The sequence below is a fragment of the Maylandia zebra genome, linkage group LG15 (genome assembly GCF_041146795.1).
Source record: "Maylandia zebra isolate NMK-2024a linkage group LG15, Mzebra_GT3a, whole genome shotgun sequence".
Lineage (NCBI taxonomy): Eukaryota > Metazoa > Chordata > Actinopteri > Cichliformes > Cichlidae > Maylandia > Maylandia zebra.
Genome location: NC_135181.1, coordinates 18,671,946 through 18,778,027, shown reverse-complemented (window position 1 = coordinate 18,778,027; position 106,082 = coordinate 18,671,946). Strand labels below are relative to the sequence as shown.

General features: G+C 40.0%; 7 protein-coding genes across 11 annotated transcripts; 3 read left to right on the top strand and 4 right to left on the bottom strand.

The window, feature by feature from the left end:
• The first annotated feature begins 2,270 nt into the window (after positions 1-2,270).
• LOC101475838 (toll-like receptor 5) lies at positions 2,271-5,153 on the top strand. The gene is made up of 2 exons (XM_023152068.3): positions 2,271-2,417; positions 3,072-5,153. Exons 1-2 carry the CDS (start codon positions 2,367-2,369, stop codon positions 4,947-4,949), a joined length of 1,929 nt encoding a protein of 642 aa, XP_023007836.2. The 5' UTR covers positions 2,271-2,366; the 3' UTR covers positions 4,950-5,153.
• A 10,506-nt stretch (positions 5,154-15,659) lies between these two features.
• Positions 15,660-45,372, bottom strand: kif3ca (kinesin family member 3Ca). The gene is made up of 10 exons (XM_024805150.2): positions 45,147-45,372; positions 40,019-41,771; positions 22,045-22,146; positions 21,702-21,824; positions 19,545-19,663; positions 18,222-18,338; positions 17,891-17,999; positions 16,845-16,990; positions 16,387-16,470; positions 15,660-16,294 (listed from the first exon to the last, which is right to left on the bottom strand). Exons 2-10 carry the CDS (start codon positions 41,426-41,428, stop codon positions 16,225-16,227), a joined length of 2,280 nt encoding a protein of 759 aa, XP_024660918.1. The 5' UTR covers positions 41,429-41,771; positions 45,147-45,372; the 3' UTR covers positions 15,660-16,224.
• Positions 45,373-45,530: 158 nt separating this feature from the next.
• rab10 (RAB10, member RAS oncogene family) lies at positions 45,531-64,778 on the top strand. Its single transcript, XM_004550601.6, has 6 exons — positions 45,531-46,226; positions 53,133-53,193; positions 56,555-56,693; positions 61,615-61,704; positions 63,079-63,180; positions 63,638-64,778. The coding sequence occupies exons 1-6, from the start codon at positions 46,100-46,102 to the stop codon at positions 63,722-63,724; spliced, it is 606 nt and encodes a 201-aa protein (XP_004550658.1). The 5' UTR covers positions 45,531-46,099; the 3' UTR covers positions 63,725-64,778.
• A 2,119-nt stretch (positions 64,779-66,897) lies between these two features.
• Positions 66,898-78,049, bottom strand: lats1 (large tumor suppressor kinase 1). Of its 2 annotated transcripts, XM_076874051.1 has the most exons (9): positions 77,724-78,033; positions 76,775-77,215; positions 75,765-75,852; positions 74,284-74,840; positions 73,495-74,253; positions 72,396-72,978; positions 71,573-71,755; positions 70,416-70,522; positions 66,898-70,332 (listed from the first exon to the last, which is right to left on the bottom strand). In XM_076874051.1, exons 2-9 carry the CDS (start codon positions 77,102-77,104, stop codon positions 69,823-69,825), a joined length of 3,117 nt encoding a protein of 1,038 aa, XP_076730166.1. In that variant the 5' UTR covers positions 77,105-77,215; positions 77,724-78,033; the 3' UTR covers positions 66,898-69,822. The 2 variants fall into 2 exon arrangements, with proteins under 2 accessions (XP_076730166.1, XP_004550656.2); XM_004550599.4 differs by having other exon boundaries at positions 73,495-74,840; positions 77,724-78,049.
• A 622-nt stretch (positions 78,050-78,671) lies between these two features.
• Positions 78,672-82,961, bottom strand: nup43 (nucleoporin 43). Its single transcript, XM_004550598.4, has 8 exons — positions 82,725-82,961; positions 82,274-82,396; positions 81,938-82,015; positions 80,386-80,548; positions 80,165-80,300; positions 79,912-80,063; positions 79,692-79,808; positions 78,672-79,178 (listed from the first exon to the last, which is right to left on the bottom strand). The coding sequence occupies exons 1-8, from the start codon at positions 82,842-82,844 to the stop codon at positions 78,949-78,951; spliced, it is 1,119 nt and encodes a 372-aa protein (XP_004550655.1). The 5' UTR covers positions 82,845-82,961; the 3' UTR covers positions 78,672-78,948.
• Positions 82,962-83,728: 767 nt separating this feature from the next.
• On the top strand, positions 83,729-93,188 carry pcmt (protein-L-isoaspartate (D-aspartate) O-methyltransferase). 4 transcript variants are annotated; one of them, XM_004550595.5, is made up of 8 exons: positions 83,729-83,957; positions 88,746-88,850; positions 88,942-88,973; positions 89,720-89,824; positions 90,019-90,139; positions 91,184-91,269; positions 91,476-91,703; positions 92,180-93,188. In XM_004550595.5, the coding sequence occupies exons 1-7, from the start codon at positions 83,852-83,854 to the stop codon at positions 91,653-91,655; spliced, it is 735 nt and encodes a 244-aa protein (XP_004550652.2). In that variant the 5' UTR covers positions 83,729-83,851; the 3' UTR covers positions 91,656-91,703; positions 92,180-93,188. The 4 variants fall into 4 exon arrangements, with proteins under 4 accessions (XP_004550652.2, XP_004550651.2, XP_012774485.2 ...); XM_004550594.5 differs by having other exon boundaries at positions 83,732-83,957; positions 91,476-91,645; XM_012919031.5 differs by having other exon boundaries at positions 83,739-83,906.
• Positions 93,189-94,830: 1,642 nt separating this feature from the next.
• Positions 94,831-104,591, bottom strand: lrp11 (low density lipoprotein receptor-related protein 11). Its single transcript, XM_024805155.2, has 9 exons — positions 103,808-104,591; positions 102,880-103,037; positions 101,210-101,351; positions 100,936-101,061; positions 100,284-100,475; positions 96,783-96,950; positions 96,647-96,703; positions 96,466-96,558; positions 94,831-96,377 (listed from the first exon to the last, which is right to left on the bottom strand). Exons 1-9 carry the CDS (start codon positions 104,373-104,375, stop codon positions 96,223-96,225), a joined length of 1,659 nt encoding a protein of 552 aa, XP_024660923.1. The 5' UTR covers positions 104,376-104,591; the 3' UTR covers positions 94,831-96,222.
• Positions 104,592-106,082: the final 1,491 nt, after the last annotated feature.

Here is a 106,082-nt window from a genome sequence, read left to right as displayed (position 1 = left end):
TTCCCACACTGAGAGCTGTTGCATTATAAACACCTCTTCACTGATTATGCAGCTAAAATATTGGAAATCATTATTTGACTCTTTACTTTAGAGTGCAAACTGACTTGTTAAGCAGTTTCAGATGGCTTACTCATCACTTTGAGACATACAGTACACCTCTGTGCCGAACTTCCCTAGGTGAGTACCAAAAGGATTAATCAACACGTGACAAAGAAACCAGAAAAGGATTGATGCGTGAAAGAGCAAGAGTGCTGTTGGGAAACTGTGAGAGGAAAGAGAGTAACTCAGTGACATAATGTACAAATTGATTGCATAACAGGAAAAAAAAATAAGAACAAACGTGACTAAAACGGTTTCCTGTTACAGGTACATCCAGATGTGTCCAAATATGTTCAGCACATAAGAGAACTTCACATCTAACATCAACACCTGCAGATGAACTGAGCTATTCATATCTACAGGCTATTAAAAAGCTATCACATCAAAATCTAAATGTGGTGGGAGAGATCAATTCCAGAAGTTCAGAGATAAATATGTTGTAGCAGGCAAAAAGACTGAACACACCTAACAGCAGCATAGCTTAAATAGAGTACAATAGGACAGAAAAAAGCTCAGTTTAAAATAAAAAATAAAAATGAGGCCAAAATGTGCAAAACAGACAGAAGACATAAGAAGTTATACAGATATCTGAAAACATGGACAAGAGAAGTAGAAACAAGAACACTAATAAACTCTAAATAAAGGTTTTTATTTATTTAATGTCACAATAGTTGAATAGCAAACATGTCAATAATAACATTAATTATAATAACAACAAGAAAAAGTAAAAGAATAAAACATTTAAAAAAAAGGTTACGGGCAGTAAAAAGCTTTAAGAGTTCAGAGCAAAGCCACAGCATGATGTCATGTTAAAGTAATCAATGAAATATGAAAAGGATACTGTCAAAAAAGGCCTTTTAAAGGTAAATGCATCTACAACAAGCTAATAACAAATAACTATTGATTGTCTATATACTGTAATGCTAAACCATGCCAATTGCAGACTATTTGGCTACAAAAATATCTACAATGCTGTTCAGGGACACTAATATGTCTATTAGTGCCTACAGTTGAAAGCTTTTTAAAGGCTGTAACATGATTGCACATCCTGAGAATCACTGAGAAAAATCCAAAGCAGAATTCAAGGGGAGCAAACAGAAATCCCAGCCAGAAAGAAAAGAACATGGGAGCCAGGTCAAAAAGCAAAGTCCAAAAGGAAGAATGAATAAATACAGAAATGAGCATAAAGGAAACCCAACAAAAAAAAAAAGCAAAACAAAGATGCAACTTTAGGCTTTTCCCATTTCTCTAATTTGTGCTACCTTGTCTCCTTTGTCCTCCTTCCTCCTGCCTGTGACCTAGAAATCAAACTCACTGTGATTTGTTGTAGGATTTTCAGATCCTAGAAAACATCCAGAGGATGTATAATCTAGGATGCACAGGTGTATCCTTTACAGAAGGGTTCTTACCTTCAGTGTGTAAAAGAGGAATATTCAAACTGTAAGACAATGTCATTCATACCCACTGTTACACATGAAGTCATTAAAAACGTTTTTTTAATAAGAGAAAACAATTTATGAAGCATTATATTTAACCGACATCGCTTCACAGTGATGATGCCCCATTCTGGCCTGCTGCCTTGATTCCTTTATGCTTGAATCTCCTTCCTCATGTCTTCCGGGGGCATCTGAAGGAATAAGACATAAGGAAAGGAGCTAAGAGGACTGAAGGACGTGTAGTTGGGAAAAATGACAAAGGCTTTCAGGCAGAACGGAAGGAAAATCCAAAACAAGAGCAGGAAATGACCAAAAGACAAATCGTAAACATGGAGACAGGAGCAAACACAGTAAACACAGACTGGAAACATCACAAAAGCAAAACAGGATCCCAGATCCCAACAGCATCACAAAAACTCAGAGTCACCAAACAACAGTGTAATCAAAACCAGAACCATGGTCTTCAAACATAAACCTTTAGATAATATCATGAAGGCTGATGGTAACTTGCATAATTAAAAACCTGCAACATATGTTTTTGGACCAGTTGTGCAACCTGGTGTACTGGACTAGCCCCAGGACGTAAACAAGGTACTTCCCTTCATGTTGTAAAGCTGGACTTTGCAGAAGAAAATAGGAAATCCCTTTCAGCGTCATGGTTACGCTGTGGGGTCGATGTACCTCCCAGCACATGTCACGCAAACACTCACAGATAAAAACGCTGCGGTAAAGTCTTCTGCAGAATTCAGATTTTTGCTTTCGACAGGCCGCATCGGGGGGTTTTTTTCATCGAAGACCGAAGATTCAAAGAGGATTTCTTTAAGAAACAGGATGATGTGGACGGTGGGACTTCAGGCGGTTGCCATCTGTGTTTTCCTGCAGGTTAGTAATGTAAACTTATCATACATGTGAATTTTTATATAGTGTGTGAGATGTAAATTATATACAAAGCAGCTCTGAATGTGTGGAGGGAAACTACTCTAACTGAGAGAGGTCAAAAATGATTTACATGTTTTAAAAAGAATAGTTTGTTTTGGGGTTGCTTCTGCTCGTCAGCTTTCATTTGCACTTGATTTATTTCTTTTGTCTGTGGTGCTCAGTGTTATCACTGTATTCTGATATAGTTCAAATCTTTGAGAGGACTCTGAAATTATTCAGATATTAGCGGTAAATTTCTCACAGTAGGAGAATGATACAATTTAGAGTCTAATTTTTGCCATTAAAACAAACATAAAGTCCTTAACAACTACAAAAAAGAATAAATACTTGATAAATACTTAAAGTTTTGAGAAATCCTACTATTATAGATCCAGAATAATTACAGTGATAAAAAAAAATAACATCAATGATAACAATAATAGCAAAACAATAAGAAGAAGTAAAATAAAGGATTTCAAAAACAACAAAGCAACACAGAGATGTATTATGATAACTCATGTGTGGTATGAAAGAGCTTCTGTATCTGTGTTTGTGGAAGCTGACTGATTCACTCTGATGACTGACTGCTTCGACTATATTTCTATGTGCAACTTCCAGGTGCCGGGCTGTTTCCCATCATGCCTCATAAAGGGCTCCATAGCATACTGTGGTTTCCAGAACCTCCGCTCGGTTCCTCCTCTCCCTCCTGACATCACCCATTTGTACCTGGAGATGAACCACATCAGTGAGATCAACTCCACCTCCCTGTCAGGCCTCGAGGAGCTGCAAGTGCTGGACCTCGGACGACAGCATGCACAGCTTGTGATCAGGAACCACGCCTTCAGCAGACAAAAACATCTGAGGAGGCTTTCACTCGACTTTAACGTCGGGCTTCAGCTGGAGCAGCAGGCCTTTGATGGGTTGGCAAGTCTACAGATTCTCAACCTGGATTACTGCTCACTTAAAGAATCTATACTTAGGGACAAATATCTAGAACCGCTGCTGTCCCTACAAACTCTGAGCCTCTTTGGTAACGACATAAAAAGACTCCAGCCTTCTCCCTTCTTTGTCAACATGACTCATTTGAAAGACCTAAATCTCAAGCTGAACAAAATTGATAAAATTTGTGAGTCTGATCTTGCTGCCTTTCAGGGAAAAACCTTCACAGTTCTGAACTTAAACTCAGTGTACCTGAGAGAGATGTCCAGCGGTAAGTTTGACTGGAACAAATGTGGGAATCCTTTCAGAGATCTGACCTTTCAGACACTCGATTTGTCAAGCAACGGGTTTGGTGTGGGCCAGTGCACGCAGTTCTTCAAAGCCATCGAGGGGACAAAAATCTCCCATCTGAAAATGTCAGGGCACATGGGCAGAGGATTTTCATTCAACAATCTTCCTGATCCAGATCGCAGCACATTTGAAGGCTTGCACAACAGTTCAGTCCTCTCTTTGGATCTGTCTAAAAGCAGAATATTTGCATTGCAACAGGGGGTGTTTAGTTCACTGAAAGAAGTCACAATCATTGATATATCCCAAAACAAAGTGAATCAAATACACAGAAATGCCTTTGAAGGTCTTCAGGATCATTTAAAAGTGCTCAACCTGTCACACAACCTGCTTGGGGAAATCTATTCTTACACATTTGCTTCTCTGACAAACCTCCAGGTATTAGATTTGTCTCATAATCACATTGGTGCATTGGGTTATCAGTCATTTAGTCGACTTCCCAACCTGAAATTATTATATCTAACAGGAAACTCTCTGAGAGATTTAGGCTTCCCTGCTCCTCTACCAAGTTTAGATTTTCTTTTACTAAATGACAACAAGTTGGCACCCTCATCAGTGAGAAGCATCTCTCAGTTTGCCAGTAACCTCATGCATCTAGACCTTCAGGACAACAGATTAACAGACTTGGAGGATGTCTCCACCATTTTGACCGGTTTAAAACGGCTGAGGCATCTCTTTTATGGAGGAAACAGAATCAGGAGTTGCTCCTTCAGCAGACGAGTCAGTCTGAATAATCTCACAGTTCTTGATCTTCACAGCAGCTCCCTGCAGTCTGTTTGGGCTCAGGGTAAATGTCTCAATCTGTTTGACAATTTTGGGCATGTTGCTGGTCTCAATTTGAGCTTCAATGCGCTGCAGTCGCTCCCTCAAGGTGTTTTCAAGGGCCTCACTTCAGTAAGAGAGATGGACCTCTCGTACAACGCCTTAACATATATCCAGCCTGACGTATTTCCAACAAGTCTAAAAGCACTCTACCTTTCCAACAACTTCATAGCCTCGCCTAACCCTGCCACTTTCCGCTCTCTGAGCTTCCTCGATCTCCGGATGAACCGATTCCACTGCAACGCTGATCTGAAGAGCTTCCTGACTTGGTTGAATGAGACCAACGTGACGCTGCTGAGTCCTGTTGAAGAGCTCAGATGTGAATTTCCTGCTAGTGTCTATAATGTTCCTCTAATAGAGTATTCTGCTAGGGTCTCACAGCAGTGAAAGCAGCTAAAAAAGAGCAGAAATGTATTTCTCAGCTGAAAAATCATGATGAAATAATCGCTGGAGGAGTGTACCAGTGTCATGTATCATTGATTAAAGTTGTGCATGTGAACTGAATTTGAAACCAACCCAGATGTAATAAAAAAAAAAATCCAGTTAAAGCTATGGTCTCTTCTCATGAAAAGCTGGGGGTGAATGCAGGATGTTTAAAAATTCAGGGGCCATTAAGGGGCCGCATAATATTGTGGCATGTTACTTACTTTTTGTTGAGTAAAAGTCCAGACAAGCTCAGTACTGCAATTTTAAGTCTTGTTCTTTTAGCTGCTTCCTTTAGGGGTCGCTGCAGCAGATCACCTGCCAACATCTCGCCCTATGGTCTTCATGCCTTTTGCCTGGAGGTCCATCTTCACCAGTCGTCGTCCAGCATATCCTCCATTCCTCGTCGGCACACGTCCAGAGCATGTCAACCTTACTTCTCTAACTTTGTGTGCAAACTGCTCAACCTGAGCTTTCCTTCTGAAGTACTCATTTCTAAACCTTCCACAGAAGCGATGCATGTTATTCTATGATATCAACAGCAGATGGAGCTCCAGAACAATCACTTGCTGTCCTGTCCAGGACCCCTGTGGATGCTGGAAGAGGCTCTACTTAACTTAAACAAGAAGAGGATCCATATAGGAGACAAACAGATGGATGAACATTCTCCAGTAGATTCAGGCTGATTTGAAGCTGCCAGAAATTCAGGGGGTTTTAAACAGATTCATCCACAACAGCACCCTATGTAGAGGTCGAGGCAAATTAAGTAGTCCATGCAAAATCTGATAGGGGTCAGGGAACGATTAAAGGGATATGAAGTGAATCCTTTAAAAGGAAAAAAAGAAAAGAAAAACAAGCACAAATTTGAGGGAAGAGAGAAAAGACTAATTGCACTTGCTGATCTATTAAACCTTTTTCAGACTGACTCGATCACACAGATATCTGCAAGTACACATTGAACATCATCCACTAAAACTACAAAACTAATCCCAGTTACAAATATGGAGGTAAACATATTTAACATTAATTAGTTGCTTTAAATATTTTGTTTATTAGTCAAGAGCCAACATGTTAGTACTAAATATGTACTTAAGGACATGACGAGGCTGACGATATTCAAAGTTTTTGCACAATCTCCTTTTTCCAAACATTTCTTTTCTGAAACTAAACACCACCTGAGGAAAATGAAGGGGAGTTTAAAGGTACATCCCATACTACAATGTTGTCTCTCCCTGTTGTCTTAATCAGTTTCCTCTTCTGCAATTAATGGCACAGTAACTTAAGACGAGTAAAAATAGAACAAACTTAAACTTTTTAAAAGAAATGTAGACATAATGTGACTTACTGCCACAAAAGGCACAGTGTGTTGTAGCACTGCAACATCTGCTTGGGTGAATCATTTACAGTTTATTCAAATCGACGTCATATTTTGCATGCATGTTGGTGAAGCTGTAAATTTGCACATCAATCGAACGTGCTATCATTGAAAGTGTAATACCGGCTCACTTATAAGCACTTTATAGCCCAACAAAGACTGCAAGAGTATTTGTTTCTTGCATGTATTTTACTTTAGGTAGAGATTTTATATAGCGGTTTTAGAGCTCAAAAGGAGCTGTGTGTCCTTCAAGTAAGTTCAGAAATTTTATGATAAGGCGGCTGGTTTCACTGGCATCTTACAGCAGAGCCAGCCTCAGTTTGGTCATTAACTTCCTAGCTTTTCAGTACAGTATGGTCACCTCTAAAACAACACCAGCAGGTCTTTTCGCTGGTGGGATTTCTTGCACCATTGCAACAGTCAAACGTTTGATTAGTTAGATATAAACATTGAAGCTGCTTCCAGCTTGTTGCTTTAAATATTCACTCTGGTGTGATTATATAACATATAAATTCAACTGATAACCGCTGTGGAAAATAAGTAGGGAAAGAAGTCAACAACAACAATAATGTTCATTTGATTCATTTGTAATTAACGTGTTTTTAACCAAAAACAAGGGAGATCATACAAGCACATCTTGTTTATTTATGAAGTTGCACATCTGGAAAATCCACAAGAAAAGTCCAAATCAACAACCAGAGTCCAAGGGGAACAAAAAGAACGGGACCCCCTACCAGAAAAGGACACATGAGCCGAGTCAAAAGGCAAAGTCCAGCAGGAGGAAAACATACACACCAGCAGAGGACTGCAGAACATGCAAGGTATTTCCCCTCATCATGTAAACCTGGATTCTGCAAAAGAAAAAGGGGAATGCTGTTCAGCATTATATTTATCCTGCAGTGACTGATGTAACACCCAACACATGTGAACACCCACAGATAAAAACCCAGCCACAGAATCCTCTGTAGAATTTAGCTTTTCACTTTGGACAGGCAACATCATTTTTTTTAACCCAAGAACAAAGATTTAAACTTCTTTTTTTAAGGAACGCGGTGATGTGGACGATGGGCCTTCAGGTGGTTGCCATCTGTGTTTCCCTGCAGGTTTGTAAGCATAAACCTATCATAAACGAGAATGTGTTAGATATAAAGAACTTCTGCAGAGGTGGGAAGTAACAAAGTACAAATACTTCGTTACTGTACTTAAGTAGAATTTTCAGGTATATGTACTTTACCTGAGTAAAGTGACTTGAGTACTTTTGGTTTAACATTTGAGGGGAGTTATTATTTTCAACATCCAAACCGATTTGAGCCTGAACTGGAACACATGAAAGTTGATCATGCTTGTGTATTAATCACCACGGGATGGTGCGTAAAACAGATAGAAGAGGCGAAATAAACATTGTCCATAGTCAGGGTTTAAAGTGGAGGAAGAAGAGAGGTTAGATTTAAAGGTAAGGACTGCTCAATGCTGTTTGATAAACTGGAAATTTAAAGCTTACATGTAAATTCTCATGTTTTTAAATGTGACGTGTATGTATGTTTTTTCATATTATACAAATCAAACTGAGGTAGACTAACTGTGCTATTTAATGGTTGCATGAAAATGCTTAAACAGGTTAGTTAGGTCAGGGCACATGGGCAGAGGATTTTCATTCAACAATCTTCCTGATCCAGATCGCAGCACATTTGAAGGCTTGCACAACAGTTCAGTCCTCTCTTTGGATCTGTCTAAAAGCAGAATATTTGCATTGCAACAGGGGAGTGTTTAGTTCACTGAAAGAAGTCACAATCATTGATATATCCCAAAACAAAGTGAATCAAATACACAGAAATGCCTTTGAAGGTCTTCAGGATCATTTAAAAGTGCTTACCAGAAATCTTTGCAGTGTGTCTTTAAAAAGAGGAAATTGGGGAAATGTTACACAAAAAAAGAAGTTATGAGCCTAAAAACCACCTACAGCAAATAAACAGTATCTCTAAAAACAACTGTCCTTAAGAAATAGGGAAAGAAATCCAGAAAAGGCCAGACAAAGGACTTGAGCGCGAGGAGAAAAGGCTGATTTATGCCACAGTAAACAAAAACTGGACTAAAAATCAGTTGGAGCAGGTCTTTTGGTTCAAATTGTCATTTGAAGTTAGATCACAGACTTGTCTCACAGTCTCTTCTGTCCTGTGGTCTTGGACATTAGATGGGCAAAAAAGAGGACAAACTTAGATTCCTGCCACAAAAGTCACCTTTTTGTCGGTCTATACAACAGAAGGAAACTTGGGAGAATCATTTATATATTCACAGTCATATTTTACACGAGCGCTGGTGCTACTGTAAATTTGCAGTCAAATCAAACTTGTTTTCACTAGAACCATTAATTTAAAGGGACTTTCTAACTCATGTGAAGACTGTTTGTTTGTTTGGTTTTTTGCAGGTATTTTATTTTAGCCTGATGTGATATACTGATGTATTTTACATGTAAAAATGAGCTGTGTCCTTTCATGCTAAAGCAGCTGTTTTTGCTGACATCTTACAGCAGAGGGCAGCCTCAGCTCAGTCAATAATCACTGACCTCCATGATGCTTTTCAGTACAGTAAGGCCACGTCTGAAAACACACCAGCAGGTCTTTTCAGTGCTGGGATTTTTGTGCAGCAATGCAGCGATCAGATGTCTGATCGGTTAGATATAAACAGTGAAGCTGCTTCCATCCAGCTAAAAAAAATAAATCAAGGAGTTCACAAGAGATAAAATGAACTCTGCTGCATTAGCGGGTAAATTAGGTCTGGTAACTGCTGAGGCGAGATAAGTAGAGAACGAGGTCAACAAAAATAATGCTCATTTGACTGTAACTGAAGCGTTTTTAGAAACTACACAAAAACACATCATGGTGTAACAGCTAAACCGGGACTCCAAAATGAACGTCAGCAGAGCTCATTCTCTGTTTTCTGTGTTTCCATTTGTTATAATCTGCTTGTAACTGCATAAATTATTGAACCAAATGTGCTTCTACCATCCTAATAAAGCAGCTCTCTCCTCTCTTCATTAAATATTAAAGATCAAGAGCAGGAGGACTGAGGGCAGACTGCTGATAAAGACAATGTTGGATAACACCTCCCACCCACTCCATGACATGCTGGTCAGTCACAGGAGCTCGTTCAGTGAGAGACTGAGATTACCGAAAAGCACCACTGAACGACACAGGAAATCATTCCTGCCTGTGGCCATCTCCCTGTACAACGCATCCACTTAACACACTGTTTGCTGCTACAACTACACATGTTTCTTTTCCAAATATTTATTTATAAGTGACTTATGTATGTATGTATGTATATATATGTATATATTGTACTATTCTTAGTTAGCGTATTGTCTGTCTTGTCTTAATGTTGGTTTAAAATGGAGCACTGAAACAAAAAATAATTTCCCCCAGGGATCAATAAAGTATTCTGATTCTGATTCTGATAAGACTCAGATTTATAGACCTGTGCATGTGTGCGTGTGTGTCGCGGAATCATATCTAACATGATTGTGTAATTATATATTCATATAAACACTTATATATCATTGGAAGACTTATAACTAAGCAAATCAATAATCTAATTTAGGTTTGAAACATTTAATACATGTGATTTTAATTTAAGATATAAGTGTTCTTTTATGACTTGATAATAATGTAGTACTAGTGAGGTAATAAAGTGTTAACAAGAAGCTAATAAAATGAAAATAGCAAGCTATTACCAGTTAAACACCAAGGTAACAACCAATTACCCATAGTATACTAAAATATTGATAACATATTGGTATTGTAGCTTATTACACATTAATAATCTATTGACTCAAATGACAAGAAGTGTGATGATTACCTGGAAACTTGTGTGCTAGTTTTCGAGTAATAACCAGCAATCAGGGCTGCAAAATTCAAAACTACATGATTCTAATAAATTCTGTAACAGCATTTCTTATAGCTGAAAATCTAGAACTACTAAAACATGTCAGTGATGGCTATTATGGTTTTTTTTTATATCACAGCAAAGGGAATTAAACAGTGTATATGTAGCTGAATGATGCCCTGACTTCAATTCATAGTTCACTAAATACTCATTGACGTGCAAATACAAGATCCGTGGCTATGCAAACCCCATAAGACCAATAAAAGAATCATGGCTGACCTGCCACATGGTCTCTCATGGTTTCTCTGAAAAGTAATTAGAATTTATATTGATAATAACTGAATAAATCTATTCGGCTTAACGTGAAGTTAGAAAACAAACATTGTTGATGTAAAGTTACCCTTACAGGAAGAGTAATCAGGACGATGAAATCAAGTGCGAAATATAGCATTATAACCCGTTGGATTTAATCTATTTGAGCCTACAACATCATCTCAGTCACAAAATGCTAATCTGATAGGCTGGACACAGTTTCACATTGAAAATCTATTAGAAATCTTATATTGTTATTCAATCCTTTTCACAGGATGAAATAAATGATGACGAACCTTTTGCTTGTGATTCTACTTTCCTGTCACCTTTTGTCCTTCCCTCCTCCTTTTCTTCTGCTATCACTTTCTCCTTTCACAATAAAAGCATCAGACATCACAAGCCTTTAATGGCCCATCAAAAGATGAAAACATTTCTCTCACCTTGTTTGCTGTTACAGATTCTCTCCCACAGATACTGTTCTCGGATTTTCACAGTGCTATGTGTCCTCCTCATATTATGTCACTCATTTTAGACAGTATGAGCAAACTATTCTTCATGCAAAGCAAAGGTCAGTATTAAAACCTTCATTTGCCTTTATTTTACTGTTTTATCTCATTTTTGTTTCAGCACTTTTAAAATGGCGTAACTTTTAGCAAATTTTAATATTTTGTGTCCTAACATGACGTGTTAACTGTTTCTACCTTTATGTTGATTGATTAATGCCATCATGTGATAGATTTTTTGCGCAAAGTATGTCTACAAGTAGCTGAAGAACATTTGTTTTCTTTGTTGTGATCAGTTTTCATCTTCAAGAGCACCTTCAGACGACCTGTACTCACAGCAGGTGTAACACTGTTGGATTCACAGTCCATTCATTTTTGTATTTTAGAGCCGGCGTTCTTCTTGGTGAACTTGTTTGTGTTTTAGTATTGGCTGTCTTAACAAGGCTAATGGCCTCATAACTAATAAGATTAAGTGAGAGCAAATAAAGTGAAATGTTATTGCTCACCTTTGCCCAGAAAAAACACGCATGAAAATGAAACTGCCTAAAACAAATCAATGCTAAATTTATTGATTTGAGGATGAAAATGGATGAGAAGGAGGCTGTGATCTTTTTTTTTATTTCCGTCAATGCCATCTGATCCACCATGTTACATTCATATACATCAACACACAAACCCCCATCGATGCCATCCCCATCCCCTTCACCCTCTACTGGCAGGTTACCATGGAAACAGGCTCAGTATCCACCTCCTCCACAGTTATTCCTCACTTCCTGATTGTCTTTGGATGCCTGCATCCATCCACCCCTCCTCCTCTCTTCCATCCGTGTCCTCGCCTCCCTCCTCCCCGCCCCCACAGCCACAGCTAAAATGTCTATAAATTAGCAGCACTCAGAGGGAAATTGTTTACGTTACGTCATACCTTTGTTCCTACATTATTCAAAAAATCACGCTCATGCTCGCATCGCTGTCTGCCCTAGAAATTAAAACATGATTCATGAGTGTTTTGGGGGCAGGACTGATGCTGCAGATTAAACAGCATACACAAATTAAGATAAGATAAGATAAGATAAGATAAGATAACCTTTATTAGTCCCACACGTGGGAAATTTGTTTTGTCACAGCAGGAAGTGGACAGTGCAAAAGTTATGAGGCAAAAATTAGAATACAAATTAGCATTTAAATGAGGTCTTTCAGAATCATAAACAACATTCTGTGTGAATTTTTTTTCTTAAATCTCTATATTTTTGTTTGTGTTTTGAGCACTTATCTGTAACCAGAAAGAAATTCCAAGTTCTGAACTCAAAATATGGACTGATGTCCCATTTTTTGGAGGCTTGAGGTTGTCTTAGGTACGAAAAATCAAACACTAGCACAAGGAAAATCTCATTGCAGAACTGAGGGACACTGCACCCTCATATGCTAAAGACTGCCAGCATAAATTCACCAGGATAGTATTTAGTGATTTCTCTTATATACAGATTTTCTTTTGCATCTTATAGTGCTTCCGCAGTGGCGTCACACCTGTAAGCTACATCCATTTTCCATTTTCAGTTATTGATTGTAAGGAAGATTTATGCTGATCTTCTACCACTTAGCAAAGGACGATACATGTGCAACACGGTCTGAATACCTCAAGGAGTTTTACATTGTAAGGTAAAGACCATACAATGGTAATCTGTGAAGCTCACAGAGATTACTTCCACAAACACAGACCTCATTATTTGTAACCTTGTCCATGTTTAATACGAGCATCCAAATAAATGCACAAAATATTGTATCAGAAGTATCAGCAATAAAGCAGTTGAATGGATTTAACCTCCATTATACAATATGAACACAAGAAGCTTCAGAGCAGTTAAAGTCTATTTTTAGATATTTATATATACACATTAAAAACTGGGTCAGCTGCAGGCTGAGATACTGATAACTAAACATATAAAATGCTCCGTGTGTGTTTCTAAATGGCTTTAACCATTCCAAAAGCATCTGATATTAATTTGTAACTAGAAAATTGTTTCTTTTTGCCATTTCAAACCTTTACGTCTAACATAACTGAGTATTAAAGTGGCATGAGTGTTTACTCTGCTCCCTTAACTAAAACAATTCTAAAACCAGAATGTCAAGTTGTATTCGGCTCCAGTATCCTAAGGCTTCATTTTTGTAAACTAAATATTTCTGGGTTTTGGACTTCTGTTCGTATTTGCAGCCCCAGTGAGAGCTCAAGCATGCATTGAAAATGCCAAGAAATCTCAGGAATGTCCAAGTTTCCATTTGATTTGATGTGTGGAGATGTGCTGCACATTGGTGATATACACTTTACTTTTACACGGGTCAATGACTCTTCTTTGCTGTTGTACACTCACTGAGGGGGTTTAGCTGCGGTTCCTCCTTTCACATCAATAATACATTGATGGTTAGTCAGTCTGGCCCCCTGCTGTTTCCTCCTTTTACCCTTTAGGAAGTAATGAACCCAGTGACACTAAATTGTGCACACCTGACTGCACACAGCCTGCTAAATTTCTTTTTTATTTACTGTACAATTTGATAGAAACCACATGTCAAAGAAGAAGAAAAATGTGTTCAGTGAACATATGTTCGTGTTGATTCCTGGGTACAACAGGTGCTCCATCCTTGAGATGGCAACCTCTGGTTCTCATTTCTTTACTTGATCATGGGTTTAAAGAAGCTGCTGCTGGTGAAGCTCTTTGACAGACGACTGAATGAAGGAATGTTTGACTGAAGCCAGCTTGTGTGGCTTCAGCAGCACATGAGACATGTTTTTGAGTCCAAAAACAACCCGTGTGTCCAAGTTTCCATTGTTTAGAAGAAGCTTAATTTATCATTTTGATTCACAACGACAGGCAGAAGTCAGATTGTTTTTTACTTCCAAGACATTTTCAGACTCAGGGTGTGATTTCTCTGACTTTAGATGAGGAAAAATTTAAACACCGCCTCTTATTTTCACTTTTTAAGTCCCAAAGAAAGTGCCAACCAGGATTTCTAATGGTCACTTCCAAATTCCAGTGACCATTATTGGGTTTAAACCATATGTTGATGTGTCCAGGCCATTCTTGCCGTCTCCTCATTGGTGAAAGTGTTTGTTGTAAATATTGTTTATATATTTTACTCCTTACATATGCTGTTTAAACTGCTGCCTGTAAAATGTTTTTATCGTATAACTGTTGAAGGCAATGTGGCAAATAGTGTCAGTCGACCATAGGAGTTGCACTGTGTTCCACGGATGTTGCTGGAAGTTCGTTTCAACGCAGTTTTCTTTCATATCATATAGCACCAAATCACAACCACAGTTGCCTCCAGGCAAATGCATCCTCCTGTGAGTTTAGGCAGCAGCAGCTGTTTTTATAGGTTCCACCACGTTAAGACTATTTCTTGCACTTTCAGTGAAGCAGTTTTTCTAATAAAATAACCTTTTGTTTGGAAAACTGAAGCTAAATACTGTCACACTGGTGCACATGACCACCAGTATAAATATTCCACGAGGATTAATATAAAATTATTTATATGTATGTAAGTTAAGGTTAATTATTTACTTAACCTTAACTTAATAAACAATTGCTTAAGTTTCATTTTTACTTCATGTCTTCTTAATAAAATGTGTCTTTGTGAGGCACCAGTCTTTTTGAAAAAAGTGCCACCTAAAAAAACACTAATTCACCTCAGTGGAGGCCAGATTTTAGTCTGCAGTATCGACTGGTTCACCCCATCCTGATGCATGAACTGCATTTTCATAGATGCCAAATGGCACAATGAGATGCATTAGTTGAAAGTTGTTTTGTGTTAAACTATCTTCATGGCAAAGCTTAAACTTACATGGTATTATTTATTTAATGAACTCTACACCGCTCTAAAAAGGTCACATTTTTGACACAAACTATTCATGAATCTAATATGAATCCAGGATGATCAGATGTCCCTCTTCATGTGTGACTGCACAGCATTTTTATTTATTGTCCCCTTGTCCTGAGACAATGGCTGACGTTTTGACTCTGCAGAACATGTGCTTTTCTAAATTCTGTGAAGAGAAGGCTTTGTTTTGTATTTAAATAAAGATTAGCCTGTCTTAAGATGTGACCATCAGTGAAAGTTCCAAGTCACCAAAAAGCAACAAGCTTTGTAGATTTTGCTAAATATCATGGAAACTGCCACAAAGAAAATTAAGATGCAGTTTATACTGAGAAATAGAGCGTTTGGCTGTTGTGTTAGAGTTTTGCACAGTATATTTATGTCATAATGGGCAAAAAATTGCAAACAAATTGTTAAAATGGATGCATCTCTACTGAAACACTAAGACTATTACCACACAGAGGAGGCGCTGAAATAACAGAGGATACAGGAGCATATAAAGACTATTATATTAGACCACTTCGGCCTTGTTTAATTCTTATTTACTTGACAAAAGACCTGGAATATTTGCACGTTAATGTAATATATTTGACGTCCTGCCAGCATTGTTTGTCCCAGACAAAACGTCGTGTTTGTCCCACATTTAGTTTGCTGGGATCTGGTCACCATCCGCCCATCCGTGTTTGTTTGTTGAATTAAAATCCCAGTAAAATAATTCTGACAGTGTGACATGCCTCGTGTTCTTCATTTTAATTACATTAGTTTTTAAGACATTTCATTTAAATTAGACACTGCAGGGGGACAGATAAATGATGGGAGGCAACAGGAATGACAACGGTCATCATTCAGGTCTTGAGCACCTCGTCTGACCAACAACAGTACACATCGTATATTCTTATTTTTGTGTGTGTACTCATTTCAAAAAGCCAACACTGACATAAACTCTCTGACGATGAAGTCCAACTTCTACATAGAAAACAGACCAAACCTGCTTTGAAAAATCCAGAATACACGAAACCTTCACCTTTAAATCTGCAGTGGTCATGACTAGAAACACAAACAGGCAATCATACGGCGCTTTGTACACAACAGACACACACAAACACACAGACACACACACACAACAGTCTGGGCAGTTCAGCACTGCAGCCAGCTGTTTTCAGAGATGATCTGACATGCAAAAGAGGAAAGGGCTCTGCCGGAGGAGGAACTGGAGGAACTGATTTATACAGAGTTTCTGAGGTTCATATGGTCATGTAGTTTCCTGCCAGAAGATCATTTCCATGAAGTCTGTCAGCTTTCAGCAGAGGTGGTGGTGGTGTGTTTGTGTCCCAGCAGTGGGCCTCACTGAGAAGTCTGTAAGGCGGCCACTGGCCAAAAGAGGAAGTTGATGTTGAGAGATCAAATAAATAATAATAATAATAATGGCAATAAAAAAAAGCTCTCTTCATTAAAGCTTTACTGTGCCGCTGCGGGTGTGGCAGTGTGACATGCTGCCAAGGACACATTAGAAGGGGAGGAAGTCATGGATTTTGGAGTGTGACACCTGAAAAAACAAAAAACAAAAGTTGTATAATATATGTATAATATGTACAATCACAGATTATTGAGATTATGCAGCTGAGAAAATGACAGATAAACCATCAGATTAGGGCAAGAGGGTGTGGCTAATCCTGAATAATCCCATTTACTGTAGAGATGCTCTGATGCTAAACCATTTACAGTTCACAGGTCACATGCACAGGCTGAACAGTGGAAGCGGGTTTCAAACACAAATATGACAAAGTATTCTCAGCTCTATTTCCAGATGTAGAAACATCTGAGCAGCAGCAGCAGCAACGTGCAGTAAGTGTATGCCAATAAAGAAAGACAACATCTGTTTTATTTATATGAGAAGAGGCTGCATTAATTTGACCTCACCAAGACTGGGACTTTCGAACGCCTTTCTCCTTGGTGGGCGAGCTGTCCACCGAGGGACTTTGGTTCGGTTCTCCATCCTTTGAGCAATCGACTGAGGCGGTGTTTGGAGGAGTCATGTCCAGCTCCAGAAACATGATGTTCTCAGCCTGAAAACATTATGAAAACATTACCTACAGTTAGTAACACATTATATGGATCAAAGTATTGAAAAAAAGTGTTTTCAGCCCCTTAACAACAGGTGTATAAAATCAAGAAACTAGCCGTTCAATCTGCCTTTATAAACATTTGTTATTGCAAAGAAACTTTGACCATGGTACTTTAATAGGATGCCCCCACTGCAACAAGTCAGTACTTAATTGCAGAGAAAGCTGCTCTGGCATTAACATCAGCACAAAAACTGCTTGCTGGGAGGTTCATTCAATGGCTAAGTAGCTCTCGGTCGCTTTTACTGAATGCTGTGTTACTCTAGTAAAAGCTGAGTCCATTAATTTCATAGCAAATGCTTTAATAAAGTATGGTGCATTTTTATAGTTAAGGGTTTTTTATAAGCAAAGCAACAAAAAAAAAAAGAAAGTAATGTCATGATCCTGAGATCGTCATGATATTTTTGCCACTTGGATTCTAGTTCCTTCAATTTCCAGTGCCTTAAGATTCCAGTATGTTTTTTATTGTTCATGTTTAGTGTTGGTTTTTATATTTCAATGAGTCTTAAGTCTGACTTTGACCTTGACAGATGGTAAAAATACCATTACTAGGAAATATTCAAAACTATAAGAGTAAATCACGCCTGAAAGCTTTAAAACTGAAAAACTGATATTTAGTCTTTCAGGATCCAAAAGGACAAATTAAACAGAATATAAACTGACTGACCTATAATGGAAATAAAAATTTACATAATTAATTAAATAACATTCAGAATAAAGATTTATGAAAAAACAAAAAAAACAAAACCATACTTCTTTACATTAAAATTTAATGATTTATATTTGTGGGCTTGTTTTATGTCCTCAAAAGGATGCCAAGTCATCACACACACAGACACTTACCCTGTATCTGGAATGACCTCCCATTGCTATGGCAACCCTGGCATACTGGCTGATGGGTCGTTTGTATCCGACTGCAGATGCTGGCCTTTTCTTCATCTGCGAGGATTTACTGAACGGAAGAAAAGTCGGGATCAATGAGACACACAAAAACCCAATCTGGAATCAATTCTCAAAACACCAAAAAAGCCAGAAAAAGGAGGATGCCACTCAAACAGCAGCGGAAGAAGATGAAAAGAAGAGATAATCATATGATGCACGGCGCCCAGAGATCTAAACTAAAGCCTGACTAAATTTAAGAGTTTATTCTTTTACATCGAAAACAGACGCTGACCTTTCAGCAGGAACAAGTGACTGGAACTTCCACTGGTCTTCCTCAGGGTCAAAGACCAGCCTGTTCATTATCTTATTCTTCTCCTCGGGCGGGATGAAGTTCTCTATGATCAGATACCTGCGTGTTCACAACACAGAGTGATGCAAGAAGTAATGGTTTATATCATATACAAGTCTGGAGTCATGTGGTTGTAATAGCAAATGCACTATGAGTAAGATTTTAGGGGTTTATTTGTATACTTTTCACATTTTAAACAGAAAAAATGATTTTCTTTGAATTTGTAAAGTCTTTTTTACTCATAAACACTAAACCTCCTGATAAATGAACTCTTGATTAGAAGCTTTTTTATGGGTTTAGCTGTTTCTTCAAATCAACATAACTTAGCTATTTAACTGGCTGCACAAAAACAAGTTTAAAAGAAAAGATTAACAAATATTTTATGGTCTTATTACAATACTATTACAAAGCACTTTCACTGCTTAGAGAAATTTTAAAAAAGGAAAAGAAGAAAGAGCATCTGGCTATCACAGCTGCTAGCAGGGCTCTTTTTGGAAAGCATAATGAGACATGTAGACTTCTGACAATGAAGAAAGGTTTACGCAGCAGGGGAGCAAACAAAAAGAAGAAAAAAACTGTTAACAAAACTGTAAAAGTACTGAGTTTGGCAAAAAAAAAGACCACTACCTCTGCAAGAACAGATTTCAAGTAAAAGCATTTCTTAACTGCTTACCTTGCAGCCGTACTTTTGCATAGAATAAAAGACAACCGGTAAAAGCCTAACACAATTTTTTATTTAGTGTAAACACTCAGTCTGCAAAGGAAGTAACTATTTAAATGAGGGATGTCACAGTCATTTTACATCAATGGCCACGTACAGCCCATTTTGATGATGAGACGAGTGAAACTGCCATTTCTATCACTCTAAAGATGTTTAATTATACGTTTAATCCCTGAGATATTTTTAACATAAGATAAAGAGGCGCAATTTCTACATGATACATGTATAAAATTACTGTCCTGTAGTTAGTTAGGGGTTTTTTTTGATGATGAATGAAAATTTTCTTTTTGTTTTTTAACCAAAATTTTCATATTGCAGAGTAAAAAACAGGAACTTTTCTGTCATTTAATTGTTTATCTATTACTTAACTATTTTGGTGTATTATGAGTGACTGTGAAGTCTGCGGACCAGAATGGGGTCTTTGCCAGGCCAATGCTGGCCCCCTGGCCTTATGTTTGATCTTTAAATGGGGCGTATTGCTTTGAAGAATCCCGTACTGTATGTGGCGATTTTTGAGCACTCTTTGTGATTTGTGGTTGACTCACTTGAACTTGAGCTCTCTGGTGAGCTCGTTCTGAGTTTGCTCGAGCTCCTGTCTGCTCCTCACGTGCTCGTCGTTCACGTCCTTGATCTCTACTTTGATTGCCTGGAGCTTGGCGTACAGCTGGAAGAAACGACAAAGACATGCAAGCGAGAGGAGCAATCAGGCCTGAGGTTCCCAGTGAAGATGGACTGGTCTACAACTTGCTGCAGCTCGGTTGCCCATAGCAACAGCACTGGAGGCGCTGGTGTCTGGTGAACAGGCCAGCCAATGGGAGCTCTCCTCCTCTAATTCCTCCTCCTGGTTCCTCCTGAGATTTCACACTGTTCATTCTTTGACTTCACCCGAGGCTTCAAACATAAAGGCGAATCCTGACTTCAGCTGTGAATCATGACACTGCAGGCTCTGCAGCTCGGACACGCAGAGCAACCCCCCCCCCCCCCCAAAAAAAAAAAAGTCAAATCAATAAGAAGCATCTGGGGCAAATCTCAATTTTAGGACAGATTTTCACAGATGCTAGCTTAAAAAATTCAAATACCTTTAAAAACCGCCAGAAATTGGATTTGACAGTTAAATTTAGACTTCAAAGCTGAAGCCTTAATGTTACATTACAGAAAGGTACTCTCACTCTCTTCTTATGCTAAGAAAAATGTGGCTAAAAGTGCTTTTATCACTGAATTCTGGTCCCTGTTGGTTTTGCAGTGTTTCTGTCTTTCCCAGTCTCCATCCTGATTTTTAGTGTTAGCTGTAATATCCCCGGAAGTTTGTTTTTCCTGCTGTTCCTCTAGCCTTTTTGCTTCAGTGCTAACTAGGTTTCACCTTTTATCATTTAGTTTTGTTGACTTATCAGCTTTGGAGTAAAGCTTGCTCTTTGCTTTATGTCATGCACTTGTATGCAGTTGCTTCCACCTCTCTGCTAAACCATGATAATATGTCCTTTTGTCCCTGAAAATCTCTTTAAGCTTGAAATTACTTTGATTTCAGTGAATTGCTTCAGTTAACACAACAAACTGTGACACATGTTCCTAAGGAAAAATGTGTATTCCTCATCCAGTGAATGCTCAGGTCGCTAGCATATTGCTACTGTTTGAACAGCAGTGAGAGCACTGTCCAGCTACTCTCCAAGCTGCAGTTAAATTAAGAACATGGAGAACGTTCACCTTCAAAATAAATGCTGTGCCTCAACGCTACCCTACTGCTGGGTGAGTATCAGCGAGTATTTGTAGACAAACATGAAAAACTACAGGTAACCGTAGCAATCTTTTTTTCTTTTTTTTACATTAGCTACAATCATTACTCCAACTTAACATTTAACATGATCAACTTCTCAGTTGATCATTAAATAATGACTTTGGAAGGAAAAAAAATTATCATTGGCTATTTTGAGAAATAGAATTCTGCAGTAGTGTTTTTTTTTTTCTTTTCCAGCAAACAAGGTGTCAGTGACATTTTTGTAGTCACTGAGCTTTACGGACTGCCCACTGAGTTTTGAATGCACAGCGTGAAAAACACCCCCTCTTTTCTTCAGACTGACGGCATCATGCAGTGTGAGAGGAGTAGATGGACCCACGTTTGGGAATCAGGGCAGCAAAGATCAGCAAAGGATCATTAGCTACATTGTCGCCCGCACTCGCACAACGGGCCACTCGGTGTTAGTCCTGCTGGTCGCATCCGTGCAGCGAGATAGGGACGCGGAAAGAGAGGGGAAGGATGTAATAGGTTCGGTGTTTGCACTGGTGAGGGAGAGGTTTAGTGAGTTACTGGGGGATTTGAAGTGAAGGAAGACTGAGGTTAGTGCAGAAAGCATGAATACGTAAAAATGGCAGATAGGGAGGGAGGGAGGGAGGGAGGGAAAGGGACGGCAGGACAAACCTTGAGGTACTGAAATTTAAGTGTGTGTCCGAACGAAGCGAGTGTCCAAGTCAAGGGGTCATTTGTGATCCAGGTCAAAGGTCAAAGGGAAAGAAGGGGGTAAAGAGGGACATTCTCACATTAGGAACAAAAAGGGAAGGTCTGTAAGTGTGTGCACGTTAAAACACACCTATACTACTATGTCTATTACCTCTTTTGCAAAAGTGTGTGCGAGAGTAGAAATGAGGATATCTACTGTATTTCTACTTGTGTGCATCAGATTTTTTTCTGCATCATCAGGATATTTTACCTTCTTGAGTTTCTTTGTCTTGGCTTCAACCTCCTGCTGCAGAGAAGTGAAAGTCTCTCTCAGTTCCAGCGTCTCTTCATCCTGAATCAACACTTGCTGCTGGATCTCGCGCTCCTTACGCGTCTGAAAGCAGAATGCAAATATCACCCTGTTCCTTTGTGGATTCTCCACAGCTCTGGAGTGTTTTTATCAATTCAGGCTGCAGAAAACACTAATTACTGTAAATGTTAAACAAACTGCTGCAGAAAAGATTTCTCCTAAGGTTTTAAATGTATGCCTGAAGTATGAACTGTGCAGCTGTACTGAGTAAATTAGTGTACTACTGCAAAAAAAACCGCTTTACCTGCTCTGCTATCTCCTGCCGTTTTATCTCCAGCATCTTCTGCTGCTCATTGGTGTGATCTATGATGTTCTTTCCACCGACCAGCAGCTTGCTCTCCATCGCCTGAAAAAACAAACAACATTTTGATTAATATTTCTGAAGCTACTTTATTATATGCTTTATATTCTCCGTCAAATGCCACACATCCTGCAGGGTTCTGTATTTAATGTCACATCAAAAAGTCACTATACAGCTAAAGTTTAAACAAGCACACTGTTAAAAATGAAAGTGGAAAAACAGTTTTTGCTATTAAACATCATTAGAAAAACATCCTCAATAGTAATAAATAATGTGTATTTATTCCTATAAATACAGCAGCGTGGCGGTTAGCACTGTTGCCTCATAGCAAGAAGGTCCTGAGTTCAACACCACCATTTGAAGCCTTTCAGTGTGGAGTTTGCACGTTCTCCCTCTGTTCACGTGGTTTCTCTCCAGGTACTCCAGCTTTCTCCCAGTTTCCATAGGTTAATCTAAATCATAGGTGTGAATTTGAAGGTAAATGATTCACTGTCTCTATGTGTTGGCTTGGTGACAACTAGTAACCTTTCCAGGGTGTACTTTTCCTCCCTCCCTATGGTGGCTGAAAGTTGCTCAAGCCCCCTGCGACACTGAAGAGGATGGATAAATAATGTGTTCAAAAGGGGTAAGAAGCTTACATTTAAGCAGCATTTAATGTGCCTCTAGATCACTGTTTATACTCAGTAACAGCTAATGCCAACTACTAATTATGTTAATTGCTTGCTGTAAATTGATACTAACTGGATCACAGTAGATCTGTGTTTTCCTTATTATTACTTTTGTGGTGCTCTTTTAACATTTGCCCAAACAATACAACACAAAACAATAGTGTATATTAGCAGGTATAAACCCCGTTATTAATATAAATCAAAGGCTTAATATAGAAATTTCAGCTGACGTCAACCCTTGCTGACAAAAATTGAACGCTAATGGAAAAGAAGAACTAGAGAGTTTTACTTCTTTGCTTTTGAACCTCTGCGAGGTCAAGATAAGTTCATCTGGACATTAAACAATTGGGTCTTTGTGCGTGTTCGTCAGTGCAGACTTTGTGCTGATGAGGCAGACGGACGCTGGCAGCTTAGCATCGACATGACGACACGCGACAACAAGCTGAGCTCTGCTGAAACTCTGCAGAATCACAAACCGTGTCAAAGTAAAGCAGTGCAAAGTTACAGTGTAAAATATGTTGGCACCTTCTTGTTGATTTTCTAAAGGTAATGATGAGCGATAACCACTTTAATGTATTTAGCAAAGACATTCATTAAGATTAACATCTCCTTTTCAGGGGTTACCTGGCCAAGAAAGCACAATAAAGCTGACTTTGACTATCCTCTAGTGCCATTGATGGTTACATGTCCTCCTACAATTGCACACGTATTGAGCTTCTCCCAGTCAGACTAACGCTTCTTTTGGAGTCTTGTTTCCAACCCAAACAACCACAGTGACTCGTTTGCAGACCTGTGAAAGCCTTTGAGACAAGAAATAAGGTGAACATGCCAAATCTGTCTTCATTTTAGTTCAATGTTGTGCAAATGCCAGAATGCAATGCAAAGCATGAATGCGTCAGATCTAGTTTTTCAACCACAGATGGATGGACTTGATATTTTGTGCACATACTCATACCCCCATTAGGATTCATTGTAATAGCTCTGTTGATCTCTTAAGCTTTGATCTTAACCAACAATAATTAATAATGCCTGCACACTGCTTTGTTGTAACGTTTGTACAGGGACAGTGTCATGGCCCTGGTATTCTGTAGTTTTTGTTGTTGTTCCTAGTTGATCCAGGAGTCGGTGCTCCCCGGTCTCTGGTGTTATTCTTACTTCAGTGTATTCTTCATGTTGCAGCGTCAGTTATGTCTTTTAGTTACTTCTTATTTTACTTTGAAGGTTTTTTTCTCTTGTGTCTTCTTTTGGTTTTATTTCCTGCTCCTTTCCTTGCCCTCCTTACTTTTATTGCTTTAATTTCTACTTTTTCTTATATGAGAATATGTAAGTTACAAGTATCATGTATGTCTTTACTTGACTGTTCCAAACTCAATATCATTTCGAGCCTCTGATTACAGCTTTTCTAGTTACTGCAGAGATTAAAGGTCTGGAGTCACAGTGATGCAATTTTCAAGTTATGAAAATTGCACATGTTCTTGTCATTATCTGCCTCCTTGCTCTAAAGGACGATTTAAGTAACAAGGAAATACAGGAAGAGAGGAAAACGGAAATAAGCTCCCACAGACAGACAATGCATTGGTCACATTCCAGATTACAAAAAGACAGTGTGTGCATGTGGCAACTCTGTGCAGGCTATATGGTTTTTGCTCTCCAATGGGTTGTATGGGTGAGCACGAAAACACACTCTTACACCCAAGCAGAGGACAGTGGAGTCCTTCAGAGGGGATGCGTCTGCAGCAGGTTTCCACAGAAAGCCTCTTTGTTTTGAGCTGTCTTTGTGTTTGCTGCGTGAATGTGTCCGTGAGCGACCGGTTCGCTGTGCTTTGTGTTCTGTCATATTCTTTCAGCTTCATTAAAGGACTGATTCATGTCAGGGATTTTCCCTCTCATGCATTCTATGTCTGCCCTCCCTGACAGGCTAGCTGGATCCCTTACACACAGTCTTTACGATGTGAAACGTCGGTGACTTAAACGGCCACTTGACATTTTGGATTTAACTCAAAGTTTGAGTCTGTCTCATTCATCACGCACTAATCTTGTAAAGCAAAATCACGTTTTAGCTTGATTCAAAATTGCAAAAACATTTAAATCTAAATCCAGAACCGTCAAAGTGCTTCCCACGGGTGCTTGCACATTTCATTCATCCGCAGTTCACACTGATATATTACATACTTGCCCAGGCAGCATTTCTCTCCATTAGCAACCCTTCTCCTCTCCCAATAATTACACACTAAGCCTTCTTAACTTTAACAAATACAGCTGGTGGCAACAAATTTTAGAGCCACCTTACTAACAATTAAAAAAATACTGGTGCCAGTGTTCAGTCTCCTAGCAGATGCACCTGTGGTATGGATTTGAAAACTCTGCGTCACCTCATTCTCGAGTTATTGCATTCACAAAGTCAAGACAAAAATAGAAATTACTGTGCTCTGTACAGACACGTGACAAGCACTGATGAAAGTGTTTAATGTGTTCCTCTTTATGCCTGAGCAGAGACTAATCACACGCTGGCCCTCATTCATAAATATTTTTCAGTAAAATCTCCATTTAAAATGGTTCATTATAATCGTCCCTTTAATTGTGCCAGTTGTTTCTAACAGTTTTTAAAATCTCCCAGAAAACTTGAAACTCAGTTTACTGCAGTAACTGACAAAAGAAAAGGAGTAAATTAATGAGACTGGATGGTGAGGGCTGCAGGACTTGAGAGGGTTCAGAAGTTACCGTCAGATAATTAAGTAACAAAAGCTACCTGTTTTCTGCTTATTAGCCCAATACAAGTGAGTTTTTCACACTGGAAGGCACGCTTTACAATTGGGCGCTGGGGGGAGGGGTTTGTGGCAAATTGTTGTCTGCTGATTATAAAAAGCTCCACTGTGAGCCTCAGTGGGTTCATAAAACTGTGTCAAACCCCAATTACACCCATTCACAGATCTAACAGATATAACAACATCCAATTAAATTGGAACAATGTTGGTGTATACTGCGCATAAATGCTGGTTAGTCTAAATACAAACAGCAGGCAAACAAGAGTGTAGCTTCTGCACTGATTTCCAGCCTTAAATCAAAATAACATTTAAAGCACAGAAAAAAATGAGTGTCGCACTGGGACGAGAACAATATTTCCATCAGCTGTTATGATGAAAATGAAGAAAACAGTGCAGCGGCATCCTTTATGTGAACTTAAGAAAGCATTTCTACCAATAAGACCTACAGTGCTGTGAAAAAGTATTTGGTCTCTTCCTGATTTTTTTGTTCTTTTGCATTTTTCTCACATTTAAGTTTCAGATCATCAAACTAACTTTAATACTAGACAGAAATAAATCTAAAATGCAGTTTTTAAATGATTAATGATGAATTCAATGTGGTTAACCACATGTTTTAGTTCAGTTTTACGAGCCACACTCAGGACTGATTACTGCCAGACCTGCTGAATCAAGAAGTCACTTCAATAGAACTTGTCTGACAAAGTAAAGTCAGACAGACATCATGCAACAATCCAGAGAAACCCAAGAACAGATGACAAACAAAGTTACTGACATCTATCAGTCTGGAAAGGGCTACAAAGCCATTTCTAAGGCTTTAGAACTCCAGTAAAAACTGGTGAGAGCCATTATCCACAAATGGAGAAAACAGTGGTGAACGTTCCCAGGAGTGACCTGCCTAAGAAAACCAAAGGTGATGCTGTCTTCACTTTTGTCACAAGCAGGTGACCTGTAGAGACTTGAAAGCAAAACAATCCCGTCATTATCTTCTGACCAAACTTTTCAATCTTTGCAATATACATGTTCAATAAATAAATTCAATACATTTAAACGCTAAGAAAGAAAAGTCATGGTTATGGTTAAAAGGACTTTTAAATCTTCGAGTTAACTTTTCTGATTAAAGCTGATACAAAGAAGGCAGGAAAACAGGAAGAGGTCGTGGGGAGGAGGACGATGACTCAGGGTGGAAGCCAAATGACCTTCACTCAGATGACTGTCGACTCACTGGAGTCATGATTCTGTTTCCAGACATCCAGGCAGATCAAGGTTTCAGTCTCACACACAAAGCCTTTCCATCACTTTAAAGGACATCATTTTGACTTACACTCCTTTTATGATTTATCCAAACCATAATCAATAACAATATGTGCCAAACCTTAGTCACAACCTAACCTTATACTAATCTTGAGTCAAATCTTGGTCCTAAAATTAAATGATGATAAACAAAGATTCCGATTTTTGTCCCTGCAACACGAGTAGTACAAGTAAACACACGCAGCTCAGTTAAGGTTAATGTAAGCATGCTATGTTGGCCAACAAGATACGACTATAAATGACTTTTATCATAAATAGCTAGTGCTAAACAAGGCTTAAGCAAAATATACTGGAGAAACTGAACAGCAGCTTGATACAGTAGACTCTCTTTCAGTACAATTTAATGCTAAACAAGACAAAACATCACTCACGTCTCACTTTAAGCCTTAACATAATTTATACCACAGCAACACTCGGGGAAACAGCAGGTGTGATTGTGTGCAATAAACTTGTAATTTCAGCAGCCAGAAGTTTATAGATAGTGTGATAGTTGCTGCAGGAATGGCAGTCTAACTGCAAAATAACACAGGCACAGGGTGACCTTGCTTTTCTATATGAATATAACCAGAATGCCAGCTAAGTCGAGTCCCCTTTTGCAAAGAGACAAGCTGCACTCATCTGTGCAGACAGACTCAAATTTATTGCATTGTGTTGGCTGCCTGTGTTTATAAACTGGGCAGCAGTAATTAGCAAAGCTTTGCCAATCAACCTGGAAGTGAATGCAGTTAATCCAAGTTGGACTGCAACTGTTTGGAGACAGGTGGCTTTCAATCGCAGTGACAAGCTATCACAGTGCCGATAGCTGGTTGTTTATCTCACAGCAAAATTACCAGAAACTGCAAAGTTTAAAGAAACATTGTGGGAAGCAGCGGAGTCTGCAGGAGGATGCCGAAGAAGAAAACTGAAGCATTTAGAAATGTATTTGAGAGCGCATATGAGTGCCAGCCTGCATACTTATTTATGGATATATGATCTGCCCATAAGTGTCTGCTCAGATTCTTCTGGCTGTGACTGATCCACTTGCTGATGGGAAAGTGAAGAGAATGGGAAGTGTTGCACATTGAGCTGGCTCATCAGCATCAGCCAGCCAATGACAGCGAGGCCGGGGCCCGCTGGGAGCCTGGGCTATAAATATAATGTGACGACAACAGGTCTGTGCAGCAGAAAGACAGAAATCCTAGTGGGCAGACACACACGCAGAAGAAAAGAGAAGTAAAAAGAAGAAGACAATTGAGTATGAAAAACAGCGAGCAGCGTAGGCCGGGACATATCGAAGAATCTGTTTCACATTAGTCCTGGTCGATGCAAAAACCACTTAAACTGCCACGACTTGAAGCCTCAAATCCTATTACAGTTTGACATCCATCCCTCATCAACTGCATCCTTCAAAGACAGGACACAGATTCAGTAAATGCCTTACAATCAGCAGGACATCTGTCTATTTTGCTGGAATACAAACACAAGCAGAAACAAATACAAATTTATTTTGTGATTTGACCTGTCTTTCTGTTTAGGCCATACATTTTCACAATAAAAGACACAGATATTCATATTTGACAATAATTTTCCTCAAAGGTTCCTATTTGTTGATACATATTAATGTAGATGATTAAAAAAAAACACTGTACACTGTCAATCCAAGCTTTTAAATCTATACTTTATCAGGAGAAAAGAGGGTGATGATAAAAATATTTGAGCTGTAAAATTGTGCAGCATGTACCTGCCACCTTATATCAAGAGGAGTACAACAAATTTACTGTGGCATTTCTTTCATGCTCAAACCTGCAGCAGATTTTTGCAGGAAGATTTAAGCAAGACTTCAACATTTTGAGAAAAATGCAGCTGCTTGAAGAAAAGACAGCAAATCAGTCCTGAAAGCGATGTGCTTTGGCCCGAGTTCTTGAGAGCTGGATTACAAATTGGTCTGTCTGTAAAGGGCTTTGGGTCTATTTGTGTGTTTTCAAATGTGCTGTATAAATAAAACTCACTTGACTTATTCCTGCCTAGGGTCAAGATCTCTCTTAAGCTCTAGTTCAGCTTTCTGTAGTTTCTTCTTTAGTAAATCTACTAAAATTATCTAAATAATAAGTTCATTTGCGAGTTTTAGTTACTTTCTGTTACTCTTAACTACGCTAACTGATATCTGGAAAGCAAATATAAAACTTCAAAATGCCTAAAAAGTCTTTAAAGATTTGAGCGTGTGTAGTGATACTTGTACCACTGGGACTAAAGCTTACAAATAAAGAGATTATGTCTCTTCTGGTACATCTATATGAAAGAGAACCATTTATAGTAACACTGTAAACATACTTTAAGTGACCCAAGGGACATTACAGATTATAATGTAGGTACAATCACATGTAGAATCATAAAGAAGCTCACAAAATAGTGTAATTTCTTTATTTTATATTATAACCCCTCATAAATCTTGTTCATTGCTGTGTATTCACCAATATAAGTAAAACTATTTTACATTAAAAACAACAAAACAGAAACATTGAAAAACACTTTTTGGCAGACAACCAGTCACAACGGCGACTACAGTGAGCAAAAAGTAGGTGCAACTGTAAAACAGGTTGCTCCGCAGGCTTGATTTGGGAGTTTTTACCTCCGATGCACCTCCTGACAAAACTCAGTTTTTGGGAAACAAACCAGCAACCTTCCACCTGCCAACCAAGTGTGTTAACCACTAAACTATGCACTGACACTAGCATAAGCTAACTGCTGTCTTTAAAATAAAGCAAATGCATGTAGAGGTACGTTTTGGACTAATTTTGACCCAACATGTCTTTAAGTGCTTAAATTCATTATTTAATATCTATGGAATTCATACAACATCATATTAGCAAAATATTACATTACTTGTACCTCTTAAAATCCAATTTTCACTTTCTGTGCCGTGTGAGATAACATATATTTAATATTTGATGTGTACGTGCAGACATTTCTCTCTCTCGGTGAATGTTTTCTCTAGCGACACACATGCCGCCTTCGCGTAGCCAAACAGACACACATGAAAACAGACATGGACACACACAGTTGGTTCATCAATATTTCAGTGATGCTGCCTTCCATGCTGAAAGATGTAGAGCAGAGATGAGCTTGTGCAGTTATCAGCCTCCCACACACACACACACACACACACACACACACACACACACACACACACACACACACACACACAGGCCTCTGTAAGTCTGTTCAGGCCTTTCCTCTAATTTAACAGGAAGGCAGCTATGCAAACAGGATACGCCATTATTCTATCCATAAAGCTGCATGTGTGGTATCTGTGTGTGTGTGTGTGTTTGTGCGCATGTTTGTAAAATAAATTTTTGATCCCTAAACGGATACTGTGGAAAGCTGATATGCACATACAGTGTGTGCATGCACATGTATGTGTGTATCTATAGTTCCCATGAGGCCGCTGGTATTGTTGGTGACCACGCGCTCTGATTGGCTGAACTTCAGCTGGCAGGATGGAGGACCAAACTTAATGCACATCAATTTCCTGTGATAACAAAGAACAGAGTAGAAAGCTGCAGTGGGATAAATTAGTTCACGCTTATGCGAAATGAGCTACAAAGTATAAGCACGAGGTACGAGTTTCAGTTATTACCCTGCTCCGGGCTAGGTTGTCCTCCACTGTTTCTCACAATGCCTGACGATGCAAAGTCTATTTTAAGTTTCCTACAAAAGGGATCAAAAGATCAAGAGTGCCAACAGAGAAAGAGCCCAGTGTTTCCCAACACAGACTTTATCTGGGCATCTTGCCATGGACAAGTTTTTATTCTTAGATTCCACTTGGTGGATTCACACTCTTGAGATCAGACTGTGCTAATAAAATGTTCTGTTAACACAAGCAAAAACTCCAGTTTGCTCTAAATTTGCAGTTACTGGTGGTGATTTCTTTAATTTCACACATTTACAATGGAGATGTGTGAAATTGTCCAATTTGCAGCGCTGCTTTTCAGAGAAAGCAGCATGCATAAAATTACCAGCTGTACTAGCAGATGAGACCGTCTGCAATAATCACTGCTGTATTAACTTGCTCTGAGGTCTAATCCATCAAAGGGGGAGGTCTGAAACTTACCTTACTGCATGTGTGTTGAGGAAATAAAATATATTTATTTATAGGGGGAAAAGGAAATAGTTTTTGATGAATGTTAGTTTGAAGGTTACTTTGAACATCACATATTGTGAAAGGATGGGTTCATGGGTTAGGATTTTAGTAGGTTTTTTCAGGGAAGACGAGGCTATAGAAAGAACCTAAAGAGAAGGAAAGATTTAAGTTCGCAAGACTTGCAAAACCTTAAATTTCCAATTTGAAGCAAGAAGAAAAAAATATAAACATGAGAGAATCGTGACTCGAGAAGAGCAGCTTAAATGCCCGGTGGGGTGAAACAACAGACAGTATAAAAGGCGGCTGTAGCTTCCTGGTCTGAAAAGTGACCTTCAAGATGGTGATGATGGAAGAATCATCTTCAGCCTTGAAAACAGAACAAACAAATGGTGGCATCAAGGTCTATCTGTAATGCTATCTACAGGCGAGACTGCTTCTTCTGAAGATGAAACAACCTGAACTTTTTTTTTAAACATCAATTTAAAGCTGGTTCAGGTAGATTTAATATATTTCAAAAACTAACAGAAACATGAAACCAGAAGGGCAGAAAAAATTACGAGAGCACTGATGAAAGAGGCGGTAGGTAGAGGAGAGACTCTGCAGTTTTGACCCAGAAAACTGGATCTAAGAATAGTTCACATGAGGGTCGATCACAGCAGCCTCCTGAAGAGAAGCTGCTGCATGATGCCATAAAGCTCTCGACAGCAGCTCACTGTTTCATAACAGCATGAATCCAAAGCTGCACTCTGCTTAGGCAGGTAAAAAATATCAGAGTAATGTGAACCTAACTGGAGGTAAAGGGAGAGAAAACAGCCACTTTATTAGACACATTATGACGGTCAAATGTTAGAGGGAAAGGTGATGTATGATAAGAGGACTCAATGAGCGCCTAAGGTCCTGTCCTAGAGACCAGTCTGCAACCAGACTGCATCCTGAACACTTTTATTCCTCATTTTTAATAACATTACACACTGATGATATTTTCTTATTAATGCCAAGCGAGATAACATTAAACTCGAGGCATAAATGATACATTTAGTCATTTGCTATATTTGATATATAATCAAAATTCATTCAATCAAATATGCACATCTGGCTAATTGTTGTGACAAAGCAGCTTAGACACAGAAAGCGATGACTTCCTGTTAAAATGCTAAAGATGCAGCTGTGAGGCACAGGTGCCCGTTCACACTTCAGAGGCTGTTGTACCAAATAAAACAAGCCCATAAAATGTGGGTGAATACTGTTATAAAAACCTTTTTAAGTTAATTCATTTTAAAGAATTTAAACAGTTTTGAAGTTGCCCTACTGGCTAAAAAACTAATTGGGTAACCAGGTCTCTTGGTTAAAGAATAAAGACTAAAAGAGAGGTAAATTAGTGAATGATAATCACATATATATCCAAAAAACACTAATGTAGCAGACACAGGTTCACCTTCACACCCAGCTCTTTACCAGGACAGCGTTAGCCCTGTGATAGAGTGGTGACCAGCCCAATGAAAACAACATGTCTAACTGGATCTGTAGGTTTGTGACTCTGGTCTGGACTTCAGTATTCAGGATTTTTGTGTAATATTCAAGAGCAAAGCTGCATTTGACTGCTTCTTGAATGAAGCTGAATGCTTTTAATTGGAAATCACTCTAGGAAACCTTCACAGGGGACCTTTACGCTTGCTTTTCTACCAGGACATGCAGATGACTTCTCAGAAAAGTCTCTATATAAAAGATACACTAAGGCTGGTGACTCTCATCTTTTCATCTGCCTGTGGATGGGGTTACATGCACCTATTAGGGTAGCTTTATCCTCCCGCGCAATGTGTGGCCTGAACACAAATCGTAAATGGACTTGTACTTATACTGTGCTTTTCTACGCTGTTTGAGGACTCAAAACACTTTCTTACTAACAGCATAATTCACCCAAGTTAAAAAATTCACACAGTCACATTCCATTGCAGGGCAGCTGGGGGTTCTTGCCCCAATACTACAATCAACCCCCCAAAAAACCCTTTAGTGTTGAGAGTGAAGCAAAGAAGACAAGAAGTTTCTTACTTCCAGCATAAAGAGAAAGGTCGGCTATCATAGGCGAGTTTAGACTCTTTTTGGGAGTGCTCAAGCGCCCTTTCCCCCTTTTTTTTCTATTTATGCCTGTTGTTCTTCTAACTAATTGTTGTTTAGTCTCACTGTGCACACCCAGACACACAGCAGAGTCGCTCACCGATGGTGGAAAAACGTTCAGCAAAGAAGATAATCTAGCATCACCACAAATGCAGAGTTAACCTCTAATTTTGCCCATAATTAAACCATGACTGAATAATGAAGTGAAAATAAAATAGATTTATAGACCATTTCTTCCTGATTTCTCGTGGTTTTGACAGATCATAAAGTTGAATATTTTTCTCGTGCCTTTGGCGAGTCTGTCAGTTCAGTCCCACCTCAGCTTTTCTCCCAGCACAAGAGGAAAATGGTGAAAACAAGAGCATGACGTGGACACACATCCTCATATCATGACCTGCAGACCTAACAGGATGTCACACATTAAATATGACCACGTAAATTAAACCTGGCAGCACCTCCAGCAGGGCACAAAAAAGTTCTACAACAGTTGCACCAACGTCACAGCACAATCCACAGATGGAGCGCTGTACCTTGGAGGCCAGTTAGCTAACAGCACCCTGCAGAAGCACCAGCTGACCCAACACAAGGCTGGTTTCTGACCTACTTCTTTTTGTTGTGTGTGTTTTAACTGGGCGGACGAGAGTGTGCGAGGGAGACAGAGACACAAGCAGAGAGGAACTCTATTGCATTACCATCTCATTTTATCTATAATTGGCTATTCCAGAGCACATTTCCACTGCTCCATCTCTAGTCTGTTGCCTTTTCTCTCTGTCTCTCTGCCTAGTAACCTGTCTCTCATTGAACCGGAGAGCAGAAGGAAAAAAAGAACACTTCAGGCAACCTTCTGCGATTGGCAGGTTAATGTCAGCCTCAGCCAATAAAAAGGAAGCTGGGCCAGGGTACTTAGGTGGGTAAGGAGCAAGGGGATCATATAAAAAAATGCATGATAAATTCTAGTTTCTACAAAATTTAGAGCAACAGAAACATTTGCTATTTATATTTTTTATGATTTTATTTTATTTGTTTTTATTATTTTAAATGAGACTAAATTAGATAAAGAGGTCAACATCATCTATATTTTATCTATGATAGGGAACATTAGAGTTGTGCTCTTGTGCAAATAATACAAAGACTGCTCTGTCTGATGTAGCTACTGGAAACAATAACCATAAACACAACAAACACCACCATATTTATTCTCTATAATAACATCCACTCAGCTGCTTTACAGCTGAAAGAGCTGGTTATTGTCAGTGCCGAATAATCTGGGGAACAGTTTCACTAATTAAATCCTTGAAAAAGATGTCAAACTAAAACCCAGATATATTTAATGTAGTGTAATAAATTAAAGCGTAAGGAGGGATTATGTAATGTTTTAAAAACTACTGATGAATCATTATCTATTCTTGTTAGTTAAGTGAGTGTTTATCCTTTATATGGTTTAAAGGGATATCTTTCCTTAAGTGTGGAGGAACCCCCGGGGAGACCGAGGACAAACTGGGGAGATTACATCTCTCGGCTCGGCTGACCTGCGAACGCCTCAGCCTCAGCCTCAGCTGGAGAAAATGGATCCACGGATCTTTCCTTGAATCATGACAGAGTTTTGTGTTATTGTGGATATTTTCACATTGGCACATTGTGCAATCTGCTCGTGTTTATAGAGACTGTTCAGACCTGATGTCGCAAAAGTCATGCCTTTGGATGAAAATTAACAGGAGTAGCAATAAAAAGCCCATCTGTGGTGTATATTAATGAACTTTAAATTATTGTTTTTTGACCATGCATGAGACATCTGCAAGGGCTGAACTACATCATAAATTAATGTAACCTCATGAGCTCTCAAGCTCAGCGCAGAGAAAAGATTAGACTAACTAACATAATTTAATTTACTTTTAAATTGAGTCATGAACTGATGGCGTAAAACTTGTCAACAGTGTTCATGTTTCTGCTCATGGTATTAACAAAACCATGTGACCGAGTGGAGCGGTGTCGTTTATATGTTTTTTTGTTTTTTACTATTTTTGGACAACAATGGAGCTCTTTTTTCAGGTTTTATCTACCGCCACAGTTATCTGTTAGATTTTACCATTTGTTGGAGCAAACAAATTAACCTTCATCTTGTTTGCTGTGGGGTATATCAGGTTTCCTTCTTTCTGATGCATCAAAGGCAGGAAATACTTCTTACCCTTAATCATCTTCCTCCCCAAGGGGAGTTTCTCATTCTCATCACTCGGCAACCACCCAGTCACCATCAAGCATACAGAAAGAGCCAATGACAATCTAAACTGTGTACGCAGACAGAAAATTTCATACAATTTAGCACTAAACAGATTTCATCTCATGGCTGTTTGGAGAACAACAAGGAGAAATATGAGAAGCCTCATGCGGAGATTCAAATGAAAGTGCTGTGATCAGCAGACAAATATACATTTGGCTATGTCTCGTGGGACTTCCTACACCTCAGACCTTCAATCACAAACTGCCAAACAGTAGAAACGAGGCAAAAATGAACATGTTTACTCTGCTCGTAAAAGTGGAGTATAAGCACTCTGGCTGTTTCAAGGATTTTTCGTTTTGAGCTTGTGCAGCTGAGTCCATGAAATAAAACTCTGGAAATACATTCTGCTTCAAATTTGCACAAGTGCTGAGATGTTTTCCACATGAAAAAACATTAAAAGATTTCATTAGCAACTCAACAAGATGAAATCTTGGGCTGTATGGATAGGATAATTTATATTAGAACACATTTACACCGTTTCCTTTTTGCTAGCTGTCTTTTGGGCTTGATGTGCAATAATTTGAGTCACTAAACTGCACATCTTGACTGTTTTTGTGCTGTTGGTGCTTTTCATTGCATTGCAATGGATTTACAATAATATGGCTAATTAAGCTAGCCCCACCCTCTTATCCAAGAATGGTTTCACTCCAAAAACTCAGATGGAAATGGCCATAATGTACAGTGATCCTGAGCAACAATAACAGATAATAACGGGACGGAACAGCTGTGGAAGTGACAGAAGCCAAAACATGCGAAGGAATGCACTGAGATGCCTAAAAGAAGCAGACAATCTGTGTTGTGAGGGCAGGGGTGCCTCCAGAATGTTTTCATAGGGGTGGCTATATAGAGGGCACTAAAATGTTGGGGTGTGCTCTTCTGTCTGTGCGTGTGAGCGCACTTGCATATCTTCTGTATATAGTCTATGGTTTACTGGACAATAATACAAACCCTTTGGTTCAAAAAAATCTTTCACTCAATAAGATTTTCTTTAATTTAAGAGCCACCACTGCACGACGATGTTCGGCAGCAACTATTCAAAATTATTGTTTGCCTGTATTCCAATATATTAGCAACTTTTTATGTTTTTTTTTTTTGCAACAATATGGCTATTGGGTTGTCATATATTGACTTTAGCTGCTTTGCCTACATGGAAGAAATCCACATATAGGTAAAATGGATCAATTTGTCCATGCACATCAGTTTTGTTTGGATTCTTGGGGATAATTATAACCTTTGTAAATCTGTAAAAACCCTTTCTTTCTCTGTTATTACACTTCTCCAATTGCTGCTACCGCTCTTACTGCTCTCTTTCCGCCTACACTGAATATTTTTTAACCCACTGCTGAATGCATCAAGTTAACACCCCTGCTGTGAGAGCTTTTAGAGGATCGCTTGTAGGCTGAGAGAAAGTGGAAACATCAAAAATTCAAACTACACCATTAATATTACTCCTAGAATACACAGAATCTCACAAACTGATAACAGTCGAGAAAGGTTTTTCCTTCAAATGCAAACCTACATCATACTGCCCTTCTATTGCTCGCCTAGAAGAAACACTGAAAATGTCTCTGCCCTCCTCTCGTTTCCTCACTCCATGCCCTCGGGCTGATCAGTAAGCTGATCTGGCAGTGTCTCGTGTTGGATGGTCGAGAGACTGCAGCTAAAGTATTATAGAGCGAGTCATTCAGTCATTCTGCACGAGTGACTTATTGACTGGATATGCCCATGAATCAGAGCAACTAATTAATGCAGCTCTGACTCAGTCTTGATTGCAGGCTGTGTGATGGCGTGTGTGATTATAGCAAAGAGAGAGCTGACATTTTAAGCTTCAGTGGCTCCAGTGCCTGTCGGGACATATGAGAGACATCAGACCAAACTGTGGATACAGGGCGCTATGTGGGAAAACACATCTATGCACAGCTATTAATAGTCCTAAATGAAGATTTAAAGAGATCTGACTGGTTTAATAAGTGTAATCTGAGAAGGAAAAGACTATAGTAACAGCAGCTATAGCTATAGGAGTCTAATCAGCAATATCAGAGCAAATATTTGTAGAAATGTTTGTATTTCAAGTGAAACCATCATACTGGCACATTCTAAATACAGACTGCAGAGTATGAGTACACTAATCTGTGTCTTTGAAGGTCACATTGAGGCGTTAACAAGCTGACTGTGTACTCAGACTACAAAACAGCTTTTACAATGCAGCATACAGAGCAGCAGAGTCCTAGCAGCTCAGTCTCATCACAAAATTGAAATAATCACAAAAAAAAACCCCAACCCGTTTGTATCTGTGCACTGACAGACAATCTGACAGACATTCATTTTTTTGTGACAGTCAGCACTATTTTGAAAGTGTTCATCCATCAGTCTTCTTAACCACCAATCCAACTCAGGGTCATGAAAGGGCCTATTCGAGCTGTCATTGACAGGAAGGCAGCGGGGTACAGTGCTAAGACAGACAGACAACCAGTCACACTCACAACCACCAGTTAACTAAACATGTGTCTTTTGACTGTGGGAGGAAGCAGGAGTACCTGTTTCTGTGTGCAGCACATGTGTTGACACATTAGAGGGTATGCATCACCATTGCAACCGAAAAAATGTAGCTTTGAAAGAGGGTAACAACCGTATTTAAACCCAAACCATGATTGTTTTCTAAACCCAAAACAGTATTTTTATTGCCTAACCAAACTGTAGTCTGCAGTGTATGAGCAGTGAAATGATTCACCACAATACCAACCCTTCCGCATCCAAACCTTTAGCCTTTTAAAAGTATAAAATATTAATTTTAATGACTATGTCATAAACTGCTGTGAGACTGCGCTGGTTCTATACATTGTTCTAAGCAATCAGATTAGCAGTAAATGTTTAAAACAAACCTGAGGATAATAAACACAAACTATGGAAGAGTACAGCAATACAGGAAGCTGATAGTGCAGCAATTAAACAGACTGGGCTTAATTAGGTCCTTTAATTACAAAAAAAAAAATACAATGACAAATTTATTTGATATTCATGTTTTTATATATTACTCAATTAATCTAATTTAACTCTAATAGAACGCTCAAACCAGTAGCAGTAGTAGTGACGACATTTGTAGAAGAAGAGATGGCCTTCCTGATGCAACGCCAAAGGGAACTGGATCCTTTGCTTGTTAGGCAAAGGTGTAAAATGCTACACTACAGAATCAGAACCAGAATCAGAATATTTTATTGATCCCTAGGGGAAATTTTGTACTACACTAAATTATGTACTATGTACTGAATTATATACTATACTACAGGGCCACTAATAAGAACACTTAGTAAAGGTTAGCAAAGGGGTGTAGAACTCCAGGCCTCGAGAGCCGGCGTTTTAGATCTCACCCTGGGTCAACACACCTGAATCAAATGATTAGTTCATTACCAGACCTTGGAGAACTTAAAGACATGTTGAGGAGGTCATTTAGCCATTTGAATCAGCTGTGTTGGATCAAGGACACATCTAAAACCTGCAGGACACCGGCCCTCAAGGCCAGGAGTTCGACACCTGTGGGTTAGCACATTTACTCCGGTTCTAACTCTGAAGCACAGCTGCAGATGGATGTTTGTTTGGTTAAAACTTTCGGATTAAATTTTAGTGTATGTTAAGGTCAGAGTTTGGCCTTGTGTTATGATATTTGGGATTAGAGTAAGGGTCAAAGGAGACGTGGGCAAAATACGACCCTCAGTCCGAATCAGCCCACGGACCATCTCAATCCAACAACCACAGAGAAAAATCAATCAAATCCAACACTGTGTTAATGAATCTCAAGAAGTGTGTCTCCAGCGAGTCTTTGGATATTCAGGCCTGTAAAACAATCTGTCATGTCCATCAAATTTACCGATTACCACACTTCAGCACCATGTGTGTCATGTTTGACTTTAGATGTCCTTTTTCTGAGAGAGTATGGCCCTCTGAAATACAACGTCAAACCTAAAATAAGCGGATTCTTTTCTTCTATTTTAAAACAAACATTAAGATGACATTCAAAAAGAGGGGTTAACATTTATTCAAATAAATCGTAAAACTGTTAAATCATCGATCAACGCATTTTCTTAACCGCTTATCCACTTAAGAGTCACGGGGACACTGGAGCCTAGCCCAGCTGTTATTGAGGCATACACCCTGGGCAAGTCGCCAGTATACTCTCAGAAATCATCACTGTGCAATATCAAAGAGCTTCTGCTAACATTATCAGGGAGAAAAGATCAATTACATGTATATTTTAACAAAATAGATCTTAAAGTCCAAAATAAATGAATAGAAAGTGTTTTATTAAACGTCTTTTTTTGTGATTTGTAATTCTTTAACTAACTTTTCCAATAAATTTGTTGTATTTCTATTACTTTTTATTTAATTTAATGCAGAGAATTTCTGCACCAATACAATGCGTAGCACCATCTAACATCATCTGTGGACTTTTGGCATCTCTCCACACTTTCACCATTTGTTTCTAGTTTTTGTTTTCACTGTTTTATCTCCTGCTCTGTTCCTTTATGGCCTCAGAATTTACTATTCGATTTGTCTTTTGTGTGTGTTTGTCTGGAATGAATAAAAGAAGAAAGAAAGCAAATAAGGAACAAAGAAAGACAGGAAGAATTTAACAAAAAGAAGCAAACCACCTGGCTGGACTCACCTTGTACTTGGCGGTCAGCTGTTCTGTGGCTTCCTGTTCCTTCCTCAGATCCACCATCATCCTCTCTTTCTCTCCCAGCAGTTTCTGCTTCTCGTCAGGAATCAAGTCCTGGTCTCCTCTAATGGCCTCCTTCTCCCTCTCTAGCCGCTGCTCCTCCAGCTTCATGTAGTCCTCTCCCTCCTTCTCGACCTCTTCGTCCTCTTCATCCTCAATCTCTTTCTCCTGGTCTCCGTCCCAGCTCTCGTCCTCCACCTGCTCACTCTTCTGTTTGCTCCTCCACTTCCTGTGGTTGAGCTGGGCCCTGAGGCGAGCAATCTCTCTCTGGAACTCCCGCAACAGAGCATCCTTGGGGTCCTCGTTGACTCTGGGCTGGTTCTGGATGTTCTTGGCCCGGTTGGCGTACCGAAGGGTTGTGAGAGTCTCGTCGTAGTGCTGAGGGGCCGGGCCAAGTGTGGCAACCATAACAGTCTTAGCATTCCCGCCCAAAGAGTCCTGTAACAGCCGGGTAAGCTTGGAGTCCCGGTACGGCACATGTCCGCTGCGCCCATCTGCCAAAGCGGAGATAACATTTCCCAGTGCTGACAGGGAAAGGTTGATCTTGGCGGCCTCTTTCAGGCGCTCGCCCTGGACACCGGTCTTGGCCTGCCGCTCGCTGCCAGCCAGGTCCACCAAGTTAAGGCGTCCAACCCGTATATGTTTCCTCCCATCTGGCCCAGGCTGACTGCACTCCACAGTGATCAAAAACAAAGCGTGGGACCTGGACGAATGTTCATTCATGTCTGTTGCCCCAACCGCCCTCGCCTGATTGCCCACATTCATCACCTCCTCGATCTCCTTGATGCTCTTGCAGACACAGGATGTGAGATCTTGAACATACACACCAGTGTCTGGATTTTCTCTGAGCTCCAGGGCTCTAGCATTGCCATGATTGGGGTCAAGAAGATCCCGAACCTCCTCTCGGTAGATCTCGAGGTAGGACGCCCGCACTAGGTATTGCTTGTCAGATTGGGAGCGGGAGATGTGTGTGAAGATATGGTCAAAGGCATTGGGAATCACACCTCGTCTCTCTGGGTCCAGCCACGCTCCCTGCATGGTGTATGTCTTCCCAGTTCCTGTCTGCCCATAGGCAAATATGGTGCCATTAAACCCTCCCAGCACTGAATCTATCAGCGGCCGCACGCTCTCGTCATACAGCTCTCGCTGTTTGGAGTTTGCATCATACACTGCATCAAATGTGAATGTTTTCTGGGGCTCGCTTGGTGGTGCACGAGGGTTTCTGAGGATTACTTGTCCCAGCCGTAGGTCCATCTGCACTATTCCCCCTGCAGGCCCATTGGACTCCTCTTTCCGGCTCAAAGGGCGGCATCGAACTACCACCTTCACTGACTCACTGCTCTTGTTCTTTGACATGACTGGCTTCTGTTACTCGTTGCAAACAACAAAAAAGGAAAATGTGTATTATCTAAGTCCACAAAGCCCTCTGAAGTCCTTAATGAGCATATATCCCGTCTGTTAACTGCATGTGTTTCTTTAAATCATTCATTTAAAAAAAATCATTATGGCTTCTTGGTCATATCACAATGGAAAACAGCCACAGTGCCAAATAGCATAGACACAGATATTTACCAATACAGATGATGAATTGCCACTGTGTGTAACAGCCAGTTTCCTTGGCTTATTGTGCGTGAATGAGCCTATAAGCAGACGGACGACCAGCACCTCTCACGCTTTGGATCGACGCTCCATTGCAGTCCTATGAAAAAAGAAAAGATCCAACAACGCCGGTAATGACACAAATCAGTTCAGACATCACACGCATATCGTCCTTGGCGTGCAGCTCCGCCGCAGACCGCTGTCCGCATCCTCCCGTACTCCGCGCAGAGATGCTCCGAGGTGGATTTGCAGCTCTCGGTCCGTCCGGAGAGACAGAGCTTCCTTCTTGCACACCCCCCTCACCCCCACATACACAGTCATTCAACCATCACCACACCCCACATCACTGCGGACTGGAACAAAGAATCATGGGAAATCGAGTTTTGCCTCGCCAAAGACTCGATTCTTGTCAAAGGCTGCCACCAACTCGTTAAATGGTCACGGATGGTTTGTACAGCTGGGAATTGAAACTGGACCGTTTGCGTGTGTGTTTACACAGTGGATGTCCCCATAATTTGAAACATTTTCTTAAAATTATAGTTCATATGTATTATTATAGCCTCACACCGACATTTAGCCCACACAGCTTCCCATTTAAGTGCATTAAGCTTGGGAAAATTTATACATAACCCTCTCATTACACACTGGATGTTGTCATAAAGAAAAGTTCATCTAGCTGTTTATTTTCGAACTATAAAAAAACAAATAAACATGGGATCTCCTCTAAAATTAAAATAAAGCTTTGGCCCTTGAAGAGTTCTTGGGTACCCAGCAGGAGTCTGTATTTACTGGTTCACTGAAGGGTCAGCTGGGTTATTTCCTGCTTTTGTGTAATTACCTCAGTTACCTCTATTCTCACAATAATAGAGACTGAAAATATTCAAGAAGCCATACTGTCACTACATAAAAACACAATAAAAAGGTGATGTGATCAAACAGGACTGGCGCTGGATACTTTATTGGAAATAGATTTGTTGCAAGAAAAATACAGAGAATATTATTGTAGTTTATTTTTGATTGATTGATTTTGCTCCAAAAGGAAAATAAAAGCACCATCCCTCCTCTAATGATCCATGTATTGTCAAGTCAACACTGTGTGACAGACGCTTTTCTTAAAATCTGGCTTTTGTCCAGTGGTTTTACAGAAAAACAATAGATGCATCTGTCAAGGGGATTATGCAGAATTTTTCAGAATGCAACATTAACTACAGCAAAGACACTGCAAAGGTCCACAGCTACAGTAAAGACTGGGATCTGTTGGAAAGTGGTTTTCAGTTTTCAGACAGTTTGATAGTGACATCATAAAAAAAATTAACTAAAGAGTATAAAGAATTATGATCGAATCCTGTACAGTATCAATAAAAAATAATTAAAACAGGACCCATATGTGCAGAAATTATCTAAAAAAAAAATAAAAAAAATTAATGTGCCAGAAAGGTGACTCTGCGCTGTGTAAGTATAGTCACTAGATCCTCGAGTTATGTCAAAGAAAAAACAATTTCCTTCTAATTTGGATGAATCCAGGAAGTATAACTCATATTTAATTGGCTACACAAGAAACGGAGTAATTTCCCACATTCATGACTCCTCTGTTGAAGGGAGAACCCCAGTTTGTATACAACTGTTGTCCCAAAGCAACAAAAATTTAGGGCAAGGAGGAAAAATGTAAAATGAATCATTTTAAGACTCATCTAAGAGCATTCAAATGCAACACATTAGCGCCCTCTGCTGGATCAAGTGTGTCGTTAAAAGCCACCTAAGTAGGTCGGGAGGATTCACGTGAGTAGTCTTTCCAGGTGTAATGGAGGAGGTGACGCTGTAGTGTAGGTGATTTCTGAGCGATTCTCTGGGAAACTACCGAAGCTTACATTCAACTACTTCCCCCAACCCCTGTGTTCGCTGACAAAAAGGTGAAAATCTCAGCCACATGGGGAATTCAACACACGGTGGGAAAGCTAATGGACACAAATGACTCAACACCTCACTGAGCACTGAGATGTGTTTAATGTGCCCGGGGAAGCAATAATAAGTAAATGTACTGGACTGATGAAAATAACACAGCGAAAATTCCCCGGCTTAGGTGTCACCTTTTATGAGTCACTCACAGCCAAGTGACTCAAGCTCACCACAAACTATCCAGCTATGTGTGAAGTAAATATCTGGATATGATTGCGGGTAATTTGTATTATTTGTATTTTATAAAATGCTAAGCAGGTAATTTAAAAGTATGGTGCGAAATATCAAGAATTTATGGGTTTCTACTGAAATAAATGAGCTTTCTGAAGTTTATTGTTGGACCAAAATAGGTCAACCAAGTAGTTGTTTCAGCCCCAGTGCACAAAAAAATCAAAGTGCTCCAAGCCAAACAGTTTGAGGCCCGAATCAGCTTGCATATCTTCTTCATATAAGCTACAAAATAAATACGTCCCCAATGGACCGTTTTCTTTTTCTTTTTTTTTTAATCACAGGCAGAAGGAAGAAATTTGAGAGTTGCTGTTCCTGCGAGGCAAACCCCAAAGGCCCCCCGAAAGAATTTCTATGTTGATTTATTAGAGTGAAAAGATTTCCTAACAGTGGAGGAAGAATGCAGTGATTCATTTAGGATTTAAAAAATGTTCTAATTGAGCAAGTGACACATAAAGAAAATATGAGATAAATGATTCCCCATTTCCGGACAGGAAAAATCATGGATCCTGTAACTGTGCAGGCATTCGTGGATTTAAGTAAACACAGCATAACAACGTGTGTATTCACTGGATCACTTAAAGTATATAAGCTTTCATTATAGTCCCTATACTTTATCACTTTAATGAATCACTTTGTGACTTATTGACTGCAGGTTTGAGCATGTGTGTCTTTTCTTAATTTTCCATATAGTGGATAACTCTTTTCTTTCCCGTAGGTGTTTGCCTGGGGAAGATCTGTGGTTGGTTGGCTCATAAAAAGTAAAGGGACCGATGAAGCTTTGTTGACTTTGGTCCACTGCAATGTGGCGAGGAACTTTTAACTCCTGGCTTTTCATCTAGCACCACAATGTGGTCATATTTCAGTTTGTTCAGTACTCTGGTGGCATTGTGACAGCTCTCTGTAGCAGACGGAGAGTTGCTGGAGTGGCAGTATAGACTATTTAGCCCTGTTCAAACTTTCTTTTTCTCCGACTTCTTTTTCTCTCTTCATATCTTTCTTCCTCAGTTTGCATCAAGTCTGTACTTGGCAGTGGAAAGCAGGGCATACTCAGCATTCCTAAGGAGTGTCTGAGAGTCAAACAACTCTGACAGGCGGAAGAAGGAAAGAGTCCCTGTCCTTTCTCACAAACACACAAAGCCAACTCTAAAAGGCCCTACAGCAGTTACGTGTACATGCAGACTGTCTTTCGGTGTGTATACTTATTACAAGACTTTAGAGGATCAGTGACCTTGCACTTCACAGAGCAGAGGATGTGGGAAACGCCCGTAACAAGCACAGAAGAACTTACATATGACATCACTTTGCCTGACTCACAGCTGGGATAGTCACCGCACCAACTGCCAGCTTGCCATGAAAGCTGAAACACCCCGGCTACTAGAGATCCGCATGAAACTCGTCGCCATTTTGGTTCACTAGCGGCATTTCACAGTGAGATATGAGCGGCGCTTTGAGCCTAAATGTCAGCGTACGTTACAGAGTAACATTTGCCCTTTCTGTCAGGCTAAGACACGCCCCCTTTTTACCGCTACAATGCCTGCTTGGATAGCCATTCAGATTAGGGCGCTTGAAGGAGCAACAGCTGAAATGGCCAATCAGAGCCGTGAATTTTGACAGAAGGGGCGGGAGTAGGCGTGCCAAAAGGTCTAGGGTGTCGCCGCGGTGGCTCCCATTCGAAGGCGACGGCGGTCGTCTGTATTTCGGTCTAATCTCTACAGAAAAAAAAAAGTGAAATTACTTGGAACAGACAGCAGATTCGGCGCACTTTCATGTCTTGATTTTTCCCAGTTTCTTCTCGGTCGAGCTTGTCCCAGGGCTCTGGAATGACGGGGTGTGCCGAGAATCTGAATTAGCTCGCCGTTAGTTTGAAGAAAGAGTGAATCGGGGTAGAGTGCGAGAGAGGAGCCATTTTGTCCCGACTGTGTGGGAGAAAAGAAAGAGTGAAAAAGAGGTATCACACAGAAGGAGATTCTATTTTTGCTCTCATGCTGTAAGGGGGGGTACCACGGTCGGGTTTGGGAATCTAGAACTTCTAGGACGACTCTACAGACACATTATTTTGGGTGGTGTTTAGCCAACTAGCTTGCCAAAGCTAATCAACAAATCCACAGTTTGTTAACTGTTAACAGCCAAGAGGACAGTTGTTGGTCAGGTTGGCCAAGGAGCTGGCTTTAGACTTCACATAGGCGTACTCTAGGGTATCGTTTTTTGTATCTATCGGGGTGAACACAAACTGATTCTTCAATGGCGAAGAAGACGTACGACTTGCTGTTCAAGCTGCTTCTGATCGGCGACTCGGGCGTGGGGAAGACCTGTGTGCTGTTCCGCTTCTCTGACGACGCCTTCAACACAACCTTCATCTCCACCATAGGTAAGAAGATCACGGGCGTTGTAACAGGTGATTTCGTTGACCCTTCTGCATCCACCGGAGGTAGTGTGACAGCTGTGAGGCTCGCCTGCCTCTACCCTGCAGCTGGAGGTTGTATGCAGGACGGATTTGTTGGCGGCTAGTGTGGTATGAGCATGCAGCAGCTCTCTCTAGGGCCTGTACAGGTTAGCTGGAAAGCTAGTTGCGCAGCCTTTATGAGCTCTTACTAAACCATCACTTGCTCATAAACGATTGCGACGTTAATAACAAAACGCTATCATTATATCTTGGTTTGGTTTAACTGGGCAGCAACAATTATAGCCCGTTAAGTCTCCAAATTTGCTGTCAGTTTACTTGACCCAGCGGCTAAGAAGCTAGCAAGGCTAGTAGCACCACAGGGCCGTGCTGCACTAGAAAAATCGCCTGTGCATTTAAGTGACAGGTGTTTACTTCTCAGTATCAGCCTATATAGGTTTATTGCACAGTCCTTGTCAGGAATTACACGTTAAAGGCAACAACTGTATGAGTGTTTTGATTTGAAGCAACAAAAAATACTTGATTGTAAAAGCAAAATTTTACTTGATTATCACAAGTTGAAGGAGTGATTATTCACGGGTTCATGGTTTCATGGATATCAGAATCAGAAAGACTTTATTTATCCCCAAGGGGTAAATAAGATACAACAGAGCAGCATGACGTTGAAGATAAGGACAGGGTTCATGCTTCAGATTGTTGTCACCGCTAATAGTAATGGAGGTGAAGCTGTTTAAGCGACTTGGATATTCTAGCATTGGGAACTTGATTATATGATGTAAGAAATTAACTTTTTAGGTGAAAACTTTGACTATAGTGAATCTAATTGTATAAAAGCAGCTGAAAATTGCATTTTCTTTCTAAAATTAGAAGCGCTTATAGTTTGTATTCTAAGTACTTGAGTAAATATTGTATACTTATTTACTTTGCTCAAGTGCGCCAGTGAGAACCATTAAACAATTCATCATGATGGCATCATCATCCCCTCCCCATCCGTCCTATTCACGCATGCGCCAAACATCACGCTCACATGAGTCAAGTGTCAAACTATGTCAAGTCCCTGCATAACCCAAGTGAAGGCTCCATTTACTCCTCTTGCTTAAGATTAGTGATGAGTAATAATGTAATATAAAACGTGCTTTGCTTGACTGCAATGTGCTGGTGTTATGTGCTCGATTCATGGACTGAGCTTTCTTCTGAAGCCGTGCTCTTTGTCACTACATAGCCGAAAGCACACAACTGGAAAGGGAAAATGTATTCTCACTGGCATCCAGGCTAGATTAGATTTGTTCAGCTAGAGCACTGACCTGTCACTCTGTTGTAACTCTTCATGTCACATGTACTCGTTTTATTGTTTTTGTCATTCCTTTAGTTTTGCTTTGACTTGCAGGGTGTTTGTTTTATTACACCCCATGTCGTTTCTCAGCATGCAGTCAATTAGATTTAGGCCTATGTGTTTTATTTGAGTCAAAGCCACCACATCAGATCTGTGTCACTTAAGGGAAGAAATGTGTAGTGTTAGTTGGAAGAAGGGGAAAATTGGTCCAGACTAACAGGTTCTTCAGCACGTAGAGATCGGTAGTGACCTTTGCTCCTTGCATACGTGCTTTCCTGGCAAGATGGGTAGTAAGTCAGTACTTTTATGTTTTTAAATCAGCTACAGGTGCTTTATTTGCTTTGTTAAATATATTCTATATACTCTGTGTACTCCATGTGAAGCAGCTGAGGATAATGTGTTAAAATGGTGCTGGAGGTATTCACACCGTAAACACAAGGGATTTTCCTCCAAATTAAAAATAAATGTGGTATCATCATCCAGACTAAAAATCAACAGGGTTGGAATGAAAGTACCGTTCAGTTTATTTATGTGGTGTTTCTTTTACTCAAGCATAAAATACATATTTGTTTATCAAATGGCCATAACTAAATGGGAATGTAAATACAGACTTGATGCTTTAACTGTGTGCAGATGTAGTCATCGCCCCTAAAGGTCCCTTTTGAGGCAGGAAACCCCGAAACATACCCAGTTTCTGTGTAGTCCATAAAAACAGAGTAGCGTTATCTGGCACAGCTTCACCTACTTCTAAGGTGCATGGATAAGAACAAAAAGTCAGAATGTGTTGTCACTCATGAAGGTCTAAGTTCACAAGCCAAAATGCATCAGTCAGATAATAAAGTAGTTCTGTATATTGCAAGTGTTGCTGGAGCTTTAACCTCTGTGTAGTTACGTGGGAACAAATTATGTTGGTTATGAAGGTATTTAAAGTATCAACGTGATCAGTCACAAGTGCTTGAAAAGAAAGTGTTGACAACACTCACTGTGGTCAGTTTAGTTTAGGAAGTGATCGTTTTAGAGTGTTCAGTTTGTTATGATCTGTCAACTTGAAACCTAAGAAGAAATACTTGGAAATCAAGGAACAGAAATGATCTCAAGTTGTTGTTTTTTTGCTGGCTCCTTTGTAGAGTGTCCTCTATAAAACTGCAGCATAGTTCGTGCACTTGAAAGCTCCTGGCTCGTCTCTTGTCTTTGTTCTACATCTGTATTCAAAACAAAGCCGCGTGCAATGTGATAAGCTGTAAAAATTGTATGTAGAACATGTCATCTTTCTCCAGTCACGTAATCTGTACGTAGATTGGTGTATATGGTTATCAAAGCAAATCTGTAAAACTATACTTTTAAGATTATTTCAATCAGTACAGTTAATAATGTTCTAGCGAATCGTATAATTACAAGATACCAATAACTTGTATGTAAAGGTTGAATACATACTGGATACTGTAAAAAATACTGTATTTTTAAGCTTAGAAACCCAGACATTGTTAACAAGAAGTTGTTGGGTTTTTTGTTTTTAAAAAGTTGCAGGCAAAATGGGGGGAAAAAAGATAAATCAGTGCTAAGACAGTTAAAAGAAGACAATGGTAGATGGATACCTTTATTTTTAAATAAATAAATAAATACATAAATCTTGTCTTGTCTGCAGTGATACATCAAAACTGTGCAGTATAAATGTCTCTGGAATATATATCTATGTAGGCACATTTATACATATCTAATCCAACAAAGACTTGCAAATGTTTAAAGAGTAGGTGTGTAACCAAAACAATGGTTCAGTCTGTGCCTCGGGTTTTATAAGGAAGGTATGAACAACAAGGAAAACACAATCACTTGAACAAAAATGAAACTGTATTATTCGATTTAGACTCTGTTATTTGCAATTCACTCATCACCTGAACAATCGGTACTGCTTTCACCAGACTAGTATGCTTTATCAGTTTCACATGGATATCACAGTACAGAAAGCCACAATATTAAATTGTGGATGTTTGTATATGATTTCAGTCTCATTTTCAGAACTGTCATGCCTCTAGTCAAGAGGCTAGGTTTGAACATGAAAATGGGGTCCAATGAAACCACTAGCATGTGATAACCCTGCCACAACTGTGAGTGGTTTGAGGTTGGGGATGAGCTTATCAAGCAGAAATACTTTTCAGTATTCACTAGAAACTGTCAGTCTCTTGCTCAGGACCAGTGCCACTGTGGCAGACCTGACATGCTAGCTTTACCTGGTGGCTTATGCACCGCACCTAATTCTTGAAGAAGTTTTACACATTTTTTTTCCTATTTTTCTCCTTGTACAATATCATCTATTCTCACTGTGCCACACATACTTTACCAGCCTGACCTGTGGTTGTCAGTAGTGCATTCTTCTGTTTTTGTTGTTTAAGTGGTTGGTGGGAGACAACTTTACATTAGATCCACAGCTTTTAACCTATCAGACAGTGGTCAAAAACTATTGAAGGATCTAGTCACCAGGATGTTACTCTCTAGTTTTGGACTTAGTGTTTTGAAGCTTTGTGTTAGTGTTTTGGCTGCCACCATGTTGTTCTTTTAGAACCAGGAGTTAATTAGTTTGATAGCTCAGTTACCTAACATATCAGCTAATGCCTAGCAAGCTTGGTTGGAAAGCTACATGTGTTAACTGTACCTGTGCAACATCTCATTAGCACAAAGAAACGGGCTAATTAAATACTAGAATTTGATTTCTCGCGATCTTTGAAAAATAGTGATGTTTATTTATTTATTTATTTTTTTTAAAACCGTATCACTACATTAAGCAACAGATAAAATGGCCTTTCATTTGAGATAATGCTTACAAGATATGCTTCTGTCATGAGGTTGACAGAAGCTTTCCCAGAGTAGCTTTATATATAAAGCATCCCAGAGAAGCCATAAAATTTCTCTCGGTTACATTTAGGAAATCCTCCACAAAAGGGGGCCAGATTTACTAGTTTTTATTTTATTTTTATTTAACCTTTATTTAACCAGGAATATCCCGTTGAGATCAAAGACCTCTTTTTCAAGGGAGTCCTGGCCAAGAGGCAGCACATTTCAAGACAAATACATACGAACAAACAAAGTTAAAATTACACAAAACAATTACACATTATTGAGGCAGCCTGTAGGCCTTTGAGTTAATAAACACCTAAACTAAAAAGCTGAAAGGCACAAAACTCCCAACGGCAGAAGCAGGACATGAAACAGGAATGTGTTCTTCCTGTGACACAGGACTCATACCATTGGAGACACAGATTCACAGCTGTTTCTCAAAATACCCCCACTGGAAACCCCCCCCCCCCCCCCCCCCCCCCCCTGCTCTCATCCATCTCTTATTCCTGCTTCCAGCCCGTCTCTCAGCCCCTCTCCCTTACAGATTACACTTATTAAGTGAGTGAATATGCATAGTATCGGCTGAAATCTTTTTCCATTTAATGAATTTTGCACGGAAACTGGCAGAAGCAGACAGTGGCTTTCATACTTGTGGAAGGAATGGTTCCTCTGGTATTAAGAAGAAAGCCGACTATAAACTGCTTGCATCCAGCTCAACATTCACATCTCATGGAAAGTGTCATTCTTTACGGGATAGGTATAACTGTTTTTCCACTGATTGGATAAATGATCCGTGATTGCACAATGCGCATAACTTGTTTCTTTCTCTTTTTTTTCCCTTCACAGAGTAAAAAGAGTGAACCTCTGCGTTTACTCTCCTCAATAGTAACACGTCATCCCTGTTGAGGCTGACTTCAAGAGCTTAACTTTTGTTGTGTAGAAAACTCTCCGTCTTTTACCAGCGTTAAATCCTAGCTTTTCTTTCTGTCCAACTGTATCTTTCTCTCCATGGGATGTGCATAATATTTTGTGACTCAGGCTTTGGCAGGCAGTTTCCTCATTATTCTATAAACTTGCCCCACCTAGAGCACAGCTGTTTCTTGGACTTTTTAACCAACCACAACGTCTGACCAAGAGCAGAACTGACAGCTCGGTGTTTAGCAGGAAAACACCACTTGTTGGCTAAAAATGAAACTGATGAGTCACCTACCCTTCACATTTAAAGTATAAGAGGATAATAATCTAGTGTGTTTTACTTTCAAGTGGGAAGTTGATGGTTGAATTGCCTTCTTATGTTTTCTAGCTTTTTCAAAGAGAAAGAAGTTAGTGGTTTGAGTCAAAAAATCCCCTACTTTTATTTAGTTCATTATAGTTTTGAAATGCAGAAATCCTACATATGCCCAGGTGAGGGGTTTAACAGTTACTGTAATATCATGAGTCATTGGCTGTTTGTTGTAGCACAGATTTAAAAGGACATAAATAGGTTATACTAAGTGAAAGAAAAACATGAGGGAAGTTGGCCCCCTGTTTAATAAGTAACCCCTCTACCCTTAACTGTAGCTCTACACCCATTTTTCCCAAATGATAAAATTCAAATTCCATTGAATGTGAAAAAGAAGCGTCAGTAACTTTCCACTGCTTGACAGTTATTTGTAAATCTTGAAAACATTGACATTGGAAAGATTGCACACTGCAGCACCACAAAACTTCTCCCCCGAGTTCAATCTCCAACCAAAAAGGAAAAAAACAACTTTAGGCTGAAACCTCAGATATTACAAAAACACTTAAAGCACTAGTTTAAAAAAAATCTTATTTGAGATCACCGAAGTTTTACAGTTGTGAGAGTAGTGCCTGAGAGCATGTGAGGGTCCTCCTGGGTTCAAGTGACGTAAATTTGATAATCAAAGCAAAAATATGGTTCAGTTTTCACTTAACTATGGACTTTGGTAGCAGTGCATTCATCTTATATTTTAGTTTTTAACGGTGAATGGCAAATATCCTGTAGGTGTTAGTAATAGTAGCCAAAAGGTGACAATTAAACAAACAAAACAGAAAATATAATGTTTTAAGATGAGAAACAGTACCAGTAAGTACAGTTATTCCACATATGGTTAAAGCAGTATGATGAGCCTGTGTTTGCTTACTTATCATAAATTTATAGAAATTTTTCTTTTTTTTTCTATTTCATAATGCAAAATGTAAAAAAACAACCCTGGTGACTGTCCTTCGAGGGGAAGCCCGAAACCTTTTTGGGGTGCACCAGAGTACAAGTTCAGTATTTACTGGCTCATATGGTCTAGTGCGCTTTAGTTGTAGTAGCTTTATTTTTCAACCTTGTTAGGATCAAATGCACTACAAGGTGCAACCTATATGTATGTTATATATATTAAAAAAATACTCACAGCTGTCTGAAAACAAGTATAATTTTGACCTCAGTGACCTGGTTTGTGTGCACCCGTTGTTGCCCAGCTGCTGATCCCAGCTGTCTGCTGAGAATGACACTGCAGAATCAGGAAGAGATAATGCTATTGTTTCTATGATGGCAACAGTTGTTGCTAAACCGCTGCCGTTGATTTATCTGTTTCTGACCTTCACTTTCTCTTTGTCACAGTGCTGGAGCCGTTCATCTCTCTTCTTATTCACGACAGCTTATGTTCTACAACTGATGGATATTGGTTAAGCTGACAGGTTTGTTTTTTGTTTTGCAGGAATAGACTTCAAGATCAAAACTGTTGAATTACAAGGAAAGAAGATAAAACTACAGATCTGGTGAGTCAGTTATAGATGTGAGTTTTTGTTTGCATGCCAGTGTTGTGGAGATACGAAAAACACACCAAGCTTGTGAGAATCGTGTTTCAGCGTAGCCTCTTTTGTGAATCATTATGTCATAATGAAACATCTGTTTGACATACCTCCCTTAAGCACTGAAATATGCAGGAACAGGAAATGATCATCAGTCCATTAGGTCTGCTGTAGGGTTATTGTTGTCTGTACCAGATGAGTAATTATTTCTTCTTTCTTTTTTTTCCCACATGAGTAGCGCCCATTGAGTAAGGCCCAAATGCTCAAGGAATGCATAAATCTTCATATTTTGGAGCCTTTAATTGGTTAAGTTTGGCAAAAATTGATTAGATTTGAATTACAAATTGTCTCTAAGTATTACGGAGAGAAACAGGATGAATTAAAAGAAAAAATGCATTTGTACAGCAGATTGTCCATAGTATTTGGTCTAATTCTTATGAGTCTATAGGATGAAAGCATTTGGGATTGGTTAAAAAAACAAATACTGTTCTGTTAATTTTCCTGTGGAATCCTTTTTCTGACTTGGAAATAAAAAAAAAAAAAAATCCCATAATTAGCTTAATTTGCAAATTGAAGTTGTTGGAGAATCAAGTTCAAGTAATGAAGATAAAAAATGATTAATGTAAGAGAAAGGCATTATTTGTGCTTTTGTAATGAACAGAGTTGCAACTAAAGGTTTTGGTAGTCCAGTTGAGGCAGTCTTTTTTTTTTAGGAATGACAGTTCAAGAAGAAATTAACTATAGCAACCAGAATAAAAAGATATGAGACATGAGCAGTTTGGTTTGAAGCTACAAGATGACAAAGAGCCTGTTATTTAAAGGTGACTGATAATGGTGAACGATATGGACATTTTTTTTTAGTAACATTGAAAATAAATGAATCAGAGCTTTGTGATGCATAACCTGAAGTAGAAAACATGATAACTACAAAGGTACAAATACATTGTAGCACAATACAAGAAGACAGTTTCAGGTCAATACAGAACCTGTAACGGATATTGCGCTTCTCTGAATACAGTCCGTTCATTCAAAGATAATCTTTTCATGTTATCTCAGAGACGGACACCTGCACAGCCACACCCACTGTTACTCTAGAAAACAAGCACAATGGACAAAAACGTTATTTTGAGTAACTTGTCAGCTTAGGTTCTTGGGATCTTGCAATTGGGAAGTTGGGATCTACTGTCTGGAAATGTAAGTTAAACAGCTGAAATATTAAAAACAAACTATAATAAAAAAACTCAAATTATTGAGGTAGTACAGAGAAATTTGATTTGCCACTGGAAGGTGAAACTCTAATTGAATAAAACCATAAATGCAGTACTGAATAGGGGACAAACAATAGTGGGCAAATATTTAATAAAGAAGCTGATTACTGTCAAATTAATGATCGTACTTCGTATTCTTAAACTCAGTGGTTGAAGACATTACTTTATTCGTTGTCAGGATATGTTTTCATTTCTTGAGCAAAGCTTTTGCCCAAAGAAAGGACAAAGAAAGGACGATAGACGGACAATTGAAGAGTAAAAATATGTCTTTCATTATTAAAATGCATCATTTTACTTTTTGGTATTTGTTTGTTAATAAGTGGATAGCGATGAGTGAGTATGAAGTCATGAAAGATATCTTGCAAGACTTTAATAACTTGCACATGCATAAAATTTGTGTCAGATCATGTGCATTTCAGGCTCAGATCAGATTTTCCCTTCATCCTGTCCAAGCACATTGTGTCTTGATTAACACTCGTATCTAGTTAAACAGCCTCTTTAAGTGTAGCTCTGATTTGCTTTGGTGCCTGGTGCTCCTGGGCTTCCTCTCTTTCCCTTGTCAGCGGTGATAGATGGATGTTGGCAGAGTTTCCACAGAAAGCAAGAAGTGACTGCTGAGGCTGATGCTAGTGCAGACATGCGAGGAAACCTGCAGTGGATTTAAATGTATTTGTACCTGGGTCAACCCGCCTGCTACGGCTTTGCCGTTTGTTTTTCTTCCAAGAAGTGTTAAAATTAAATAACATTGTTCCTGTAGGCCTTAAAGCAGTATCTTTTTTTTTTCTTCTTCTTTTTCTTTTTGTCTCTGCGTCGAGTTTGAAGTGTGCATTAACTAAATATTTTATCATCGAAGTCAGCCTCTGTTGGTGACCAAAAGAATAGCCTCACATAAGCAGGTTCACATGTCTGGCACGCCTTCTACTGAACTGTAACTGGGACAAATAATGAAGTTTTTACGGTTAAGAAGACTGACATAAATAAGTGGCACGAATTCATTTTTAATGCTACATAATAAAGTGCTAATTATCTTTAATCACTCTATATGTGGGGCTTTCTTCAAATCGTATTCAACTAAATGTTTAAATACTCACTTGTTTTGATTGTTTGACTTTGCTGCGTTTGAGCTGAGCAGCACACATACATTAAAATATTCCTTTAGCTTAAAACAGTGAAATTTATATTACTGGCTGATGTGGAAAAACTTTTTATGTTGATGAAACACAGCTGTTGCAGATGGTTTGCTAGATGAGAGGCTGCTTCTTCATCACACTTTCTTGGTTTAAATTGCTGTCATGTTTTTAATCTAGTCTAGCTCATAATCCAGTAACCTCAATGGTTTGGATCGTACTGTTTCAGTTTTGCATTTAGGACCTTTATATTTGTATGGCAGCAATGAGGTATTCAACATTTTAGATAGCTGCTGTTCTAAATTGTAGGCATATCTACAAACTTTATGGCTGATTATTTTAACTTAATCACTAAGAATCTTCTCACAGACACATACATAGAGAGTCTGGTCTCAATGCTTCCCACAACAGACTGACTGATGTCACTGCAAAAATCATAATTACTGTTTTGGTCAAAATTGACATAACAATGAATTAACTTTTCAAATGTTATACAACCTTTTTTTTTTTTTTTTTTTTTTCATCAAAAAAATGTTTGGACCTTCCCTCTGGAACTGTATTGTTGGTGAATTTTAGCCCCACATTATACATGAGTGCTTACAAGCCCTTAGGGTTCAGCTTCTCTTAACTAACAAATGTCTTGATTGTCTTTAATCTTATTTGGAGGGATTTTCTTAAATCAGCTTCCTCAGTCTAACAGCAACTCAAAGAAAGAGTCTTCGCTGATTTTGGACTCTTCAGAGTTATTTGCTTATTTACTCTTCTGTTTTGAACAAAGCATTTGTAGCTGATAAATGTGTGAAATCTCAGCGTATTATGAAGAAATTTAAGCAATTCTTTGGTCAAATTTTATTTGTGAAGCACCTTTCATGCAGGTCACTGCAGTTCAAACCCAAGAAAACACATGCAAATAAAAACATGTTCTCTGTGCAGGGACACAGCAGGGCAGGAACGGTTCCACACCATCACCACCTCCTACTACAGAGGAGCCATGGGCATCATGCTGGTCTATGACATCACCAACGCCAAGAGCTTCGAAAACATCAGCAAATGGCTGCGCAACATTGATGAGGTGAGGCAAATAAACACCAACACAAAGTATCCAAACTCTGTATCATTTTTATTTTTATGGAATGAATCGTTGACACTGATTTTGCATTTATTTCTTTATGTCTTTGGAACAAAAACATGGCGATAAACACTTCACGGGAATGCAGCCAACATGACTAACGGGCTAGTTAAACTGTGTGCAGCGAGCTGTGGAACAGGAGTGTGTGACTAAAATGAATCAGATGAGCCAGTTGTCTGTATGCATCTGTCTCACTGCAGAAGTAGTTGTACAGTTTTACCAAGCAGTACCACAAACAGTCTTGACACAACAAGGGCGGGTTTACTTGTTTCAGCCTGTTTTTAACATTATAAAAGCTGAGTAACAGTGAACACATTCAAGGTGAGACAGCTGTAACGTCTTGTTAAGACCACTGGCTGAATAAAAGATGGCTGTATCTGCTGTGAAACCCCGAGCTGATCATTGCCAATGCCATCTTGGTGTTTTGAAACCTGACATGCTGTTACTGAGGTCACAGAGAAGAGGAGCTGAGGGCTATTTTTCCTATAAACTTCTATGTAACCTGAAGTGCTGTTGGAACCACAGGAGTTTCCACCTGCTGGTTATTGAAAAGCGTGCAGGTTTCAGCAGTCTGATTTTTCAGATCTTGATGTTGTGTCCGTCTTTTATGCCGTGTATGGTTAACGGTCTGATTATGGCCTGACTCAGATGACGTTGGGTGTTGCTTTGTGCTGGGAAAAAAAACTGGAATCGGGTGCTTGTTTTGTCATCTAGTGGTTTTTGTGGCGATCACAAGCTTATGCCTCATTCCCAGTGACCTTCTCACATGTTGTGATGTAGAGCAGGGCGATATGACCAAAAATATTTATCACGATATACATTTGAAAATCTGCAATAATGATATAATTGACACTAGACAAAATACTTTGCAACTCCTGAACTTTATTAGTGCAAAAAAAAAAAATCAATGTATTTTCACTTAAACAAGCAGCTTTTTAAAGTGCATTAAAGTTATATAAAAAATTAACAGTGCAAATGCAAATTCCTTGCTGACAGTTTAACCAAAAGGCATTTCCAGTGGAAACTGGCCGACATATCCTCAGCATAACAATGTATAATATACACAAAACTTAAAAAGAGGTTATACACACACAACTAGAGATGGCACGATACCACTTTTTTATGTCCGATACCGATACCGATATCATAAATTTGGATATCTGCCGATACCGATATGAATCCGATATAGTGTTTTTAATCAACAAAACTGTTTTTTAAATATCTTGCTGCATTTTGTATAAGTTCATACTCAAGTTTAAAACAACAACTACACTAAAGCTATTCTGTTATACCTGTATGCAAAAAAAAAAAATATTTCATAGTTCAGCAATACTGATCAATCTAATAAACTTAAACCTACACCATCCTCCCTATGCTGGTATTTTAAAGAGTACTTAGCATAAATATTAAGCAACCTAACTAATAGGGTTCCAACTCCCAGCAACAACAAAAATAAATAAATAAAAAATAGGGAACCACCCCTCACGCTCCACCTCATGATGCTTAATCGACGTAATCAACCTTAATTTGATGCAGTGTGAAAAAAAATGCACAGAAATCAATTATTTTTCAAGAAATATTAAATAGATTCAACATCTTTCTTCAACAAAATTGCAGACTGCACAGATGGTACCTTCCCAAAGGAAAAAGTACTATAGCTTACTAGGGTATATATATTAGACTTAATAGTTACTATATACAGTAATGGACTTCTATTCATTTTACATCAAATTAAAACTTTGGGTGTCAGATAATTATTTATTAAAAGCTAGACATTTTAAATGAGAATAAGAAAGAAAAGTATGTCTTTGAGCCCCCTTTTCCCTGTTAATGCCCTATCGGCCCCCCTGGCTAAACTTTGCTAGATGCGCCCCTGCACAGTTACAGCCGTCAGCTACGTAGAAAAAGATCCTCGAGTAGAAAGTAATATTAAATACATTCTAACAACAGCTGATCAAGCTTAAACGTGCTGCTGTTGTTCAGCCGCTGGTTTCCTCTTTCTGGTGCAAAGTGGGCCAAAAGCAAACTAGAGACACGGACTCGCGACAGAAAAGCCGATCAGCTGATCGTTAAGCAGTTTCATGATTGAAGTAGCAGCAGGAGAGGCAGTCGCTTGTTAAGCTTAACGCAGGAATGCTTTACAAACATTCAGAGATGGACTTACACACTTGCTTTACTTCTCTCGGGATAACTTTGTCGGAGATGAAATGCCGGGTTGCTAGCGAAGCTCCAAATGCTATCCAGAGCACCGACAGGTCCCGCATGCCACAGCCGCTCTATCACGTGATGCATACTGCTCCGACGTGCTAACGTTCTGAGGTGAGTTACGGCGTGTTGCAAGTTTTGTGAGGTGCTTTCGTGATATTTAATGGATCGGATTACATTTTTTAATTTTTCTCCGATATCCGATCCAGTAATTTAGGTCAGTATCGGACCGATACCGATACGTAATATCGGATCGGTCCATCTCTACACACAACACGGTAATATTATGTTGAAGCACAGTACGTATCACTCCGCGAGCCTCCTGCCTACGATAGCCGTAATGCTCCGACAATCCATCAAGCGGTGCGGGTTCGTAGCTTAGCAAAGTCGTACTGAAACATTTGACAGATTTTCGAGCGCCGTGTACGACATAAAATCGTTTCGAGGTCAGTAAACACAACCAGAATTCATACATAAGGCACACGGGATTATAAGGGGCACTGTCGATTTTCAGAAAAATCAAAGGATTGATTTTAAGTGTGCCGTATTTTCCAAAAAACACAGTACTAACGCCGGCCCGCTAGCATGCTCTACCAGAAATAGTGCTTTGTTGTGTATCTGACGGACGAAAGCTAAACCAGTTCCACACCACTGAAGTTGCAGTATTTTTACAAACCAATTCTGGTTCATCCGTTTCATTCAACGATCCAGTTTCGCTCTTCTCATTCTGCGTCGCCGCCATGTGCTTATGTAAACATAGGCACTGCGCATGCGCGTTTTACCCATATTCTATCGCGATATTTCATTTTCCTATCGTTGCCCAACATTATACCGGTATTACCGTGAACGGTATGATATAGCCCAGCCCTATTGTGCTGTCTTTTTTTTTTTTTTTTTTTTTTTTTTTTTTTTTTTTTTTTTTTTTTAAGGAAATGGCCACAAGTAGCATAATGGATGGACTTTTGTTAACTACTAATGAAAAAGGAGGCCCTTTGCCTTAATCATTTACAGAGCAGTTGTGCTGAGGATTATCATGGCCTGAAGAGGTGAGGATTATGGGAAGGTGGAGGGAGACTGTAACCTAAACTGTGCAAAAGCTTACAAAAAGAACAGTTTTTTTAGAATCGGAGTACTGTGAAAATGTTGTTCGTATTTAATTTTTTTTAAGTATCACATTTTGAGCCAAGACAAAGCCTGATCAGGTGCATCCAACTTTAATCCAGCCCCTTCAAGATCTTTCACAGTGGTGTTAAAATATTAGAATTTATTTTGTTTAAATTTCGCTTGTTTATTATTGAATCTGCAGTGCTGTGTTTTGTCAGTATAAACAGCATTCTTCTTGGGTCAGAAAAAGGACTTTGTTTGTGCATCTGTGTTTTATCAGAATAGATGAAGCCACAAGGATGAGACCTAATGTACACTGATCAGCCACAACATTAAAACCACTGATGTATGAATGGAGTTCAATATTCTGCTTGGATGTGGTTGTAACTTTGACACAATCCAAGCCAACTAAACATGGCTGTGGTTCTAAAGACATGCCCCCACAAGCCTCCCACAAGCACTTGCAGTGCAAGACCCCTTCAGAAACCACTCAAGGAACACAAGACAGTGCCACAGGCGATGATCCAGCCTACAAAGGCCAAAGATCCTAGTCTCATCTGTAGGGTGACACCTGATTGAGCCTGATCTACAGAGGTCCTACTGGCAAACCCAGAAGAACTAAAGGATGCCAGTCCAAGATCAACGGTGTCCGCACCTTCCCACATCCTAACTATTTTTCTAGCAGAGAGACTAACCAGTATTATGCAACTGGTTTTAATGCTGTGGCTGCTTAGTATTTGAAATGTCAGTTTAGTTGGAGACAGATGTCAGACTGTTGCAAAGTTCTGTGATTATAAGCCAAACTGCAACATATGGCAACTTTGTCTTCTCTGTGTGCCTCCGCCCTTTCATTTTTTTTTTTTTTAGTGTCTCTTCCGCTGTTTTTAGTATTGAATACATCTTGTGTCTCACATGATCTCGCTAGTAATTATTGCATTACACGAGTAATCCTGAGGATTCATTCCAGATCAGATTAGACCTGAGAAGTTAATATGACTGTTTGGATATTGGATGTCTCGTGTTAGCTGTCTGCATTATTTTCTGGTGCAATAACACACTGTAGGTGTTTGAATTTAAGCCAGGTGGATTAGATGAGACTGTGTCTCGTATCATTTTTCTCACCCTTACCTTTAGAACCTTCAATTTGGTCAGAGGAAGGAAACGTGATGCATTTGCCTGTAGTAGCTCTGCCTTTCTAATCCTGCATCTCTGTCTATAGAAGTTCATACACTCCTAATAATATCTCAAACTTCAAAAGTGTTATTAGAGACCACTTGTGTTTTACTTTTTTCTCTGAGTATGAACTGGACATGTGTCCTTTTGCAATAATGAAATGCCCCTTATTCTGGAAAATAACTCATTTGTCCACTCGCTCTACCTACTAGTGGTAATTAGACAGCACTAGAAATTGGTTCTTTTAGAAAAGGGCCTGAATCATGGGCTCGATTGGCCAGCTTGGATTATCTAAGCAATAAATCCTTTAAAAAGCTTAATGTAGATGAAGTTTGGCAAATGTGATCTAATAATCTCCTCATTTGTGTTTTATTTTTTTCAGCATGCAAATGAGGACGTTGAGCGAATGCTGCTAGGCAACAAGTGTGACATGGATGACAAGAGGGTCGTACCAAAAGCCAAGGGAGAGCAGGTGAGGTGGTGCGGTCCTGTGCAGCTGTGAAGGGCCATTCGTCAATGAGGTCCTGCAAGGCTGCAGCAACGATTGGTTGATTTGTTGCTGCAGCCTTGCACTTTGAGTTTGCAGCCACTCATAAAGTCTTCTGTAGTTAATTGTGGCTCATTTGTGCCCATCTGACATTTCCATGAGGTTACTTTCTGCTGAAGTTAATAGGAGTTAAATGCTGTGCTAGAACAGGTGATAGTAGCTTTGTTTGTGTATTTACAGCTCAAACGTTCCACTACAATCTGTACCTCTCTACAGAGCTGCTGTTTGTCTTTCTGCACAAACTGAACTTGTTACCATTGTTTAGCATTTTTAGTAATAATAACTAACAGTGGAGAGATGAACTAAAAGGAAAGAAATGAGATGCTTTATTTTCTCATGAACTGTAGTTAAGGTTCCCTTGTGGAAAGACAAAGAAACAATAACCTAGTTTTCTCAGTTTCTTTCGCAGTTCAAATGCCAAAGATTGAATTATTTGTACTAAGTAGGTAAGCAAGCCATTTAAACTATTGTGAAATTTCATTTAGCTTCCAAACATGAGACTAAAACTGTAGGTAAAAAAAAAATAGTGTTCAGTTGCATTCATTCTTTAAACAGAAAATTGTTGTTGAATATGAAAAAACCCCTCAATAACCTGATATTCTTAGTATAACAGCTTGGTATCTACACTCATTTTAACTGCCCGTATGCCATCACTTCACAATTTTAATGCGGGAAATCAATAAAATTGTAACTTTTTTCCAATAGAAAATAAATCTGTCCATGTGACTGTGTCTTATGTGTCCATAGTTCTTAACTTACTTTCTGACAGATACCACCTGTATCATGTAAAAGTCTGAAATTTATAATAGCCACAATTAAACACTTTTAGACAGTAAAAATAAATTAATACAATCAAACTGTAACAAAATTGATCTAAAAGGAAAAATAAAATAAAAACTATAGCAGCTCAGGGGACACACACGCTCAGAGTTAAACCCCTATTTTGCATTTGTGAGCAGTACTTGGATGTCTGTCAGTTTGGCAGTTGGATATCGAGTTGATTTAGAGTTTAGTTTCTGGATTTAATGTTCAGAGTTCAGCCCAAGTTCATCCTTAACAGAGCTCTAATAAGCCAGAACGAGTGGAAACACCTGTGTGAGACTGCAGGGCCTTTAACAGATTTGGTTTAAAGTACCAAAGCAAACTGGTAGTGACAATATCAGCGCACAAACACACACAGTTCCACTCAGGCAGGTGTGTGCGATACTTGATCTCTGTTCTCCTCAGGAGATCAGCAGCTTTATTTTTGGACTGGACCACATGCACAGTTTCTGACTGGGTTTGTTTTCCTCCCCACAGATTGCGAGGGAGCACGGCATTAGGTTTTTTGAGACGAGCGCTAAGGCCAACATCAACATCGAGAAAGCTTTCCTCACGTTAGCAGAAGACATCCTCAGAAAGGTGTGTGCTCAATGTCTCACGTGGAACATGTGTTCAGTAATTTATTTATTTATTTTTTCCACTAAGGTGTCACCCAGTTATGAAACCTGATGGCAACCATTCATAGCTGTCATTCTCACCCTTTCTTTATTCATACTGAAGCTAAAAAACCGGCATCATGGGAAATATTCCAGTATTTCATTAAATTAATGTTTCAAAGACGGTTTTGGCTTTTATCCCCCTTGAATTACAGGCTGATCCTGATATGTCTGAGTATTTGTTTGATTTTTGGAAACTGGGGAAGCATCTGAACTAGGAAATGGTTAATGATGCCAGCCTTAGTAGGGAGCGATTGTGGACATAAACCAGAGTGGTTGCTTCACATTTTTCCTGGTGCATATTTAATAAGGTGTGTGTGTGTGTCTGTGTGTGTGTCTGTGTGTGTGTCTGTCTGTCTGTCTGTCTGTCTCTTTGACAGACGCCTGTAAAAGAGCCCAACAGTGAAAACGTCGACATCAGCAACGGAGGAGGAGTCACAGGCTGGAAGAGCAAGTGCTGCAGTTGAACAACTCCTGTTTCAGTCACACTAACGCACACAAACACACTCAGACACACACAATCTCTCTCTCTCTCTCTCTCTCTCTCTCTCTCTCTCTCTCTCTCTCTCTCTCTCTCTCTCTCTCTCTCTCTCTCACACTGCTAACTCTAACTCGCCCTCTAACCTGTCTCATGAGTTTTCTTGCACACTGACACTCTGTCTCTTTATCAGAATAAAAACAATAAACCACTTCATATGTCTAATCCCCTCGTTCCCACTTCTCCACCCAACTATGTTCCTCCACTCTGCATCTAATGATCATTTTTATTTCTGATAAAAAGAGAAATCCAGTCACATTTCTTGTCATTTGTTTTAAAGTTTAAGTAAAAAAAAAAAAAAAGGAAAAAAATGTGTGGAAAAGACAAGCTCATATTTTTAATATTTCCTTTGCACAGGCTCACCTGGTTGGACACCCTCACACCCCTCCCCCTTTAACCCCACCCACCCACAGCACTCACCTTCAGTCTGAGGAAATCAAAGTTAAAACGAGATTAAATAGGATTAACATTTTGTACATTTAGTGCGGTTTCTGTTGTCTAACCATATTTGGTCATTTACAATTTGTTACCAAGTGACAGAGGCGTGGCTAGCTCCTTTTGTATGTGGGGGTTTATTTTGTCCTGTGCCTTATATGGAAGACAGGGGCGGGGCTGTGTGGTGGGCGGAGCCACATTCATTTAATGAAATTACAGTTTAATGTGTCGGTTCAGGCTCTCTTCATGAAGACACTGAACTGAAGCTGAAGCGTTTGAATTTCTCCTCCAGCCAAAAGAACGGCATTATACAGTATGTCCTGTTTGTTGATATTTTATTTTATCTGTATGATTTATTTCACTTTTTATTTCTTTTTTTGTTTTGTTTTGTTTTTCTTCCTGCATGCAGATTTCTTTGGGTTGGAAACGTTTCTGTAACATTGTGTAACTTTTGCCACTGGGTAACTGTGGGCGGGAGGTACAGAAATTTTCTTTGGAAATTCAAACAATTTTGCAGATCCATTAAAAAATAAGCTTGTTTAAGTTAACTTGTTTGTCCTCAATCATGTGCAGTGTCTAGTTTGATTTTTAAAACCAGCCTGACACTCGAGGTGTGGGAGGTGTGTGTCACCTGAAGATAGCGCCTCAAAGTTCAGAAAATAAGGGTGCGTCTTCTTTATGCATCAAGCAAAAATTAAATTATATGCAACATTCTCTGACTGGAAGAAATTTGTTTAACATTTAAACCTATTTTCTGCACATTCCAGCACATAAAATAAAATAGTTTTTTGTGTTTACACTCACTCTTTCAAATAAATGCAAGTGAAACACAGCAGAAAATAAATAAAATCAAAGACTAGCGGTCCTGTTGCTCTATTTTCACCTGTATAGCAGGAGTGCCGTAGGCGGAGGTTTGCCCTGGTGCAGGTGTGTCGTAGCGGTCAGTGGAAGGATCTGGGAGTTTCACATTCCCGTGGCAGCGTACTGTCGGTGCTTGCTCGGAAGTTTAGGGGTTTTTTCCCTGTAAAAAGAAGTTTTCTTCCCACGCAGTGAACAGCGGACGCTAATGTTTTTGTCACTTTTTATGGAATCAAAGTCAAAGTAAGGTCAGTGCTTCCACCCTTTAAACGCTGCACGCTCATACTCTCTCCTGCACTCATATATTATCCATTGTTGATCTGCACACAGCTGTTGCCACAAACGTCGCACTCGCTTACGTCATTGTCATGAGACACTCGCAAGAAAGTCACGGTTTTAGTAACGCAGTAACGCAGCGTGCTTACGGGAAAGTAACAGTAATCTAATTACAGTTTTTGCAATAGTAATCCCTTACTTTACTCGTTACTCGAAAAAAGTAATCGGATTACAGTAACGCCTTACTTGTACTGCCCATCTCTGCTTAGTAGTACAGAAACCTAGGGTTAACCCTGAAGTTATCTGGATACAACATAGTCCAGGTATCTAATGCTTTGTTGGTTCTGGACAAACGGAGCCAGGTGAAGGAAACCGAGATCTCCACTGATAAATCTTTGTTCTTGTAGCTGCAACATTTCAACAATGTGAGAGAAACTCTGTTGCAGGATCAAAAATAAAACCATTTTCCCCAAATGAATGCATTTAAATTCCAGTGGCAATGTGATGCAGTTTGTGCTGCTGTAGCTTTTACAGCTGGGCTGGGGTTGCTGTTTTTGTACACAGCTGTACAAAGAATGAGAAATGATCCCAACAAGGAATCTAGTTGTAGTCTTGAACAGAGATGAGGTCTGCAAAATCTCACAGGGCCGTCAGTATCCCACATCCCACAGACTCATTAAAGGCCTTATTTTGGGATTATGCTCCACAGGTGGCTTCAACATGCCGAACTACTCAAAACTGTTTACCTTTAACCTGCAAAATTGACTCCACTGTTCAGAAAACTGAGATTTTGGCATCTTACAGGAGGAAAAGGGAGGGTGTTCAGTTTGAGGTACGTCTATCAGCTAGCATGTACGATTCAAGCTGCCACTAACTAGGTGTTTAATGTGTGTGTTGCAGTATGTAAACAAAACCTAAAGTCATATAACTGTACGTCTTGAGACTAGAATGAGAATATGTAACTCTGAACTGGACTGAAACTTTTAACCACATTTAATAGTGTTTGACAATACACTTAAAAATAACTACACTGTTTTAGGTTGGGTATGAGTTATCCACTGTAAGATGAGCCCAGTGATTTGATCTTATATTTAAAATTTTTTAGATTGTCCTATTTTATGGGGACTATTCTTCACTGGAGTTTTATTTTCACATTCTGTAGTGCAGAAAATGAAGAATAAAATAAACCTAAAAATGTTAGATTTCAGCCAAAAAATGTATAAATTTAATTATTTTACTTCACATAGCATTTGTTTTTAGCATATGTTCCCATACGCACATGCATACAGTAACTTACTGCTGCATTTTCTTTAGTCACTTCCCTGTTAAACCCAGTTAAGCACCCTCTGATGGCAACAAATACGAACTTCAACAAATTCAGGGTTGCAAAGTCAGAAAACTGTCTTTTTTTTTTTTATTTATTTTTGAAAGCTCTCAGGTAGGGTCGCCACTGGGATGAAAACTATGTACACTTGTCTTTCTTTTGGGACAGCAAAAAAACATAACTAAAAACACATTTGAGCAGAAAGTTGCTTCAGGTGATTTCAACTTCTGTTCGTCTTGAGAGAAGTCAAATGTTTTAATATTTCAATATATTTTTCCACAGTGCTAAATTATACAGTAGAGCTATTTATGAAAAATGAAAACATTTTTATACATTTTTTAGATTCAAAGGATAACACAGCCATTTGAGCATGCCTGAGGAGCTTCTCTTACAAACCTGTTAGCATGGCTGAAATCTCTTTAGCAAATCACTGAAGATCTGATTAGTGCCTTGCTTTGATAATTCTGTATCTGTAAACTCAGTCACAATGCTGCAGTTTTCTAAGCCTATCAGGATTAACATCTACAAGGTTAGGAATAACACATGGGTGCTTCCTTTAGTAGCAGTGTAACTTTAATATAGGGGAGTCAAACAATGCATAAATTTCTTCTTTTTCCATTCGCTGAATATGTTTTGTCGCTTGGCAATCATGAAAGTCTGCCCTTTCTGGCCGATTCATATGAGAAGAAGGAATTTAAATGCAGCTAAAATTGAAATCTTCCTCTACTTGATGGCGATAACAATACATCATGCTTGGTGTGCTTGTAAAACATGTTTTGTTTTTTTACATTCTTTATTCATCCCGGTTTCCACTGTTCTTAAATTTCCCAACGCAACAAATTTACAGAAAAATAAAATTCTCTCATAAAAGGAAAACAAAACCAGTGCAGAACAACAGTGGTCACCAGTAAGTCCATGATAACTACATTCAGAGATCTTTCCTACACGCAGTGAGAGAAAAGCACCAGAAAAAAGAAAAAAAGAAAAAGGAACTGATATGTGATGAAGAGTCGAACAAAAACTCACCAAAAGATGACCAAGTGCATTTCCCGCTTTAAAAAAAAAAAAAAAAAAAAAACCCTGACTTTTCTTAGTGTTGTGATTTTTTCTTTAAAAGTGAGTTATACAAAAAATGAAAATCCACATATTTAGTGCTTTGGTTGACCAATATGAGTGACATTTAAAAAAAAATAAAAATAAAAAGCAGCAGTGGACCCCAACGAGGACCTGCCCAGAGGGCGGGGGTGGGAGGGAGAGGGAAAAAAGATATTTACATCAACTGTATACAACATAATTTATAAATACATTTTAGATATAAATTAGAAAAATAAAAACAAAAATCTACTGTAGTTCAATCATCAACTGCTACTTATTAAATGCCTGTTTGATTATTAACCCCCTTTATATTTAACCAAAAATAAAGGCACAGCAATAATTAGAGCAATATTTCCCCCTGCAACATTTCTAAGAGTCATAACACTAATTTCCCCACTGCAAACATTAAAATATAAATTAAAATGTATTATTTTTTTTAACCACTGAATAAAACTCCCGCACAAACAGCATCTACACTAGCATCACATGTTACAACTTATTAAATAAATTAAGGCTTTAAAAAGGGAGAGAGCGCCCCGATTTTGTTTTATTTTCCTCTTCTTCCTGCTTTCCTTTCCTCTTATGAGATTTATGCAGCATATGTCACACTTTAAAAATGGATGCATTTCTGGAAAACATGCCAGGAGAAGGAGAATGATACTGGAGTAGCTGGCCCAGCTCTGACAAAAATCCACCTACCAGCACCTCTGAAACCCACTGGGTTACAGTTCAGGTCCAGAGATGTAGTTATTACTTTAACGGGTTAGAAAAACATTCACAGTGCAGATTCTCAGCCTTAATTTGAGAGTATTTAAAATAGTATTGGAGGTGGTGTTCAGGAATTACAGATCTTTACTCTGTAACATCGATGACGTCGGGTGTGGATGTTTAATGATGGCGTTAGTCACATTTGTGCACCTGAAAATAGGGCTGCAGTGAGAAAAGAGAAAAAAAAAAAAAAAAAAAAAGTCTGGCTAATGTTAACTAAAGCTAAAATGGGGCACTTTAAACTTAAAAAAGTTTTCTAACTTTTCATTTTATTGAATTTTCTTTTCACCAGTTACAAAACAAGCAGCTGTTGCTAGGTTAGGATCTAACAAAGCCTTAGACTCAAGTCACTCTTCTTTTATCCAACTGAGTGGCATCCCAAATATGACAAGAACCTACATCAATCAGCCACAACATTAACACCATCTGGTGAAGATGTGTCAAAGTAACGTCCAAACAGAAAAGCATAGTATCAACACCTGACTGGTTTTAATTTTTTGTCCCTGGTTTTGTACCTGGTTAGTGCATTTACCACCTCCCTCAATTCAATAAACGGTATCCCACCATGTAAGCTCTATTGACAGATACCTCGCAGCTATTCTCTTTGTGTGTGGATGCCTATCAGTACTCTGAGGTGCATTCCTGCTTGCGGCCATAACCGGTGCAAATACACCGAAGTAGCCTGTGCTGTACATGAACACAACAGGACATGACACAGACCGTTTACTGCGTGCATCTTAAAGTGTGTGTGTGTGTGTGTGTGTGTGTGTGTGTGTGTGTGTGTGTGTGTGTGTGTGTGTGTGTGTGTGTGTGTGTGTGTGTCTAGAGAGAGAGATCGAGAGAGCGCACTGTGTGAATGTAGGTTGTAGTGTAACAGTGCTTTATAAATAAAGTTGTGTGTCTAGCAAGAACCTCCCTCAGGTAACCAGGGTGCAGTGTGTTAATCCTGAGCCTCAGTGGTGCTGACAGGCAGGTTTTAAGTTTGGACAGAGCTGTTTTTAGAGTTTAAGCTCAGCTAACCGAATGATGGCCAGCTTCCTATGTAGCTCTGTTTGTCATCCTCCGACTCGTGGTAAGAAATCAAAGAATGACATTTCTTAAAGTGTTGAATTGTTCCTTTAGGTTGCGACTGTGGTTTTGTTGTTTGCTTTTAAAATAAACAGTCTGTTAATGTGACCAAACAAACATACTTCCTATGTTTCAAATGTGATGCCACTGAAAACCCCCTGCGTCTACTCATTATGTACAAGCGTGTCATCGGGCCTTGAGTGCTATACGTAGACCAGGTCTCGTCCCTGTAACGCCGAGGAGCTGGCGGCCTCTTGTGTGGCGCCCGCCGAGTCGGCCTCGTCCTCGTAGCCCTCGTACTCGATGGGCTTGGGGCAGCTGTACGGATGGCCGTTGTCGTCAAAGAAGCGCCGGAAGGTAAACTCGTAGAAGGCGTGCTCGGGGTGCTTTCCGTTGCGGAACCAACAGTTTAGCGTGTCGTTATGGCTGTCCTCGTCGTCGCCGTCGCTGCTCCACATTTTATCCGGGTCCACTGGATCGAAGTTGGAGGTGTCCGTGGAGTGGGCGATGGTGGGGATGTATGGTGCCACCTGCTGTCTGAGGTCGCTGGAGAAATCGATGCTTCTGAAGAAAGGATGGGCTTTGATTTCATCCGCGCCGTTCTTACCGAGGCGGTCCTCAGGGCCGCGGCACAGTTTAACGATGAGATCCGATGCCTCTGCGCTGAGCTTGGCCTGCGGGGGAATGTGCAGCGTGCTCTTCCAGTTTATCACCTAGTTCCAAAATTGAAAAACAACATGAAGCAAACAATGACCTGTGTAGATGCTTAGCATTTCACTGCAACTGCCTCGCATACCTTTAGCTGCGTCTCCAGGGGTGTGGTTGCTAAGAAAGGAGGCTGTCCAACAACCATTTCATACAAGATCACTCCTACACTCCACCAATCACAGAGCTGGGTGTATCCTGAAGAGGATTAAAGGAAATTTCACAACAATTTGGGGAGGATTCAGATCTGAAATACAGCTTTTATTTACACACACACACACACACACACACACACACACACGATTTTTTTTTTTTTTGAGAGACACTTTTATTCTACTCAATGTGTAATATAAATGGGGGTGGGGGAGCCAAAATAGTGTTTATTTCTATCCTGTAAAGCAACTTTTCTTTTTGTAACTTAACTCTTTTACTGATGGCTATTCAAAGGCAGCACACCTTTTTTTTTTTTTTTAGCTCTGTGGTTTAATCACTGATCAGCTGTTTAAATAATAATCTGCAGACTAAAACAAGTTAAACTTTACAGAATGAATCATAATTCATTCTGTAAACTTGTGTATAAATACACATAGCATCAAAGGGTGCGGTAGACCTTCTTATTGTCACAGACAGGATGATAAAATATACATTTGTTCTCACCTGTCGTGCAAGTGTTTATTTCCAGCAACTCTGTTACAGTGAGAGCTAATACACAGAACAGCGCATGAATTCATGAGAGAGAAAAGATGACCAGAGAGCTCGACAAAGAGACGGCAGAGGCACTAAAAAAAAAAACAAAAAACAAAAAAAAACAAAACGCTATGCAGCCGTTACACGTAAACTCACGATGAGACTCCACTTTACTCAAACAGCAGCTGGAAGTGGCCATTGGTACCCCTCGGCCTCCTGGCAGATGCACCCATGGTGTGAATTTCAAAAGTCCTACATCGGCTTGTTCTCAAGTTATTGCATTCATTTTCAGAAAACTTGACCTCTGACCTCTAACCCCGTGGTCTGGGTCACTGATCTGAAGTCAGCTGAGATTATTAGTAGAAATGCTTGTGGTATCAATTTCAAAATCCTAGGAAACTTCCTTCTGGAGTCATCGAATTCACAAACTTGGGTGACGACAATACCCTATATGTCATCCCTAATAGAGCTATATGTAGCCAACAATAATAGAAGCCTTCAAAAAAAACAAAAAACAAACAAACATTACATCAAAAATGTTGCCTGGATGCTACACTCTACCTGTTCGAAGCAGCACTTCTGGTGCGATATAGTTGGGTGTCCCCACGAGCGAATGGGCCAGACAACGCTGGTGCTGCCGGGCCTTTCTCCTTTCCAGAGGCTTCAGGCGGTCTGTACAGCGGCAGTTGGCTGGATCCTCCCATTCCTTACTGAAGTCCATGCTGTCCTGCCTCACGTGGTCCCCTGAAGAGAGGGTATGTGAACACAGTGATTTTTCTACTTTTTATATGTCAGCAGGTCAGATTGTTTTAGGCTCTGAACAGAAAGATTTTGATGACAATCATTAAAAGAAAGCTGAAAGATGCTATTCAGAACTTTCTGGTTTTCCCCTTTCTTTTAAATGACAGTCTGAGAGCTTAGTTTAAGACATGGGTGGGGGAACTCCCTGCAGGTTTCAGACCTCACCCTGGGTCAACACACCTGAATCAAATGATTAGCTCATTACCAGGCCTCTGGAGAACTTCAAGACATGTTGAGGAGGTAAGTTATCCATTTAAATCAGCTGTGTTCAAGGACACATCTAAAACCTGCAGGACACCAGCACTTGAAGCCTGGATTTCCCCACCCCTGGTTTAACAGGGTTACTTGTACATATGTACTTGGTTAATTTTTTGTCTGTTTTGTTTCAAATGCCTTGGTATTTCTTTGTGAAGCACTTTGTGATGTTTGTCTTGAAATGTGTTATACAAGTAAAAAGTTACTTAAATACATTGGGGCATTATATGAAATGACTGTGATGTTTAATATGACTATATCACTGTAGCAGTATGAATGTGGCATGACATGTCTACTATAAGCATGTAAAATTAAAATAAACTCTCACCGCTCTGGTAATACTTCGAGTCGTGGGTCCAGCGGAAACCAGTGCAAAGACCGAAGTCTGTCAGCTTTATGTGACCGTCTCTGTCTATGAGGATGTTGTCAGGCTTGATGTCTCGGTGGATGAAGCCCATCTTGTGGACGCTCTCCACAGCGCAGGTGAGCTCTGCGATGTAAAACTGAGCCAGCTCTTCTTTAAAGATGCCGAGTCTGATGAGAAGGCTCATCATGTCCCCTCCGGGGATGTACTCCATAACGAAGTACAGGTTGTCCTTATCTTGGAAAGAGTAGTAGAGACGCACTACCCACTCATTGTCGGCCTCTGCCAGAATGTCCCTCTCAGCCTTGACGTGAGCCACCTGGTTTCTCAGGAGCACGTCCTTCTTGCGGAGAGTCTTCATGGCGTACAGCGCTCCTGTGTCCTCTTTTCTGGCCAAGCAGACCTCGCCGAAGGCGCCGATGCCGAGGGTCTTGATCCGTTTGAACATGCACTTGTCCATCTTAGCTCGTTTTAACCGAATGTAGTTAGATTCCTTTTGACAGAGCATCATACGCATCTGCTCCTGGGCTTCTGAAGACAAACCCACCTGAACACATGGCAAAAGGAATAGTTATATAGAATGAATGAATATAAAATAAATAAACTACGAAAAACTGTAAGCATCAAGAGAAAGGGGACAAAAGAAAATGAAGGAAACCAGTGCAACATATCAAAATGCAATTGTGGTGATTACCAGAGTTAATCATTTTATTCCAAAGCAGAAATTCACAAGCAGTAAAGTGAAGGCTATGGGATAGCATGCATTTTATTCAGCTATAGGAGGCCATCTTGCTTTCATCAGAAGACACATTCAAAACACAAACACCAGATTCCCAATAATGTCACATGCCAGCAGAAATACCTTTACCTTTTAGATCAGCTGTTAGTGACAGCGAGGAGGGAAAAAAAGAAGAAAGAACAGCTGAGAAAAAACAGAACTGCATGAAAAAGATCAGAGACAAAGTCACAGGAGGACAAGAAGAAATAAAAAGTAGGAAAACAGTAAAAAGATGGAAGAATTGAGCAGCAACTGTTGTGAAAATGCTTCCACTGATGTTCTCACCCTTTGCATCTCATTTTCCAGTTGCTTCCTTCTGTGAATCCGCTGCTGGTGGTTCTTCAGGATGTTCTCTATGTGTTGCTCCATGAAGAACTTGAAGGCCTGTGGGGAATACAAATTGACTCTTCCCGACTCCCCTCTCCGCTCTTCGTCTTTCTTGTTGCGTCGGACCGGAACAGGCGATGTAGTGATTTGCTTCCTGTCCTCCTCTCTTGCTGCTCCACCCTCTGGGCTTTCTGATGGTTTTTCCCTCGAGCCGTCCCCCCGGCCGCTGCTCTCCTCATCAGCAGGATCCTCTCTGCCTGCACTGAGCCTGTTGGCCCCTGTGTCATACCCTGGTGGGCTGGGTGCAGCCTGCTGTTGGAGGAGGTGCTTAGGGTAAGGGGGAGGAGGTCCGTGATAGTCAGGTGCTTCAGATACGACCTGCGGGACTGTACCTGCGGGTTCTAGGTAGGCAGGCGCAGCAGGAGGTGGTGCAACGTGCGGTTTCCATGGAGGATGTGTTGGAGCGACAGCAGTGTGCAGTTTGGCTTTCTGAACATGGGTGCTTTTCACCGGCAGAAGAATGGGAGTCGGTATGATGGCAGTGACTGTGGTGGCAGAGGGCTGTGAGCTGGTCGGGTGAGTAGATCCGGTGTTCAAAGAATTGGAGCGGACTGGCATATTATGTTGCCATGATGGAGAGCGGTCCTGGTTGCTGCCGTTGCCGGAGGAAGGTTGGGGCTGGCTGGACCTGGACTGAGGAAGACCAGAAAAGTACAACTCATGGTTGTGGCTTTTCCGGCTGGGAACCATCATGGACTGAGGGATATTCCCTCCATTGTGGTAAGAAGGCGAGGATGCAGGTCCTCCTGTCTGCTGATCAGTGGGACTGTGCCGGCTACTCTGGTTGACCGGGTACGGAGGAGGGGGATGTCTGCTGCCCCCTGTCACGTAGTCTGGCTGAGAGGAGCCACTCTGAGTCCAGCTAGGGGGAAAGGTGAACTTATTACCCCCAGAGCTTGGCATTATGATGGGCTGGTGGCCCATGGGCACTGGGCTGATCCCACGTTGATTCTGAGGTGCTGCGCTGTACCCATCAGGCCACGGCCCCTGGGGTACTGGAGAAATGCGTGGCACAAGGTAATCCATGTTTCCAGAGTACCGCTTTGTTGATGGGTTGCTGTCCCAGGATGACGCACAAGGCATGCCACCGCGGTTTGGTGGAGGTGTGACCCTCTGGTTGTTTGTAGGGTGGCCCTGTGGGAAGGCAGGAGGCGGTCCAGGGCTGTCGGATCGGTACATCATTCCTTCCTTAGAGCCCTTCCAGCTCGACCTCCTCAGGACAGCCGGCTGGATGTGAGAAGACTCTACAGACAGACACACTAAAGTTAAAGTCAAGCTGAAGGAAGAAAAAAGAAAGGATGACTGAAAACACGAAATTACTTTCAGAATCTCACAGCCTAAATAATTCAAAACAAAAAGGCCATCTAACACTAAACTTTCATAAGAGCAACTGTAAAACTCATCTTCTCAGTTGAAAAGGCAAAATTTTAATGCACACATATACTACTGGTAATATCTATACTGCTTCTGTGTTGTCAGTCCTTTTTTTGATCATACCGTCAGGAAAAGCCACTTCTCTCAGCCCATTTGAGGCATCTGAACCTTGCCTCAGTCACCTAACCAGATACTTTAACAATTTCAACAAATTATTCTGCTGCCTCAGATTCTCTTAGAGTGGATGGTTGACTTCCAAGTGGCTCTTTACCTTGCTTAACTGCGTGCTGCCTTTCTCCCTCAATGAACTCTTATGTCCCCTTTCAATTGATGGGTCACACCTTCAAAATGCCCTCAATTTCATAACTGTGTGAATGAACCTGGGAATCCTTTTGACACAAGTTTTATAAAGGATTTGTATTAAACATTTGTCAGTGACTCACACGCATCCTTTACTCCAGGGCATGGTGGATAAAGACTTGTAACTTGCATAAAGGAGAACTTTTAGGGTTTGCTTTTTGTAATAACTAGGCAATACAGACGCCCTATAAACTGCTTAGGTTACTAAACAAAGACAATATTTTCATCCTTAAAATGTGTCACAACCACCACTCAGAATAAAAACCAAAAACCTTCCAGTCAACTTTTTCCATTCAGTGATGCAGTGACTCATGCTGTGTGTCAACAGCATAGTTATTTCTTAAAGCAAATGTCCCAAATCCCTCAAACAATACTGAGGCTGGATGGATGATAAAACAGGAGAAGCAACATATAATCCCAGAGGACTGACATACCTGGGGGTTTGAGGCCTGCAGAGCTGGGGTTGGAAACAACCTTACCCATGTAGTCTGTAGCCGGCCCTACACCGTGACTGATGCTTGGCTTAAGAGGGAAAAAGAAATTGAACACAAAAAAATTAGAACTGAGCAATTAAAGAGGAATAAGACACAAATTGGCCTACAGTGACATCTTTAATTCACTGTTTTGTTCTGTCCAAAAGTTGAATAGCAATCTATAAACAAACACAGAAAATCCTCCTGTACTGATACTACAGAGACAAGAACAAAGGCAAAAAAAACATAAGAGCAAAGACTTGTGTTGACTGATGATGAGGTGGAACTAAAACCACAGACTGGGAGTAGTTGGAAAGAGAACATGGTGACATATTAGATCTGCATCTAGAGCATTTCCAGAGTAAGTTGTGGAAATGGAATGACTACCATGAAAAAAAAAAGAAAAAAAAAAAGTTCTTCATTTCTAACTTGTGCCAAGTCACACAACCGGCAGCATTTTCAGGCACCTGTCCTTAACTTTGAGTAATCCTACTAACACAAAAACAACAAGCAGACAAACAGAACCAGTCACACAACCTCTTTAACTCCAGGGCTTATTAATTATGGCAAAAATCATAATCACAGGTGCTTTAGTTAATACTGACATCACAAATAGTAGTTTTATGTCAGTTATCTTATTTTAATGGCCTGTGAAAGCCAAAATTGTAGCTTAAATTAACAAATTTACATTAACTATGACATACTTTGACTAAAGCACTACATACCAAATTCATATCTGGATTGCACGCACTTACTCAAAACAAGTTGTAAATGCCAACTGAGAAACAAATTCTTTACCCTGAACTGTACAAGCTTGTAATTCCACTTTGCATGCCTCTCATTTTCTAAATAATTCCACTCAAAACAATCTGTTCCCAGCGATTACCCTCAATTACAGAGACATGCACAGAACGCCATACCTCCACAATCATTCAAAACAACCCCTAACGATATCTAAAAACATTCCTCACCTCCTCGAGCCCTGCAAAACGGGGTTCTCGCTGCAAGCCTGAAGTGTTGGGCTCATTTTTAAAAGGCATGAGGGCCTCGCGGATCTCCTGTAAGGTTTTGTGGTGAGGGTTTTTGGGGTTGTTGCTGCGCCCCAGTTGCCTTGAATCCTCTTGGAGCATCTTCCCTTGTGCACCAGTGTCCACTTTAGGTGGGTCTGACGGTTTCGACAGGTTGCGCAGGCTGTTCCGTATTTCCTGCAGCATCTGTTGGCTGTTGCCACTGTAGTTCGTGACGGGAAACGTTTTGGGTCTCCTCTGCCGGTATCCTTCGGGTTTCTCCCCTCTTTTCATGTACGAGCATGTAGGATGACGATGAAGAGGGATGAAGAGGATTTCACCAGTCCAGAGTTGAAGTGATAGCACAGGATCTTGGATGTCTGAGCTCACATCTGCATGCTGCAGCTGGGAAAATATAGAGTGGATGTTATCCTTGAGAATGTGAGTGTAGTACTTTACAGATAAACATAAAATATGGGAATTAGTAGTAGCCAATAGCTGAAACAGAACTGGATCTCGTTGCTTTTTATTTTGTTTACAAGCTAAACTATGGTGTATAAAACTTAAACCTTCAGACGAAACAGTTTTCCATTATAAATCAATAACTCACCCACTTGCTAGCGCTGTTAGCACTGTTCGCTAACAGAGTGCTGCTCTAACGCGAATGATCCTGCGTCAGGTACTAACATAAAATGCCAAATACATCCGACAAATTCGCCATTAAAATCACAACTACCTAACGATCCGTAAGCTTCAGCCATCGTAAGTTTTCTCTGCGTTAAATCCAACAGCTCAGCAGTGCCTCCGCGGCCTGTGTGCTAAAGGCATCCATTTGCTTCTAGGCTAATTCAACAACAGGATGCGAACTAGCCTGTTAGCTCGAAGCACAACTAACAACAGTTAAACAACTTACCAGAACCCTCAGCTGCCGTTTTTCCGCCACAATTTCCTTCTTTAAATGGGTAAAGACTATTGCTTGACGTTCCTCGGTGACAAGGACGCAGTTTTACTCAAAACGTCTTTGTTGTGTCGTGCTGGCTAGTCGTGTAGGATTCCTGGGATGTCTGAATGACAAGTACAACAGCTCCAAGCTATAAATAAAGCTAACGAAGAATACTTCCGTTTTCCAAAATAAAATTTCGTTAACGTAAAAGAGCTTTTTTTTCTTCAATTGAGTTTAATTTCCCAGTGTATGGAAGTTCGTTTAAACCACTGAAGAAAAAAGCCTGTAAGTCAAAATTTCGCGTTATTATCTTGAAATTTAGATTTAATAACTTGACTTATTGATTACTGACGCCAAATTTCGATACTTATCAATAGATTAAAATTTTTAGATACGCAACTCGAAATTCTGAGATAATCACTCCAAATATCATGGCATTATCTATTTATTTATTATAACTAAGTAATTATTTATCGATTTTGCTTTTTGTTTGTTTCTTTTAGGTTTAGTACGTTTTTATTGGCTTGGGTATTCGTTTGAGGTTTCCTTTTATTTTAGCACAGGGGTACTTGACATGGGAAAGATTTAAGATGGCCTGAAAACCCATTGCAATACACACACAACATTCTGCAAATAAATTTTGGAGCCATGTAAAAATAGTTTTAGTAACCCTTAATTTAGGAGTGTTAAATATAGTGAGCCAGCAAAAGACAACCGAGTCTACTGGACACCTTTGGAAGATGTGAAGGAGGGCATACATTTCGGACTTAACTATATTTTCATAAATTTTAAATACATATTTGAGTAGGAACTTTAACTTTTAAAGCAGGCCTGGAAATAGCCCTGGGAAAACAGTAATCTAGATGCTGAGATAGAGCTGAAGTTGATCTTCTAAGAAGGTAATGAAAAGATGAGTGATTAACTTTCAATTTCTGTATTTATTAATAAATGGAAAAGAGAGAAAACAGCTCAAATGAGTCTTGAAACATTTCTATTAAGTATTTTTATTTTATAACTGTATTAAACATCATCTGTACAAAAACCATTGTTGGGTTGAACTATTCTGCCCGTGATGAAAAAGACAAATAAACAAATAAAGCTAACAGTCCAGTATTTTACACCTCCTGTATGACCCTCAAGCTGACACCAAATGAACATCTTCATCCACATCCACTCTGAGGCACTAACATCGCTTTTAAACCGGGACCTGTCTGTTGACAAAAATAGCCTCTCCATCAGTGCCGCACACGAGACACGGACCGAGCACGTCCAGGCTGTTGACAGACAGCGTCTGGCTGGGCAGCATGTGAGTCGTCTCCAGGCGGCCTTTGCTGGAGTCTCCACTTAGCCAGGCGCTGATCAGGGGCTGCTTTCCTCCGGCTGGAGCCATTGCACTGCGGGAGACCATGCTGCTGTTTCTGCCCCCTAAAAATACAAAAACACTTATTACATTATGAACATAGAGGAATTAATACTATACTATATTTTATTGAGGAATAGTTTCCCAAGGAAATTTACAGGCCAACTTGTTAACTCCTGGCTGATTGAGTGTGAGACAGTGAACAGTACTAGGTGTAACTCTTGCCATTTTTACAGGTGTTCCACAAGGATCTATTCTTGGTCCTCTTTTATTTGCTCTGTACATAAACGACAAAGCAAAATGGGATGTCTACCAGCCTAAAGGTTGATGGTTCAGTCCCTGGCTACTCCAGTTTGCATGCTGAAGTATCCTTGGGCAAGATACCGAACCGTGAATTGCCCCCGATGTACCAATTGGAGTGTGTGTGTGTGCACAAATATTAGACAAGGTGCTTAGGTATAGGAAAAAGGCACATGTATGGATGTGTCTGTGTGATTCAAAAAGTCATTCTGAAGGAAATTAAATTAGTTGGAAAATAGTGTAAAAACAATCATATTTATGCCATAAAACTGACTTGCCTTGTAAGAAGGAAGGCATGTCTGAATGGGAGGATGTCTCCCAGTGCAGCAGCGAGCCATCCTCTGAACATGTGAACAGGTGATCTGGGTTGGTTGGGTGGAAGTGGACCTCCCACACTGTCAGGAAAACCAAAGACATACGTATGAAACCATTATTTACACGCACAACATCTTTTAAATTTCAGTTTTAATACATCTTCCCACAATAAGCCGACTTTACTTTCAGCTGTGTGTGCCTCCATCAGTGAGAAGGGTGTGTTGCCTTGTCTCACATCCCACACACAGAGCATGCCATCCTGGCCTCCTGTGGCCACGATGTGCTGCTGGTTCGGATGTCTGTCCACGCAGTGTAAAGGAACTCGATCCCCTGACCTGGATGAACAGAAACCAACTCATCAGACTTGCTTATAATTGAAATAAACAGGAAGGAGAAAACAAAAAACTTTTAAGAATGCATTTTTTAGAGCTCTTACAGGGACAGAATCTGTGACGGTGAGTTGCTTTGCTGTCTGAAGTCCCACAGTTTGAGCTGACCGATTGAGTTCACCGTCAAAATCTCTGTGGTCCTCAGATAAGTCACCGCATGGATTGTGCTGCTGTCGGCATTCTCTATCAAAGGTTAAACAGTCCAAGAAAGATCTTAGTTTCAACTTGTTTCACACAACTTAAAAATAACTCTGCTTCTTGAGCTCACCGATGACTCGAACCACTCCCTCCTGGTCAGCTCTGAAGACGACGATCCTGCCATCTTCACCCACTGTAACAATCTCCGGGCTGCTGCAGACGACGCCGGTGCAGGGGGCGTTGTCACAGGGATAACGATGTGCTCTCGCCCAGAGCTGAGACACTGAAATGGTCTGTAGGCAAGAGAATTGAAATGAAGTGAATCCAATGAATCCAATCCCACTGAGCAGTCTCTCATTCCCCTCCTGAATAAGGCTTCACTAAAACCTATTATAATTTAGTTTGATGACACGGCGGAGGTTCTCACCATATGTAAGGAGTTATAGCTGTACCACTGTAGTTTCTTGGTTGAATCTTTGTGTTTAGTATTTTACACACAAATGTCTGGTTGCATACTTTTATTGTGAAGACGCTGACGAAAGTCTACACTTTGTTATCTCTAGTCAAGGGTTAAGAGTGAGGTCCAGTTCAGTTTCCTGGTCTATTCTGGTTCGTTACAACATATTCCTGTTTTGCACAAGACTGACTTTAAAGATCATTACAAAGCAATTATACAACAGTTTTAATTTCCTGATATTTTAGTTTAAATATATTTCGTTTAAAAATAAAAGCTCAGAGTAGAATCACTGCTGCTTTGTGTCGATCTGATCAGGATCATTTCGGAGGTTTTCGCGGCACGCACGACCGGGAGGGGACCCTGGGATAGACCCAAAACCCGCGGGCCGCTTTGTTAGGTACACCTGTTCAAGCGCTCGCTACAACAAAAAGATTTAACCTGCCAGTCGCATGGCTGCAACTCAGTGCATGTATGTAATCATGGTCACGACGACCTCCTGAAGTTCAAACTGATTATCAGAAAGGGAAAGAAAGGTGATTTAAGTTACTTTAACATGGCGTGGTTGTCATGGTGTCAGACAGGCTAGTTTGAATATTTCAGAAACTGCTGGTCTACTGGCATTTTCCTACACAACCATCTCTAGGGTTTAAAGAGTATGGTCTTAAAAAGATAAAATGTCCAGTGAATTACTGTCAGCTGAAGACAGGAAACCGAGGCTACAGTACACATGGGCTCAACAAAACTGGGCAACAGAGGACTGGGAAAAACATCACCTATTCTGATGAGTCTCAATTTTGGCTGCAGCATGCACAAGTTAAGGTCAGAATTTGGTGTAAAGAATGCAAAAGCAGACAGAGCCATCCTTCCTTGTATCAACAGGTCAAGCTGCTGGCTGAGTAATGGTCTCCAAAGTCACCAGATCTCAACTCAATGATACAAGAGAATTAGATCATGGATGGCCAGCTTGGAGTCAGCAAGGTGTGTATTAACAAATAGACTATTAAGTGTATCCCACCTGCACCAGGAGTACCTCAGGATCCACTAAGAGGAACTCAAAAGCACTGGTAGAGAAGAACACATTTGAAATAACATGCTTAGCATGTTTCCTCCACTATCCAATATTGGATCATTTGAAGATGATGGATGGATTGGCTTTCTTCAATCTGGAGAACAAAGGTCATATCAAGCTCAACACGAGGCATCCATAAAACATGACATACAGCACCTGGCTGTTCTGGTGGTGTCGAAAGATGGTGACGGCTCCTGTTGATGATGCTGTGACTATTCTGTCCTGGTCCAAAAACTGCAAATACATGAAGGAAAACGGATCAGCCTTATTGTTGAAGTTGTTAGTTCCACAAATGGGAAGGATAAGACTAAATGTTCTGCAAAAATAAAAAGGTATTTTTATATACATGAGCGTGGTTTTAGTAAGACTAAGACATCACAATAAAAGCCTAAAACAGTGATTTGAGTGCAAAGTAAAAAATAAAACGATTCACAACACCACAGCAGTTTTTAGACCTGGCTAATGAGCTACACATCGCAGTGAGTGGCTTACCTGGAGGTCAAGAACATCTCCATCATGCTTGTGTTCACATAAAAGCTGCGGGTCTCCTTCAAACCCATCTTCCATACCAGTGCTTAAATTACTCCCAATGGACCAAATAGAAATCCTGTTGTCCTGTGTGAGACACATTTGAGCTGGCTAAGTTAAATTTGAACACGTCTTAGTCATTATAGATAACTGGCACGTATCAGTAAGTATCCTACTGTCTCCGTGAATTTGGAAAAATACCTGCCTTACTGTTGGAAAAAAAATGTTCATCTATTACATTTATGTGGAGAAAGATGGCCGATATGTCACATTGTTGTTTATTACATGTCTTAAATTGTACTCTTATCGTCACAGCGTTTACAAGTCAGCCAAAGAGCAAAACACTTAAAATTCCGTTATTTTGCAAAGAAGTTTGGCGGGAGGTCCATTTTTTTTAAAGTGTCAACATGCCAACCTCGTTGTCCCATGAGCCCGTCGCAAAGATTTCTGGCAGTTGCAGATCCGAATGTGACACTGGCCGCCATTTCGTTTTGCTGATTTTCTGGGATACGTATTTAGCGTTTATACTCTCCATGGAACCAGATTCCTGCGTAAAATTAACGATCAACTACTGATGTTAGCTTAGCAATCATGGGTAAAACCAGAGCAAGGTACGCGCCTGCTGTCAAAGAACTAATTGACCGGAGAACTGCTACTCTTTGTATATCCGGTCTCATAGGGGGCGCTGGCGAGATGTTTCAGAACAAATGGGGCTCTAAGAAGCTCTAAATAAAAATGTAAATTTCGTTGGGTAAGCATTTTTCTTCTGGCAGACTTCATCATATTAGAGAGGATTAAAATGATAATTATGTCTATTGCAATAAAATGTTCTTCTGTAAGTTTTAGGGATTTCAAAGGTCTGTGAGCTACATTGCTGGTAGCTGCCATTTTGACTCCAGGCATGATAGTTTCCCTAAGAAATTCCAAACAGCATTAAAAAATATTTTATTTATTTTGAAAATATTATCGATGCGTATTTGCAAAAAATAGAAAAATATCTCCGCATTATTGTCTGGAAGAAGAGGTACATTCTTATTGTATCTAATTAGCCAATCAGCTCATTTGTGTACAAAGGTTTTATTTCGAAGGGGAAGAGTTGTCTTAGATCATCTCTGGCACCTACTAAGTCGTATGTAACTACGGTAACCCAGTGAGACCAAATTCAGCGTTTCTCACATTGTTTGCTATTTCCCGCCACCTAGCGGCCGCTACCTGTCCTAACTGCGGCAAATCTGCGTTAAGCACAGTGCGGAATGTGGCTTTGCCCTTGCATCAAACACCGTGCTTGGACACATATCTTATAAAACAGATCAACTTTTATGAATTAAAGGGTAGTGCTGTGTGTGTGGTGGGGTGTGTCTGAAAGGGGGACTCGCCGTAAACAAAACAACAAAAAAAATAATAAAAATCAATCGGATGGCCGGTGACGTATCCGCCGCTCCGCCGTCCGCTCTGGAGGTTGTCAGCTTCATCGGCAAAACGGTCGGCGCAGGCGCGGCACTGACAGCTGCTGTCTACTTACTCCGCAAAGTCTGCTTAATAATGGCCTGGAAATCAGGAGGAGCCAGCCACGCAGAGCTCGTCAACAACCTCCGCAGTGAGTCTGCATGTTTTTCTAAAAAAAGCGGCGGCAGCGACGCTTTTGCAGGTGCGTCGCCTGTAAATGGTTTAGTTTGGACGTTTAAGGTTAGCACAGAAGCTGGCTGGTTGCTAAGCTATGTGGTATGTTGTTGTTGACCTAGCAGCAACTCTCTCCACCCCTTTCCCAATTCACGCAAGGTAAAGATGCATCCCTTGCTGCGTTTGCAAATAACCAAGCCAACTCTTAACACTCAAATGACCTCTCCTTTGTTTGCAGTCAAGGGATTTTTGTGCAGCTAGAGCTTTTCGGCGAAGGTAGCTTAGCCTGCTAGCTCTATGTGCGTCATTTGGGACGCTGAAAGCCAAACGGCAGCGGCCCTGCCCACATCCACTAACGGCTGCCCGTGTGTCGTCCACTTTCACGCTGAATTGCAGTGACAGCTATGCATGCAAAAGCTCAGTTCGTATCGGTGGGTGAGTGAAAATGGCAGCTTGCTGTGTCACAGCTGCGGTGGGAGCAGTGACTCAGTGCTACTACGATCGATCCCATCAATCCCACATGGTTCAATCATGCTGTCATGAGGTAGCGCGAAACTTAGTCACTGACAGCTCTGCGCAGGCATGTTTCCCACATGCATTTCTGTAGACCAGAGAGTCCACTTCTGGTATAAGGTTATCTCCCAGGGCTATTTATAAGCTTTGCAGCTCAGCATATCATTACAAGCTTTAAGCTTTTGGCCGAAAGCTCTGTGGTTTGGGCCTTGCAGGGGAAATGTGCTTCACAAAGGAACAGTAAACCAGGGGTTTTCTGACTCCAAACAGTCGTTCTGGGGTTGTTTAATACAAGTTTGTGCATGTTTCTTTTATTTGGTTATTAGTAGCAATATCGTTGAAAAATATTTTTTTAATCACGACCCTGGTAACTTTCCTTTGATGGATGGCCAAAACGTCTTTGGGTTTTTATTTGTAATATGCAGGGAAAAAACGGTAAACACGACTACAACAAAACTGATAACAGGAAAGGGGGAAGCAATTATACCAAGTGTGCAAAACGCGCAGAAGTGCTAAAGTAGCAGCTGAGATATGGTCAGTTTAGAGTGTAGATGAGACAGAAAAAGAGAAAAACCCATGAAACATCAACAAAATAAATAATATAATAGGTACAACAACATTAAAGCAGATAAAATAATAAAACAATTACAAAATAGATTAAATAATGAAGTAAATATTTAAAAAAAGGCCCTGGTTAGATCATAAAATAGAAATAAATCTAGAAAAAGGAACAGACTAATCAGTGAATACAAATAAACTCATGCAGTGCTTAAAAAAAAAAAAAAAATCAGCAGAATTGCACCCCTCCCAATCTGTGACCCTGATAAGGATAAGCCAAAGAGGATGGAAAATATTAGTTAAAACAAATGAAGTAAATAACATTAATGTCTATAAAGCATTCTCAGTGAAAAAGCCAGACAGAAAAGGACAATTTGAAGTTTTGAACACTTCCAGCTCCTCTTGTGTCAGTGTTATAAACTAAAAAAAATTTAGGCATGAGCAAATCAAATCCTAGTTAAAGAGACCGAAGCCGGTGCCAACATTTCTGAATCTGTAGGAACACCCCTGACATATTTCTGGGTTCATAAATGAGTCCACACAGCTTTCCATTACTCCATTATCTTTGCTGCAACAATGAAACCATTGTTTTATATATAAAAACACAAACAAACAATAAAATAAAATAAAAACTCAAATGAAAACTGACAAATTCATGAAAGGAAAACCTTTTCACGATTAAAACTACGCCCAATTAAAGGTTCATACTTGGGGGGGAAAAAACCCCTACAACCTTTTAAGTAATTTTCTTTTCTTGAACTTTCATTTATTTGTTTTCAGTTGAATTAATTAATGTGAATTAAACTAAAAACGCCACAGGCTGCTGGGCAGTGGATTTGGGCTTTTATGGATGGAAACAAAGGACATAATTACTGCGGAACAGAAGAAGACGCGGTGATTCGTTTATTGCAATTGTCTTGTTTTAATAAGCTTTGGAAGCCAAAATTCTCATTAACATTAAATTTTGCTTACATGCCGAGCTCTAGCTGGACCTTTTCAAGCCTTAACCTCTGCAAAACCAAGCTTGTTGTCAAGAAAAACACCCAAATATTTGTAGCTCGACACCTTGATAAGTGTTGGTGGTGTGACTGTTGACCTTTTCGTAAAAAAATCATGTCTTTTCACTTTTGAAATGATCCAGCTCCTTACCTTCAAGAAGCCTGATGATAACTGAGTCATCAGCTAATTTTTTGTTTCTATAACTGCTGCAGGACTCATTATTGTACATGATGATAAGTTTCATTATTAACAAAAACTTGCACCTGGTGATATTAATATGGCTTTAGTCCATATTAATGGTGTTATGAATTTAACTGGGAACACTTACTGGAAATAGAAGCATAAAAAGCAACAACATATAAAAAGAGTCAGGATTACCTTACCTAACCAAAGTCTATGTACTTGCTTGTTATTTTGGGGTGTTTGCTGAAAAGAAAATGTTCCTTTTAATGATAATTACATCAAATTAACTGAATTAGCCTTAGCATTAAAACCCTTTTTTTAGTGAATCTGTACAAAAAATACATTTTGTATTAGTCTGGTGCAAACTGAAGTCAGCTCAGTGTAAAGTTTTACCTGTGTGGTCATTACTCGCTCCACTTAACTGGACACTGACCCATTTAGACACATGAATGGCTTGAAGTTAACCTGAGTTTGCATAAGCTGCATTTAAGCAGGTCACACGCAGGACGCATGCTAATTCCTGAGTTCTTCATTGTCTCTGTCCTCCTGGTCAGCGCTCAGGACCGGTCAGAAGGTTATTGGTTTGATGCTGAATGACTCATTCATCTTTAAAGTTCAGCAACTAGTCCTGTGCTCTAGGAAATGTGAAGCATGCCTCTAAGTTGTTCACCTTGTGGGTTTCAATTTTAGAAACAGTGTGAAGTTGGAGTGTTTGCTTGGTGAATAATTAAGGATGGGAGGATCGTGGCTTGAAATGAGCCATTAGATATTAGTTGTAGATGTTCGCCTGGCAGCTTGTTTCTGTGTAATGTATCCTAAAGTGGCTCATGGATCAGAGGGTGAGGGGAGTTGGTGATGACAGCAGAGCCGGCTGTCGTTGGCTTTTTCCTGCCTCTGGCACTCACTGCTAAAGGATCCCGTTAGGAGGGATTATTGTGAAGACGCTTCTTCACGAAGCTTTTTTGTTTGTTTCTTTGGTGGCCTGTCTGTAAGCTTTGGTGTTTCTCTGCTGCACACATACTGGTCAGCACATATGGGTCACAGCCTGTGTTTAGGCTGCAATTTCTGCATTTTCTTCTTTGACAGTAGTCAAAAAAAATGCTTACTTTGATTTTCTTTGCTTTTTTTTTCTTTGGTTTGCAACTTCATCGTCATCATGCACATTCTCATCTTCCTTCATCTTATCTTCCCCGAGAAGAAATGCTCAGTGTGTCATAGGAACTCTCCTTTCAGCTCAAGCTTATTGCAGCATAATTAAGGATTGGTTCAGGCTCCTCTGATCCAGCCCTAACTCTGTTTTGTCAAAAAGGAAAGCTTTAAGTCCAACCTTAAAAGTAAAGAAGGGTGTCTGTCTCTTGAAGCCAAACTGGGAGCTCATATTGGAAGGCTCTGCCTCCCATTCTACTTTCAGAAACCAATGAAGGGGCCAATGAAGACAAGCTGATATGGGAGAAACATGACCTGTCTTTCTGGTCCTGGTTGGCTCTCATGTAACATGGTGTATACTTTACCCCACTTCTTTCTTAAAAACAAGATCCAAGTTGAATTTTACTTAAATTTCACTTAAATTAGTTGAATTTTACTGAAAAATTTTCATAACCAGGGATGGAGATGGAGGGACCTGATTCGCTCAGGCAACACCTAAAAGGAGCAGCTGAAAGCATAAGAAAACATCATCTTACTTTTGCCTTGCAATTGTCACCTGGTTGTACAAACCCCAATGCAGAGGCTTTGGGTCCCACAGTGCGACAACCACAGTTTTCCCTGCTCTGACGTCTGTTTATAGCTAAACGGACGCAGTTGAGCTGAGCCTTCACGTTGCACATTTCATCATGTAAACATTAATTTCTGCCTTAAAACACCAAATTAGAAAAATTTTCCCACGATGGCTCCAAACATCCAGACATGTGTGAGTGATCTTGGTGTTGACCAAAATAATTGTAATTTTGCCAGTAATCCTGATTTATTTCTTTACTTTTTTCTCCTGATCATCTTTGGTATATTTTTTGAAAAACACGATCATACATGCCTAATGGGTTGATAAAGCGTGTTTGTCTTCCATATAAACAAGGGTTTTGGCCTTCCCTCAAATTAAAATCACCAGACTGATAAGAATAATTGCTTAATTCACTTAAGCATGAAGCATGTGTTTATGCATCTTAATGGTCAGAAATAACAGAAAATACTCGTATTTCCCTGGAGTAAGGCAACACAGATGTTTTGCTTTAACTTTGTGTGGACTGCTTGTACTTAGATGTGTAGTCACCCCCTTGAAACTTTGTTCTGAGCCAGGAAGAATAATAAATACCTGATAAATTACTATACTTTACTGCAGTGATGCAAAAATATGAAAATCCAGTACTTTGTTAGAGCAGTCCTGTTCATGATTTGGAAAAATGAGGCTATGTACTAGTAAAAGTAGTTTATTGTTGTGAATTTGCTGTCTCATATCTCTATATTGTGTCCTCCTTCATTCTTTTTGTCTGTCTGATTCTGCTGCAGGATTATGTAATTAATATATATATATATATATATATATACCGTGTTCTTTTTGCCTCCTCAGAAAATGGCATTATTAAATCTGACAAGGTCTACGAAGTCATGCTTGTCACAGACCGAGCACATTTCTCTAGGCTTCACCCTTACATGGACTCGCCGCAGTCAATAGGTACGTCTGCTTGTGTACTCGCTCGCGCATCGCCGCACGGAGATCTAAGATTCAAACTAACCAAACCTACTTCCTGTCTTTTAACCAAAAGGCTATCAAGCGACCATCAGCGCCCCACACATGGTAGGACTTTAAAGACTTTCAGACATTTCTGCTCCCTGTGAATCACAGCTTTGAATGGTTTTGTTGTTGTTATTGTGAAGCTTGGTCCCATTCAGTCATTCCTAATCATCTATTTTTAGTAGATAACAGTAGCAGTTAACCAAATCCTCACAGTTTTGTGCATTTGTGCTCATTGTTGGCATGTTTCAGTCGAGTAATAGAAGCTTAAAGTGGATCCGTTATGTTTTTCCTTATTTGCTGCTGTTGATGGCACGGGAGATGCCCATTAAACATGCCCAGGGTTTTCTTTTGTTTGTTTGTTTTTATTCTACTTTTTGTTCTGGATGATGTCACAGAGAACGATGTTTCCCAGATGTTAGCTTTTTATTGAGGTTTTTGTTCATTTATTTTTATTGTTATTTATTTTTTTGCAGAACTAATCATTTACACCTGTAGTTCCCAGGAAGGTCGCGTGAAACTTTATGGCGTCTGTGGCAGTAAATCATGGCAGCAGCCTCTTATAGCCCTTTTCTATTAGTATCATCTCGACTTGGGAGAGGAGCTAAAACGGCTTGTTTCAGACAGAAGGAATCGTACAAAGCTACAAGAATAATAAATATAGAGCTGAGGATGAGCAGGATAGGTCCACTTTAAGCATGAAAAACTGAAACAAGCCTCACAGATGGCCTGCGCTGGGATTACCGTGTGTTAGCCTGTGCTGTGTGAGTGATGGGTTGAAATGCTATTGTCTCGTTTTGCCTCCCCAGCACGCCTATGCCCTGGAGCTTCTACATGACCAGTTGTATGAGGGAGCAAAGGCTCTGGACGTCGGCTCCGGCAGTGGGATCCTGTCGGTTTGCTTCGCACGAATGGTGAGCCACACACGCGACGGGTAAACACAAACGACTTCTCTTTGGTGGCATTGTTGATTAATTGAGCTGATTGATCCACTAATATGTCAACCAATCGATGAAAATCAATCAGATTGACTGCGTTGAACATTGTGAACGTCGTGATTGAACTGAGCGCGCCCCCCACACTCTCTTCATCCCTCTGCGCTTTACAGGTAGGTCCTAAAGGGAAAGTTATAGGAATCGATCACATCAAAGAGCTGGTAGATGATTCTATAAACAACGTGAAGAAAGATGACCCCAGTTTGATAACATCGGGCCGAGTCAAGCTAATAGGTAAGACATCGCGGATGAAAGCTTTATATCTTTGTTTTTTCAGCAGACGTTTGTGGGTTTTGAGGAAGGGCTGCTGCTTCCTTGATCCGACCGAACAGCAGACAGTTTAATGTTCCCCGGTGGAGAAAAAGGCAGCAGTCAGTAAACAGCGTGCAGCTCTAAATAATTGAGCAGTGAGGACTTTTACCTCCTCTGAAGGGGGGTTCAAGAGCAGTTCAGTGAGGGGATTAATAAGAGCAGTGATGCTTATTTTTTCATTTCTCTGTTTCGTCTTCCATTTCGTAAATCACTTTTTACTGTATGTGATTACAGGTGGTTGTCGGTTTTATTAATAGCAGTGCCTTTGTTGATTTATGTTTTCTTGGTCGCATTCTTTATCAGTTCTCTTTTGGATTCCTAATCGGTTTTCTGTGGTTAGGCCTCTGCAGGTTTTCACCATCAGCGCAGCTGTTTTGCTTTTACTCGGTCTGAAGAAATGGCATGCACATGATTCAGGTTTGCAGAAGCTGCTCTGCCATGAGTCTGATTTCATTGTTTTATGTTGCACAACTGTTGCCAGTTGCCAGCAGCGACTAGTGGAGTCTGATAGATGGGCAGCCTGGATTTCAGACCTTATTCTGAAATCTTTCTGTATTTAGTCTGTTAATAACGGCACATACGGGTAAAACAAAATACTCGCAACTGGGAGATAAAAAGAAGCAGACCAAAAAAAGATTTGTCTGCTGATTGATTAGGTAAAACACAACTAATGATATTTAATGGCAAAGTAAAATTAGAGACACCCTTTGAGTCTATAAATGTAAATAAACAAAAGCAATCTGTGATATGAAAGTAACTCCCAGCCCTAAAATACTGAAATATACTAATATTGAGATGCAGTTTTATCAGCATTACTCGGCTATTTCTGGCTTCACAGATCAGGTAAATTGTTATAAATGTCAGATGCAGCATTGGCCAAGTAATGTGTCTCGTCCCACCCTGTGGGGACATCCATCAGTGTTTTCAGTGCGACAGCTTGTGACTGACGTTCTGCTGCTGTTTCAGTGGGAGACGGGCGATTGGGCTACACTGAGGAGGCGCCGTATGATGCCATCCACGTTGGCGCAGCTGCACCCACCGTTCCCCAAGCTGTGAGTGTCTCTGAATTCTGCTGAGCACATTGTTACCCTTTACTTTACAACAAAGGCTGGATACCTAAACTGTAAACCTGCTTCATATTTAATTTAGTGTGTTTTTATATCTGATCCAGTATGACTGTATCTAAATAGAATCCCTGGAATGTATTTTTAAAGCTGACTTGCTGTCCACTGCTGACTCTCCCTTCTGCCTCCCTCAGCTTCTGGACCAGTTGAAGCCCGGCGGGCGGCTGATTCTGCCCGTAGGTCCGGCGGGGGGAAATCAGATGCTGGAGCAATATGACAAGATGGAGGATGGCAGCACCAAAATGAAGCCCTTGATGGGGGTGATTTATGTGCCTTTAACAGACAAAGACAAGCAGTGGTCCAGGTGGAAGTGACTTCCTTGTCCCTCTCCTTCCCCCTCTCTCCTTCTCACAGTGGCAAAGGTGAAATGGTGTGGCTTGGAGCAAGGCAATGGATCACAAGGGGCTGCATTTTGCTGCTTGTTGACATTTTTTTGCTTCTTCCATACCATACCAACTAGCTGCACGTTTCCTTCATCTTCTTTTAACCCCCGTAGCTCTAAATTGGTCTCAATAAAAGCTGCCTGATTAATGCACTCTGCTCTGTTTCAAACATGAGGGAATGAGCTGAAATCACAGCAGGTTGAAGGCACATGATTGGTTTCAGGAGCATGACTGCTTTGCCAATTTGGAAGCTTATTACCCAACTTCAACTCAACTACTTTATCTGATAATCTTTGAAAGATGAAAACAACTTTTCTAATGACGTTTTATCTTAACATGTTGCATGCGGTCTTCTCTTTTAACTCTGTTTGCATGACAGCAAGATTTCTGCTTGTTTTTCTTGCACCTTGCCTCAATTTTTGTGTGTTCTAATATTTAAAATGTGTTTCTCACAGGGATGAACTTTGAAGAGGAACGCAGTCCATAATCCACCTTTTAAGTTTGAACCTGGAGAAAACTTGGAATGGGTCGGACAGCCCTTGACATTTTGTTCAAAGCATAACAAACGTGCTCTTTTTTTGTTTGTTTGTTTGTTTGTTTAATTCTAACAACGGACTAGAGTTCCACATTTGATGACGGCCCCGAGGGGCTGCGAGGAAAGACTGCTTGACGCTCTGCACAGAAATATCGGAGAGAGATTTATTGTTTTTGTTTTCCAGGTCTGCATCCTTTTTGGTTTGTGTTCGTTTTAACCGCTGGATTTTTAGTTTTTTCTTTGTTTTTTCTTTTTGTGGTTTCACCATTTGATTTGCAGTCAAACATTTTTCACAGCATTACATTTCAGCAGCATCAAAGCTGAATGCAGGAGGAACCCCGGACAACCAAGACGAAGAACGCCTGAGCCTGTTAGATAAATCACCTAGCTACAGTCTGTGTGTGTGTGGATCATAAAAACTGTAGACTTCTCTGCTAAAGTATCAGCTTTCTTCCCGTGGCATCAGTGTTAAGAACACAAACACACACATAAATTAACACACAAAGCCTGATGTAAACCCCCACCACACACACACACACACACATCCTGTTTTCATGTGCAGCACGTAAAATAAGTATCGGATCGTACCGAACATACTCCGAAGGGAGCAGAGCACTAATGACACCGACACATATGCACGCACATACAGGCTGTGCTTTCCACTTTGATGTGTTGCTTTCTGCCGCTGGTTTCCATTAACAATTTGTGCAGGCTCCTCTGGTGACTGACACTAAATGGGGAAAGTCACTGCTTTGCCAAAATAAACTCCAACAATATAAAGCAAATGAATGTCTGTTTTCTTGATGAAAAAAAAAAATCATGAAATTAAAAAAAAAAGCACATTTTATTTTGGGTGATCTGAGTGATGGATTATATTTGGCTTTCACAGTTGCTGGAATGGCATAAAAATAAAGAGATGCTTATGTTTTTGTCTGCCTTTTGTTATTGAATCTGTTTTGTACAAGTCTTATTTGCACTTGCTAGACACAGTGTTAGGTACACCTTACTAATCCTGGGTTTTCCTTCAGAGATAACTTAATTCTTTGGATTCAACGAGGTGCTGGAAACACTAATCAAAGATTTTAAACTGATAGCATCGCACGGTCACGCATCCATGGTGTGAATCACCTGTTTCACCACATATCAAAGGTGTTCTATTGGATTAGGAACTGGTGACTATTGAGGACATGCAAATCATGTTCAAGAAACCAGTTTGAGATGATTTGTGACACGGTGTGTTATTCTGCTTGAAGGAGGTGGTTCAAAGGGATGAAGATGATCACAACCCATATTCGGGTATGCTGTGGTGTTTGAATAGAAGAACCTTAATAGAAGAAAACATCTTCAACAACATTACGCCACCACCAGCAGCCTGAAGCTTTGATACGAGGCAGGATAGAGCCATGCTTTCATTCAAATGTGACGGCAGTAATCAAGACTCATCACATCTATTCAATACGATTTATTCATAGAGCGCCAAATCACAACAACAGTTGCCTCAAGGCACTTTATATTGTAAGGTAGACCCTACAATATTACATAAAGCACTGGTGAGCATCAGGTATGCTTTTAGAGTATTCTATTGACTAATTGTGATGAGTCTCTGCCAACTGTAGCATCAGTTTTCTGTTCTTAGCTGACAGTAGTGGCACCCAGAATGGTCTGCTGATATAGTCCATTTGCTTCAATGTGTGATTCAGAGATACCGGGGGTGTAATGAGTGGTTATTGGAGTTGCTATTGCCTTCTTTTCAGGTCAAAGCAGTCTGGCCATTCTCTGATATCACAATGCATTTCTACCCAGAGAATTGCTGCTCACTGGATAGTTTGTTTTTCAGACCATTCTCTAAACCCTAGAGATGGTGGTTTGGGGAAACTCCCAGATCAGCAGTTCCTGAAATACTTGGATGAGCCCATCAGTCACCAGCAAACGTGCTACATTCAAAGTCACTTTAATGGCCTTTCTTCCCCGTTGTGATGCTCAGTTTGAACCTCAGAAGTGTTGTCCTGACCACATCAAAATTCCTAAATCCACTGAGTTGCTTGCAGTGATTGGCTGATTTGCAATAAGGAGCAGCTGAACAGGTGTACCTAATAACGGAGCAGATGAGTGAGTAAGTTGGTACTAAATCTAGAATCAGTTCCATGTACAGCCACAATAGAAGACACAAAATGGCTGGGCATACCTCGATAGAAAAAAAAGATTAACAGATTCAGCCTTCAAGTTCTCTTCTCCATCAACAGTCGAGTCACTATACTTGTTGAAATATATGCTGATTCTCTAAAAGAACCAAGGTGGAACTGGCTCGGCACACCATCAGTAAAAAAGACAGGGCTGTGATAGAAATCCAGTTTTCTTCACGCCAAACCCTACACTGCGACAAAGTAATGAAAAGTTGGTTGTAAAGCAAAATGATTTTAAACGATTTTTTCTTGACACGATGGACTAAATGTTTGATTATCAAAATTCCAGAAATACAAGAGGGAGAGACGAATCTCTACAGATATGATGATCATCTCTAAATAAAATCGTTTTGGCAAATCCTGTTGTTAACATATATAACCCCGGTACTTTTTAATTATATAATAAACTTTAATATGTTACATGAAAGACAGCACTTTGGGGGAATACATTTATCAAAATAAATATATATATAGATATATGGAATACACTCCAATTATGTTGCCTTATTAGAGAAAAATACGCAACAAAATCATACAGGACTAGAAATTCACCAAAAGACTTTGCTATAGTTTTATATGATTCTGGCAAACTTTAAAGGAAACATATCATAATTTCCAGCCGCATAATATAACATTTTTGACTTAGCAAGAGTAGCTTCATATGATTCATAGTTCAAAATAATGCTTATTATTTTTATTTGGCATACTTGGCTTTAAAACAGACTATGCTTAAATTCAGGGGACTAAAGGTCAGCAGAAAAGCTCATGAGCAAAGCTTCGAGTGTTTAATTTTTCATTAAAAAAATAATGTTCATTAAACTTCACACTTTACCAAACTCACTCACACCCCACCTACTGTGACTCTATGCTCTACAGTCTGAGAAACACTGCTTTATTTTTCTGTTTATGCAAATATTTTATTACAGGCTGTGTTGAATATTTTGGCTGCCTGACCTTTGGGGACAAATTAAGTACACTCTGTTTTTCTGAATAGCTACAGGCCATAAACAGAAGGTTTGACAGGTGGGTTGGGTTTCTGTCCTCAGACCCATGAATGTCCGTGTGGCTGATGTGACCAAATTTGGAATATCTGCTCTCACTGACATCCTAAAGAACCAGCAGGAAGAAAAAAGGACCTGAAACAGCATTTAACAGAGTCTGAAGCCTTCTCGCTCACATATGCTGACCACATGATTAGACTCTGATTATGTTTGACATGAACATCCACCATTGCAAAAGTGTGTATATGTGTTTATGTACATGAAAAAAATCAGGTCCTATAGGACTGTAACAGGCACTCGATGCTTTTTGTGTCTGCCGTACGGCAATTTAATGGGATTAAAACACACAGCAAAAATATGGCACATTAAAGTCGCACAGAGGCAGAAATAGCGCATGTTTTGTGCAGTAAAATGAACATGTTTGTCTCAAAGTAACCAGTGTTTAATTAATCAGTTGTAATAGATAAGACAAGTGTCTATTTTAGTATCTGTATCAGAAGTAAAGGAGAAACGCTGATATTCCATCAGTGATTTTCTTAGGACATAAGTATGAATTCACAAGCATCTCAGTATGTTCGCTGAATCTATCAGCAGCTGATATACAGTGCCAGTCAGAGGGGATCGGTGTGGAGGCGTTCAGCAACGTTCACGGCAGCAGAGCTTTGGATCTTTCTAACAGGAAACGAGGATAAATTAAGAGACATCGAAGAAATGCAGAGTGCAAATTCAGAACGTCCTGGATCGGGCTCTGATGGTTCTTTTCTCGGGTCTCTGATTGGCTACAGGTACATGCCATTAATGAGGTAATCTGACTCCTCTGTAGTGAGGGGACGCGCTTTCTTCAGTTTGTGGCGGACGAGCCTGAGACGACAGCTGATCATGAGCAGCAGCAGGGCAGTGATGATTAGGCCAAGTGCCAGAGGAAGGATGGCACCTGGAGAAAGAAATGCGCCCCATTCAGAAAAGGTCATCGGATAGAGAGGGAAGAGCCACAAAAAGCAGACAGAAGCTCTGGGTCTCACCTGACTCTGGGACTGGGTGTCCTCCCATGACTGGAAATGGTTTGGAGATGGGGGCGTCACTCACTGCTTGGCTCTGGGTGGCTTTAGGGGAAGCTTAAAAAATAAAACCGCTTAGATGAGAAAACGGCTGACTCACAACACTGAATTATTGACATGTGTTTGATTCTTTGGATGAATATACCTATCTCAGTCTGCTTGGTGACTGGAGGAGCCACACTGGCAGGTCTGAAAGCTGGACCTAAAAGGTGTTCGTACATAATAAAGTCAATCTTACTACAAAATAAATCAATCAAAATGAATGTAAGGTGGGCTCTCACTTTTTTGTATGCATTCACTGACACAGTCCAACTCCTGGAGGAAGTTGTTGTGGTTTCCCTGGCAGCCTCCATACAGGAAGTGTTTGCACTCTCCCACATTTTGGTCGTAGTACCACCGTGGGAAGGTGCCTTTACAGGGTCCCACAACTGGAGCAGCAGCACATGGGTCTAAAGGAACAAGACACGGCCTTTATATTTAACACATTTAAATGATTCTTGCACAGCAATGACACCTGTTCAGAGACAGTAGTAAAAAAGCAATATCCTCTTTAGTGGCCAGCATGGGGAGACTCCTCCGGCTGGCAGAAGACTTCCAGTTGTGTAGAAGTCAGTGGTAACAGTCCTATGTGCCCTTGATCTGTGACCTCAGTAAACAATTTTATGGGCTCAGTCACCAGCTTCAGATCATAATGAATACAACAAAATGAGTTTATTTTGGAATGTATGCTAATTATTAGAGACAGGAAGGCTAACAGTAGTGTCCTCAGTTTCACTGTGCTGATCCCTCATTTGTCACATCGAGTTGAAAAAAATCAACAGCTCAAAGTTGAACACTCAGGTCGAGGCAGGAAGATGAAGTACATATTTAATACAGCCTTTCGTAGCTGGTGTTACAATTTTAATATCAAACTCTTCAACATTTGTCCTACAAATGGATTCAGGTAAATTGATTTTAGCATTGAATAATCAATATTAAATACTATTATGTAATAAAGAGATACTGTTACAGTATTAAACATACTGCCATATTAATAGAATGGCACACCACTCGAATAACCCTGACTTTACATCTTTGGGTGAATTCGGAAACAGCGAAAATGACTGTATCTGACTATTTTCAGTGTATTTTCTACTTAAACAACTTAATACTGACATATTAATAATTAAGCATAGAGGGGCACCACTACTGTTCACTGAGCCTCATCAGAAATGGTCTCAGTGCTAAGGTGGCTGTGAAGAAGCCATTCTTAAGGAAGGGAAACAGGGAGAAAAGGCTGATGTATCCCATATTACACAGAAACTGGGATAAAAGTCAGTGGCAACATTTCTGATGGAGTGATAAATCCAAAATGAAAGTATTTAGATTCAGTCTTTTTACTGCCAATTCAATAAAAGCGTAGCTTGACAGAAAAACACACAATGGAACACCATCAGTTATGACTTGGTCTTCACAGTGCCCGGACCTCAACATCATTGAAGCAGCGTGGGATTATCTTGACAGAGAACAGAACAAAAGAGGGTCAACATCCAAAAAACAGCTTTGGATGTCCTTCATGAAGCTTAGAGAACTACTCCTGAAGACTATTTACAGAAATTACAATAAAGTTTATCTAAGGGAGTTTGAGCTGTGTAGAAGAATAAAGGTACGAACTCTGTTTTGCTTTATATACTGTATTTCCATGTGTGCATGCATTTCTTGTTTTTCTAGCAAAAGATAAAGAAATGAAGGGTGACCAAAAGACTGCTGTTGACAATCTGCAGCTTTTCTATGTTTGATATCGGACATCAAACAAGCTTGGCTGTAGGACTGTTGCTTGGACTTTGTGTCTAAATAAAGAGATAAAGTGATACGGACATCTAAGATTACTTCGAGCCCTTCTACCAGCGACTTAAGATATCATCCAATGTCATCATCCACCTTGAGTGCAAAGGTCAAAGCCCTCTACACAACAGTGGATTAACTATTTTTCCTTTTGACTTTGAGCACTAAACAATGAGGTATCATCTTAGTTTCCTAAGAACTTGGACGTGCATTTGTCAAATGAAGAAAAGACTCCTGAGAATCCACCTTGAGCACAAAATATCTATAGTAAAACAGCAGTGTGGTCAGTGACATTCAGGGATCGGATGGCAGAGCGGACAGAGGAGCTTTGTTCCAGCACTCAGAGTGGATGCAGGCAAAGAGCTGCTTTCCCAGGGACCGCAGAGTGGCCCTGTGGCTTTGCCAGCATTTTGAGCTCCGTGCCATGACTCAGTGGCTGCCTACAGGCTCCATCTGCTTCAGTACCCAGACACACCAAACCCTCTTGGTCTCTTCACAAAGGGGATTCTGCACCAATGACACAAATTCCTGTATCCTACATTTTCATATTCTTCTGTTTCTCCTTTCCTAAACAGACTGCAATGAAGAAATGCTCCAAAGTGTGACTAAAGTGCTTTAAACACAGTTAACATCACCATTTTATATTAATTGCCTAAATCTGTCTAATAATGCGATAGCTGAGTACACTGTAGACATGGGCTTTCATCTATAAAGGTTTTGGCTGCACACTGTCTCAGTCGTGGCGTTGCCTCGTTGGAGGCTGGGACTACGCCATAAAACGACCTCTGTGATAACACATGCCAACCTATTTCTTCAGAAAATAGGTTGTACTTTATATTTCCTCCAAAATAAGCTTTATAGTCCATATGCTTTTTATTTCAGTGTCTAGCCCTGGACAACAAAGGTTGCCTTCCTTTCTGCTGTCCATGCTGCTAAGAATAGCTTCTTTATTTTGCTAAAAAAAAAAAAAGCTTCATTATTGTAAAAATAGAAAGAAAAGAAATAACTATTAGTATTTTGTTGACCCTGCTTGCTTTACAGGTGAACTAATAACTTCAGCATCACTTTTAAGAACAGGCTAGCAGTTGGCCAATCAAACTTGGCTTACATACTGTTTTACTGGAGCCAGACCGCTGGCTGTGACAAACGACTGGCTCTAGTTTTAGTGCAGACGTCCAGCCCAACCAGTATTAATGCTAAATATTCCTGAAACTCTTAACTAATTACTAACATGAACTCTGTACAGATGTTGTGTTAACAGTTGATTAATTTTTGCTTTAATGGAATTTCTTATGTTGGACTTGCGGCACCATCTTGTGGTTTACAGTGGTTAACATGATGGAGCGAACCCTGTCCCTATTTCAACTTCACTTTATATCTCTGCATCTTGTACAAAGGCTCCTTTTAAATAAGTGTTTTTCCAAGTACCTTGGAGCATGAACACCACCAGAGACGTTATAGGAGAGAGCCAAGGCACTCAAAGAACCCCGAATAGAAATTTATGGGAGAACTACGGCCTTCCTTGAGAGCCAATCAACAGGCAGTCTGGTGATTTATGAGCCAATTGAATTGTACTGAGGCATGTCCGCAAAAGACTTTCACAGTATGTTAACCGTGTGCTGGCAGGCATATCTGAACGTCATAGTAAAGATGTAGGAAAGCATCCTTATCATTGGTCTGGTGGGGTGAACCAAGATGTCGATCATGTTGGCACTGTGGACTGAGCCATCAATCAAGCCACACTCCTGTGAAACTTTGAGTTGGTGCTGCCGAAGTACAAGTTGTGGGAGAAAACATCTTTTTAAACCTCACTTTAATTTAAGTGCTTTTAAAAAAATCTTATCTGAGTAGTGATTCTATATTTGCTGCTTTTATATCCCCGAGAACATTAAAATGACAATTTTAAGATGCCTTCAGAGTGGTTTTACATGCTTTTACAAGGACTTTGACCTCTCTACCTTGACTGACTGAAGCTTCCTGCTCACTGGCACTTTGAGAAGGAGCCGCCTTGCTTGTGTCTTGCGGTGTGATGGTCTTTCTGGCTCCAGTCGGGAGCATGGAGTCGTCTTCAGCTTTCTTTGTCTGAGCGACAGGCCGCTGAGGGCTGGGCAGGTCCACAGCGTGGGTCACTGACTTTCGGCTGCCATCGACTAGAAAAAAACAAAAGAAGCCATCGCTTAAGGGAAGGTATGTTTATGGATTTTTGCTAGCATTTATATTGATGAAATGACTCAAATAATTTCAGCCTTACAAAAGACTTCTATTATCCACTCATCACATAAATATAATAACAGCTATTTTACTCACTGGTTGTAAATTTGATCTTTTAAGACAGCTGTACATTAGCATAACACATACTTTTTACAGGTTAATTGACCAACGGCTGTCTTTTTAGTCATGCTGGCTTCAGCTGAAACCTGAGTGAGTTCGGGCTTGTTCAGAAGCACACTGCCATATAAGAAAGTGTCGTTCTTGATTTATAAGAGAAAAGAGTTTTGTACTGAAATTAATTAATTTTATCTAGTATGCATAATCATTAAAAACTTTAATAGAAATGAAAATTGGATTCGTCTTCCAGCTCCAACAAAGTGAGTACTAGGTGTTTCCTACAGTTTGGGCAGAAGTCTTCGTCTGAGCGGTCTGGACAGTGCTGCTTCCCATCGCAGGCATAGGTGATGTCAATACAGCAACCGTCATCACACTTAAATTGGTAGTTTGAGCAGTGACCGGTACATACTGTGGGCACAGATAAGAATACAGTAACTACACATCTTCTCTCTTAAATGGTAAAGGAATATGTCACAAGTCACGCACCCTTTAGCGGTAATCAGTGCAGCACAAAGGAAGTTGCAGAACATAGATGGAAGTTTTGGTGATTCATTACCTTCTGCTTGGTGTTTTGGAGCCAGTACGGTGACAGAGATGTTATCGGAGCTCTTCTGTCCCGCCGTGTCAGTGACTGTCATCTGAAACGTGTAGACTCCTTCCTGGAGGCCACTGATCTTCAGCAAACCTGGATGTGTTGACTTTAGAGCACAAACAAAAAATACATCTCTGAAGCAATCAACTTCTAGACTTTTGTTTTGCCAAATTAAAAAAACACCTAGTGAGGACTTCTGTAAAACCGCACTGGGTTTTAAACATGTAGCAGTATATGCATCATGGATCATACATCCATCCTACTTACTTCTCTGACAGACTGGCTCAGCTCCACTGGCACAAGAACAGATACAGGAAATGTTCCATACCACATGCAATCAATCCTAGCAATGCACCACATCTGTGTAGCAGAGAAAATCTACTCTCTCATGCTAACGCTTTATTTTATCTTTGCACAATCACAACACTTACAGTCATACTGACGCCATCTGATCTTTACTATGCTGTTTATATTACATGTTTTTTTTGGCTTCCTACATGTTTTTAGCATTTTGCATTTTTGAATTGGACATATTTTTTGTTGTTAGATCTTACAACATTACATATTAAATGTAATTATTTCACTTTATTGAATTTATTTTTATTTGATTTTGACAAAATTTATTTTCTACTTTTCTACTTTAAGCTAATAAGGTCTACGTAAGGTCTATCTATTATCTTATCAATAAAAATCTGTACCAGGGCAGGATATACAATACATATACATAGTAATAAGTGTTGTGTTGTTTCTCCTTAGCCTTGATGATTTTGGTTTTGTGTGTTATTTTTAGCTGCAGAGTTTTGTATCTGACATCATTTGATATTTCTGTACTATTGTTATTTTTATGCCATTGTGCTGCAGTCAGAATCACTCCCCCCCCCCCCCCCCCCCCAAGCATTAAAAGCAAAATTAGCAGAGCAGAGTAACCTATAAAATGCTGAGACTGGACATCTTCTGACAGCATCACCCACTAGTTTATCTTCCAATTGTTTCATTTTCCCCATACCTGGGTTCTTAGATTTCATATTAGATTATACTGCAGAGATTTTTAGACCAAATAATATTTTCCATAACTTGGCCCATGAGTTTTATATTATATTACATTATATTATATTACTGTTGCCATACATAATTTTTAAGAGTTGTGCAACCTGCTATGAACAGAGAGTTGCTCTGTAATGAGCACTGTGTCAACATGGTTCTGTACTTTCCTGCCAATTGTTTTCATTGGGAGCTATTTTCTGTTAAAGGTAGAAAATACAGAAAATTAGTGGTTTTAATATTTACATAAGAACAGGAAAAGCTGTGCAGGGTGTTTAAAATCTCTTTAATGTTATAACCACAGGACAGTGTCTTGTATTGCTGCTTACCTAAGGGCAGTTTAGAAATAATAAGCTCTTTATTTGTGTTGATCTCTGCACACAAGCCACTCTGTTGACTTAACTAATGAAAATACCCAAACGCATTTAGCTTTCTGGGTATTCATATTGCAAATGAAAACATCAGAGACACCTGAAGGAGAGAACAATAGAGATGTATATATGTGGCTCTTTAGTCTAATCCTTTGTCACCGCCATAGTTAGAGGCTTTCATCTACACCTGTATAGACTGTATTGACTAAGGCACATGCTGACCTTCATATTGATGGCTGTGTCTCCTTTAATCAGACTCCACTCATAGCGGCGGATCCCGTGGTCGTCCACGCTGTCACGGCCATCCAGCACAGCCCAATCTGTGGGCAGCTGGATAACCACATCCTGTCCAGCGTCACTGCGAGGAGGCTCATCCACGTCTGCAACATCAAGCACAGGTAGATGGAAAGTGTCCTCTACATGCCTCTTTATTTACTCTCTTCATCCAATTTTCACATTAAATCATGTTTGATTCTATCGCAGGCTAAAACATGATTAGATATTTTTTGTTTTTTATTCACATATATCCTTTTAATTCCATTGCTCACGCCCAAAGCCCCTCACAAAAACATCTGCTTCTATTCTCAGGAGGGCAAGGCTACAAACCTATGAGGCAAATCATTAATCCTCTCTACTGCATTATCTGGATAAGAAGCAGGTGCTAAAGGCTGGTTCTGCTGTTAAAGTCAGTTTCTGTCAGCTGTTACAAAGCTGACAGAAAAGTTTTTATCCTGTTTTAACAGCAGGGTTTCCTGGTGGGATTAAATAAAAAAATACAGTAAAGTGACAGAAAATTACCCAAATAAGGTTTTTGCCACAAACCTGAGGAAAATTAATAAATTACTTTTGGTATCTTAGCTTATAACACCTCATATAGAAGATTACAAAAGCCCATCCAATATGATCATCGGTGATCTAATTATAACATCATAATTCAAGAAATAATTGCTGTCATAACAGGAAAAACATCCTAATGAATAATAACTTTTTCAGCAACCATTAGCAAACATGCTATTTTCTATTGCTCCATCAATTTTACTTAAACATACATGAAGGCATGGACATCCTATCATTTTCTAAATAACCTATCAGTTATAAAACAGTTCTTAACCCAGTAACTAACACTGCGTGTGTCTGCAGGGTCTCCCACCTGCATCATCCTCATCAGGAGCTTCTTCTCCGGGCCTCCGGGCTGAGTCGCTAGATGAAACAGGGAGGTGTCCCTGCGTTGTGTTGGGAGTCCGGCTGTATGTCGTGAAGCCTTTCTGAGCCGAGAAGGCGCACACATTCTTACTCCTGTAGGTGCAGTTAAACAGGTAGCAGCGGAGACTGTCCCCGGGCTGCCTTTGGTCCTCGTGAAGCACCGCAACTGTGCAGTGAGGCTGGGAGCAGCAGGCGTGCACACAGTCCTTCCTGGTGTACACCCTGTCCGGGGCCAGCAGGAAGGTGGCTCCTTGCTCGATGGAGTCCTTGGCCCGGATGATGCGATCCCCCGCGGCACTGAAGTCGCCCACGCAGGAGTCCATCACTTCACCTGTCCTGTAGGTCTGGTCCTGCTGCAGCTGTTTGCGGAATTCCTCCAAGAGCTCCTCCACCCCGGATATTTTGGATTTCAAGTCCGATATAGGCGAAGATCGAGCGTCGATGCTGCCAAAGGTGAGCAGCAGCAGCAGCCCTACACAGGCGAGCAGCAGCCGGGGATGCTGAAGCAGAGCCATGTTGTTGATCACACAGTCAGACGGCGTCTCCCTCTGCCTCCGGCTGGCCTCCCGCTCATGAAACTCCTTCCCGGCACAGACGGCCTTCCTACATTAAATATATCCCTGTTAATATCGTTTAACGCCACTGCTAGGCTGAACAACCAGCTGTAACCGTAGAGCCGCGGAGCTTACAGTTCGTCCTTCGACTGTGCTGGAAATCTGCTGTTGTCATGGTGAGGGGGAGTCGGCGATGGCTGCTGACGTCACGGGTATGAATAAACAGGACGAAAAGCAGCTCACCTGTTAACTGCTCTCATCCACCGGCGGGGGCTGTTTGAGTCAGTGTCGTATATTTTTAATTAATCTATCATGTTAAAATAGTTTTAAAATCTAAAAATCTTTTAAAATCTTAACTAATGATGATTTGAATAAAATAAAAGACATAAAATATAAATAAATTCAACAAATACATGGAAATAAGACTTCCCATCTCTCCTAAACATTGATTAAATCTTTACTATCCCATACTGCAATACCTGCATTTATTTATTTTATATTTTTGCTCATTAAAATTTTAATTGAATTATGAATGTAACTGTTAGATTTTATATTTTCATGAGTTTTTCCTTTGTTGAATTATCAAGTGCTACTAGACTCTCCCTGATATTATTAATAGTGAGTGATAGTAAGTGTAGCCTTGTTATGGATTGTTGGAAATAGTATTTGTATTCTGTACTTAGTCTGTGGGGGGGGGGGGGGGGGGGGGGGATCACACAAGATTTAAGGCCAACTTCAAATTATACCTGTTAACTTTTTAAATATCTTTAATTCTACAGTCTGGTGTTTATTTGCTTTCCTATATTTGCATATCTGTGTATAAACCTAGTTTAATAGGCAGTGCTTGGTAGCAATGTCCCCTTCAAAACTGTTTATTAACATATTACGATGACTACTTTGTACCTTATTGCATAATATTAGATAATTTAATCCAAACCAATGCATTGTGCAATAGAGTTTTGGTATTTTAACTGTTCCTAAAATGAGATCCAAGTGTGCTCCTCAGGGTGCTACTAAGATAAGATAAGATAACCTTTATTAGTCCCACACATGGGAAATTTGTTTTGTCACAGCAGGAAGTGGACAGTGCAAAAGTTATGAGGCAAAAATTTGAATACAATAAGAATAAATACAGTACACAACTGTACAGAATAGAATAAAATAAAATACTATATACAGTAGAATAAAATAAAATAAATATACAATAAGATAAAAACAGAATACAAATACAAATACTATATACAACTGAGTAAAAATACAACGATGACAGAAAGGATTATTGCACTTAGTATTATTGCATATGTATGGATGTGTGTGCTTGATCAGTTAAAGTCTTTATTATGGAGTCTGACAGCAGTGGGGAGGAAAGACCTGCGAAATCTCTCCGTCCCACACCGTGGGTGCCGCAGTCTCCCACTGAAGGAGCTGCTCAGTGCTGTCACAGTCTGCTGCATGGAGTGGGAGATGTTGTCCATCAGGGATGACAGCTTAGCCGCCGTTCTCCTGTCACTCACCACCTCCACTGGGTCCAGAGGGCATCCTAGAACAGAGCTGGCCCTTCGGATCACCCTGTTCAGTCTCTTCCTGTCCCCAGCAGAGATGCTGCCGCCCCAGCAGACCACGCCATAAAAGATAGCAGAAGCCACAACAGAGTCATAGAATTTCTTC

Excerpts from the sequence above, each read along its gene's own strand:
- LOC101475838 (XM_023152068.3), top strand. The coding sequence starts at position 2,367 with ATGATGTGGACGGTGGGACTTCAGGCGGTTGCCATCTGTGTTTTCCTG. Across the intron at positions 2,418-3,071 it reads CCATCTGTGTTTTCCTGCAG|GTGCCGGGCTGTTTCCCATC; the intron begins GTTAGTAATGTA and ends TGCAACTTCCAG.
- kif3ca (XM_024805150.2), bottom strand. The coding sequence starts at position 41,428 with ATGTCAAAGAACAAGAGCAGTGAGTCAGTGAAGGTGGTAGTTCGATGC. Across the intron at positions 18,339-19,544 it reads ACCAGAGAGCTCAAGTTCAA|GTATCTGATCATAGAGAACT; the intron begins GTGAGTCAACCA and ends GTGAACACGCAG. Across the intron at positions 16,295-16,386 it reads GCCACACCCGCAGCGGCACA|TGGCCGCCTTACAGACTTCT; the intron begins GTAAAGCTTTAA and ends TCTTTTGGCCAG.
- rab10 (XM_004550601.6), top strand. The coding sequence starts at position 46,100 with ATGGCGAAGAAGACGTACGACTTGCTGTTCAAGCTGCTTCTGATCGGC. Across the intron at positions 53,194-56,554 it reads AAGATAAAACTACAGATCTG|GGACACAGCAGGGCAGGAAC; the intron begins GTGAGTCAGTTA and ends TTCTCTGTGCAG. Across the intron at positions 61,705-63,078 it reads CAAAAGCCAAGGGAGAGCAG|ATTGCGAGGGAGCACGGCAT; the intron begins GTGAGGTGGTGC and ends TCCTCCCCACAG.
- lats1 (XM_004550599.4), bottom strand. The coding sequence starts at position 77,104 with ATGAAAAGAGGGGAGAAACCCGAAGGATACCGGCAGAGGAGACCCAAA. Across the intron at positions 75,853-76,774 it reads GTTTTGCAGGGCTCGAGGAG|CCAAGCATCAGTCACGGTGT; the intron begins GTGAGGAATGTT and ends TTCCCTCTTAAG. Across the intron at positions 71,756-72,395 it reads CTCGAAGTATTACCAGAGCG|GGGACCACGTGAGGCAGGAC; the intron begins GTGAGAGTTTAT and ends CCCTCTCTTCAG.
- nup43 (XM_004550598.4), bottom strand. The coding sequence starts at position 82,844 with ATGGAGAGTATAAACGCTAAATACGTATCCCAGAAAATCAGCAAAACG. Across the intron at positions 82,016-82,273 it reads GAGATGTTCTTGACCTCCAG|TTTTTGGACCAGGACAGAAT; the intron begins GTAAGCCACTCA and ends ATGTATTTGCAG. Across the intron at positions 79,179-79,691 it reads CATGCCTTCCTTCTTACAAG|GGGGCAGAAACAGCAGCATG; the intron begins GCAAGTCAGTTT and ends TTGTATTTTTAG.
- pcmt (XM_004550594.5), top strand. The coding sequence starts at position 83,852 with ATGGCCTGGAAATCAGGAGGAGCCAGCCACGCAGAGCTCGTCAACAAC. Across the intron at positions 88,851-88,941 it reads GGACTCGCCGCAGTCAATAG|GCTATCAAGCGACCATCAGC; the intron begins GTACGTCTGCTT and ends TTTAACCAAAAG. Across the intron at positions 90,140-91,183 it reads GGGCCGAGTCAAGCTAATAG|TGGGAGACGGGCGATTGGGC; the intron begins GTAAGACATCGC and ends CTGCTGTTTCAG.
- lrp11 (XM_024805155.2), bottom strand. The coding sequence starts at position 104,375 with ATGGCTCTGCTTCAGCATCCCCGGCTGCTGCTCGCCTGTGTAGGGCTG. Across the intron at positions 101,352-102,879 it reads ACACAGCCATCAATATGAAG|TCAACACATCCAGGTTTGCT; the intron begins GTCAGCATGTGC and ends TGTGCTCTAAAG. Across the intron at positions 96,951-100,283 it reads GGAAGCTTCAGTCAGTCAAG|ACCCATGTGCTGCTGCTCCA; the intron begins GTAGAGAGGTCA and ends TTGTTCCTTTAG.